This window comes from Lampetra planeri, chromosome 18 (genome assembly GCF_965212315.1).
Source record: "Lampetra planeri chromosome 18, kcLamPlan1.2.h2, whole genome shotgun sequence".
Classification (NCBI taxonomy): Eukaryota; Metazoa; Chordata; class Hyperoartia; order Petromyzontiformes; family Petromyzontidae; genus Lampetra; species Lampetra planeri.
The window spans coordinates 11,249,911-11,373,525 of NC_136124.1; the positions used below are offsets into that span (position 1 = coordinate 11,249,911).

At 47.0% G+C, this 123,615-nt stretch overlaps 2 protein-coding genes across 5 annotated transcripts; both read right to left on the reverse strand.

The window, feature by feature from the left end:
- Positions 1-289: 289 nt before the first annotated feature.
- On the reverse strand, positions 290-52,793 carry LOC144723653 (uncharacterized). 4 transcript variants are annotated; one of them, XM_078602549.1, is made up of 20 exons: positions 52,589-52,793; positions 46,818-46,930; positions 41,215-43,279; positions 39,898-40,085; positions 37,451-37,601; positions 36,476-36,537; positions 33,190-34,691; positions 31,464-31,611; positions 27,795-27,882; positions 21,884-21,945; positions 20,235-20,326; positions 18,313-18,442; positions 12,799-12,945; positions 11,719-11,778; positions 10,842-10,962; positions 8,022-8,114; positions 7,357-7,408; positions 4,941-5,090; positions 3,327-3,408; positions 290-1,935 (listed from the first exon to the last, which is right to left on the reverse strand). In XM_078602549.1, exons 3-20 carry the CDS (start codon positions 43,148-43,150, stop codon positions 1,900-1,902), a joined length of 5,100 nt encoding a protein of 1,699 aa, XP_078458675.1. In that variant the 5' UTR covers positions 43,151-43,279; positions 46,818-46,930; positions 52,589-52,793; the 3' UTR covers positions 290-1,899. The 4 variants fall into 4 exon arrangements, with proteins under 4 accessions (XP_078458675.1, XP_078458676.1, XP_078458674.1 ...); XM_078602550.1 differs by lacking the exon at positions 52,589-52,793 and adding an exon at positions 48,223-48,713 and having other exon boundaries at positions 41,215-43,199; XM_078602548.1 differs by lacking the exon at positions 52,589-52,793 and adding an exon at positions 48,223-48,713.
- Positions 52,794-66,129: 13,336 nt separating this feature from the next.
- Positions 66,130-67,203, reverse strand: LOC144723723 (olfactory receptor 52K1-like). Its single transcript, XM_078602660.1, has one exon. The coding sequence runs from the start codon at positions 67,201-67,203 to the stop codon at positions 66,130-66,132; it is 1,074 nt and encodes a 357-aa protein (XP_078458786.1).
- Positions 67,204-123,615: the final 56,412 nt, after the last annotated feature.

A 123,615-nucleotide genomic window follows, 5' to 3' on the forward strand; every position in this document is an offset into this window, starting at 1 on the left:
GTGGAGACACACTACATGATTACAAAATGTAAATGATCAAAAAATCTGATAAGACATTAAAACTGTGATAAAAAAATATATAACCCGAAACTCTTTCCTTAGTAAGCATGGACACCTTGAAGGCCCGCAGTATGTCAACGTTGCAAGATCTAGCAGAACAAATTCATAGGGAGATGTCGTGGCATCAGTGAGTCACGTGATTGACCTCTTGACCTTATTTTCAGCAGAGCAAGTCCACTCCTGCAATGTAAACCAACGTGCGACCGACTGTACAAAATCCCACTCTAATATGGTAACATAATAAGCTTTTATTTAAATACTGCATTCGCAAACATAACATAGCCACAGGCGAGAGAGATCCCTAAACGTAACGTTGCTGTAAACGTGAGATTTCGATTGAGCGACGTCTAATTCATCTCCGACGAGTAACATGCGCCGCAGGAAGGCATCGAGATACACAGACGTAAATATAACAAAGTGATAGAAATAATGCACGGTGCAATTATAAATATAAAATGCTAGGTCATATTAAAGTAATTTTACATACCGGCCCATTGGATTTAATTACAATTGTTTTTGGCTATGTAATACATTTGTAGGCACAGCACTCAGTAGTTTATTTCGGGTTGACAATAGCCTGGAAAAATCAGCCGCGATATTTCATTTGCATAGTTTGCACTTCGCGTTTGTACAATCAACTGTGTTTACATACTTATTCACAATAATCGCAAGTGTTCGACTCGGTGAAATCATGGTGAAACCACCAAACATTCCTCTGTAAAAGAACAAAATCAATGTCACACGGTAACAATAAACGATTTGTGAGTTGGGAAAGTGTTACGGTATTTTGATAACAATGCAATGTATGTACACATGACCCTACCCTACAGGCTGACCCAATCTCACACGAGTTGCGAAAATACATGTTTCTCTTTACACCACTTCCTGTCCTCTTATCGCTTGCATCCTTCGCTGAAGGGAGACACAAGCCAAACACAAATGGGTATTGTTTTACAAATTAGTAACCTAAGCTCTCTGTACCAGGCTGTCACACATCAGATTTAATCTTCGCAAATGATAAGAAAGAATTAAAGTCGTGGTCACGTTACTGTTACGAGTTCTGGAATAGCGCCCTCCAGCGATGTCACTGCGGTACGATTTCCATACCATTAAATACGTCTAGGTCATGACGCACACAGTGCATTGTGGGAAATTGTACTACAGTTACATCACAATGCGCGGTGCATTGTGGGAGCAGGTACTAACGCTACATGACGATGTGCGGCGCATTGTGGGAGGTAGTACTGAGGTAACATCACAATGCATGGTGCAGTGTGGGTATGTGGGAGCCGGCCCCACAGCGACATCACTGCCACCCAGTGTCATGCTGGGAGGTGGCCAAGTTAAACCAATCGAGGTCGGCTTACACTGCACAATGCCAAACTCTTCGCCGCAGGATTTAATCACGAGTCAGTTAAAATGGGTTGTAAAGGTGAATGTGACATTTTTGTAAATTCAAATTTGAACTGTCACATCGCTGTGGACCAAAGTTGTGTTTGATTACAAAAGTAAAATAACATGAAATATACTTTTGGGTCGTGTCTCACCTTTCATGGAACCCCTTTTGGTAAGTGTAACGCAGTTTTAGTTACGTCGGTAAGGAGAGACACTGGCGGGCAGGATAAATGTACGCAACTAACGAAAATAAAATTATTTGCACGACAAAGATAATAAAAGTACAAGTGGTCAGGGACGGGTTCTACACGTGGAATTTCACGAGGATTGTTAGCGAGTAAAAACAAAACGCGATATGACCTGTATTGTGGGAGCTGGTGATGATACACTCGTATGTGTGTGTGGGGGGGGGGGGGACCGCGGGAATCGTCAAGCCTCGACGTCTCATTGGAGTGACATCTTCTTGTGGATGTTTGCTTTCTGTGAGAAACACACAGGTGCAGAGAAAAGTAGAAAATGTGTAAAAAAAAGCCACATCTCATACTCAAAAAAATTTAAATAAATTAACACGTTCCGTCAATAACAGTGGCTTTAAAATAAAAATAAGGGTGACATTTCTTCCTTCACATGTATGTGCTATGAAGAAGGGTCATTGCCTGAAACGTCGTCTAATAAATTTTGTTATTGACGAATGTTGCTTTTTTGTTATGTTTGTGCACCATTGCCAAAGCAGCATCACCACATTCAGTTTTTCCACATTTATAGGGAAAAAAAATGTACATTACAAATTATAATTCTCAAGAGTGAATTATTGAATCGGACTGCAGAAAATAAATTAACACGACCGAAAGGAGCGTGAAAACACACACGTACGTGTGGATTACGCAGTCCCTCCATTGTATCTATCCGATCGGAGGGACTGCGTGCCGAGTCATGCTCAGACTGCAATTTGACCTTCCGATTTTTCCGCGGTTTCACCCAATCGGATTACTGGGCATGGCACCCACAATTCATCTCCAAGATGATATGACGGATCGCCACGATTCAACGCCGCTATTCGAGTGAAGGACGGATTCACCGGTCTCATTTTTTCACAGGCTCGTTTGTATTATTTCTCGTTTTTCAGTGTCGTTCAAAATGTAACTGGAGCATTTTAAAATACACCAGTTGCACAAATCATGAACGATCACTTCACGAACATGACTTGACGCACACGGGCATCACGTGCATAAAAATTGGTTTTCATCAACAACTCAATGGATCGTTGCATCCGTCTCAATTTACAGCTTCATCAATCCATGGATGGATTTGGAATATACTTTGGAATATACTTCACCACGGTGGTCAGAGTGGGTTGGTGAGGGGTGACCCAGAACCAGTTTCAGATATCACTCACCACTGATGCTAACCACGGCTGAGAATCGGACTGACATCACTGTATTTATAGTAAATGCGCTACAGCTCTATCCCACCCTCCCCTGCCTCATTACAAGCAAATTGGATGACTCAGCCTTGTTATTTACACGGGCAATCCAAAGCAGGCAGCACAGGAACAAGGATATTATTTTAAAACCATCTAAACGCAGCAGAATGGCTCTTATTTTGTTGTTATCCTTGCCACGAATCCTGTTATCCAGGGGAACAAGCAGATCTAAGGTTTTCCATCATATACACTCCCAAGAGATTCACAGTTAAGCTAAATAAAGAGGTAAAGGTTTTTTAGAAGAATACCACAGTGGCCTGTGCGAAGCTACAAAGATCCGAGGATAATAATAATCATATAGTAATCACAATTTCAAATGCGCACATGCTTCCCCAATCGGACACAGTGGAGGCACGCAAAGATGGGGAGATAAAAAAAAATCCCATACCAGCCCCGAGGTCTTTTTCTCTGCGGTGATGGCTTTCATTTCGCTGATTTTCTGCTTCACGCTCTCTTTGGCTTTCCTCAACCTAGACAAGACACACGGACGATGAGTCACAAACGAAACAATCGCCTGGGCGGGGGGGGGGGGGGAATTGGACACGGGGAAAGGCGGCGATGGCGATATGCTGGACACCGGCTGCAACGGGCATCGATGACGACCTCTTGGTTATCATCGGCAACATTGCCATAAAGAGTAGAACCATCGACATTTGTCTATGACATGCCAACATTCTCTTGCAGTTTAAAAAAAATGTACACTGTATTCTCTGGATGGTAAGATGCCTCGGAAGGTAAGAAGCAACCCCAACTCGTGCCCCGTATCAATAAAGTAATACAAACCTCGTCAATAACAAAAACAGTCGCCATTCACCACTCAGTGGAAGTGAAGTATCCAAGGCTCGCTGACATGACGTCACAGGACAGACCGAGGTGTTATGGGTTCATTAGTCACGAAGACAATAATCACCCGTATAGCCTTAACTTACTTCTGGGGCAAGTGCTGTGAGCACCTACGAAGGTTGTCACCGCACACGAGGGGGTGGGTGGCCAGCACCACGCCCGGCTGTCATCGTCTCCCCAGTGCCAATGTTTACACACTGCACCAGGTACTCATTTGAGGCTGAGCTGATCTCGGGGAGGATCAGTTAAAATAATCGTGACTGATGTTGGCCTTGAGCTGGAATCGAACTCATGTCACGGGGTTTTGGAGCGTCGGTAATCGGAGGCCAATGTTTTGGAGGATTGTCGATAAAGTGAATATCACACATACGCTAATCGCAGTCATCAAAAGGTTGATCAACTGGTGCATGCCAAGTTAATGGTCACGTGATTACACACACTGCAAACTGAGTAACAATACCTCATTACTGGTACCTGCCTTCATTTTTGTAATCTAGTTACAGTAAAGGGTTGCGCTTATAACGCATGATATCCCAACAAAGGGGCGAGGGCTTCAAGTTATGAAGCTCCTTCCCTGCCCCTGCCTCTTGAACTCGATCCCAAGTCATATCAGAAATGCTGTTGGCACAATTAAATCTTTACGGTAAAATGTTTGTAAACATTTTGGTTTCAGTTGGCTTACCGTTGAGCTGCATTGATTGGCCAACGGCTGTTTGAGTGTTGTTTTTTTTATTGGCAAGTGCCCTGAATCGCGCTATATATAAGCACATTTTATCACCGTACTCTCCGAGGTTAGGAGACTCCCACCCCCACCCCCGTATCTTAAAGCCAAGGTTCGGGGGTGCATCTTATAATCCACAGAATGAATCGCCTTCCAAAAGACGCGCTTTGACCCAGTTGTTCATACTCATCTTCCAGACGATGGCCCTGCCACGAGCGATTCAAACTCATCTTCCGCAAGACGTCTCTCACCGTGTTCAAGCAGCTACTAGTACACATCTTCGGCAAGAATAGTACTGCATTCTCCCGATTTAAAAAAAAACGATTTCTTTCATAAACGACCCCAAAAGTTAGGGGTGCATTTTACCTTCACGAGCATCTTATAGCCTGGAGAGAACGACAACGTGCCAGGACAGGGCCGGGGGGCAGAGGGACTTACAGCTCGGTGGCGATCACTTTATTCTCCTTCTTCCAGTTTTCCTTGAAATCCGAGCAGAACTCGAGCCACACGGAGAAGAAATGCGAGGGGGTCACCTCCTTCTCCCCCGACTTCGGCTTGAAGCAAAAAAAGGCGGCCGTGTCCAGGAAGCTGCCACGCATGAGAGGACACCCCGCAGCGGACGACTCAATAACTAAACTAATTTGTATTTTACCAGGTGAGGCCCACTGAGCTATGCAGCTCTTTTTCAGAAGTGACCTGGCCACAAATCATAGCCCAACGAAGTTGCTTATCGTGTGGAAATTTACAGCAGCCAAATACTCTAAACGCATGATCCTAAACGTGGAGGGAAAACCCAGAGGACGACACGACCACGGGGAGAACATGCAAACTCCAAATATACAGGTGTCAAGGGTCGGGATTGAGCCTACGACCTCCTGTATATCAGGCAAGGGAGTTAACATCTCGCCACTGCAGTGCCCACAACGTCCAGATGGTGCGATGTCCGCACGGCGCACAGTAGACCAAACGAAAGTATTGCCTGATAATCATGTACACACACACAGCCACTTTCGTCAATCCACTGCTTGATGAGGGCATTCACACCTCCGTTAGTTGTTGCACTTACTTGACTAAACTTTTCCATTCCTATCCGTGTGCTTTTGATGAAGACAAGGATGCATAGATGTAGGAGCAAAAAAGTACAAAACAACGGATTGTGGCCATACTGCCCACTGCTGCCCACAACTTCGCCCCCAAGTCTACAACACCTGGTTTGTGCATGGCGGTCACCAACGCAAGCATTTATCCAGGCTTGGCTCCCGAGGTCCGATGAGATCGGCAGCACTGCGGGGCGATTTTGTCGCAGGCTGAGAATAATACCCATGCTACATTCTATCAGTCATCAGGTTAATACATGTATAAGAGTGTATGTATGTTTTACGACACTTCACGTGGCCTCAAGGTGCACATGGCCTGGCACAAGCGTCGTGGTGACGTCACCACCACTTAGTGGCGAATGGCAGTTGTTGTTGTTGTATGTTTTAGAGATAAAAGTGTATAAGAGTTTGAGACTGCACTCTACGCAGCAGCATCATTAAATAATTTGTTCAACACAGAATCATTATATGCATGTTGAACTTCTCTCGCATCGTATGTTGCCAACCGTGCTGATCAGAGGTGCGGCGAAGAACAACAAACTAAACACAAAAAGCAGTTCTACAGAAATGGGTTTTCAATCCAGATTTAAAAGTGCTACCCTGCTGAAGTGACTAATTGCTCATCTCCGACGATGATAATTTCGACTTGCAACGCACCGCTGCCGATGCACAGTATTCGCTCGCTCTCATAGACAGAAAACGACTCAGAGGTGCAGGGAGAAACCGCAGGCGAGCAAGAGGACAGCCACGCGATAAGCTGGTGCCGACATTTGCCCAAGCTCTGCAGTCCTCTATACATTAAGGTGTTCACGGCCAATTCATGAGCGTTTACATGGGAGAATATCGGAGCACCTGGAGAAAACCACAAGTGTAAGGGGGAAGCACTACCTCAAAGACAGAAGAGGTGTAGTTCACATTTGTAGTGACTGTGCTTGTCACTGTATGGTGCCGGGGCTTACGAAGCCACGGCGGATAATGTGTTGTCATTATGGGCAGCCCGGGGTTACGGGATGTAGTATTAGCCCTGGCGAGGCTTGGCTGAGCGCTGGTTAGCGCGGAGGCACCGCGAGCAGTGTGCGGTGCAGGCTCCCGGTGAGGGAGCGAGAGGGAGCGTCAGCCAGCCAGGGTTACGTTGGGGCATGATACGCTGGTTGACCTGCCGACACGTGACCGGATGATATTGGAGGGAGGCCACCGGTGGACGGGGGCCGCGGGGCGGTCACGTGGTCCAATGGAGCTCTCGGGAACCTTCGAGAAGGAGGTCGAGAGGCCTGGAAGGTGGGCGGGGCGAGGGGCGGAGCCAGCCCCAGCCCGGGGGCTGCATACGAGGTTCTTTGTATGCTGGTGTTACGAAGATCCACGTCGGGGAGAAGCCTGTAGCCACGCGGTCCGGGACCCAGCTCGTGGTCCGGGCCGGAATAGCGAACCGTGTTTAGTTCTGCCGTAGCGTGGTTAGACGGGCATCAGAGACCCGAGTGTAGATTGTGTTATGTTATGTACCGTTGTGTAAATAAATAGTGTTGCTCCTAAGATAACGTCTGCGACTCAGTTGGACTCGCTACGTATGTATGCTTTACTGCACTCTCCTGGCGATGACACCTCCTCGACACCCACGGGAAGGGGGTTTCGCAACATCTGTGCGACCCACCAACCCTCGGTGCCCTCCACACACAGGGGCTCGATTACAGGCGAGCACAGTTACCACCACCACCGCCGCCAGGCTCTGCTGCCCATAGCCAGTGGCGGCTTCCACACACCTTGCCTGCGTCTCCTGTAGACGCTTCTCTTCAACTTCTCGGTCAATTTTCGCTGCAAACGACAAATGAAAAGCAATCGTTTACAAAGCAAACTCTCTCATTTCAGGTAAACTTAAAGTCACGAAAAAAATGCATCACGTTGAGATGGTATCGCTACGTCACCTGATTTATAACTGGATGTTTCCCATCTTCCACTTAAAATGATGATGATGATAATAATAATAATGCCATCGACGTATCCAGGACACTCGTAAAGAATTTCACGACTAACTTTAAAGAGAGTCCTGCATTTGGATGTTTGGCCGAATTCATTTTAAGGAGTGTTTTGCATGGGGGAGGAAGTACAAGGCCATGAGGGAGGGCGTGTGGCACAGTTTGGCGACAGCTATCATAGAGTGTGGTCGTGTCGCTACAGTTCTTTGCGGGGAGTACAATGTCTTTAAAAACAACGGCGCTACGCCTCTCCCGAGTAAAATTAACGCGAACCGCTTGCGCGTTCGGAGATCCAGCGGCGAATGGGACACCCACCCTGTAGCTTGCAAACGTCTCGGAACGGCAGAAGGGTTAATCAACTTAGTTGACAAATCGTCCTAGATCTACTCTTCCAATGAAGGAGACCGTGGGATTGTTGCCTGGTGAGGTAAAAAGAGTGAGCAGGACCTCACCTTGGTGCGTGAAGGCTTCCATGTGGGATTTGAAAGGCTCAATGTGTTCACTCTTCGACAGCTTACAGACCTTCTTCAACTCCGACTCGCAGGCTTTCAATGGGGGAAAGAAAATATCTATTGCTTTAATAAGGCGTCTCTCAGATTCACTGCAATACCATGCAGCCGCTTGGAAATATAAACAAACATTGTACATTCGAAGAAAATGAGGGCAATGCACATGGACATGCTTATAGAATAGTTCCCTCTCTCGAAAAAAAAATCCCTCTTTTATTTCATCGGTGTCATGTCATGAAAAGAAGCACCCGCTTGGAAGTCGTACAGAGTAGACAGTTCATGAGACTGACAGAGAACAGCCCATAGAAGAAGGTATAATAGAACTAATTCTTAGATGCCTTCTAATGACAAGGGAGCACCGCACACACTACACAGAGAACACGTTCATGACATCGCAGTCAAACTCATTATTTAAAGTCTCAGAGCTGCAATGTTGCCAAATTATGTTAAATAAAACCCTCATGTAATATACGATGGGGGTTTGCATCACTTGCGACTGGGATGAGACTGTAAACTCACAACACTCGGAAAAAACGATTTAAATCGCAGGCAGATGAAAGCTGGATTCGAACCCACGCTCTCAAGAGCGGAGAGGGGGGGGGCGACACGGAATCCTGAGCCACACCACCCAAATCGACACTCGCACTGGAAAGCGGACTCCGTGAGACTGAAATATACGGAATCAAAAGGGGGCCACCAATTACTGCACAAATAAACCGTCACATTCAGATTTGGTGCTGTAATTAAGTTGGTAAAATTCCAGGTGGGAAATGCTTAATACACATTTTTCAGTTTGACTGTCATGTGATGAACATTAAGTGGTCGAGCAGCAGGTGGCAATGTGGTGCCACCCTGGAGTGTAGACCAGAGGTCACTTAAAGAATCTCAGATGTTGCTCTGTAATATCTGCTTCTGTAATCTGTTCTCTAACACACGGGGTAATTGGGGGGGCGGGGTGTGGAAGTTGCACTGCTCTGACTGGATTATAATATTTATTTTACATAGTGTCATTTTTGCAAATTGCATCTAAAAAACCGCTGAACATTGCAATCCACACTAACGTCATCAAAGATGGTGCTAGACCACCACAGAGACACAACGCGAACACGATCAAGGGTATGGAGGTGAACACAACACAAACCAGGTGAGGTGACAGTAAACACTTAAGCTCCTTCATCATGGGACCTCCCCTTGCCAGTATCAAAATATAAGAATAGGTTTTACCTTTTCCGGAAACAAAACACGTGTTAAGATGTTAAAACACCAAACTGAAACCTTTTGCAAGTGTAACACCATGAACACACGGTGTACTTACCAGCACTAGCGGACATACGTCAGCAGGAGGTGATATGTGGGCAACCGAGGTTCCCCAGACCCCAAGAGGGGTGGGGCTGGGGAAATATTCTAGGATCCCCTGGAACACTCCGGAAGGGAGGCGTGGCCAGGGACGGAGAGACCCTAGGAGGTGTATAAAAGCCGGACCCCTGAACGGGTTCGGCAGTCGTCCTCAAGTCGAAGACAGAAGGCTGGGCTTAGAGTAGGACCCTGGTACCCCCAGATCCGACGTCCTTGTAAGGGCCGAAACTGAGGTGGGACAGTGGTCAGGACCCAAGGACCTTGACTGGGTCGGATCAGGAGAGCCTCCCCTAGGGCCCCTAGCCGGAGTGTCGAGTGGGTCCCAGTATTAGGAGGCACGATAGCCCAGAGGCCATACCTCCCCAGGTAGCCGGTGTAAGGGGCCGTTGCCCTTCATAGTAGGGACCTTGCGTTGAGTTTATTTGTTGAATAAACTGTTGCCTTAATACCGACTATCCATCGTCTTTGGGCTCACTACACAAGGAATCATGTCTGCGTTAATCACATATTGTTTGCATGTCCACCACACGTATATGTGGTTAATGCAGACATGATTCCTTGCAAAAGGTTACAGTTTGGTGTTTTGATATCTTAACACCTGTGTTATTGCAAGAAAGGGTAAAACCTATTCTTATACTTAAGCTCTTGACACATTACGCCGATTGGACAATTGGGATAAAATGGCACTCTCACACTTGTAACAATGGGATTGTAAAAACAAGAAATGCAGGTTCTGGTCTTAAGCTTGTAGTTTCAAATTTGACTCGACTGGACCTTATTAATTGGAGACCAGTTTGACATATTCTTGGTTCTTTCAGTAAAGTCACGTAAAGAACCAAGAATATGAATCCCTGCAGTCACGAAAGCTTTCAATCGAAATCAGTTTGACAGTTTTAAAAGGTGATATATAGGTATTTGGTGAGGCAAGCCGAGGCTAATAATGCACAAAAGCTAAATACGTTTGTGAATAACACTGTGGCCATAAAATAAAAACACATATATACGAGGCAACGTTTCAGGCTATTGCCCTTCTTCATAGCAGTGTTATCGATGAATGTGTTAAGTTTTCAGGATTTATAAAGTCACAGGGGCACTATGCTATGAAGGACGGTCATTGCTCAAAATGTCACCTATTATAGATTTTTTATTGGAAGGACACAGTGTCAGTGACGAATGCGTTCTTTCATTAATTGTTCTTGTGCACTACTGCCCACGCAAGTACTAAAATAAAACCGCCGAAATAAAGACAACTGGTCGCGTTACGTATTCTTGGTTCTTTCGGTAAAGTCACATGTTGCTTTATTTTTATTATTTTATTATTTCCCTTCTACGTGACTTTACCGAAAGAACAAAGAATATGAATCCCTACAGTCACGAAAGCTTTAAATCTAAAAATGGTCTCGTTACCTTTAAGATCCTTTCTGAGCTCGCGCATATCCTTCTGAATGTCCTCAAACTTGACCTGGGCAGCCTGGAACAGCTCCTGTGGCTCTGGAAGTGGGAATATGCTCCGCTCTGTCCCAGCGTCCTGCCCAGGGACAACAGCAGGAGCATCATTATCATCACGGTCCATGGGCAGATAGCCCGGTAAGTGTCTGCTGCACATTTCGTCAAATGATTCCACTTTCCTCTGTCCTGTGCCCATATGTTCAAGTAGTGCCACATCTTTCCGGCACCAATCTCTTATGATGTCGTCATCAAGCCATTCTCTGTTAGGTCTTCCTCTCTTTCCGGTTCCTTCCATTTTTCCCGAACAACAACAACACATTTTAAAATGTTGCTGTTGTTGTCCATCCCACATATATGTCCAAATAGTGCCGGTTTCCTTCTCATCACTGCCTGCATCAGGTCTTCTTCTAAGTGCAACCTTTTGCTTATTTCTACATTGGTCACTTTTTTATCCAGGCTTGGGACTGGCTCCAATATCCACTGGATTGGAGACCCCCACGGACAACAGGCAGGGTCTAAAAAAGCAGCGTTTTGCGAAATCATCTGTCAAGCATCTTTGCCCTGTTGCTAGAGTTGGCTAATATGAATGTGTCGTTAAATGCAATGTCTGCCCTCATAGGAGTGAAATCGTCAATCGGAACGTAAATTCGAGTTGACCATGTTACGAAGTGGTCGGCTTCAATGTGGCAGTGGGCCGTATGAAACGAAACCACGTGGGTCGTATGCAACGAAGCCACGTGGGCCGTATCTAGCCTGGAGTGGGGCCATAGGTTTTTCCCTAGCCATTTTAAAAGTGTGTAGCCATCTTGTAACCCGTTGCTTAAGACTCACACACCTCGTCGAAGTTCTGCAGGTAATAAGCCACGATGTAGTTGACTAGACTAATGCGATTGTCCTGAGGGAGAAAACACAAACACAGTATCAGGGCACATACAGCTATCACTTCTAAAGCTGTTCTTTGAAAGCTGTTCTTTGTTTAAACCTTCATAAAGATGCAGCCTTGCAACTTGCTTGCTCACACTACTGCTGATGGAAGGGCCTACTCTTCCACGTTGGCCAGACATGGAGAAGTTGGGAGTACCCACACTTTACCCCACCACACGCGACCAGCCGATTGACTGTCGTATAAATATGTATTACTCTTCGATGGACAGAGATGGGGAGGATTTCAAAAAAAAAACTTGCACCATCGTTTGATGATCTCGGTATTGCAGCGTGCTGCTAACCATTGTACCGAGTAACATAATTATTTAATTAAAATTCAAAAAATTTCATTGACATTCTAAAATTCCAAATTTTACTTCATATGTATATATCCGAGGAGCCTTTTCAAACCAATTCATGGTCACGTGTGTTTCTGCACCTATTATTTTAACTAGAAAAAAGTAAACGGCAATATTTTTAAATCAAGTCAATCCACTGCTGGATGAGCGCATCCCCACAAGAAAGAAGTTCTACATACATACAGTACTTCACCACGCCATTCATTGTGGGTTGGTGAAGGCAGGGAGCATCGACTTTAGAGACTAGAACAGTAAAACAATGGACTTTGCTGCACCAGCATCTCTTCTCCACCATGTCGCCCCACAAAGATACCCTGAATCACCTTAACAGACTGTTAGGGCAAGTGTTGTTCGCGAGCACCTATGAAGGCCGGCACAGCACGAGGGGGTGGGCGGCCAGCACGATACCCGGCCGCGTTTGTCTCCCCAGTGCAGATGTTTACACACCGCACCAGGTACTCAACGAGGGGAGCCTCAGAACCGGTTCAAATAATTGTCACTGGTGTTAGTGGCTGTGAGCGGGAATCGAAAACGGGTCGCCGGGTTCGTGGCGCAACGCGCTAACCGCTACACAGCCGCACAGAAACCTACAACACCTGCACTATGTGGACCGAAAACGTGCACGGACATACGTTACTCTTCACGTCACGTAGTTTGGGTAAAATTTCCAGCGCAAATCCGTCGGCCTGTCCACGGGTCCTGTTGCCGCCGTTCATGTAGTTCCCGAAGGTAAGAATGAGGCCCAGCACTTTGTGGACTCCGGCGCTGGTCTTCAGTAGCTGTGCGAGATCATTTCAGCGGGTTAAACATCCTGCAGCGTTGAGTTAAACACATCTATAGTGGCATGAAATTCTGCAGTGCCGATTCGGAGTTGCGAGTCGATTCAACAAAGGTTTCGTTTTTTTATCTCGATTGTATGGCCCCATTTGTATTTTTTTCCTTCGTCCTGTTTGTAAATTTGTTTGTTACATTAGCCTGATTTGAACTTCATTGTAAGTGGAACACACGTCCCCCAAGACTGAAAGGACATTTTCACAATTCTGGAAACTGCCTGACAATTCTGCTTCTATCATCAAAACGTTCGCACCCAATTGTTTAATATTACGTGGATCACTCTTCAATACCGCACCAGTGCTGCTGAAGCAGTAATAACTTGGCACGTCTGTTCAAGTGACAACTTTATTAATTGGCCGTATCGGGTGGCGGAGGGTTTACGACACACATTTTACTCACGCGATCGGACCCAAAAATCACTTACGAATCGTGAACTTTACCATATCGTTTGTATAAGGAGCAAGTGATCGATTCTTACTCGCACGATGGAATGCACGTATCATGAGAGTGACAATCGATTTTAGCCAACATATTGATGCGTCGCTAAATGCCAATCAAATAACTGCAAAATCAACTTAAATCGTAGGTTTCCGGAACAAATACAGTGGATCAATGACAAAATTACATCACAAAACAATTCATGGACTAAAAATTATATTATGGTTTGTTTTTATTTGGTGCCACTTTAGTATCACGAAATGACAACTCTCCCAAGCTGTATCTTGTATCCAAAACTAGTTTTCAACGTCACAGTTTCAGTTCAAAATAGTATTCATTTCATTGTAAATCGCACCTACAGCTCTCAGATGTGCTCTGGGGTTGCACCGCGTGTTGTTTGGCATACTCGCCGACATTACGCTCGTACGTATGCATGCATGTTTAACTTATTTTGCACCGTACGTAGCCAACCACGCTCATCGGAGGTGTTGGGAGCGAAACGTCAGACGCCGTCATGAACAAACCTCACTGGTACAACCCGAAAAAGCATCGAACGGCAGCACAAGGACAACCGAGAAAACCTACGCAGCCAAACATGACGTCATCTAAAACTTACAACATCTGCATAGACCAGGCAGATAAATTCTCAAAACCTTAAACAGAAGCACACCCATAATAAGCTTCCAGGAGTGTGCAAACTGTAGGGAAGGGAACCCTAATGCATGTTGAAATAAATATTTAAAATGTTGACAAAAACGTCACTGTATGAATGCTTTTACAAACACTGATCATGTTTGAACGATCCTTCTGCAGATAAACGTGTAAACAGCTTCGCAGACAGTTACCCATGAACCATAAAAAGATCTTGCTTCTGACACAGGATCCACATCAAACGGAGGCTTTTGTGTAACGCCTGGAAAACATTACCAAGCGTCTTCCTCTTTGCCAGACAATGACTTTATTTACTCTGTTAAGTGCATGCTGCAGCCATAATTGCTACGGGTGTTTAAATGTGGCTGCCATACAGTGGTGTGCGGTGCACACTGCAGCACGCATAGAATGTGGTATGCAGTGCTAGCTTTCTTGTCATCCGTGCCAAAAAAAACCCTCCAAGATGACAGTGCTCCCTGCCAAGTCTACAATTTAGCTTCTCCTTCAACTAAAATGCATTTAACCCTTCATCATCATCATCAGGCACGGGAAATCCACTGCTGGATGAAGCCCTCCCCATGCCAACACCACATTTCATGATCTTGCAATGTAATAATCGGCCTCGTATTGGCACGCCAGCCAATTTTAATCGCTCCATCGCCCTGGCGGAAACCCGCATGGAGGTGATCCGTTCCCGGGCTGCTGCTCCGTTCATATTCTTGACCTTCGACCGTCATTGGCCATCGCCGTCCCTTCTAGCCGTGACGTATCCTTGCCCAAGCCCACTGACATTTCTTAACAGATTCAATAACATAACTGACCTGCACACATTCTCGGCTGCCCTCTTTCGGTCTCTCGAGTGTAATTCCAAGCTCGTATCTCTCCATGCTGATGCAGTGAATAGAAATCTATTTGCACAAATGTTATCCTTCCCAATGCATGCCACCACTGCGATATAGAAAGTTGTTTTCTTCACACAATAAAAAAGGTGATTTATAAAAGTCAGTTCTTACACTCAAGACCATCCGATACTAGCCGTCTTTTCCGTTCGCCTATCAGCGGCGATAGGGCCGAATCAATTTCCGCCACGTCTCCTTCCGTAGCCTGTGTTGCTGCTTCGTTCAGCTCACTCAACGTAAATGCAGCAAATGTTAGTGTCTATAAATCAATCGCTGTTGTGTCTAAAATGCTGCGTCTAAAATGTTGTGCCTAAAAATCAAACGCCTACAATTCACAAACATATAATTTGACTCAAGGAAACCCTGCATTCACTGTGGATTTTACAAGCGCCACAAAGGAGAAACATTTTGTGAATGAATCCACGATACTTAGGAACCATCATTCACTGGGCATGTGCCTCAAGTGCCCCCCTACCACCCTGCCATGCCTATCTCTCGTAGCAGGCAAGGTGAACGTGGCGTCTCTGTCGCAGCTCCCCGTCGTCTGGAATTAAATCCCAAACCCTCTCTCTCACTGGGCTGCACATCGGTATCGGTGTCGAGTTTTTGTCAGAATCTTAAGACTTTAATTCTTTCTCTCAAGCCTCCGAATTTCTATTTGAAGGTATTGTAAATTTAGTAATGAATTACATTTTGTAACAGTTCACTCCCCTCTCCCCAACGATTCGATAATGTATAATCTGACACCACGGTTCTCATTAAGCATCTATTCAGTATTGCCGCTTTGGTATCATCTCTCACGTGTGTTCTGTCTCGTTTGTTCCGCAAGCCTAAAGAGCACAGTTGCGTATGTGACAGATAATCAATCCTTGCATGCACAATGCATTACACGCATGAGAAAGTGTCCAAATATCACACGCATAATTCAACGTGTGTGAGTCTAAGAATCTATTTTAAGCACAGGATCATCAAATGCTTATTGGGGCCGTCCATAAATGACGTCACGCACCAAGACATTTGTGACGATGTGTGACGAGGGGGGGAGGGGGGTTTGAGAAATGTGACGACACATCAAAATGCGCAACTTTAAATAAATATAAACAACACGTTCTACCATTGGAACCTCATTTGGCAGTAAAAAATATGATAATTGGTTTTTTACCCTTCTATCTGGCAACAAAACTGACATCTTTTTTTTCTCGGGTCGCTGAGTTCGTAGGGCAGCGCGCTAACCACTACACCTACAATGCGTTACGCTCCCACATGCGCGGGTGACATGACAGATGTGATGTCACAGCTCACTTGCCATGCAAAAAATATGGATTATTGCGCCCCTCCTCCCCCCCAAAAATATACCAAAGTCTATTTTTATAATTTTTGCATGGTGTACAGTCTGGAAAGTACCCACATGGCAAATTTCAAGTTTGTTGCATGTCGGGAAGTACGCTAAACATTTTGAACAGACACACAATCACAAATTTCCCTTTTATATATATAGATAATACTTCGTCAGAAAGAGAAAATACACTTTTATTGCAGTCGTTATATTAAAAACGCTTGAGTTTCAGCTGCCTCAGCAGCAGACCATGCTTTCCCACCTGATGATGACCGCTCATGTTGCGATCAAAACGTCGTGATATATTATTTATTTTATTTTATTTTCTACCTACATGACTTTACTGAAAGAACCAAAGAGTATGGATTCCTGCAGTCACGAAAGCTTTAAATCAATATTTAATTTAACCATATAGGATCTTTAATTTTACTACGGAGTTCCCTTATGGAAATGAAAGTAAATTTTAACCGCTCACGATTCAGTATATTGTGTGCACGATTTAGTATTTCACGTGCAAAAAATAAATTGTTTTTTTATTCTATGAAGGAGCATTTTGCTTCTCCATGGGAGAATGGAGAAGCATACATTTTGTAAATTTTTTGAATGATTGTTATTTAACATTTTGATTCTAATGATTCTACCAGGGCTTTTCATTCTGTGGAATGAATATGTGATTTTTATAATTGTACTCTCCATTTTGCTTCGTTCTACTACAAAGTTTCAAGTATTTTTTAATAGTTATAATTACTTTTAATATTTTAATTTTATGCTAAATTTCAGCATTCCAATGCCTCCTTTTAATACATTTTCTCCTACAACATCAGAGTGCAGCGCGACATTAAATACGCACGACAATGACAATAGTTTAAAGTGATTTGAAGCACGTTTTATTTTCAAAATGGAAATATGGTTTTGGGGGGGGGGAGGGGGGGCAGAGCTTTGTGACGTCATATTTGAGGGGGGTCTGACTTTTTGTGACACCGTGTGACGAGGGGGGGAGGGGGGGTCAAAAATGGGCCAAAATCGCGTGACGTCATTTATGGACGGCCCCATTTGTTACATCCACAGTTTAATCACTGGCCATAGTACATCTGCTTACATCAAAGATTTCATTACAGACTAAAGTAACTAATAACTATGTCATATTGGCTTGCTTCATAAACTTTTCACAAACATATAAATATGTCCTAAGTTTAATAAACATAAAATATAACCCCCATAACCAAAACCTAAATGAAGTATAAAACCAAGTGTTAAACCTGAACATATTTTCTTAATTCTCATTGCTACATCGGTGAGACCGTTATATTAACGTATTCATATTTGACATATGCATTTGTCTTACTCTCCAATATAATCGCGCAATTGCGCTACTGGCGTCATAGCAACGATAATTCATTTGGATGTCTCGCAGAACAATGCAAACCCACTCCCTCTTGTTAGAGAACGGTCCACAGAAGCGGACATCACAGAGTTACCCGAGATCCTCTTTAAAGTGACCTCAGATCCACATAGTACAGTGAGCAATTTTCCCACCTGGTCTCAGAAGGTCGTGGGTTCGATTCCGACCCTGACACCTGCTGTATATTTGGAGTTTGCATGTTCTCCCTGTGGTCGTTTAGATTTTTCTCTGGGTTCTCCGGTTTTTCCCTCCACATTTAGAAACATGCATTTAAGTATTTGGTGGCGATAAATTTTCACGCTATAAGCCACTTCGTTGGGCTATCAATTGTGGCCAAGTTGCTTCTGAAAAAGAACAATATCGTTCAGTGGGCCTTACCTGGTAAAATAAAAGTAGTTTAGTTTGATTTGGTGAATGGGGCAAGACAATCAACTCTCTACATTTGAGACAATCACAGGGTGGGGCTGCTGAATTCGAACCCAGGACCTCAGTGGTAACAGCTAGGCGCTCTGACCTCTGTGAGCCGTCGGGTCACCTCCAGCATGGAATGATAGTGACTGTAAGGTGCCGCTTGAGCCCCCCTTACCTTGCTGTTGCGATGCACCAACTCGAGCCGGCAGTGTATCGACTTGATGAGCTCCGTAAACGTGGACTGGAAGACGATGCAGAAAACCCGCTCAACAAAGCAGGGAATCTGCGACAGTTCGTACAGGAACCTAACGAAGAAACACACGTGGCGGTTAAGGAACGCGCAAGGCTGTTTTTATTTGAAAAAAAAAAATCAAACGTTGCATTGGCTATGGTTCTACAGTGTTTCCATCGTTCCCAATATTCTCTATCGCTCTCCATCCCCTCCTTCTCGCTGTGTCCAATCCTGTTATTGATCCTTCTCTTTCCTTGCACCCTCCACTGGAATAAACTTCCCTTGTACATTAAGCAGTCCCCCTCCTTAACCTCCTTCTGTTCCTCTCTTAAAGCCTCACCTCTTCTCTCTTGCCCATTCTATCCCCTCACCCCTCTACTCATTCCCCTCCCTCCCCTACCCTTTTGCGATCCCTAAATACCATCTAACGCTGTCACTCATTCCTCAATGCTTGTACGCCCCCTGCCATCTACATCACCTCCATTCTGTCACCGTTTTGGAAGCTTATGTCAAGCGCCTTGAGTGAAGGCCCTCTATAAATATAAAAAATAGATATAGATCGGCGGCCACCATGGGAATGTGGAATTACCACCACTGGCTCAGGGCAACCAATGGTGATGCTCGACTGACCAGGGAGACGCTCACTCTTGACCAGCAGAAGTAGTCATTGTGTGCAGGCGGTACAACTGCACAAGGACCTATGGGTCCAGAGGGGCTCAGGCACCAGGCTTCCCAAGGGGATGGGAAATTGGACAGGGGGCCCCATTTCATGCCTTGTCTCAGGAGTCCATGAGCCCAGAGAAGATATTTCACTTGTCCATAATCAACGTTTTTGGGTTAGATCGCGTTATTTATAAATGTGTCGTAACCCTCCACCACCCGACACGGACAATCAGTAAAAAAAGTGTCACGTTGACAAAAAGACAAATAGTTCACTACTTTAGCCCATCGGTGTGTTGAAGCGTGAAACCACAACATTTACAATTTTTTGAGTACGACGTTTCGCTGGTAATTGCATCCAGCATCATCGGGCAATTCGCCAGAATGGTGAGGCTCCCCTCTAGCTCCCGGTCTTAAATAGAGCAGCAGCAGGGTGATGGCATCATTGAACTCATCAGGTGCAACGATTTGAAGTGAACTATTTGTCTTTTGTCAACGTGACACTTTTTTGCCGATCGGCCGAGTCGGGTGGTGGAGGGTTACGACACATTTATAAATAACGCGATCTAACCCAAAAAACGTTTATTATGAATATTGGTCGCGAAAGCCTACACGTGTTAAACACTTCACTGGTCTATACCGCCTGAAGTGGAGATAACTTGAGAGGTTCCAATTTTTCCAAGCGGTCAATAAAAGTGAATTATGCAATAACCACTCAGTCATATTAGCCAAATAAAGAAATCGTAAATACTAAGTTTTGCTAGCTTGTGTAGTAGCAATAAGTGTACTCTGGCCCATAGACTACAGGGCCCATGGCAACCACGCCGCTACGCCACTGGGTTTGACTTGGAGGAGTTAAACTTCGATTTAAAGCTTTCGTGACTGCAGGGATTCATCGTCTTGGTTCTTTCGGTAAAGTCAAGGCGCTCTTCCCCCCCTAACCCAGCTTAAATATACGCTGCCAAGCATGGTGGTGTTCATTCAGATGCTGTCTTTCCGACAGACCTGTTCTTCACCTGAGGACGGATGCTTGCGTTGTGGCCGAAACGTCGTGAGAATTGTATTATTTTATTATGTTTTATTTTTATTATTTTATTATCTCCCTTCTACGTGACTTTACCGAAAGAACCAAGAAGTTGGAGGAGTTAGACAAGAACTCAATGTATACAAGCACTGGTAGATGGCACAAGGAGGAAGACGCTTACTGTTCAGGCTTATCCAGCTGCCTTGTGTCCTCCACGCCCTGCTTAGACGTTACAAACTGCTCAATCTTTCCCAGTTCTTCCTTTTCACCTCTCTGATGAAATTGCAAGCAAAACATTGTTTTTTACAAACAGCATCAACTTCACGTGCCCTCCAGTGCCGCTTCGAACAGAAACACCCGTGGCATAAATGTGCCGCTTCGAACAGAAACACCCGTGGCATAAATGTGGCCGGTTTTCAAAAGAGTGAGTCAATAATGGCCCCGCAACTTTACACTTTGGTTTCATTCACATTGCATCATTGTTAAGGGTGTTATCGTGCCTTCCCCCCCCCAACCGTTATAGGACAAATGCACGGAGAGCTAATGAGCGCATAAATGCTTTCAACCTTGGTTGGAAAGTGATAAAATTCTAAATAACCTCAGGGGGCATCAGGAGCAACATTTTAGAGAAGAATGTTTAAATGAGAAAATCCTGACCCTGTATTGGCTTCTCCAAACCTCACCAGGAGAGCGTGATTCATTGGAAAAATGCTGCCGTATTGCCTGGTCTTACATGCAAGGCTCAACTATTAATGCTGCGGCGCCATTCAGCGGCGTGTAGCAAGAAGACACCGACCACAGGGTGGTGGGAGACCCTGGATAATCTAGGAATCACACCACGTAGAGGAGCCTGCATCTTATTCTATTAACTATTTTTTATTTTACCAGGTAAGGCCACAATGAGTAATTAAGCTTTTTTTAAGCGGCCTGGCCATAAATGATAGCTAACGAAGTGGCTTATCGTGGTGGAAATATATAGCAGCCAAACACTCTAAATGCGTGTTTCTAGATGTGGAAGGAAAAAATGGAAAACCTGGAGAAAAAAACCACATGCCCGCCTGGGAGACCATGCAAACTCCACACATACATGCATCAGTCAGGATCGAATCCACAAATCCACCACCTGTATACCAGGCCAGGTAGTTATTTTATTATACCGGTGGTGTAATATGAATAGGCACAGAAAATTTAAACAATTTTAACTGTGCAGATTAAGAAATTGATAAGTAAACATTTGTTAAATCATAGTTATTTATTCTCCTGGTGTATGTATCATGAACTGCTTTCGCACTGTACGTAGCCAACCGTGCTAATCAGAGTTGTGGGGGAACAACAAACTAAATACAAACAAAAAAGTTCTCAAGAAATGAGTTTTCAATTTAGATTGAAAAGTGCATATCTCCAGTGGCTTCCGAATGTTTGAAGAGCGTTGCAGACGGCTGCAGAAGCGCATCTGAGAGCACGATGCAGTGACTGCCTTTGTATGAAGGCTGTATGGTACTGAATGTGGACTCTTAAGTGATCGTACAGAATACTTAACAAACAATTCCAACATATTTGTCAATAATACTGTGGCCCTAAAAATATATATATACCGGCGACATTTTGGGCAAAGTCCCTTCTTCACAGCACATAGAGAGCGATAGGAGTGCATCAGAGTTGTAGACTAGAATCATTACATGTGTGTATGTTGAACTTCTTTCGCACTGTACAGAGCCAAGTGAGAGGTGGGGGAGCCGTGGAATACCTGACCACGTTAAATAAAGATTCTGATTCCGTTATTCCAAGGAGACGCAGGACACATGCGTCAAGCGGATGAACAAAACTTACATTCTCGTATAGAGCTTGCAGAGTCTCCAAATCGACCAGAGAGTTGTCCAACTGCAGCACAGCTAAGCCACAAATACAGACAACGTAACAAGAACAGAACACGTTAATCAAAAGCACTCTTTAGAATGGAAAAAGGTCTGAAGAGGAAAAAATTAATATTTGGCCGATAATTCCGGGCGACGGCCCTCCTTCAGAGCACAGAGGGCAGACAGGAGGGGATGATATTATCTCGTGCACAGTGAACAATTATTTACATGCCAAAATATTTACAAGCCTGGAAATACACAATAAACCATGTACTGTATTATAAATCATGTTACCTGTGATTACAAAATGTAATGGTTAAAAAAAAAATCAGTGTCTTTAGATTTATCCAATGAAAATGACAAAATCACAAATTATGGTTTGTTAGAGAAGACGTGGAGAAAATTACAGCCTCATCATTATTACTGTAAGTCATCAAATTTTATGAACGCTATTATTGGCCAAATGGGTGCCCTTTATATTCGCCGATATATCATGCTTCTTGCCATACATTTGTGAGAACCATCCATATTGTAGCTGTAAAAGAAAGATTCTGGGCTAAAATTATGTACTCTTTGGTTCTTTCGGCAAAGTCACGTAGAAAGAAAATAAATAAATAATAGAATACGATGTTTCGATTGCAACACAAGCAACCGTCATCAGGTAGAACTAAATTTGAGAGGGAGACAAAACACAGACACGAAGACACACAGACAGACACACAAGCAGAGAGACAACACAGACATACAAAGACACACAACATAGACACACAGATACCCAATGCCTCTGTGTCGAGGCCTTAAATAGAGAGAGGGGCGGAGAGAGAGGTGGGTCTGCTGGGGCAGCTGTTGGAGTACAGAAATTAGCATGTCAATGAATCCACCCCCAAAGCGACCGAGGGAAAGAAGATCGAATGGCCCTATGAGAGCCTGGTGAAATTTTAGAGAGACAAATAGTTTGAGAAAACAAAATTGAGCAAATCTTTTGGAAATGTAATGTAATGCAACACATAGAGTCGGCAAACACAGTTAACGCATAGAGATTCAAAAATCAGGTCTACAGGCCAAGCAAACTCGGCAGCACTTATTTCTCTCTCACGTTCCCGAGCCAGTGGTGACAATTCCATATTCCCATTGCGGAGGCCAGTCTCATTATTCTTCCAAAGAACACAGGATGAGATGTTACTATCCTTTGTGCAGGCACTTCCAAGAGTTCATGAACAGTGAGCCTGGTGAAATTTGGGGAGCGCATCGTCAGTAGTGAACCTTTGGGTCCTAGGGTGTTTCGGCCTTTCATACTATACACCCTCCCCAAAGGCGGCCAGCGACAGGGTGATCAATCCTACGCTTGCGTCCCATTCCCAATTAGTCATAGGAGTTGCCTTGTTGTTGATAGCCAACATCCCATGGGACTATGCATGGCAGGGGAGTCCTCCTCCCTGAGTCAAGCATTGTTGACTGCATACCTCCTGGCCCTCTCACTTTGGGGCCCAGCTGGAGTCTTTCCTCTTCATCCAGAGCCACTGACTGCTGCCTTCTGCCGCCTCCGATACAGCTCTGATTGCCGAACGCTGGCTCTGGCCCTTAATTCCCAGGTCTCTAAGCAGTCTGGTTGTAGATGTTGCCACAAAACCTCTGCAGCCCACCTCCACTGGTCGGACTTCTGTGTTCCAGCCATGATGCTGTGCTTCGGCAGCTAGATCGGCATAGCGCAGATGTTTTCGCTCATAAGCCTCATCTACTGAGTCCTCCCAGGGTACTGTGAGCTCAATGATGAAGACCTTCTTGAGCGAACGGGACCAGAGCACCATGTCAGGTCTTAGGGTGGTGGTTGCGATCTCCGGAGGAAACACAAGTTGCCGGCCAATGTCAGCTAGCATTTTCCAGTCGCGGGCCAAGCGCAGCTGGTCTCGCTCTATTGGTGTAGAGCCGCTCTTCGGTGATTTAGCCCCTTCGCGGACAAAGGTCGTCCGTAAGGGGTGTGATGCTGCTGGGGGTGGTAGGGAGTTGGTGGCAGCTCGCTTGTCCTCCAGGGCGGACGCAAGGTTTTTAAGGACTTGGTTGTGACGTCAAGTGTAGCGTCCTTGGGTGAGGCTTGTTTTACACCCTGTGAGAATGTGCCTGAGGTTGGCTGGCATGGAACAGAGGGCACAGTCCGGATCTTCACCATACCATTGGTGAAGATTAACTGGTGTTGGAAGGACGTCATATGTTGCTCTGATGGAAAAGCTCAACCGCCTCGCTTCCATGGCCCACAGATCCTTCCAGCTGATCTTCCTCTTCTCCACACTGTCCCATCGAGTCCACTGTCCCTGTTTGGCAAGAGAGACTGCCTTGGCCCACCTTGCAGCCTCCTCCTGATGGCGTACTTCCTGCACTACCATCTTCCGCCGCTCTGGTGCAGTGGCCTTACTCCAAGCAGCACGGCTAGTTAGCCCAAGGCCTCCTCTCCCTTGCTGAACATGACCCACAATGTCAGCATGTCTGAGGGTTGCTGTTGCCTCCTGGACTGCTTTTCCTGGCCTCCATTTGCGCCCAGTTGCCAAGGTCGGCGCGTTGTTGCTCACCACTGGGTCTCGAGATTCATTCAGTGTCATCTGGAGCCTGGTTTTTGCACACTTGAATTCCTCGGTTAGACTGGTGAGGGGCAGCTTGAGGACACCATCTCCATAGAGGCCTATGGTGGTAAGGCATCGTGGAACTCCGAGCCACTTCTTTAAGTAGCTCGTGACTCCTCTTTCCATCTTCTCCACTGTTGAGATTGGAACCTCATACACTGCTAGGGGCCACAACACCCGGGGTAGGAGACCAAACTGCAGACACCAGGCCTTTAACTTTCCAGGTAGCTGGGTGTTGTCGATGGACTGTAGGCTACTACTGATGTCTTTGCGCAGCTGTTGCACCTGGTCTTTGTCCTTCAGGCTTGCATCATACCACCTTCCAAGGCTTTTTACCGGCTGCTCAGACACTGTTGGGATTTGGTCATCTCCGATGAAGAATTTCAGGTCACAGAGTACTCCCTTCACAATCGAGATGCTGCGTGACTTGGATGGTTTAATCTTCATACGGGCCCAGCTAATGTTATCCTCGAGTTTTCTGAGCAGTCTCCTGGTGCATGGGACAGTGGTGGTCAATGTTGTAATGTCGTCCATGTAGGCTCTGAGTGGAGGGAGGCGAAAACCAGAGTCAACTCGCTGTCCACCAGCAACCCATTTTGAGGATCTGATGATAACCTCCATTGCCATTATGAATGCCAATGGAAAAATGGTACATCCCGCCATTATACCTACATTCAGGCATTGCCATGAGGTGGTGAACTCTGAGGTGGTGAAGCAGAACTGCAGATCCTGAAAGTACGACTTCACCAGGGTTGTGATGGTGTCCGGTATGTGGAAAAATCCGAAGGCAGACCACAGGAGTTCATGGGGCACAGAGCCAAATGCATTGGCGAGGTCGAGGAAGACTACATGGAGGTCCCTTTTCTCCACCTTGGCCATTTGGATCTGGTGCCAGATCATGCTGGAATGTTCCAAGCAGCCAGAGAACCCTGATATTCCTGCCTTCTGTACAGATGTATCGACGTACGCATTCCTTTGCAGGTACTCGGCCATCCTCTGGGCAATGACCCTAAAGAAGATTTTACCCTCGACATTCAGTAAGGAGATTGGGCGGAATTGGCTGATGTTCACTGCATCCTTCTCCTTAGGGATCAGGACCCCGCCTGCCCTACGCCACACTTTGGGTATTATCTTCTTTTGCCAAGCTGTTCTCATAAGCCTCCAGAGGAACCTCAGGTCATCTGGTGCGTTCTTATACACTTTGTACGGGACTCCATTTGGCCCCGGGGCTGATGCTGTTCTTGCCCTTCGAACTGTGTTTTCCACCTCTTTCCATTTAAAAAAAATAATTCCACGTTAGGAAACATTAAAAACAACTAAATATGTTTGATGCGTCTCCCCATAGGACAACCACTGTTGACTTCCCGCAACGTGGTATGTTCTTTGCTACGGTGGCACTTAAGTTTGGGAATAGTCTGCTTGACCATATATACCTATACCACTGCATCGACAAGCTTGGATTGGTTCAGACTCAAGGGTTATTTTTCTCGAATTAGCTATGAACAAAGACTCATGTGCATTGCATGTAAAGATGGTCACTGCATTGCGCTTCCAGATGCACTTCTGCGGCCATCTGGAATGCTCTTCCGTCCAATATTAGGAAGCCACTGGAGCTATACACTTTTAAATCGATATTGAAAACTCATTTCATGAGAACTGTTTTTGTGTTTAGTTTGGTGTCCTTCCTCCGCACTTCCAATAAGCACGATTGGCTATTTATGATGCGAAAAAAGCTCAACATACATACATACTTGTAGAAACAGACAGACACTTAAAAGTAATTTAACATTGCATTCATGTTTGTTTATTTATACAGTAACTGATTGCTGTTGTTGTTTATAGATCTGTGGGCATTTGGTTTACGTGAAGCAATTTCCATGCACTTTGAGAAGTAAAGACATGTGGTGCATTAAAATATGAATGACGATGATTGTGTAGTGACATCACGGATGTCACTGTGTGGTGCCGGCCCTAGAGGAGCACGGTGTGCGATGTACTCACATCGCGGACATCACGTATGTAGCGACATCACGTATGTAGCGACATTGTGTATGTCACTGTGTCATGCCGGCTCTAGCGAGGCACGGCGTGCGATGCATTGTCATCGCGGACACCCCGTAGGTGGGTGTAGTACCAGCCCTAGAGGGGGCTCGGTGAGCGCTGGGATAGCGCTGAGTGGCACCACGCGTGGCGTGTAGTGCCGACTCCTACAGGAGGGAGTGTGGGAGTGTCAGCCATGGGATGAGGTTACCCTGGGCCATGGCACTGTTTGACCCTGGCAGGCACGTGACCAGTAAGATCTACACAGGGGCCCCAGGTGGGGGCGTGGGGGTGGTCACGTGTCAGGGTGAGATCCTACGGGAAGGGTCGAGAAACAAGAAGAGGTTTCTCGAAGGTGGTCGCGGCCAAGGGCGGGGCCAGCCACGACCCGGGAGCATATAAACCGGGTCCGCACAGGGACCGGGGTTCAGCGTTGCTATCGTCATCTGAAGATTTACGTTCTACGTCCAAGAAGAAGTCACCAACGCGTGGACGAGGACCCCAGCTAGGGTCCTGTCCGTTGTAGCTACTCCCAGTAACTAGCGTAGTTAGCCTGGTGGTCCACCACCATAGGTTATCTGGTAAAGAGGCAGTAACCCCCTTTGTGTTAATGTGTTGGTGTTAATAAATGAGTTGCCTCCAAGAAGTATGTCTGCGACTCAGTTGAATCCACTACAATTGTGCCAACCCCGGGAGAAGGGCCGAGTGGACCCCTGGCTGTGATTTGATTGCGAGCTCAATGCTCGAACCACAAGAAAAGGTAGAGGTGCAGCCCTGCACTTGCGTGCTGTTGCTACTGCTGGTGGAAGGACCTACCCCTCAAGAGCACTTTAGAGAGCCCCTAGAGATAGTATCTGTTGGCAATACCCACACTTTATGCCATCACATGCAACCTATTGGTCGACTAACCCTATCCATTATAATAATGGGTGAGCAGAGGCGGGGTGGACTTAAGAAACTTAACTACCTTCCATTAACTTCCTTGCCAGGAGATTGAAAGGTAGCAGCGACCTTTGGTGTGCAAGTCCATTGTGCTGACCATACACATACGGATGGTAGTACCCCACATTTAAATCCTCTCCTCAAAGAGCGAATATGGGCAGGCGGCAGGAGGCCTGATGGCGTAATGTAACGTGTTAACGTGCCTGCATTAGTCCGCGGTAATCGCTGTACGTGATATCGAATGGAACAGCAGCAATCCGCAGGCATGGTGCAAAGAGATCACCTTACCATGTTGAATGTCCTTCATTTCAAGGTGAAGGCTGGACATTAGAATTCCTACAGCTTGAGATCGCTTGCCATCCAAGATTTTAGTGACCTGCGTTCAAAACACAGTTACAACAACGTGGTTCGCTTACGCGATGCTTAGTCGCGTGTTCAAAGTCATTGTGAAAAGAAATGGACATAAACAGCACGAGGCTTTCATGAAGTATCACCCAACGGTGTCTCAGGAAGATAATATTTTGAGTCAGCACAGGCAAGCACACACAAACACAGTAACTACATTAGAACCCCTCTTAATGACCATCCCTGTTAACGACCAATCGGTTAAAGACGGGGCCTCCACAGAGCCCAATGTGTTCGCTTACCGACCATTCCTCTGATGACGGCATTACGACAGGAGCACGTGAACGCCAATTTCGGCCAATCGGTGAGCTCCAAAATGGTTTGACCAGGACTATTTCCGATACTCGCTTAACGACCAAATTACTTTACGACCGGTTTCGTGGAACTAATTACCGTCGTTAAAATGGGTTCTACTGTATTTTGTGTCAGCACAGGCAAGCACACACACACAGCAACTATTCACTAATTAAAGTATTTGCATTTGTTTTCACTCAGCGGGCCTTACCTTTTAAGAATTGTGTTTCATTTGTATATATTTTTTTAGTGATTTGCTTACACCTTGCCTTCATAATATAGGTTTTTTGGGGTTAGATCACGTAAATATAAATGTGCCGGAAAACCGCCACCACCCAACACAGCCAATAAGTAAGGTTTGTCACGTAAACAGAACATGCCAATTCGTTACTAGTGTAGTGAGTCCAACTGAGTCGCAGACGTTTTTCTTCAGAGGCAACACATTTATTACACAACACGTATATACAAAAGGGGTAGCTTCCCCTTAACCAGACACAGCCTAGGGTGGGGACCACCCAGCTAACTACACTACCATACAGGAGTTATGGCTACGACGGACCGGACCCGTCCTCGGGTCCCGGGCCATGTGTTGGTGCCTCTTCAGATGTAGAACGTGGAGCTTCCAGCTTGCAGAACGAAGCAACCCAAGTCCCTCCCAGGGACCCACCTTATATCCTCCCGGGTCGGGGCCGGCCCCGCCCTTGGCCCCGCCCACCTTCGAGAGCGTTCCAGCTCTCTCTCGATCCCTCTCGAGAGCTCTCCCCGGACACGTGATCACCCCCTAGCCCCCCCACCTGGGGGCCTCCCTATAGACACTCCGGTACACATGCCTACCGGGGTCAACCGGAGTGCCATGGCCCGGGGCAACCATGTCCCTGGGCTGACACTCTCCCGCTCCCTCTTGTGGGAGCCAGCACTGCACGCTATGCGTGGTGCCCTCGCTATCCCAGCGCTCACCAAGCTCCGCTAAGGGCTGGTACTACACCCACCTACGGGGTGTACGCGATGATAGTGTATCACAAGTCATGCTCTGCCAGAGCCGGCATCACTCTGTAACACACACGATGCTGTCCGCGATGTAAGTACATCACACACCATGGCCCTCGAGGTCCGGCACCATACAGTGACATCCCCAATGTCACTACACTAGTACAACACACCGGTGTGTGGGAGGGCAATCCATAACATTGACATTTAAACTTGAGTACGACGTTTCGCTAGTAATTAAAACTAACTTCATCATCAGCCTATAATTTGTACTCCTATCGTGTTTTTGTATTATTTGTTCTTGTTAGGTTCTGATCTGCCCCTACTGGGACATCTGTGCAAAAAGAGCTTTATAGCTCATCGGATTCCTCCAGTATAAATATTCAGATTCTGATTACAACCGTGTACATATTTGATACTAAGTTAGTTTTATCCGCTTATATCTACAAAAATACCCAAAGTAAATGTTTACAAGGTATGAAGTGTGACCGGCACATGCTTTATGTATCCGAACAACCAGGCGAATCTATTTTTATATAAATTAAAAACTATTATTTTCAAGTCATTTTCACATTACAGTAAAACCTCATTATTACGATATTTTATCATTCGTATTTGGGGATATTTCGGCACGGCTGCCCTTTCGGGATATATACTGTGGAAAAGCAATTTCGCCATGAGCTGAATTGCCGTACCGAATGGTCCAATTTCGGCAAACACGTGGAGCGACGCCGCACGCCACGACTCAGTCCAGTGGCGGCGCGCATGGTGAGCGTTAGTGCAGACCTGTTGCTTTGAACTTTACATTGCTTATGCACGCTGTGCAAGCCAACCCTCTCAGAAATCTCATCTACACCTACACCAAGAAGCATTTGAAAAGGATTGAAGTATAAATCCCTTAGTCTGCGGGTCAAATCCGAAGCTTTGGATATAATTGATGCAAGTGTGTCAATGCGTATAGTGTGTGAAGAGTGTGACATAAAATCAAGCACCTTGAACATACAGTACAGCAAGTACATACTAGGTGCATTAAGCCCCACTCCACAACCTCCGTTACCTACCAAAAGAGAACCTACCAAAAGGGAACCTACCACATCTCCTTCTTTGCCTGCAGTGCTGGTTACTCATGGTAAGTGTTTGGAAAATTCGGAAAAAACATTTTTATTGGGGCAGGAGGCACTGAGGAGTACCCATTGTAAATCATTCGGAATATTGGATAATTCGGCAAGGCCAGAGCCCCACATGTGTCGAATTAACAAGGGTTTACGGTGCATGCAAATGCGCCTGTGACCAAATCTCCCAGAACGTTCCCGATTTCCTGAGCTCGAAAGCTACGCAGGCTTGGGCCTTGATAACGCTAGAATGGGTGACCAACAATGTGCAACAAGTTGTTCTTGTCTGCTGTGGGGCCACGTGGTTGGGCAGCAGAGGGCAGTTCTTGTCTGCTGTGGGGCCACGTGGTTGGGCAGCAGAGGGCAGTGCAGCGAAAAAATCATTGTTGTACTGTTCTTCGATAAAAAAACTTCCTTCACAATTCTGGATAATCTCCCCGATGAATCTGCTTGTAATCACCAGCGAAACGTCGCAACTCCAATTGTCAATGTTGTGGCCTTACTCTCCAACACACCGGTGTGCTGAAGTAGACACTAATTGTCACGTTTTGTTTAAATGGCAAACCTTATAAATTTGCTGTATCAGGTGGTGGCAGGTTTCACGACACATTTATATTTACGTGATCTTACCCATAAAAACCTTTATTATGGATATTGGTCACGAAAGTCGACATGTTAAAATTCTTCTAAGCTCCAACGTCCATGAACATTGCATAAGGCGCTAAGTCTCACAGGTAATAACGGTCTGTAGTAGTTTCAGAGCAGTAGGGAGGGGGGGGCGCGATGGTGCCATGTGACTTTACCCAATGAGGTAATATGCCAGTAAATTTGGCAAATTTGGACCGTGACACCAGCACAAATTGCCCACTCTTTCCAAATTTATATCACGGGATCTTGACCGTCCAACGCAAAGCAAACGGCGGTAAATTCTTTGGTTAATGCTTTAAATTTCTTGATCCGCGCTTCGCGAGATTTTCAATCGAAGATTGAATCCGATTTGTGAAATATGTGCACGCTATGAATTGTATTCATTATTGATATTACTATTATAATACACCCGCAGTATTAACCAGGGCAGCTGCTGGGCTCGAACCACAAACCTCTGCAACAAGTGGCAGATGGCCAACATTATGCTTAAGAATTTTAAAGAGTGACTCACTTGCTTGGTTTTAGACTTTTTGCTGAACGCATCGAACAGCGGCTTCTTTTTCTCTTTCAGGGATTTTTTAGAGAAAAGTTCTTCGAACTCCAAAGGATTTATCCTTGCCTCATCCAAACCATCCCAGATGGTATTTGCAGTATCCGACCTGCAATCAAAATAACCTTACATTAAAAGACAACCGTGCTCTGCAATGTAAAGACATCGAGTGAGAACAATGCAACAAACACGAGTTGATTGTCGGTTGATGGCACAGCAAATAGAAGCCTCTGACATTTACGAGTTTAAGTTAACACAGAGGATGCTAAAATTGCATGTAAGAGTTAAGGCAGTTGAGAATAAAGCTTGGCTGGTTAGTAGGGTCATTTCACCATTCTTCACCACTTGGGTCACACATCACGATGGTGAAGAGGGTACTGGTGCCGTTTTTTTATGTTTAGTTTGGTGTCCCTCCCCCGCACCTCTGATTAGCATGGTTTGGCTACGTACAGTACGAAAGAAGTTCACCGTACATGCATATTCATACCGGATTTAGATATCACTTGTCACTGACGTTATCCATGTCCGGGAATCAAACCCAGTTTGGTGATTTCAACATGCGTTTTTTTTAGCCAGTGCACACCAATGCTACACCAAAACTATTTGTATTAAGAATTGTAATTCACAATATCATTAATAAGAATAAATAGAGAAAAGCAAGTTCGATTTATTTGACATGATATAAGAAAACAAAGGACAACGTATAATGTTTTGACTGCCACAGTTAGAGGTACAAGAAGCCCGCAGAAGACAGTGAATTGAGTTACACAAGCAATTTGAACAATTGGATGCAACTGGGAGGAGTAACTCATGCAAAGTTCTCGAGTAATATTATGGGCAGAGTTGAATGGAAGGCCATGATCATCAATGCCTCTGAGAAAGGACATGGGAGCTTACAGAGTTATATTCCCAGACATCAGCATATTTTATTAAGATCCCATTTATCACATGAAATTGGATTTTTTATCGAGGTAACCTTTTAATGTTTGATCTTGGTATAAAATTCTCTAACTGCTTGGCTATAAAGATCCATGCTTCATCATCACGAGCCATTTTCTATCCACTGCTGGAAGAAGGCTTGCCCACGCTCATTGCCATCCCTGTCCTGTGACGACACAATCCATCTATACCATCTGCACATATTATTTCTCTAACTACATGGTAGTTGTCCTCTAGGGCACGTTTCTGCTTGTGGCTGCCATTCCATCCCTTTCACTATTTGTTTACTGTATGCGCTACTCGGCAGGTATGTGTACATGTTGAACTTCTTTTGAACTGTACATAGCCAACCATGCTACTCAGAGGTGCGGGGGAAGGACAAAAAACTAAATTCGTTTTCAATCCAGATGATTCAAAAGTGCATGCATTTCTAATATGGGAAGAGCATTGCAAGAAGTGCATCTGCAAGCGCGCAATTCAGTGACAATCTTTGTCCGATGGTTAGCCAAAAGCCACTGCGAGGATGATCAGAGTTTGTGTGATAATTTATGCTCCTTGACGAGATCAGCAAGGCATTGTGGTTCATTGTGCGGTGAATTGTGGGTTGGGCGGTCTACTCTACGCGACTCTGCTTTGTGCGTTGGAGAACGCATCTACTGCATAAAGTGAGGGAAATCCGTATATCGAGCAGACGAGACATGTTGAATTCCTAGTTTTTTGCATTTTAACACAGCATTAATAAAGGTACCTTCTATCTTTGAGCTGAATGCGCGCCCAGTACAGCGGTTTCATCGGAAGGTGCGGCTCCACAGAGGGCCGCTGCAGCGCCACGCCTTGCGGGAACGCCGTCTGGTGCCCTCCTATGTGCGGGAAGCCAACGCCGTAGTGCGACGCACTTGACAAGGCACACGGGTGAGCGAGGAGCGGCGGGGCAGACACTCCAGGGGGCAGAGGTGGAAAGGGAGGGGGAGGGATGCAGCCACCGGGAAGTGGTGGAGGAGGAGGGGGAGGGAAGGAGCTTCCAGGAAGAGGTGGAGGAGGAGGGATATGGCCGCCAGGGAGAGGTGGTGGAGGAGGGATGAAGCCTCCAGGGAGAGGTGGTGGAGGAGGGATATGGCCACCAGGGAGAGGTGGTGGAGGAGGGATGAAGCCTCCAGGGAGCGGTGGAGGAGGAGGGATGAAGCCTCCAGGGAGCGGTGGAGGAGGAGGGATGAAGCCTCCAGGGAGAGGTGGTGGAGGAGGGATGAAGCCTCCAGGGAGCGGTGGAGGAGGAGGGATAACGCCTCCAGGAAGAGGTGGAGGAGGAGGGATAACGCCTCCAGGAAGAGGTGGAGGAGGAGGGATAACGCCTCCAGGAAGAGGTGGAGGAGGAGGGATAAAATCTCCAAGAGGGGGGGGAGGAGGGATGAAGCCTCCAGGAAGAGGTGGAGGAGGAGGAGGAGGAGGGACCAAGCCCAAAGGAACAGGAGGAAGAGGTGGAGGAGGAGGGATGAAACCTCCAGGAATAGGCAGAGGTGGAGGAGGAGGGATGAAGCCCGTAGGAAGAGGAGGAAGAGGGGGAGGTGGAGGAATGAAGCCCCCAGGAAGAGGAGGCAGAGGGGGAGGAGGAGGTGGAGCACTGTGAGGAGGCGAAGGAATCAAATCCGCAGGAATAGTTGGAGGAAGAAAAGAAGGGGGGAGAGGAATGGAGCCTTCAGACATAGCTGGGAGGCAGCAGTCTGCAGGAAGTGGATGAGGAAGCTTTGGGTCTCCACAAGTTGTGAGATTTCCATTGTCGCCGCCTGCCTTGGGCATTTTTGGGGCCGACTTAGGCGAGGGTTCGTAGAAGGGAAATGAAGCAGGCGGGCCGACTTTACGTGATACTTTGGTGTGGAAGCACGACTTTGGTCTCGGGGCATTCTCGGCCTGGGGAGAGCACGCCGCGTTCGCCCTCGAGGGTTCTTCGCCGTAGAATAGCGTGCCGAGCGGGGAAACCATCTTTTCGGGAGAGGTCTGAACCGATCGTGTCTCGGACGCCTTCGTCGTGTGCGCCGTCGCCTCCGTCTGCGTCTGAGCGCTCACGCCCTGCGGCCCGTGGGCCTCCGCGTGGGCGGCCGCGTCCCTCACGGTGCCGTGACGTCCCAGGCAATTGCTGTTGATGTCAGCCAGCTCAGCAATCCTTCTCCTCAAGTCCGCGACCTTATGCTCCAGCCTCGTGAGCTCCCTTGTATGCTCTCCATTCAAGTGAAAGACTCGACATTCGTGTATTCTCTGAAAGCACACATATTCAACATTTACACAAGTATTTTGGCCTGCTCTGGACCGAACACCTCTGAAGTGGTGTGAGCACCCATGCTTTACCACCACTCATCAGCTAACTGTGGTGCTAACCGTTTGATTTACTGGGTGGAGAGAGACGGGAGATTGCACCGGCATCCTGCTGTGGGATTACAAGTCCAGAGTGCTAAGAATCACACCACAGCAACATCCCCGACGGCTCTCGATTTACTACAAACGCACGAGTTTGTTCGAGAGGGCCCCAGGCCTGATTGCGAGTTGCATAATAACGCAAGTCTCCTCAGGGCTCCTATGTCGGTATAACAACAGTTTGTGAATTATACGTGGCTCAAATTTTCGAACGAGATATCATCCTCAACCCATGCATAGAATAGATGCAACAAGGCACAAAGGTGCGCTGCACCGCATGTACAAAAGCTTTCAGCCTTAACCAGACCACCGGCTCAAAGGAACTGATTGTGGGGCAATGTTGTCGTTTAGGACCACGGACTCAAATGTAGCCACCCCCCAACAGACAGCAGTGAAACAAAGAGACGCAGCTGTAGACCGGCAATTTGTCCTCGTTAGGACTCGTCAGTACAGTGCAGCTATCAATGTTGGCTGCTGCCACATGCTCTGGGAGCATAATATGTGGATAGGATTTCGATTTAAAGCTTTCGTGACTGCATGGATTCATATTCTTGGTTCTTTCGGTAAAGTTACGTAGAAGAGAAATAATAAAATATAAAACATAAGATAAAATTCTCACGACGTTTCGGCCACAATGCAGGCAGCCGTCCTCAGGTGAAGAACAGGGCTGTCGGAAAGACAGCGTCCTAATGAACACTGCTAAGCTTGGCAGTGTATTTTTAAGCTGGGTCGGAGGAGGAGAGAGCCTTGACAAAGGAGTTAACATATCAACAGAGGAATTTAGCATGTTGATGACAAATGCAGATATGGGATTAGTCACTACTTGTGGAATGTGTAGGTGGTGGGGGGTCTCAAAGTCATATTATGCTAGTATATTATGTAGGATTAGCAGTGATAAAGAGAGAAATAGGATTACCGAAAGAACCAAGAATATGTGGATAGGACTTGCCTTTACACCATGGGGCAACACATTCTCTCAACTCTTGACAAAAGGCTTTTTTAGACATCGGACGCTGCATGTCTTTGTGTATTTTAAAATCTATTTGTTTCCAGCCTGCAATTAAAGTTTTCTGTTGTCATGGGTTTTCTCATCATTTACAGATTTTAGACAGCGGATCTTCATGACCAGGTAAAAGCAGCCCATTGAGATCAGGAGTCTCTTTCTCAAGGAAGACACTCATTTAAATAAGTACGGGAACACACAGCAAACAAAGTTCACTGTGTAAATAAAATTATATCGAAAAACGAGGCTTCATTTATAATAAATATACATGAAGAAACAAACACTCGTAACTTTACATACGCATTCAATAAGTATGATAACACAAATGTTTGAATGTTATTGTTAGGACTTATTGAGAGTCAATGGACATACAGAAAATAATAATAATGATGCTCACGATGCTCTATCTACTGCAACACTGGAATCTCATACACTTTTAACGTCAAAGCACATTTATATGCTATGAAAGAGGGCAATTGCCCCAAACGTTGCCTATTATTATAAACTTTCCCTTTAAGGCCACAGCATGAGTGACAAATGCATCGAGTTGCTTGTTAATTGTGCTTGTGCACCACTGCCAACGCAAATAATTTGTTTAATTGTTACGTTCAACTCCTTTGCTGACCTCTGCATGTGCCACAGCCCCATTGTGCTTCTGCTTCATTCGAAGGATTTTCTTTCGATATTCTGCAAGAAAATAAAAGTGACATTTAACAATGTGGACCTTTCCCTTATAAACATTTTCCAAGTCGTTATGACGATGTCCGTCCGTGCGTCCCGTTCATCCGTACATCTCCATCTGTTCGCCTCACCCCTCAAACCGCTCGTTCAAAGAACACGTTGCTTCAAGGTCATGAGGAAACTGTTTTTCCTCCAAGATGATTCTTTAAGCTTGGAAACATGCGAGAGGCACTGGAAGCCAGAGCTAGAGAGTGTGAAGTGTCTTGAGATTTCTCTGGACTTTAGTTATATATATTTTTCAGTTTTGCTCTCCAACACACCGGTGTGCTGTACTAGTAACGAATTGGCACGTTCTGTTTACGTGACAACCCTTACTAGTTGGCTGTGTAGAGTGGGTGGCGGGTTTAACGAAACATTTATATTTCCGTGATCTAACCTAAAAAATACTATATTATGGATGATATTGGTTGCGAAAGCCTATGTGTTCAAATTCAGTTTGCAAAACAAACAATATCATTTCAACACCTGTAATGAATGCAATTAAAGATTGAAATTCATTACAATATACTTATACGAGTTAAATAGCCTGTGAGGGAGAAGGGGGGGGGGGCTTTAATGAATATAGCAGTAAGCTCAGAACTCTTAGGAGTAATAATAATGCACTTTAATTGCCCAAGAAGGCCACACAGAGTCTCAGCACTCTTCTTTAGAAGGGTCCCCCATTGGGATGCTTTGCCACCAATTCCATTGATTCTTTTTTATTTTTACATGTAGAAGGAAACGCAGAGTGGTTATAACACTGAAGGATCCTCACAGATGGATTCAATAAACACATGGACTCCATCCATTGCATCACATCTAAATCTTAAATGTCATCTCCTGGCCACCACCTCGCAGCCCCATCGTTCATTAATCTCACCTTCCACCAAATGCGCCGAGTCAGCCTGGGCGGAAGAAGCTTCTCCAGACTTGAATGAAGGCCAGCCTGCCTGCAGTCTCTGCGGAGGGCTGTTGTCCCAAGCTGCTCTTCTCTCGCCACCCACAGCCGCCCAGGCATACAGCTCCTCTGCCTTAAAGGAAGGTAAAGGTACAGGTGCAGCCCTGCGCATCACATGCTAACGCCACTGATAGTGGATGGGCCTCCACTCGACGGAGCTCTAGACAGCCCCTGCCGAGGGAATTCGGCCTACTTCTTCCACACTGGACAGACCTTTTGGTAGATGTGGGAGTTCCCACATTTTACTCCACCGCACGTGAGCTTTTTTCGACCTAACTGTGGCGTTACCAATTTATACAGCTGGGTGGACAGAGGCAGTGGGCCAGAGATTTGATCAACTTGCCCCATAATCCCAACTGCCACGCCGGGAGATGAATACAAACGCGGTGTGCTAACAATTTAACACATTCCTGCGGAGGGAGCTGGTAGGAACGTTGGGTTGCTCGGTCAACGGCGGCGTGGTGTATTCCGCAAATATGCCCGACTGTGAGGGCGGGCACAAGCCGGCGTGAGTAGGTTAAACGTTGAGTTTTATAAGGGCACCACGGGGTGACCAGCTCCTCCCCTCCCCACCCAGCCCCACCCCTCCCACCCCCCACCCAGCCCCACCCTCCCCACCCAGCCCCTCCCAACCCAGCCCCTCCCCACCCTCCCCTCCCAGTCCCACCCTCCCCTCCCCACCCAGCCCCACCCTCCCTCCCCACCCAGCCCCTCCCCTCCCCACCCAGCCCCTCCCACCCTGCACGACGGACACAATAATCCCTTGTGGGCTGGTGTAACCAGGAGGTTACTACCAGTACCAACACAGCAGCAGCACTCCTGCTAGATTTGGACAGCATCTGAATTTTCACTGAACACAGACCACTTCACAACCCCGTGTGCTCGAGTATCGCATTGCATCTAAAAAAACTGCAAAACACCTCATCAACACATATTGCCACGAAGGCTATACAACTGCAAATTGGCACACGAGTGGCCATGAAAAAAATTTACCTTTGCAGGTTTTGGAAAGCAGCTCTCGCCGTACATTATTGATTAGGATGCAAATAAAACACTGCACTTTTTACAGGGCAGCCATCGATACCAGTCCGCTCTCACAGCTCGTGCTCTGGATGTGCGTGCACGAGTATAAATTATCTACAGCATCAATATCGCACACGGAAAAATAACACAACGTCTAAAAATATCACGTTATTAAAGGAATACACGGCCCAAAAAAAACAAGTAGTTATTAACGAGTACACAAAAGAGCTGTGTGTGCAAGTCTGTTCCACATGAGCTGAAAGCTTCGTTAATGATGGGGGGAAAAAGGACTCTGCAGTGACGTTTGTGATATCTCTCCAGCGATAGCGTATAAACCATTACAACAGTGTAGCACAGTACAGGGACAACATCACTACGGCATTCCTGAGAATCACATTAAAGTGCTTTTTGTAATCATCAGCCAAGCTTCAAACTCATTGCCAGACAGCATGGGGACACACACCATAGAGATACATCACTCTTCGAAATTATACTGTAAAAAAATTGCAGTACAACAAATGGGAGTGACATCACAGCGATGTCACTGGTGTCTTAATAAATCCAGCAGTAGAGTTGAACAAACTAGGACTCAAAGGCACAGGGTGTGCACTGGGTATTCCTCACATTTAATAGCTGTTGCTTAAAGATTCGTGACATTATATTCGCGACAACACAAGCAGATCTCTTGTAAACACTTTTTCAAGGAAGAGCCGCGGAACTCTAGCCATGCCAGGTCGAGTAATTGAACCGATAATCGGGAGCAGAATCAATCAATCAAGTCATCGGATGGCACAGCTCGAATGGAAAAACAAATATTTCATGAAGCTCATCTCCTTAAGATCTGGCTGAGTGGCGTTGTGCTCAGAGCGTTCAACCAAATGAGGAGTTGAGAGACCAAACCCCTGTCAGAGATCGCCAATAAAATGCATACCACCCTGTGGTCATCGCATGGATAAACTGGCACCCACCATCATGGGAATGTGTCATATCCACGACCAGCTCGGGCACAATGACAGAAATGAGTGCTGCCCCCCCCCCCCCCATTGCTCGTTTGAGCAGGGAGGCACTAAGCTGCTTCCAAAGGAAAGCTAAATCACACAATTAGTATATTTGGTATTCGCTATCACGAATGCACGACGTTTCAACAGACGACTATAATCTGCAGTACTTTCACCGTAGGGGGCGATGTTGCGATAAAACCAAATTTGGACCGTGACATTTTCGGCTAATTTGCCCGCAGTAATAGTCACGGGCATCCGCTGGGCACGAACCGCAAACACTCTGCAAGAATGCAACACGTTTTAAGCGCACCACCACTCGGCCACGGCAATGAAAAGTAACTGTACCTGAAAAGGTGGTGAATTTTCTGCAGAAAACGTCATGGATTTCAGCTCTGGTGAACGCCTCGCTACGCAGAGAAGCCCAGCGTGCAGGAGCTTCGAGCAGAGTCTGCGAGCCTCTTCCTGTTTCTCCTGAGAGCTGATAACATCTCCATCGGGGATCGAACGGATAACCCATTCCAGCAGCGCCCTCCCTAATGCACAAAATACAAAGAGGTCAACATCTCCCTACACTGCGTTAGTAAATAAAACAGCAACAGTACTGTCTATTGTTGTCAACATTTTAATTAGATTAGCTAGAAGTGTATAAAAAAACACATTGCTGCTGACTGGATATTTTGGTTTTAAATGACGCTCACTAATTAAATTATTTAGCTAAGAAAATGAAATTGCACTTGTTCGTCTAATGCAGGGGTGGCAAACCTGTAACAGACCAAGAACCAAAAAGTAACCATCAGTTCTGCAAAGAGCCAAGTGTAAATATAAATGTGTAAATATAAATGTGTATATATTGGCAGTTTTCAGCACAGCACGGGAGACATGAAAAAATATTTTTGCCACTGTGATAGTGCGTTCTACGTTATGCCCTTTCAACAGAGCCACATGCGGCTCAGGAGATGCCAGTTGGCCACCACTGGTCTATCGCTTTAAGGTCTCCCCACCCAGGCTACTTGACCGTGCTTTACAGTGCCGCTCAATACGGCTGGTAAACGAAGGAAGCCAAAGACTGGTTATGATATAATTCATCACTGAAGTTAGCCATTTTTCGATTTAAAGCTTTCGTGACTGCAGGGATTCATATTCTTGGTTCTTTCGGTAACGTCACGTAGAAGGGAAATAATAAAATAATAACATAAAACATAATCAAATAAAATTCTCACGATGTTTCGGCCACAACGCAAGCAGCCGTCCTCCGTGATTTTACCGAAAGAACCAAGAATATGAAGTTAGCCATGGCTGGGAATCGAACTCGGGTCACCAGGTTCATAGTGACCCATCTTTCCCTCGATAATGACAATATATATATTAAACTAAACCTGTCATTTGTGTAAGGTTACTGAAAAAATATATATTAAATACCCACACTGTGGACCAACAGATCAATATTCCCTGTTATGCCAAGGCAAGTGTTCTATAAGCACCACAGTAATTAATGCTGGCATAATGGAAAACTATCACAAACAATAGTTACAGAGTTTAGCGACTCTTTCTAAAAGATTTACACTTTTGAAAGCATCACTAATAGATTCAAGGCTTCACCATTCAGTTGATAAATCATGTAAGCAAACATTCCTCTTCATGAGCATCATCTGGAGGACATACCTGTAAATTCTGCATTGAAGCCTAGAGGTTGTGCAGGTTCTCTGGAATCCAGACGCATTTTGCCACAGAAAACGTCACTGCTCTGATCGTCTTTACCCCAGGAAAGGACATCCATGGACCCAGCTTTATGCAGCTTCTCCTGTCTCTGCTTCAGACTCATGGTCTCCTCGGTCCAGTCGGCAGAACGACTGACTTCTGAATTCTTGAGGGCAGCCATATCCCACGACTTGGCAAGCTTGCGCACCTTCGACTCGTGATTGTGCATCAGGATCGCGTCCGTGTAGAGGCCATGCTCTTGGCTTGACCGAAGAGGGCTGTGCATGGGCGACATTACTGGGGACGCCACCGGGGAGCTCAGTTGTCGAGTGGTGGTGATCGGGTACTGTGTGTTGATGTGCCTTCTGTGCACGACGGTACTGTGCAGGCAAGGGCTTCTTGTCGGCGAGTTGTGATGAAGACAGAAGCTGCTCAAGTCACAAAATTCCAGCTTGGGACTGGATTCGGTCCATGTCTTTGTCCTCATTTTCACGCCACTCAGTTGGTCAGATTCCAGTTCTGATGGAACGCATTCTGGAGAAATATCTCGAGCGGGCAGCTTGACATCTACATCGCATATGGTTTCCTGTTTGTCGGTATCCAGCAACTCACAAAAATCATGAGCATGCACACCCAACAGCGGACACTTGGTTTTCGCTGAGCAAACTTCCTGTGCTTTGTTTTGTGTTTTAGGTTTGAAAGATGACGAATATTCAAGCCCACCGTTATCTTCACCACAGCAATCTCTAAACTCTTGTTCCTGTTTTTGATGGTCACTTGAAAATGAAGGGACTTCTTGTATCTTTTCATAATGGAGTTCCCTCAGTTCATCAGAAGTGTCTATCTTGCCAGGTTTGTAATCTGATGGTACGTGTTCTCCGTAATTATGGTAACCTGAGTTCCTGAGCAGTAGATGTGGTTCCTCGGTTTCTTTCAAAATTCCTTCTTTTGAATAATCCTCTGCTTTTAGAGTTCCCTGCAGTGGCTCATGTTTTAACATAGCCTTCTGGACATTTACCAAAAGACTGTTGTTATTCAACGATCCTTTGGTACTCACTGGTCGTTTATGATCCGGCTTGAAATTACGATTATGAAGATCAACATCATAAAACGAAGTTAAATATTTGGCGTTGTCTACGTGCAGACCTGTGCACTTCACCAGGTCACAGTTTTGCCCAGCTGATGAAACTGTATCATGCACAGGAGCGAGCCTGCTGCCATCTCCTTCGCCAAGGGTGATAAATGTCAGAGCTTGATCGGTGTGCGTACGCATTATTCCCCGTGCTTCCCTCGCGCTATGGAGTGCAGCTACGCCACTTTGGCCATCGGCCACAAATCTGCATTTACAAATCGCAGAAAAAGCTGTCGATCCTACAGTGTCACCCGCCGAGTGCTGTTTGTTATTTCCTATCCCCTGCAACTCGTCCGCACGTTTAGAATCCAGCGCACTGGCGTAACCTACCTGTACACCCGCCACTTCTGCCATCTCATCCAAGCGCCGCCTTCCCGTCGCATCAGCGCCGACTCCCAGCGGCTTCCCATCCTGATTTCCCATTGCACTGTCTGACGGGGCAGCACTCAGCAGCTGCCGATCATCAGCAGCATCAATCGATTCCAGCACTGGCCGTGCCTGCGGAGCCCGTGTGGAGCCATCGGCCCACACATCATGCTCACTGCAGTGAGGAAATGCCGAGGGGACTGTACACAGCAACTCTATGCTTTTAAGCGCATGCTGTGCACACTCAGCATCATCCTCCTCCTTGGCATGCTCAGTGGCACTTTGCTTGGCCCGGTCGCAGATTGCAGCCCTGTTGATGTTGTACGTTGTCATGAAATCATTGTAGGACTGAGTGCAACAAATATCTTGGATGTACTTGTTCAGAGACATTGGCGTTTCCATCGTGCAGTGTTTGCAGCGTATTAGGCCGCGGGATGAATGTCATTGAAATCTGTAGAGCCACACATAATTCTTGGTGAGGATGAGGGAGAAATTCAGAGCTAAAGTGACGAAGTATCTTCAAATATTTAACTGCAAAAACAAGAATATGCAGCAGTATTAGACTTCTGCTCACAAATATAACGTATGCATTGACATTTTCCTGATTAAAACAGATACAATATATTTATTAAAACAGCCCGTGACTTTAACAATTCTAACATTTGCACATCACTTTAGATCCGTTAATATTTGTTTAAAATTTTAATTTCAATAAAATATCACTTAAACTGAGAGATGGCATAAATCACTAAAAGTGATGGTTCTCCCCCACCCCCCTCAACGTATCCTGCTTTTAGTGATATTTTAAGGGAAGTTAATTTGTGTTTGACGTGCCAGAAAAGTTTTAAGGCTAGAAACGCCGATAATCCACAAAAGGGTCGAAATGACAGTGGCTAATTCCTCCTAAAAATAACTTTACACCGAATGGAAATGGCTTTAAGATTTTGATTTGAAAGAGACAATTGGAGAAACAGAAAAATACATCTTATATTACTACTATGAGCCAAGAATGTCTGTTTGTGTGCAACGTGCGTGACGTCACTCCACATGCCGCACCCCCCGTCATGAATATTCATAAGCGGGTGGATTTTTACACTCACGCAGGTCGAGCGGAAATCTTTTTTTCGCAAATTCGCTTTAAGTTTCACGTTTCTTTATTGAAAGTGAATCTAATCAATAATTCTACGCAGCAACAAAGTGGATTTGGTGTCTTTATTTATTTCTTCAGTACTTGAAACAAAAGGTAAGTCTAATTTAAGCTTCTACATTATGGTAAAATAGACATTTCTCGGTGATTTTCCAGATATTGTATCGATTTCCAATTTATTTAAACCTCAGCGACTGAAAGCAGAAGAGAATAAAGTATCAGAGCAGTGAATTGGAACAAATTGAAGGTCAGTTATATACAGTGACATGAAGTGAGGTATTTTATGATGTAGTTTTGTGCCAGATTCACTGCCATTAATACAGTGCTACAGTGATATGCAGTGAAGTGTTTGATGACTTCGTTTCGTGCAAGATTCACTGCCATTAAATTTACACAAGACACAATTATACTCTGCTCAATTTTTTCGTAGATATTACAGCTTCCGTCCTAGGACGGGCAAAACGCTAGATTATATAAAAACGGTGATACCACATGCAATATATTTTTTAGAAAACAATGTGAAGATTTAAACTGAAATGCAAAGAAAGAGATATATACGGAGAGACAAATGGAGATGGGTGTTGTTTTGCTTTACGTCAGGTGCAGTGTACACAGACATCCTTTGGGGTGGTAGCCACATAGACGGAAGCCACATCAACGCCCTAAATAAAGTGAATGTTATTAGTCACAGCTGTTAATTAAATACCACAATGCCCAACATACACATCGGCCATGTGTACTGTGTCCCCCCCCTATTGCTTTCAGAGTGGAAGTCTAACCCACAGCTTTCCTGTATACATATGAATTTTATGGCGAGACCCCAGGGTCCCATAAGCCCCCGGCTCTGGCATAAACATTATATTATAATGTGAACAAAAACTTTGCTCTTTTTCACCAATGGGTTTGAAGGATGGTGGCAAGTGTTGTCTTGTTAAACTATGCCTTTAAAACTGAAAACGACTTACCTGCAGTACCTCTATTTAAAGACACTATCGAATTTATTTTTTACAACCTTGTCAATCATCGTGTTTCTCAGTGTGGATTTGTGAACACACTTTGTAAACAGTACATAAAATAGTACGCGTTTTCAATGCGCTGTTAACAAGTGTTTATACCAATGTTACTCTACAGAGCAAGTGGGTCGCCGCTCCTCTTATCCGCATCGATACGAGTGGTATGTGGGGACTGTGGCTTAACCGCAAAACAAACCTATCTGCACAGATGCATACGGACAAGAGAAGTATTATCAAACAGCAGGAATTAACGGTGCCACGCATCTCATCTGTTAAATATCTGCAGGTAATAGGATTGTCATCGATTGATCCTGGCTGCAGACATTGGTAGGTCACAAATAATAATGAAGATAAGAGAGCAGTTTCACTGTATTATGCAAACCGTTATGGCAAATAAAGGGCTAAAGTCGTGTAGGCAGTTTAAGCAGCTTTGGACAAGACTTATGATCCTGCCCATACCCGAGCATGGAGTTCATTCGCTTGTTCAGCTCTTCTGCGCATTTGTCCTCGCTGCTGCGCTTGGACATGACAACAGAATGATCCGCGCCTGGTGGGTTGCGCATTTATGTGCGTGTTGGGACGGAGTCGCCAAAAATAAATTAATGAATTAAGATTTTGACTTCCGTTTATTCGGGACCCCGGGGTCGTGCCGTAAGGCTCACATACAGAAGCGTTTATCAATCCACTGCTGGGTGAGGGCCTCCCCACGCCTTTCAGGGTTATTTGGCCACACTTGACCACGCCAATCAGTGCGGGTCGGTTGAAGGAATGCAGCATAATTGTGGGAGCATAGAAGCACAGTATAATTAATGGGATTTTTCTGCACTGCCATCTTGAGGCATTGGTGGTGGTTGGTCGTCCACCCAAGCATTACCCAGGCTCAATGCCTGCTTAGCTTCTGCGATCTCTGGGTGACTTGGATCAGTATGCACCACCAGCTCTCTCATTGACACTGAACACCAACTCACATTGTTGCTGATCGATACTCACTTTCCCAAATGTGCTGCAAATTTAGAGCCAATTTTAATACACTTACTGTTAGTTCAGTCGTGGAGACACTCATGTGCCAATGGGAACATATATAACTTAGACTTACTTATATTGTGATTAAGTATATTGATAATACAGGTTTTTTTGGGTTCGATCGCGTAAATATAAATGTGTCGTTAAACCCGCCACCACCAGACACAGCCAATTAGTAAGGTTTGTCACGTAAACAGAAAATGCCAATTCGTTACCAGTACTGCACACCGGTGTGTTGGAGAGTAAATCCACAACATTAACAATCCGAGTATATAGTTTCGACAGTATTTGAGTGTAAATGTTGTGGATTTGCTCTCCAACACACCGGTGTGCTGTACTAGTAACGAATTGGCATGTTCCGTTTACGTGACAAACCTTACTAGTTGGCTGTTGGGTGGTGGCAGTTTAAACGAAACATATAAAGAACCAAAGAGTATGGACACATATTTACGCGATCTAACCCACAAAAAAACCCTCTATTATGGATATCTGTCGCGAAATCCTACGTGTTAAACTACGTTTATTGAACTCATTCACTCATTTATTGCCGTGTCCTTTCAATCAACGCTTTTTAATTGCTGCTTTATAAACTTGCGGGAGACATGCAGAGCTGCATGCCCATTAACACCGCAATAAACACTGCACTGATAAACACAACATGCACAGCACTGCATAGGCCTTTAATCAATCCACTGCTGGATGAAGGCCTCCCCCACTCCCGTCGGTCAGTGCGGGTTCTGACCATACTTCACCACGAGCTGGCGAAGGCCGGGGACCATATAAGTGCTGTACAACAAATACAGCACGCGCGTACTCAACGTTGACAATTAAAATACAGGGCGCTTCAAAAAAAAATGTGAACACTGTCGATAATTTGCAACAATACCACGAAAAATGTCCCTCCGGGCTCTGGAGATCCGCCTGGAGAAGATTCCAGGCGTGCGTTGACAACGATGGCGAGACAGCAGTGCCCGATGCAGCTGATGTTATAAAGGGGCCCTAAATAAAAATAAAAACACATAAATATTAAAACACAAATGTTTAACTTCCATAACAAAGTAATTGTATTTTTAAAATTTGCTAAACAGCCAGATAATGACAAATCGCTAATCTTAAACACGCAGTCGTTCGTAAAAGTCGAAGGCGGTATAGTAGTATAGCAATAGAGCAAGTGCAGAATCACTGAACCAGAATTGATAGCCCGGATCTACATATGTAGCTACTCTTGCTGCGAGGATAATCGGGCACTGCGAACAAGTAGAAACTTTTTGAAGCTATTAACATACATTTGCTATCATGTTACAGTGTATTATAACGACATAGTCTCAAACAAGTGTTAAACAATGTTGAAGCACCCTGTTACGTTTTAAGTGTACACGTTTTACAACACACACACGCAACCACGCACGCTCATTGACAAACCACTGCTTAGTATGGACCAACATCTCACACTAACATTTTTAGCAACTTTTTGAGTTTTTTAACAAGTGTTTATCTGTGTGTGTGCTCAATTGCCAATGTTTAAAACCCATCGGGCTCGTGGTCACCACGTGCCGTGAGCTGGGTGACGGCGAGCGATTCATCCAGCAGCGGATCGACCACGACCAACGATGCACGAGCAAATCATGTTGACGATCCCACTCAGAAGCACAAAGAACCCACCCCCAAATGTCGCCTTACCAGACTATGGGGGTAAATGCTGTTCGCGAGTAGCACCGATGAAGGCTACACGAGGGAGTGGGTGGCCAGCACCCACACCCGGCCGCCTTTGTCTCCCCAAGTGGCGATGTTTACACAATGGTCCGGGTACTAATTTGAGACCGTGTCGATCGAGGGGGGAGGCCCAGGACAGGTTCACTTAAAGCTCACGCAACACAACACAACTAAGCGTGATAACGACGTGAACAATCACAGGTTGGAACTTTGAGAACACCAAAAAGATGACATCGGCGGACGACCAACAACAACACTTTACTTCTTAGACGTGAGCCCAGTTAAACACGGGGCCGCCACGCGGTTGGCTGACAACGTTCCACGTGGAACTTGGGATATATATTCTTGGTTCTTTCGGTAAAGTCACGTAGAAGGGAAATAATCAAATAAAACAATAAAAATTCTCACGACGTTTCGACTGCAACACAAGCAATCATCATCAGGTGTGAAATCCACAGCAAGAAAATCCCTGCAGTCACGAAAGCTTTAAATCAAAACTTGGGATATTCTTTATTTAATTAATTAAAAAAAATTATTTCAACATCGAATGTATACAACAAAAAAGGCAAAGAACTTACCCTTCAGAACCTTTGGCCCGGGAAAAGAGCGAGAGACCCCCCCCCCCTCCCCACACAGCTCGGGATTTCACACCGCCCTTGGCCACAGGTGATGATTATTCAAGGCCACAAACTCTGACCACGCGAATTGCTCACGAAGGGGGCCTTTGTTGGTGAATTTTTCCCAGTCTTTGGGGGGTTGTTTGTTGTTGTTGTTTACTCTTCCAACACCAAAGCACCGTGTTGTTTATTGATCTCCCTCCAGCCGGGGTGGCTTCACCCGTTCACGAGTTTTTCACGACGGATCGAGCTCCCATAGACGATATTTGAATTCATCTCCAAGGCAAAGAAAGAAAGATGCGCGCACGTGTGTGTGGGGTGGTGAATCGTGCCAATGTTGGATTTTGTTGTTGCTGCTGCTACTCGCCGCAACCACGTGTGGATTCCGCCTGCGGATGGTTTTAATCAACTTGGTGACGTGGGTGAGACAGAGAGAGGCAAACACCACCCCCACACACCACCACCCCCACCAGTGAGACAGTCACGGAGATAGGTTCAAATTAATACAAATAAATAAAAACTACGACGTTTCGATCACAACACAAGCACCGATCGTCATCAGGAGGAAAAAAGATGGGAAAAGCTGCAGCTTGTGTTGTGATCGAAACGTAGTTTTTTTGTTTATTTTACTTTTACATTACAAATTACATTTAGTGATGTTGCTGCTACGTTGGCAGTGGCGCACAAGCAGACTTTACAAACAACTCAACACATTCGTCAACAACACCGCGGCCTTAAAAGAAGCAAAATATACAATAGGCGACGTTCTTCATAGCCCATGAAAGAAGGGCCATTGCCCGAAACGTCGACAATTACCTAAAATCACCCAGAAATGTCTGTCCGTCCCGCGCGTGACGTCACTCCACATGAGGCCCAACCCCCCCCGCGTGACGTCACTCCACATGAGCCCCCCCGCGTGACGTCACTCCACATGAGGCCCAACCCCCTCCCGCGTGACGTCACTCCACATGAGGCCCATCCCCCCCGCGTGACGTCACTCTCTACATTAATATTCATGAGTGAGTGGATTTTTACACTAACGCACAAGAAGGTCGCGCACTCCACATGCCGCACCCCTCCCCTCATTAATAATCATGAGCGGGTGACGTAACTCCACATGCCGCACCCCTCCACAATAATCATGAGCGGGTGACGTCACTCCACATGCCGCACCCCTCCACAATAACTATGCGGGGGTGACGTCACTCCACATGCCGCACACCTCCCCAATAACCATTAGCGGGTGACGTCACTCCACATGGGCACCTCCCCCCCCCCTGATTAATAATCATGAGCTGAACAATGTTTCTATTGAATACTTCTAATTTATATTATTGGTTCTTTCGGTAAAGTCACGTAGAAGGGAAGTAATAAAATAATAAATATAAAGCAAGAAAATTATTGTATTACTTCCCTCCTACGTGACTTTACCGAAAGAACCAAGAATGTGAATCCCTGCAGTCACGAAAGCTTTAAATCGAAATTTACTTCTAATTTACTGAAACATACACCCGTCCTTGGACGGGAAAAAAAGCTCGTGAAAATATATTTTACAACTCTACGTGTGTGTGCGTGTCGCCATCCAGTGGAGCTGAGTGGACATGCCGAAGACTGGTACCAGCGGTGTCAAGATCGGCCTCTGTGGAGGAGGAGGAGGAGGCTCGTGAAGGAAACTACTGGGCAGTTTGAGGCAGTCGCCCTCCAGCAACAACGGAGGGCAGAGGAGCGACGCTCACAACAACGAGCGGAGCGTCGGGTGGATAAATTTAAGGAAGTTTGCACAATATTGGGGTACAGCTGGCAGCATCTCCCCAGTCATCTCAGTCAGGCAACCCATGGCACCTGCTGGGTCTGCCCCGTGACCTCCTCCTGTCAGCGAGCCTTCGGACACTTCACGTGGCCTCAAGGTGCACCTGGCCTGGCACAGGCGCCGTGGTGACGTCACAGCCACTTAGTGGCGATTGGCGGGGTATTGTTATTGGCATCTAGTGACGATAGGGATCATTGCTGGAGGGAAACAATGTTGGCGTTGAAGGGGTAGGGGTTACATGCGAGTGATTGGTCACCTCGATAGTTGCCTGAAACCAACTACTGTGTTGGTTGTAAATTCCACATTCCAATGGCGGGTGATAGTCTCTCCATGAGAAAATCAATTCATATTAAACGTATTAATATGAAACATATTGGTGCTGTTGCTGTATTGGTAGTGGTGCACAAATAAGAAAACAACTAAACACGTTCATCAATAACGTATCAGAGCATTTATAGCTTGGGGTGAGCAGCTACAAAATGGGACCTTTTGCCAGTATCAAAGTATGAAAAAATAAGAACAGGTTTTACCCTTTCTGTAAAACCTATTCTTATTTTTTGAAGGGGACAATGCCTGCTTTTTTATTTGTCATTTGAGCATGGAGACCGTTTATCTTGTTTTGTCTTTCGAACATGCCAAGTTGTTCCATAACATCACTTTACAAGCGAGTACATCAAGCCCCTAAACTTAGTGGCATTGCCAATCAATTTGTGCAGCAGAATCGCTCCTCTACGAAACATAAACCTTCAGCTGATATAAATACGGTCATATAAATATGAATACCGCAAGCGAGATGCAAACAAGCAACACATTTACTCGGGCAAGAACTGACATTTAAGAATACATAAAGTTACATTTAAAGGTTTATTGTAAGGGAGTAGCACAGTTTATACTGGTAACACATGAGGGCCATTCATAATAAGCCAGTAATTTTGGTCTCAGTAACTATTTCTCATGCCCATTATATAGGCCGTAATCAGTAGAAACTGGCTGTGTTGGGTGGTGGCGGGTTTAACGATACATTTATATTTACACGATATAACCCCAAAAAACCTCTATTATGGATCGGTAAAAACAATTAATTATTTTAGTTTGCTGCCACTTTTCAACACCATTTCGCTTCTCTTAAATGTCTTCAGTAATCATGTACATATTGACACTTGTGGCACCAGGGCTGGCCTGCTGTCAGAATAGCCTGGGCTATGGAGTTCCACAATCATCTATCCTCACTCTTTTCACAAAAGTATCTTCCCAAACGTGTAAGAGTCACGTGTTGCTTTCGCAATGAATAATAACGATTCATTCCTAAGGTAAAGGTACAGCCCTGAAATTCCCCGGTCATGTCACTTGTTGGCCATCACTCAAACTGTATTTAACACAGCGCCCTTCACAATACACTCGTTACCAAGCGCTTCACAAGCAAACACAAAATTACATCATGGACATTTTATATCCACAAAATAGTAAAGAGCTAAAAAAAATTGATTATACAATACATATTTAGCCAAATTTTAAATCTTGCAACACCATCAGATGATGATCATTGTGCACTCCAACTTGAACACAACGTTGACCAGCACGCTGCACCATGAACTCCCTGTACGCAGAAACCGGACTGAGAATCCTGATGCTCGGAATATGAACCCACAAACCTCAACTACGAACCCACAAACCTGGACTACAAACCCACACATCTGGTTTAGCACTTGTCAGAGCTAAAGAGAGCCCTTCTGCAATCTCGAGTATTCTGACCAGATGTCGTGAAAGAACATTGGTAAAGTAGAATTTAAACCATTTCCGAAAACGTTTCATTACACAACTCATAATACACATACTAAATGTGTGTGTGTATCGGATTATTTTTTATAACGTACTAAATACAACGTGTTGATCTCCAGCCCATTTATAACATTACATTACTGTAATTTCCAACACTCGGTGACGCTCACGCGAGGCCGTGAAAGAGCTTACAGACTTAATAGGGTTATATCCGTAATTACTTCATCACTGATGCCAACCCTGTAACAGGGTAAGCTTGTTTAAAGGGGGGCATATATACCACTCGGGGGGGGGGGGGCACGACGCAGGCAATGTTAGATAAACTTTAAACAAATGTCAATCGCAAAACCGAATGAGTAACTATACTATCTGCTTTGTCTTCAGCGCATCCCCCCCCGCCTGTGCATTAGAAAGGCCGCGCTACTGTGCCCTTATTTTATCTTAATACTCTCCTAGGAATACAGGGCACATTAAATAACATTGTACTTTCATGGTAGCGCCGTACGTCTATAATCACGACTCCAAGCCAGCCTAGCAGCGTTTGCAGACAATATCGAGTGAGAGAGAAAGTTAAGCGCTTGCTCCAACGCCTTGGCTATAACAATGTATCATGTGGAAGGGGTGGCGGAGGATAAGTTTCGATAACAAGAGAGGAGAGACTCAGCAGCACACTGCAGCATGCTTGACACGTGCTGGGTTAATTAACGCTGCGCCAGGAACAAAGCATTCGAGGGTTACCGTCATCAGAAGTTGTCCGGCTGGGAGATGTTTTCCGGCTGAGAGTCGAGAAAGACAACGATGTTTTGTCTCTCTCCGGCCCTCTGTGAAATCCTCTCTCTTCCCAGACCACTGAGCCAGCTGCCAGTAACCCAGCGTGAACCACGACCACCAGCCGTGGCAGCAGTGGCAGCAGCAAGCACACTGTAAGCCTTTCATGTGATCAGCGGGCTCATGCCAGCATGAGGGCAGAGCAAGCAGGCACCCAACCAGGCACACCAGTCACAATCGCATGCAATTAGGGGCACAATGTGACCAAGCCACCCCGTCCTCAACTCACGTCGCTTGCAGCTAAATCGCAGTACAGTGGCTCTATTTAGACCACCACCGTGTTACGTTATTGTGAATTTGGTTGGGGAAATTTATCTCGATTTTAATGCGGCCGATTCATTCAAATGCATCTGCAACAACTAAACTAAAACCATAAACTTAAAAAAAATGTTACAAGGTAAGGAAGGCCCTCTGAGCTCTACGGCTCTTTGTCAGAAGCGACCTGGTCACTAGCGCAACTAAGTGGCTTGTCACGTGGAAATTTATAGCAGGAGCCAAATACTCTAAATGCACGTTTCTAAATATGGAGGGGAAAACCACAGAACCCAGAGAAAAATCCACCCTACCACGGGGAGAACATGCATACTCAAAATATTCAACAGGCGTAAGGGTCGGGATCGAACCCATGTACTCCTATATACCAGGCAAGGTAATTTGCATCATCGCCACCGTGGCGACCCAGTTAGAATGTCTTAGAAGTTTGGAATGGATTTGTGTATGCAGTAATGCATACAAGGTAAGTGTTGAAAGAAAAAAAGGTTAACAGGCAGCCCTGCAATTCTAGGTTTGAAGCTTTCGTGACTGCAAGGATTCATACTCTTAGGTTTTTTCGGTAAAGTCACGTAGGTAAAAATAAATAATAGAAATAATATAAATAATAATGGAAATAAAAGGCTAAATAATAATGGAAATAAAATAATTCTTTTATTTCCATTATTATTTCTATTATTATTTTATTTCCATTAATATTTATTTTATTTTTATTATTTATTTTTACCTACGTGACTTTACCGAAAAAACCTAAGAGTATGAAGCCCTGCAATTGCTTGCTAAGGCCACTCCTGGCGGAAGGGCCTCCACTAGAGGGAGCTGTAAAAAGCCCCCTCTTCTCGCTGATATTTGGCCTACTCTTCCACGCTCGCCAGATGCATCGCAAGAACTGGGAATACCCACATTTTCACCCGCCACACATGATCCGCCGATCGACGGTGATGTACCCATCTATACTTCTTGGTGGTTTGAGACGGTGGGGTGAGATTTAAGAAAACTGCACCGTTCCAACTACCGCGCCGGGAGTTCGAATGGAACCGGTGACCTCTGGACTGCAAGTCCAGTGACCTCAACCATTTCACACGGCGGCAGCGTCCGGGCACAGTGCGCGTTCTGCCCGTATACGGCAATTATGGTTGTTGCAATTGCAGGGATGAGCGAGAAGTGGAATGCGCTGTTGCAATTGTGCATGCGGAGTCATGTGATTCATCAGGGCGATGGCACAATCAACCCTGTCACTGCGAGTTTTGCTGCTCCACGTGAGCTACCACGGGGAAAAGCTGCACATGCAGTGCAACATCACATTTTGCCTTAAACTGGGGGGGGGGAATTTAACACGTGTATTCTCGCGGTCAATGTTATGATTCATATTTGTGTTTCGGGTCTGATCGCGTGAAGTGTTACCGCGCCCGTATGGCGTTAAACTGCACTTCACACAATCTAATCTCAAGAGCAAGTATTGTAAAATCGTGAACTGGGTGGGTGACGGTGGGTGTCCCCTTCTCGCGGTGGCCCCACCCGTCACGTGTTTGTACGCGTGTATGTTGGACTTCTTTCGCACCGTACCTAGCCAACCAACCGTGCCAATCAGCTTAAACACAACTGACACCGTCATCCGGGCGAAATGGACGTCGTTAATTCGAATCCAGATCTGACGAGTCGAGCTAAATGCGGAAGAAAGGGCCCCTTTGAGGGCCAGAAAACAACGCGACCTGATGAGGTATTCGAGTGTACTCCGCTCGTGACCAACAGACCTCGGCGTTGGCAATCAGCTCCTGATCATATTTCCATCATCCCAAGAATAAAGTAGAATCGAAAACTGACAAATTCCCTCGACTACCCCCACCCTTATTCTTTGGTTCTTTCGGTTAAGTCACGCAGTTAGAAAAAATTATAATAATAATAAAAATACAGTATTTAATTATTATTTTTATTATCTACGTGACTTTACCGAAAGAACCAAAGAATATGAATTCCTGCAGTCACGAAAGTTTTAAGTCAAAATACCCCCCACCCACCAAAACTGTCCTTCTGTTACACCACCTGGCCTGCTGTTCCGAGCATCGTCCCTTTTATTTTTGAAGTGGCTGTCCCTGCAAATATATGTATTCTTAAGTGCTCTCTTTGTTTCCAGTTGCGTAATAAAACACCGCGCAGGACAACGGTAGCTCTTCCACATTCCAGTGTCGTGAGATATTCTTAATCTTCCCATGGTGTGTGCCAGTTTTTTTTTGTACCTCGGAGGTGGTGTCGTGGGTTTACCGTTGAACAGATTAGTTGAGTTATAGTAATGCGTTGATTGGTTGATGTGGATGCACAACGGTTTTTATTATTCGTGTGGTTTTTTTTATTGAGACGACTCGAGGCACACACACCGGGGTCAAACTGACCTTAAGAGTCGCTTCGGCGTTGAGAGCTGACTGGGCCACTGAGAGGGAGAGAAGTAACACTCCACTTTGCCGACCATGAAATGAATGGCTCGCGGCTGTATCAGAATAAAACAAACTAACACCATCTATCTCCGAAAAGGGAGGCACCATACCGCGAAAACTCCCACTAATAGGAAAGAGAGGCAGCCCTTGCTCACGGGAAGGATCTGATAAACAATGAAATAAAGAATTGGTATACATTGGTCAATTCGTCATTTCAGTATGTATATCCACGCATGGCCCCCACTGAACTGTGGGCAGACCAGCGGCGGCCAAGGCACTGGGTGGTTCGCGTCGGTCGAGCGAGATAGCTTCGTGACCCTTGGAAAGCCGCTCCCATCATCACGAGACACGGGCAGTCAGCCGTCGGGACAAAGAGCCACCCTCTTTGGGAGGCAGTGGATAAGCAGAAGAGAGAGAGAGAGAAGCTGTAACACCGCTGTAATGTAGTCAACAGCAATAAGCTATCAAGCTTCAAGTGTTGAGAAGTAATACAGCGTTGGAGCTAGTTCAACCATATCTGAAGATGTTCCATGGTTGAAGAATGAAGTGTTAAAGAGTCATATTCTTGCTTCTTTCGGTAAAGTCACGTAGAAGGGAAATAATTAAATAATATTAATATGAAACAATAAAAATTATCACGATGTTTCGACTGCAACACAAGCAATCATCATCAGGTGTGAAATCCACAGCAAGAATTGTTTTCTTGCTGTGGATTTCACACGTGACTTTACCAAAAGAACCAAGAATATGAATCCCTGCAGTCCCGAAAGCTTTAAATCAAAATGTTAAAGAGTCGTTGGTGAATAGATGGAGAGCGGTAGTGTCGCTGCGCTACGAACCCGGCATCCCGGTGTTCGTAGCGCATCCCGGGTTCGATTCCCGCTCACAGCCAACACCAGTGATGAATATCTGAACCGGTTCTGGGTCTCCCCTCGGTTGACTTAGCCTCAAATGAGTACCTGGTGCGGTGTGTAGTAAACATGGCCACTGGGGAGACAAAGGCGGTCGGGGGTTGTGCTGGCCACCCACCCCCTCGCGAGGCATCTCGGCTTTCATAGTCGCTCGCTAGCAGCACTTGTCCCAACAGTCTGTTAAGGCTATACGGGGGGGGGGGGGTCTTTGTCTTTTGGTGAATAAGTGGAGATGAGTACGACTCAAGGAGAAGATCCACACAGAGGAGAGAACACCGACTGCACTGAACTGTGCCAATCAAGTGACGAGCCGTAACACTGTTCCTGGGTAGTAAGTGTTATTGCCTAATTGCTTATGCCTCAAAAGTACAGAAAATAACTATTATTCCCCACACACTTTGCTTTTGTGACCAGGACAGTGACACTCTTTGGTTTTTTCGCTAAAGTCACGTAGGTGACGTAGGTGAAAACTAAATGAAAACTAAATTAAATCACGACGTTTCGGGCGCAACACAAGCATCCGTCTTCAGGTGGGGACGCTTGTGTTGCGCCCGAAACGTCGTGATTTAATTTAGTTGTTTTCATTTAAAATTTATTTAATTTTTTTACCTACGTGACTTTACCGAAAAAAATCAGGGCATGGATCCTTGCAGTCACGAAAACTTCAAATCTAGGACAGTGATATTTAGAAATGTACCTATTTTCAATGAGAAAACGGGCGAATGTGTCTCTTTTCGTTCACATAAAGTCAGAAAACAACAACATATGAATACAAATTTACATGTATTTATACTAAAATCATTCAAAAATTACTACAAAAGACTTAGACACCAAGGCGCACTACCACAGGCGGGACTAGCCACAGCGGACCGAGTTCTATGTGGGGAGGAACAACGTCAAGTGGGAGCCACTGGTGGACCCCCAGAAAGTGCTGATGCCACCACTGCACATCAAATTGGGCCTTAGTAAACAATTTGTCAGAGCTGTAGATAAGGAGTCGGCAGCCTTCAAGTACCTTCAAGACTTCTTCCCTAAGCCGTCTGAGGCAAAGGTCAAAGCCGGTGTCTTCGTCGGACCACAGATAAAGAAGATCCTGGAGTGCAATGAATTCCCCAAGAAGCTCACTAGTGTAGTAGGTTCAAATTAGGTGCACACACACGCAACTTGGAGGCAACACTATTTATTAAACGGTAAATAATATAACACTCTACATGAGGTGGTGACCACCTTCCTCAACTCACTAACACTCTGGAACACGACACAGACTGGACCAGGCAGGCAACGGCCTGCCTGGCCCAGGACGACGACTCGGGACTTGACGACCGAAGATGTCTTCACCTTGGAGTACAGTACAACAGCAGCCTCGCTCTGCGTTCACACCACGCTTATATTTGGTTTGGCGTGGCTGGCTCCGCCCCGGCGTGGCTGGCTCTCTTCAGGCCACGCCTCCCTTCCCAGGACACGCCTCACTTCCCCCACCTCTGGGAGGGTCCGGATCCCTCCACCACGTGACCCCCCAGGCACCCCCTTGGGGCCCCCAGCCTTCGTACGGGCCGACACAGTAGTGACCTTTCTCTGTCACTACACTAGTAAGGAGAAAGCGGCTTGGAACAGCTTTGTCGCAGTGGTTCATGGCTTCCTGGGCAATCACAAGGTCGAAAACTACGTGGAGCTGGTTGAGACTGATGAAGAACTACGGCACAATGGGCTGTAGGATGTCCCTCAAAGTCCATATCCTTGATGCTCATCTTGATAAATTCAAGGAGAACATGGGAGCGTACTCGGAGGAGCAAGGCGAGCGCTTCTACCAGGATATACTGGACTTTGAAAGCCGCTACCAAGGATAGTATAACGAGAACATGATGGGAGACTACATTTGGGGGCTGATTCGTGAAAGTGATTTACAGTATAATCGTAAAATCTTGAAAAACTACTCACTTCTAAATCTTTTGTAGTAATTTTTGTATTACTTTAGTATAAATACATGTTAATTTTGATTGATATGTTGTTTTTTCTGACTTTATGTGAACGAAAAGACACAAATTTGCCCGTTTTCTCATTGAAAATATGTAAATTTCTAAATATCACTGTCCTGGTCACAAAAGCAAAGTTTGTGGGGAATAATAGCTATTTTTTACTTTTTAGGCATAAGCAATTACGAAATAACACTTACTACCCAGGAACAACAATCGTGTTACATAGTGTAATGAATCCGAGCTACAGAGCGACTTTATAACTAGTCGTCCGTGGAACTCTCATCACGGTGAGGATACCTGTCCAGCCGTCACCTAACCGGGAGAGAGTGATGTGGTGCTGTCTACATCCACGAGGAGATCGCGTGTCTACGCTGCGCAATAGAGTTCAGCGATGGATACATGACCCAGCGCCTTGCCTGCTGGAGGAGCTCACCGATGGGACTTTGTCCAGAAGGATTTGTGAACTCTTCACACAATCCAGCCTGGTTAAACCCAGGATGGATCGTAGGCAGGCCAGTCTAAATGTTTTTAACTGGCGAAGATGTTCCATTAGAGGGGCCCACGTTTTGCTCCTGTGCTGTCATGAACGGCCCGCGACTGCGTTATCGCCGTGACAGGGGCCGTCGTTTATCGAGCTGTCGGCTTGTGGCCGCGTCGCTGCGGAATCGCCACGGTGCACGTCGATCCGTGCTGCGCCAGTCGATCCGTGCTGCGCACGTTGATCCGCACTGCACCGGAGGAGTGGGCATCGTGCACAACGACTCCTGCAGGCGAGAGAAGACGCCTGCTCATCGACCGCGACTCAGGATACCGGGCTGTGCTCATGAGTATCACGGCTACTTCGGGTCTGTGGTATCGAGTCCTTATTCATTTGCAATCGTACATTTGCTGCTTTTGACACTGGATTGTTTTATGTTGATTGCTTTTACGTACAGAGCTTTGCCCGATTGATTTGCTTTTTGATGAATAACAATAATTTTGTAACAGTAAGTTGTTCCGAACACCGGTTGCAAACTCATGACTGGTATTTTGGCTTTTAATGAAGAAAATACTTGTTTGCATTAAGTCAATTTCCCGTGTGTGTGGTTTACCAGCGTGTTAAACCAATTCGCCAGTAATTACTGGCGAAATGGCTTTGCTCTCCAGTGTGCTGTACGAGTGTAGTGATGTATATTGAGTCACTACGGCATCTAGCGCCAGCTACTGAGAGAAGAGGGGAACTGTGCGTGTTAGAGCATCTCTCTGGCACCAGGGTGTGTATGGCATGGAAGGGGACCCGAGCGGGCATGGTTCTGGTAACGGGCAGAGAGAGGGCACGTCAGGACATGACAGTCTGGGTGAATCCAAGAGAGCACGTGACCAAGACAGGATAGCGAGGGGGGGGGCCCGAGGGGGGCGAGCGGGACACGTGATATGCGGCCCAGAACCTTCTGGTAGGATCCAGAAGGGGACGTTGCCGTGGGCGGAGCCAGGCCACGTTTAGGCGCATAAAAGGGAGGTCCCAAGAGCCGATCGGGGCTGTCTTCTGGAATCAATCCGCCGTGCTACGTCTCTTTGGTCTTCGGTCGTTACGCTCGACTTCGTGCGTCAGGCAGTGCGTTACTGACTGACCCGGTTATGTAGTTACCCCGTTGTGGTCTAAGTTACCCGTGGTAGTCACCACCTATGTCGTTATCCCGTACGTTTATGCAGTTACTCTGTTGGAGTGTTAGAATAAACGTGTTGCCTCCAAGTTCAAGTGTGTGTCTCCGTGGAACCCACTACACTAGTAACGAATTGGCACACTCTGATTACGTGACAAACCTTACTAGTTGGCTGTGTCGGGTGGTTGCGGGTTTAACGACACATTTATATTCACGCGATCTCACCCAAAAAAACCTCTTATGGATGATATTGGTCGTGAAAGCCCTACTACTACGTATTAAACAGAAGCAAGATAAGTTGATTAAACCAAATTAATTTGTAGAGGGCCCCAAGTAATTGACGACTACTACGTGTTGATTTACTTGGGGCCCTTCACCCAAAAAAACCTCTTATGGATGATATTGGTCGTGAAAGCCCTACTACTACGTATTAAACAGAAGCAAGATAAGTTGATTAAACCAAATTAATTTGTAGAGGGTCCCAAGTAATTGACGACTACTACGTGTTGATTTACTTGGGGCCCTTCAAAAATGACAGCCGCTGAGACATCCTGCCTCTCGTGGGGAACCCGTGGGGACCCCCCCCCCCGGGGACCCCCCCCCCTCTTCCAAATGATGCTGATGATGACATCAACGGGTCTCGCCCTTCATCACCTCCCCCGCCCAGTGGCATGCGTGGGAAAGCACAGGCAGAAACCATTGTCCAACTATTTATATCATCGCACAGCACGGCTCTTCTCTAAATAAAATCGCACTCAATCCGCAATTAAAGCGATTACTTTTCACAGTACATTTACTGCGTAACGCAAAGCTCGGCACATGTCCAAGAGGTCAACCGCCTGGGAGATGGAGCGATGAAATCAGTTCATGCGCAGGTGCGAGGTGGATTATTATTAATTGCATCGCAGTGTCGAGAGAGGTGGCGGCATCTTCACCCAGCAGTATATTGACCATGCCTGATGACGATGACGCAAAGCTTCCCCTTCACAGCATTCACATTGAACTGCCAGGACTTTCCCTCCAACTCGTTTGACTGTCGCGATACCCAGGGCTCTCTAGAGGGGGTGCACTTACATCGCATGTGCTCGTACACCCAGCCACCATCCACACGTGAACTAGGCCACCACCACCACGTGCAACCCAGCCACCCAAAGACAAAGATCACCCGTATAGACTGAACAGTCTGTTGGGGCAAGGGCTGTCAGCAAGCACATATGAAGGCCAGCACGGCACCACAGGAAGTGGGTGGTCAGCACTATGCCCAACCGCCTTTGTCTCTCCAGTGTAAATGTGTACACATCGCACCAGGTACTTATTTGAGGCTGAGTCGACGTAGGGGAGATCCAGGACCGGTTCAGATAATCGTCACTGGTGTTGACCTTGGTATTTTGGCTTTCCAGTCCAGTGGTCCAGACTGTTATTATGGTTCTTTCGGTAAAGTCACGTAGATAGAAAAACTAATCAAAGAAAACACGAAGTTTCGGTCGCAACACAAGCGTCCGTCTTCAGGTGAGAAAACGTTTTCTGCTGTTGTGGCTTCATATAGGCACGGGAGGGGGGAGGGGGAAGGAGTTTGTCTGTACCACAGAGATCCAGGCGGTACCGGTCCAGCTCCCGACAGAGGAGTGGCAGCCTCTCTGCAGCGAGCATTCGAATATTCCACGTGGCCATCTGCAGTGGCTTTTTGCTGTTTCTGGAGGAACCACGAGGGTAAGGATTCAGTCTCCTGGCTCCACCAAATGGGGTTTGACCAAGAGACGTCATAGACGCCTGTCCCCTCGGGGCCTCCGGCACAAGCTTTGTTTGATATTTGTTTCGTGGTTTAGTGGTAATTATTTGAAGGTGAAGGGGTTACCAGCCCCTCGCACCCGTCCAGAGCCCCCTTTGGCGGCTGTGGTGGCTACAAACGCCATGAGGGGAATGGGCAATCGAAATTGGCCCTCCCCCAATTGCACTGCTCACCACAGCGTTACAGTACAGCACCAACGAGGAGGTAGGGGGTTGTTTCGCCGGACTTCCAGCCACTACCACCACCACCACGACGTGCATTCAGCCATCACCACCACGTGCGCCTACCCACCACCACGTGCCCCCAGCCACTACCACCAAGTGGAGCCGGCCACCAGCACCACGTGCGCCCAGCCACCACCATCACGCACACCCAACTACCACCACCACGTGCACCCAACTACCACCACGTGCACCCAGTCACCATCACCACCACCCAGGATCGGGAGAGCCCCACAGTCTCCTCGTTACGCACTCCCCACGATCTCCTTTTCCCCTCTCCTGGTGGCCGATCCCGTGGTGGTGGGCTGTTTCATCATTTACAGTTTTGTATTTTGAATACCGTAACCTTCAAGTGTTAGTCGAGGGCACTAATCGCAGCGCCGCCCCTCTGGCATATCACGTGTTGTTGTTTCTGCATCGTGCTTGAGTGTTTCTTGGCTTAGGAGCAATGCACTGGTTCTTGTGGCTTATTAACGATGCGAAGTGGTATGTAGCACCTGCCCTGGACTCACATCAATAACCCGCGCTGTCATCACAAGTGCCAGTAACGTAAACCTGCTGACCCCTTTTTCAAATTCATTTTCTGCATTCATTTCTTTAACTTACAATTGCAACTTTGTTTACCCCCCCCTTTCCCCATGGAACACCTGCGGGAAGGGGAGTATAGGCAATGACGTAATGTGTGGAAAATGAATCAGGAAAGGGAAGAGAGAAGAGAAAGAATGGGAAATGAGAGGAACAGGATTGAAAATGGAGAAACTGGAGCAATGGGGTCAGTAGAGGTCAGGATCGGGAGGAAGAGGCTCTACAAGAGCCTCGAGGCTACTGCGCGGATGAGGAGCGGCGTTTCTTTTCAGAGGGTGCGGCGGGGAGAGGGGAGGGGTTCAGAGTGGAGGGGGCCACACAGAAGTCTCCAGCTGATCTGGAGATTTCGATTTTGAACGGGGAAGGGCGGGAGGAGGAGGTGTATTCAATATATCCCGCGATACGATATGTGTGCCCTAAACTAAACCGTCGACTTGCAATCAGGATAATAAATGCTTTAACGGTGATTAAATAATCAAACGGTCAGAAAACGTCAACACAACAGAAGCTTTTGTTTCGTTCATTCATCACGATTCCCGTGAAGGAAAGATATTGCTGAGTCACCAACAGGCGGCTGGTGCCAATAATTACCGGGAGCTGCAACGAATCTTGTAATGAATTAAAACAAATATTTTTATATATATATTTATATTTACGTTCCAGCCACGAAAGCGCAAGGCCACCGCTCTCAGGGCACGTGGTGGTGACTGAACGTCGAAGGAAACAGGCCCACTGGTTGTGTCGGTCTGTCACGTGCTCCGCTAGCTGCGACCCTGTTGCTCTCTTGCCATGCCTGGCTTCGGCAAGTTTTACTGGTAGGAACCTCTGGTTACACCAGCCCACAGGGGATTATTCTGTCCGTCGTGCATTCCAAACATGGGAGGGGTGGGTGGGGCTGGGTGGAGAGGGGAGGGTGGGGAGGGGCTGGGTGGGGAGGGAGGGGCTGGGTGGGGAGGGGAGGGTGGGGAGGGGCTGGGTGGGGACGGTGGGGAGGGGCTAGGTGGGGAGGGTGGTGAGGGGCTGGGTGGGGAGGTGGGAGGGGTGGGGCTGGGTGGGGAGGGGTTGCTCACCCCATGGTGCCTTTATAAAACTCAACGTTTAACCTACTCACGCTGGCTTGTGCCCGCCCTCACAGTCGCCCATATTTGCGGAATACACCACGCCGCCGTTGACCCTGGCCATTGACCGAGCAACCCAAAGTTCCTACCAGCTCCCTCCGCAGGAATGTGTTACCGTAAAGGCGCTTCGAATGCGAGCGCTGGTGAATATGGTTTGCGGGAGAGGGGGATAACCCCTGGTCGCCCTAGCCATCTGCCGCGTTCGTCATGAGCAAAGGGTCGCCAACACAAATAACAAGCAGAGGCGTTTTTTCTAATTTGGTCAAAAAATCCCCCCCACATATTTCAAGGGCCGCAATGCAATGTGAATACGAGGCTGTGGACCTTAATAAACAGCGGTCACGAAGCAGTCCTTAAAGAGCCACAGGTCGCCGACCTCTGGTCACGAGGCATGCTTTCACCAGACTTCACCCTGGACATCACTGTTGGTTTGTGAGGGCGGGGCCCAGGACTGGAATCACATGACTTGCCGTGGCCAGGAATCGAACTTGGGTCATCGGGTTCATTAGCGCAATGCGCAAAACCACTGCATCACTATATTCTTGGTTCTTTCGGTAAAGTCACGTAGAAGGGAAATAATAAAATAATAAAATAAAACATAATACAATTCTCACGACGTTTCGATTGCAACACAAAACCACGAAATTCACTGCATCACTGTCGCTCCAGCCCACATCGTACGGCAAGTAGGTTGAAGAAAGACAATTTACTTGAATTAAATTTACGTAAAATCTTGCGTGCTATGACTGCACTTCACGAACCGTGGATTTTCTGTGTAAGCCAAGTGAATACTTTCGTTTGTGGAACGCGAAATTATGAGCAGGAATAGACAACGATGCCCCTCGTTCGAACACCTTATGCTGACAGTCGTACTAATGCTACATCTAGATCTATCAGTGAATAGCATTTATTAGTCAATAATGTTATTAGTGATTGAACACTAATTTCTTTAGAATTGCTTTTTTGTGTTTAGTGTTGTTGTCCTTCCCCCGCACCTCCGATAAGCACGGTTGGCTACGTACGGTGCGAAAGAAGTTCAACCTACGTACACGCATAAACATATTAATGCGAATCGCAGGCGCTCAGCACAAAGTGATCCTGACCCATAGTAATGACACGCTGAATAAATGATTACGCCTCATTTTTATGGACAATCCATGAATGTAATAATATTAATTAAATATTTCTTGCCACAGTTGGAAAACACACATTGTGTTCTCATTTCATGTAATTTGGAGCAGTGGTTAGCGCACTGCCCTATAAAGCCGGTGATCCACATTCGAGTCATCCTCACAGCCACAACATCAGTGACAAATATCTGAACCGGTCCTGGGGCCCTCCACTAACGTCGACTCAGCCTTACGTTACTGCCTGGTGCAGTGTGTAAACAATCATCACTGGGGAGACAATGGCAGCCGAGCGTGGTGTTGGCCACCCATGCCCTCGTGTGCCGTCCCTGCATTAAAAGGTGCTCGCTAAACATCACTTGACCCTAATGTTGAAGGCTATATGGGGGATATTTGTTTTTCTGGTGTGTACAGCGTCATGTGAGCAGTGGTTATGCTAGCGCATGCGTGTCTGTGCGAAGCTTGAAACCTGTTACAGATGGCCAAACACGTTACTAACGCATCCCTCTAACGTAATGAGAAGTGGTTTTCCATGCAAATGATCACATTTACTTTGGTGAAATTGGCCAAACCTGCTTGATTCATGTGCACGAATTATACACCTCGAGCTCGCGGGAGATATGATGTGTAGTCAGACGAGCATAGAAAACGGTCTATTAAACAAACGAATGTAACCGCTGGAACATAAAATTAAATCAGCGCATTAAACACGCTTGGAGCGTTTATCAAGCCCTGCATCTCATCCTCGCGCACATTGTCCCAACCACACGCAACGGCAAACCTCGCCTACAGCACCGGGAACAACGCGAACGCCCCCCCCCCTCACGTTATCATTCATCCCTCGTTTCAGTTTCCCGTCGTTATTTACACGGCTTCAGGGCCTTCATGGCCATCCAGCCACCGACAGCGATGTTTGTCACATGTCATAACGATGTACGTTTCATGAATTAAATGAGATTATTTTCTCAGAGATTAACATTAGCAAAAAATTGTGCCGAAAATAAGTGTAAGTGTGATGGATGGGTTGTTGTTGTTGGTGGTGGTGGTGACCCAGCTGAGACCATCAACTCACTGCACTTGCGCTGCGTTGTTGTTTCTTGGCTGTACAACGTGACAACACAAACCGGACAGCCACATTTAAAGCGATTTATTTTTGTTCTACATTCATTCGTGACCGAGCTGAGACCATCAACCAACCGCAGTCGAGAAACCCGGCTTTAATCACAGGTGGCCGAAGAATCTGGATTCAAACCCCGGATCTCGGCTATTGCCGGGCCCATCACCCTGACCTCTGAGCCACCCCGGCGCCGACCTCCAAATGCCAAACAGATCCACCGGATCGAGCGTCAACGTGCAGCGCGACCCAAATCTGCGGGCGTCTACGACATCGCCGGCTCGACCTTCCTGCGGAACAGCTTCACGATGCCGTGGCGGATCTCGGCGGTGCGCAGGCCGTAGATGATGGGGTTGGCGGGCGGCGGCACGATGTAGAAGAGCACGATGAGGTAGGCGCGCACCTCGTCCGAGACGACGTTGTACTGCGCGAGGCGGTGCTGCACGATCTGCAGCATGGTGGAGGAATAGAATATGACGAGCACGAACAGGTGCGTGACGCACGTGTAGATGGCCTTCTGCTGGCTGTTGCGCACGCTCGACTTGCAGCACTCGTACAGGATGCACGCGTACGACATCACGATGAGCGCCAGGCCGAAGCCCATGATGAGCACAGTGATGAATATGCCGTAGACGTTGTTGGCCGACGTGTCGTCGCAGGCCATCTTCACGAACGACATGTGGTCGCAGTGCGGCATGAACACCACGCGGGGCTTGCAGAACGTCAGGCGGACCGTGAGGCCGATGAGGCCGAACACGAGGAGGGCGATCACGAGCACCATGAAGAGGCTGAGCCTCGCCGCGCGGGCGTTGCTCATGAGCGAGTGGTAACGCAGCGGGTGGCAGATGGCGAGGTAGCGGTCCACGGCCATGCTGGTGAGAACGAAGCACTCGAACCCGATGTAGAAATGGAGGAAGAACATCTGCGTGAAGCAGGCGGGGATGGAGATGTAGTTGGAGAACATGAGGTCGTTCATGATTCTCGGCAGCGTCGTGGTGCTGCCGATCAGGTCGCCCGCGGCCAGGTTGGCCAGCAGGATGAACATGGGCTTGTGGAGGCTCTCCTCGCGGTAGATGACCAGGCACAGCAACATGTTGCCCACCACGGCCGTGACGTAGATGACGAGGAAAGAGGCGAACACCTGGGGCCTGGAGCTCTCCGGGTCGCGGAACGGACAAGCCATGTAGATGAGGCCGTTGCTGGCCGTCGTCTGGTTGTAAGCAGATTGGTTCGATTCCATGTCCGATGTCCTGCAACGCACGGCAAACGATGTGCAAAGACGGCCGCCGCATCGCGCGCTTTCAGATGCGCTTCTGCGGCCGTCTGGAACCCTCTTCATTCTGATATTAGGAAGCCACTGGAGTTCTGAACTTTTAAATCATCTAGATTGACAAACTAATTTATTTCGAACTATGTGTTTGTGTTTAGTTTGTTGTCTTTCCCCCGCACCTCCGATTAGCACGGTTGGCTACGTACGGTGTGAAAGAAATTCAACATACGTACAGTATATGCCAAAGGGTGAAGAGGTCATCATGGCCGCTGCCGTTGATGCCACCGCATCTGGCCTGTCCATCGCTTCCTTCCCTCTGTTGTAAAGTTAATTCAATGGATGGTATTCGATGGTGCTGCTGCGTTGGCAATAGTGCACAAACACAACTAATAACAACAACGACAGCAACTCAACACATTCGTCAATAACACTGTGGCCTTAAACAGGTAACTATATAATAGGCGACGTTTCGGGCAATGCCCCTACTGTATCGCAAACAGATAGAGAGGCCAGAAAGATAGAATGGATACGAGTTGGGAGACGGCACTATACATCATGGGGCTCTGATAATGGTGTAATGCGCAGTCGTCCAATCTTATTTACTCTTATCTCTTTCTCTCTCTCGACTCTCTATTTATATGCTGTGAAGAAGGAGCATTTGCCCAAAATGTGTCCGTTATCTATTCAAGGCCGCAGTGTTATTGACAAATGTGTTGAGATTGTTGTCACTTGGCGATAGACGTATCTAATTAGCCAGGCCGCGAGCATTCTCAAGGGAATAAAAATGGGGAGCCCTTGCAAGCACGGTGCACTCGCGGTTGAGGCGTGACACTTGATAAACTCTCGCTCTTAAAAAAAACAAAAATCACATCCGCGATCCTCCAATGTGCTTCACGAGTTGTGCCGCGCATTGTTCCGCGCGTTGTTAGACGTTTTCGCTCCACGTGTTCGGAGCTTATTCGGGCAACGTTAAGCATTCCTGCACGTGGACCGAAACGCCGGACATCGTTGATGCAAGACGGGCGGCAAAGGTGGGCCCCCGATGCTGACTTGACACTCGTGCCTCACGACAAGAAATGACGGATGGGTTCGATAACTGACTCGGGTGCCTCTCTGCGTGGAGTTCGTACGTTCTCCCCCTCCCTGTTCTGCGTGGGTTCCCTCCGGGTCCTTTGGTTTCCACCCACAGCGAAGAACAACACAGAGACACACAATGCAACTGGTATTGGCCCACCATTGGAACCTCATTTGCCAGTAGAAAAATATGATAATTGGTTTTTTACCCTTTTATCTGGCTACAAAAAAAGGTGTCAGTTTTGTTGCCAGATAAAAGGGTAAAAAACCAATTATGGTATTGGCCTGTCCATTCCAATGACGAGAAACTACCTGCTCGTTAGGGATTACGCAGCAGCAGCGGTAGCGTCGTCGACGACGGGGAAATAACAATTCTGCGAGGTGGTCAACGTATCGTAAGGCAAGCGGTTGATTCTTGAATCTATCTGTGCGGAGCTCTGAGTGGTAACGACCGCTTGTATGCGTGAAGCGTTGTCTCCGGCTTTTCTCCCCACACGGCATTGACCAAATATCTCAACGCAGCAGGACCATCCCGCAAACGAGTTTTGAGACTTAATGGAGGCTTCTTCTGCCTTGGGCCAAAAAAAAACATGCTCAACATTTTTGCACATCGGAGAGCTGTACAGCCTTTGCACGACTGCAAACTCCGACTACACCGGCAGCACAACCGCGCCTGCGGTGGAACTGCTTCGTTTCCCACCTCCGATTGCTGTCCCCACACGCTCAGATGAGCGCGGTCGGCTTGCCTTGCCGGTGCGAAAGAAGTTCAACCATAAGTGCATACTTCACCACGAACATCTTTCAACCGCGAGGACTTGCCTCGACAAAGCAAATACGACCGTGGACTTGCACGCTTCTGTCACGTCCAATCAGTGCCGGATGAAGCTAGTGCCGGGGCCTGTAGCAAATGTTATAAAGGGGCCCTAAATAAAAAAGAAATACGTAAATATAAAAAAAAACTAAATTTGTATTTGCATAGTAAAGTAATTGTATTTTTTCATTTGCTATACAGCCAGGTAATACGACAAATCGCTAACCTTAAACACCCAGTCGTTCATAAAAGTTGAAGGCAGTATAGTACTATAGTAATAGAGCAAGTGCAGAATCACTGAAACGGAATTGATAGCTTGAAAGCATTTAGCGCGGGGCCCTTGAAAGTGCGGGGCCCGTAGCTACATATGTAGCTACTACTAGGATCATCCGGCACTGCGTCCAATAGAGCTCATTTGCAACCCAGAGGCATGACCTTGTTCCAGGGGTTGAGACATCCAAATCAAATTATTTGGGTCTTTCGGTAAAGCCACGTTGATAGAAAAAATAAGAAAAAATATCACGACGTTTCGATCGCAACACAAGCAATCGTATTTTTTTCATCTGATCACGATTGCTTGTGTTGCGATCGAAACGTCGTGATATTTTATTTTTATTTTTTTCTATCTACGTGGCTTTACCGAAAGACCCAAAGAATATGAATTCCTGCAGTCACGAAAGCTTTAAGTCAAGACGTACAAATAAACTCAAGGCGGCAGTGGGGGAGGGGTAAACGACGCAGTCAATACTCTTTGGTTCTTTCGGTAAAGTCACGTAGATATAAAATTAAATAAATTAAATCACGACGTTTCGATTGCAACACAAGCAATCATCATCAGGTGGGAAAACCTACGTGACTTTACCGAAAGAACCAAAGAGTATGGATCCCTGCGGTCACGAAAACTTCAAATCTAGATTGACGCAGTCAATGGGCAAGCGAGCTTTCAACCAACAGTTCACCGCTGAACGGAATGAGTCTCAACAATACACGCTGCTGCTGTTGTCCGCCGTGCACTCGGCTCTGGCTCTCACAATCCCCGGCGTCATCGGAGGATAGAGGCTGCGGTCGACTCCCGCAACCTCCGACGAGCACGATTTGGCCACGTACGGTGCGAAAGAAGTTCAACAAAGTTATATATATATTTTAAAATTCGACTTAAGCATTTAGAATAGCGGGTGGCAGCGGGGGGGGGGGGGGGCGTGAGTCTTCAGCAGCGTTTGGGGGGGGGGGACTCAGCCCCCTCCAGCCCCATCCCCAATGCTACGAGGCTGGGCTATCGTGATGCCGTTATACGGCGGTCGGTCCTGCTGACTTGACCCTGTGTAAATTGCCCCTGGTTTAATATGTCGCCGCTCGGTTAAATCTGCAGAGTAAGGCGATTCGAGCAGCCCATTCCGTTATGCACGATTGCACTGGCTTCCGGTGATAGAACACATTAATATTAACATTTTAATTGCGTCGATTAAAGCAACGCATGCGCGTGGACTTGCAACCGCTCATTTCACGGTGGTGGTGACGCACGCCTCTGATCCAGGACTGTGGTGGAGAGGGTTGGTGGATCACGCAAATTCGTGAAACTCACTCCCGACCCAAGGGACTACGACGAGGTCTAACTACTACGAAGATATATATTTTTTAATTCTAACAAGTAAGGGCCCACTGAGCTGTACCGATCTCTTTTTTTCAGAAGCGACCTGCCCACAAATGGTAGTTCTACAAAGTGGCTTATCATCATGTGGAAATTTATAGCAGCCAAATACTCTGAACGCGTGATTATAAATGTGGAGGGAAAAAAATGGGAGGACCCGGCGAAAGATCCACGCGACCACGGGGAGAACATGCAAACTCAAAATATACAGCAGGCGTCAGGGTCGGCATCAAACCCATGCACGACCTCCTCCATTACAGGCGAGGTAGTTAACATCTCGTCAGCGTGGCATCTCTTTTGCATGTTCTTTCCCTGTTTGACGTGGCTTTGCTCCGGGTTCTCCGGTTTCTCCTGGCCTGCCAGGGTATGAAGACAGAACAGCCACGCGGTTTAAACTCCATTTCTATTCCATCTGTCCCGCTTGTTGATTGTCACTCTCCTCGAAGGCGTGGGAACTGCGGTTGCCTTCCACGTGTGTGTAAACGCGACTTAATGGAATCGTCTAAAATACTCAACACATCACTGCAGAGCTTGGATAATTGTTCACACCCGATTCTGCCTGCCTGCCTGCCTGCCTTCCTTCCTTCCCGCTTGCCTCTGGTTTCCCGCACCTCCGGGCCAAAAACTGTGCACGCTACAAATGCTACGGCGTTTCGGGAAGCAATTTGCGTGAATGACGCTGCCATATAAATAGAAAACATTATTAACTTATTACCCCATACGACCCATCTCTGGAACCACGATCTAGCACACCGCCCCCTCCCACTTCTGGTTTCTCGCCAGCCCCGTCTGGCAGGCGCTGATGATGAAGCTGTTGAACAAATTAAAATTGTTATTATTATTTTAACATCGCACGGCCCCTTTGCGCAATCCACGGAACGAAGGCCTCCCCCACGCCGCAAGGGTCGTGGGGGATGTTTGACGACACTTCGCCAGGCTGGTCAGTGCGGGTTGGCTAAGAGGGAGGTAACCCAAGGCCGGTTCACATTCACTCCCTTAGCCGTGGCCAGGAATCGAACTCGAGTCGCTCAAACCCAGGTCATAGGACAGCAATACCCCGGTTTACATGGGGATACATTCATGAAAGGTGTGACGACGACGAATATCGAAAGGGCGTCAATCGAAGGGATTCGCGGGGTAGTAAGGTGGTGGAGGCGAAGGTTTAGAGACGACAGATAACGAGAAGAGACGGACGACGATGCTGTCAGCGACGTGAGTGCGGGGTCGAGGCGACGCAAATCGGGTGGTGGTGTTAATGATAAAGTGACGACGTATTTGCGAAACGACAGAAAAGGGGGAGACGTAAATCGGGGTGTCGCTGCATTGTTACCGCTGCACTACCACTCCGCTAGCATTGTCATATTTTCGTCCGACATTATTGTTGAACCCGATTACATCGTGACATCGGTAATTCCCCCTGTGGTTTGTGAGAAGGGAATGTGTGGTTCGTGGGTGGATGCTGTATGATTCTTAGTTTAGGGCAATTTTTGCTCAAAATGGAGCCCATTATATATTTGTTTTTATTTTCAGGCCACAGTTTGATTGACCGATGTGTTGAGTTTGTCTTCATTAACTGTGCTCGTGCAACACTGCCAACGCAGTGGCATCACCAAATAATTAGTTTTTTCAGAATAGGCTTCATATAAGGCACCCTGTAGTGGATCTTATATAGATAAATAAAATACATGATATCAATTTTAGTTATTGTTAAGTATGTATCTTAAATCACGGGTCCTCCCTTGCCAGTATCAAAATATAAGAATAGAGAATAACATTATTTGGGTCTTTCGGCAAAGCCACGTAGATAGAAAAATAAAATTAATAAAAATAATAACAATATCACGACGTTTCGATCGCAACACAAGCAATCGTCATCAGGTGAAAAATAGAGTGGGAGAGCTGCTGAGGCAGGAAACAATATATGGATATTCTTATAATATGAATTCCTGCAGTCACGAAAGCTTTAAGTCAAGATTTTTTAGAGAATACATTTTCCCCTTTCTGTTCGCCTCTTGGCATCCTCCGGTCTAACACTGTTTGAGACTAGACTCTAAAAAAAGCTGTCTCTGGTGTGGACCAATCAATTTCAAAGACAATGCATATACTACCAGAACATATTTTTTGTTTGCATGTTTACCACAAGAATATGTGGTTAATGCAGACATGATCCCTTGCAAAATGTTTCAGTTTGGTCTTTAAACATCTTAACACCTGTTCTATTGTAATGCTCTGTTTTAACGGATGCTTTGCTACATCCAGAGCCTTCACTCAATACTTGACACGACCCCTTCATCTCCATATATATAAAAGGGAAATTTGTGATTATGTGTGTCTGTTCAAAATGTTTAGCGTACTTCCCGACATGCAACAAACTTGACATTTGCCATGTGGGTACTTTCCAGACTGTACACCATGCAAAAATTATTAAAATACACTTTTGTGTTTTTTTTTTGGGGGGGGGGGGGAGCTCAATAATGCATATATTTTTTGCACGGCAAGTGAGCTGTGACGTCAAATCTGTCATGTGACCCGCGCATGTGGGAGTGTAACGCATTGTAGTGTAGCGGTTAGCGCGCTGCGCTACAAACCCGGCGACCCGAGTTCGACTCCCGCTCACGGCCACCACCGGTGACGATTATTTTAACCGCTCCTGGGCCTCCCCTAGGTCGACTCAGCCTCAAACGAGTAACTGGTGTGGTGTGTAAACATCGCCGCTGGGGAGTCAAAGGCGGCCGGGCGTCGTGAATCCAAGTCCGGGGCGAAGCCGGGTAGTCAAGCTTGTAACGTATAAACAACGACTTTCCACTTGAATTAATGTACCGTACAATATTTAACGATTCATTATTTATCTGATGCACGTATTCATCTCACGGCTGTCCCCTCCTGACATTTCAATTGAAATTTGTAGAACTTTTCTGCCTCGTTACGTTGAAGAACTGATTATATATTTACGTATTGTGCAGCCATTGGCGACTTGGCTGAGACCTCCATTAAATGCGCTGAACTTTGTTCAAGCTCGAGTAGCTGATATGTGGATTTGAGGGCGGTGTGGTCAGTGTTGCTGAATCAATGCTCCCAATGGTTGGAATAACAGCTGCTGTTTAAGTCGCCCGCCCGAGCCTTTTTCCTATCGTCGCTCGGATTTGGACGTCAACTTCAGTGACCTGCCTGCCTGTCGCCGAGATTGCGTTTGGAGAAATGTCTGTCACGTGAAAAAAATAACCCCATATAAATGCAAATGACGATTTGAAAAATGTATGTCAATAAAATGCCAAAAAGAAAACAGTTTCTGAATAGTTTTTATTTATGAATTTGATTTCTTAATATGGTTTTAAGCGAGGCAAATAATCTGTTGTTAAATCGTAATTGGTTTTGTTTCCTGATTAATTTTGTTCCACTTTGGCTGTCATTTCGCCACCCGGTTTTCTCTTTATTATCTTTCTTGTTTAAACGCGCGGCGCCTCGAGGCTTTTTGTAAAAGGGCTCCTTATAAGTGCAAATTATTATTGTCGTTATGATAATGATCATAACACGTGTTCTAAATAAGAGGAGGCTTACGGAGGTTTAGGCAATTACGATTTTGTTTTGCATTTATATAGAAAGTGACAACTGGAAGCGCAGCCTTGAGAGAATTGTGCCAGAGGCCCCGGCGTAACTCCTGCAAGAGTTTACGAAGCGATTGGACGGACGAAATGTGTAACTATGTCACTTAAATATCACCACGAAGCTGAACTTTTATTTAATACTTTATCTGCATCAACATAAATTCATGCAAATTGCATCTCGCAAATCGCTGAGTAAAAACCACAGACCAGTACCCCGGAAGGCTGCCAGGCGGCGAGCCGATGCCCACAGCAATGCTCTGCAGTTCTCTATATTTTACTGAGTGTGGCATGAAACGAGAACGCCTGGAGAAAGCCCATGCCGTAGATGGAAGCAACACTCTCTGCAATACAGAAGCACAGATTACATCAGTCCACACTTTTTCTGTGCCGCATTATGCTTGCCGAGACAGGCATCTCGATGCCAATTTGAAGGGAGTTTCGCAACATTTTGTCATTTTGTGTGATCCACCAAGCCTCGCTGCCTTCCACAGTGCTGGATCACGGGCCATCTGCCTAGCCACCACCGCCCGGCCGTGAGTCAGCCACATAATTTACTCACGTGACCTTTGCGTCGTACAGAGTGGTCTAAGGTCTCCTTCTGACCGGAAGGAACTCGGGACCGATGGTATCTATAACGAACTGTTTGCTACCTATCACCTTTGCCCTAGTTTAAAAAACAACAACCTATGACTACCAATTTTCACTGAAATTATTGTGGTTGGTTTTGAGACATTTCCCTGTGATCTGCATCCCTGTGAGTCTCGGCAGGGCCATACCTCCTGATCGTAATTCGATGCTTTAGCCGGGTGTAAGTAACGTTTATTCTACTGGGTGCAGAGGTTAATAACAATGTGCCTCCAGGCACGGGAATGCTTTGACGCCTCAAATTAATTACCCGTCTTGCATTTCGGTATCTTATACAAATATGTACACGCATATTTTTCTAAAACTGAACAATAATACTGCCTTAAGAGGAAAGAAAATACAGGCGGTCCTTGGACCTACATCAGATTTTCTCACAGAAACAGAAACAATGATACAATAGGGGATTACGTTCCTGACCAAGATATGAATACAAATAATTGATTTAATCAACTACAAATTATATATAAAGTACAATAATAGCTCGTCATCTTTCCTCCTGATGACGATTGCTTGTGTTGTGATCGAAACGTCGTAGTTTTTTGTAAAAATGTTGTTATTTTCTTTGAACCTATCTACGTGCCTTTACCGAAAGACCCAAAGCACACAATAATAGCTTTTAGAGAGGTTCTCTCCTTTATTCTGCGTAATTCCTGGCTTTTTTGGACTGACAACAGTCATGGCCTTTCTGCGACGTTTCTTCTCAACACCATCGCTGGAGCACTGACTTTCCCTTTCGTCAGCCATTTTTAAGGATGACATAAAATAAAAACGCTTTAAGAAAAACCTCTAAGAACGCACAGAGGCTTAGCACCAGAGCCCTGCGTAGGGAGGCAGACTGACTGGGCGACGTTCCGTACGTTCGTTTGTGCGCGGAACCCGCAGCGCCTGAGTCAGCACCTCGTGCCTATAAAACAATGTTTTTACTACACCATTTTTTATTTTACCAGGTAAGACGCACTGAGCTATGTAGTTCTTTTTCAGAAGTGACCTGGCCACAAATGATAGCTCAACGAAGTGGCCAATCACGTGCAAATGTATTATAGCAGCCAAATCCTCGAAACGCGTGTTGATTCTAAATTGGTGAGGGAAAAACCGGAGGACCTGGAGAAACATCCACGCGACTACGGGGAGAACATCCAAACTCCAAATATACCGCAGGCTCGGGATTGAACCCACGATCTCCTGTATACCAGGCGAGGTAGTTAGCATCTCGCCACCGTGGCGCCGTAGGTGCGTTTCCGATCGCTGTCGGTAACAACGCGGCTGTGGCAATTGGCGACCTTCCGTAAGTGCGGATTGACGTGAGACGAACCGACTAAAGTCGAAGACCGAATGTTTATCTATATGGTGACGTTTCGGGCAATGGCCAAATGCCCTCTTTCATCGTGTGATATGAAGAAGGGCCTTTATTGACGAATGAGTTAAGTGATTTTTTTGCGATTTGTGCTCGTGCACCACTTTGCCAACGTAGCATCGCCAAATATTTCCTACAACAGTTTTCAACAATGTGTGGAATTGTTGGGCGGCGGGATGGCAACACCGTGGCAACTCTCGCGCCTCACATCGAGCAGGGGCCTGGGTTCGATTCCTGACTCGGGTGCCTCTCTGTGTTGAGTTTCTATGTTCCTCCCCCTGTTCTGCGTGGGTTTCCTTCGGGTTCTTCGGTTTCCTCCCATAGATAACCAAACAAACAAACAACGTAACTGGAATGGGCCAAACATCCCAATACTGAAAAACTACCCTGCAAATCACTCAGTTGGGATTGCACACGGCACCAGCATCATTGCCGACTACGGAAAAACTTGGCAGAGCCCTCTTGAAAATAGATTATTGAGACTCAGTGAAGCTTTCCTGAATAAACAAGCTTAATAATAATAGGTATGTATATTTTTGATGGTTCTGAGTCCATGCCTGATGGATTTTTTGTTGTTGTATTCGGCTCTCACTGGGTGAGGAAATAGAGTAACGGATAAATATCGTACAGCTTGGCTTTTGTCTACCAAACACCATCATGCGTGATATTTAGGTAAATTGTGCTCCCGTTTCAAAGCACGGCCGCGCACAAGCAGAATGCGCTTGGAAAGAACTAACGTGTCCAGTCGCTGGCGCCGGCCAGTCTGACTAAGCGGACCACTTGCTTTTCAACGGTCCAGCGGTTTTTCCGAAACACCAAATCAATCGGCACGTTTGCCCATGACGTGATGACTTGAATTTGATTGGCTCTGTCGGGTGGTGGAGGGTTATAGTAAAACAAAAATGGCATTATACCAACACAATTATGTAATCCAAAAGAAACTTATTACGATTTTTTATTTAAGCGACCGTTTGTATTTACGTATGTGCCGATGAATGTTATGGAATAACATGCATGTTTTATTGTATAAATCTTGACTTAAAGCTTTCGTGAAAATAGGAATTCATACTCTTTGGGTTTTTCGATAGAGTCACGTAGATATAAAAATAATAAAATAATAAGAAAATCACGACGTTTCGATCGCAACACAAGCAATCGTCTTCAGGTGAAAAAATACAGCAGGCGGACTGCTGAGGCAGAAATAAATATATTATTGTATAGTCAGTGAAATGTGGGGAGCGGTAGTGTAGCAGTTAGCACGCTGCACTACTAACCCCCTGAGTTCGATTCCCGCTCACGGACAAAATCAGTGAAGAATATCTGAACCAGTCTTGTGCCTCCCCTAGGTCGGCTCAGCATCACATGAGTACCTAGTACAATGTTTAAACATCTCCACTGGGGAGACAAATGCGGTCGGGCGTGGTGCTAGCTACCTACCGCTTGGTGCATCGTTCTGCTTGCAAACAGCACTTGCCCCAACAGTCTGTCAAAGGCTACGCGGAGGATGTATGTCTTCGTGACATTTATTTCTAGAATGATTATATTATTTGGTTCTTTCGGTAAAGTCACGTAGGTGAAAAAAAAATATTCGATTTATTATTTATGTTGAAGGTTGTAAAAAATATTTAATAAGTATAATTATTATTTAATTTTTTACTTTCACCTACGTGACTTTACCGAAAGAACCAAAGAGTATGGATCCTTGCAGTCACGAAAACTTCAAATCTAGAATTATTATATTCTCGCGTTTGGCAACATGTTCAGGAGGAGCTGAATGACAATGTCGAGGTCTGCTAACCATGACCAAGGGCTTCAGGAGAGAGTTCGTGTCGTTTTGCTGTTCCTCCCCTGTTGAAGGAGCGCAGACTACAGAGGTTTACTACATGGTCCACAGTTTGGGTTGCATGGCCACAGTTCCACTGTGGCTTGTCTGTTTAACATATATCTATGCATCTCCAAAAGTCTTTATGTATCTATGTACGTCTCCATGGGATTGCTATATGGTCCATAGTTTGGGTTTCGTGGCCACATTTCCATTACTGTGATGATTATAATTTTACATAACAGTGATTGGTTTTTGTCCCGTAGAATGGTTTGGTCGAGATTATATCGGCGAGTCGAGAATAACAGCAAATGCGTTTTGAAAACGGTATTTATTTACAACTTTCTTGTCGTGCGAGCATCAAAAGCTTGCCGACTCTTCACTTGTGTCGATAAAACCAGCGGCTTCTCAGGTCTACCTTCACTTACCTTACTATACACTGGAGGATTGTTTTTTTTTACAGGAATATTAATGAGGATAAAATTAGCGGCGATACGTTTTTTTTACGATTGAACAAAATTTATGTGTCAAAATTATTCAAAAGGAATTAAGCGAAAAGTCTCGCATGCCCCAAGGAACACGGTGGAAATCCGTCTCACCTGAAACATTAACAACAAACACTCAACAACACACTCGTAAAAACATGACATTTCAGGCAATGGTCCTTCTTTTCTGGACACAGTATTATTAACGAGCGCTTTGAGTCATTATTTGTGCCGGCGCAACCACCGCCAAAAAAAACCCCCATTTTAATTTATCTCAAACATTGGACATCTTTACGTACCTTGGAGGATATGTATCAAACTTATCTCCCTCTAAAATGTGCCGACCGCAGTGCTCCGAGTGCTTCGTCCACCCTGCGCCTCGCCAGGTGGTGTTTATATAGAGGGCGCCAGGGGTGTCCAGGGGCGCCTGCCCTGTGGGTAGGCAAAGTCACTCAGGCCCCGAACCACCTCCTGGGCTGCCCGGTAATTTGGCTGCAACTTGCCGACTCATTTCGGGATTAATTAAAATTTCGCTGATAAATGAGCGGTTGAACGTCGAGTTAATTACATCAGCTTCTCGTTGGATGCGTAGCAAATAACCAGGATTGAGTGTTCCACGTGGCAATATCCGGACCGAAAGCAGAATTCAGAGAGAGAGAAAAAAAATCGGAGTCATAAATAATACACAGAGCCATCCAGCTGGATCGCACTGAGGCAAGAGCATCCGATTTGAAATTATAATCCTGGCTGAGGATGAATTCAGCCGATGATCAACTCTCAGGGTTTAATCCGTTTTATTTTTAGGGAAATCAGCAGAGAACAGAATGGATGTGAATAAGAATGAATAATAATCAGACCTTAAACTTGTGGAATGTGGAATGCTAGGATTCTTAGTGGAGGTGGGTATAGTACCGTGCTTGTTTGAGCAGTGGACCACTTTGCCTTAACTTTTAATGAATTCCCACTGGGTTTTGTTCTGTTTTTATATTTCTAACATGAGTTTTGATGAAATTTTACTCGGAGGGAGCACCGCCAAGTTTAAATGTCACGCGATTACATTGCAACAACGACGGCGACAGCAACAACGTTAAGTGTACACGTCTTGGAAATGCAATTTCATCTCAAGACACTTTGTTCAAACATACATTGCAGTAGAAAGAGCGGTGGTGGTGGGGGGGGGGCGCAGGGAAACACGGGGAGAGAGAGAGGAGAGAAACTTTGGCACAGCCAAGGACAAAACAATCAGGGCTCGACACCAACAACAACAACAATGAGCCTCAAGGGCACCCGTGGCAGCCGGGGCAGCAGCGATGAGCCCTGGGGACATCCTCTACCAAACACCAGGAGTTTAGAACAAGGGTCGCCAACCTGCGGTTCCGACTATTTGGCTTCCCCCTTGCAGCTCGTTGGCTCCCCTTGCGGGCAGCCGTTAAAAAAAAAAAACTTAAATATTAAAAAATATTTAATGTAAAGATAATTGAATCTAGATTTGAAGTTTTCGTGACTGCAGGAATCCATACTCTTTGGTTCTGTCGGTAAAGTCACGTAGGTAGAAAGAAGCAACTGCTTATTGCTGTGGGTGCTTCCACCTGATGACGGGCACTTGTGTTGCGACCGAAACGTCGTGATTTAATTTATTTTATTTTATACCTACGTGACTTTACCGAAAGGACCAAAGAGTAAAGATCATTGATAACATATTGCAGGCAATTGGTCACTATGGAATGTCTTGGTGAAAACAAAATGCACAACAGTCGAACTGTATTGCTAAAGAATAACTAAATGGGTGAAAAAACAAAAAAACTAAGTTTATTCCATCACCTATTTTGTTGATTTAAGTCAGAATGTGTTTGTCATCTGCTGTATACATGATGTGTTTGTGTCTGTGTACCAGGTGTGATGTGCCTCTCGAACTATTTTGGTCAAAGACAAATACAAAAGTTATCAGTCAGGTGCAGGGAAACACGGGAGAGAGAGGAGATCGACTCGCGGGCACAGCACGGGAAAGAGGCCGTCCATAAATGACGTCACGCGATTTTTGACGATTTTTGACCCCACCCCGTCGTCATACGGCGTCACAAAAAGTCAGACCCCCGCTCAAATACGACGTCACAAAGCTCTGCCACCCCCAAAATAAAACATGCTTCAAATCGCTTTAAACTATTGTCATTGTAGTGCGTATTTAATGTGGCACTGCACTCTGATGTTGTAGGAGAAAACATTTATTAAAAAGTATATTTAATTAAGTAGAACGTGTTATCTATATTTATTTAAAATTGCGCATTTTGATGTGACGTCACATTTCTCACCCCCCCCCCCTCGTCACACATCGTCACAAATGTCTGACCCCCCCCCAGGTGCGTGACGTCATTTATGGACGGCCCCATTTACGAAGCGATTATCTACATTTGTAATGCGAGCAAGGAAAGGGTGGGCGCTGCCTCCGCACCACTCACGCGGGCCGGAGTATTAGGGGAGGTGGAGCCTGGTCGTCGGGGTGAGTGGGGGCGGAGTCATGGTCACGTGAGGAGGAGGAGTCAGGGTCACGTGAGGAGGAGGATATAGGGTGAGAACCGGAAGGGGATCGGGAGTCCAGAGAGAGTGAAGATAGGAGAAGCCACGCGGGGTGCTGGCGCAGGAGTGGCACGAATTGCCACGTGGTCGGAGTCACGGCACCGTCGGCCAGCGGTGTGCGTGGAGCAGCGGAGTGGCTGCAGAGTGTGCGGGAGCACACGGAGCAGCAGGGTGGCTGCAGAGTGTGCGGAGTTACACGGGCAGCGGAGTGGCTGCAGAGTGAGCGGGGCACACGGGGCAGCGGAGTGGCTGCAGAGTGTGCGGGGCACACGGAGCAGCAGAGTGGCTGCAGAGTGTGCGGGGCACACGGAGCAGCGGAGTGGCTGCAGAGTGTGTGGGGCACACGGGCAGCAGGGTGGCTGCAGAGTGTGCGGAGTTACACGGGCAGCGGAGTGGCTGCAGAGTGTGCGGGGCACACGGGCAGCGGTGTGGCTGCAGAGAGAGCGGAGGACTCGAACGGCGTGCGGGGGGGCACGCGACGGAAGAGGTGTGGGTCCGACCGGGGACATCGCGGGGTGCGAGACAAGAACCCAATAAAGGACAGACGGAGACCAACATCGCCTAAGAGTCCTTTATTACACATTTAACGATGCCGTGAATGCGTTTCTAAAGGCTGCAGGGGGTTGGATTAAACCCCATTACGTAGAGCATTGCTATCCGAGCCAGTTGAGGTGGTTCTGGGCACCCGGTAAGGAAGTCCCCTGGTAGACTCCCCATGGAACTCTACGTGGCAGCACGTCCCACTGGGCAAAGGGCCCGGCTGGCCCAGGACACGCTGCTGCTGGCAGGACGATGTCGCTCGGCTGGCCTGGAAACGTCTGGCAATTCCCCAGGAAGAGCTGGAGTCTGTGTATAGCAGAGGTGGGACAAAGTCATTGTTATGCAAGTCCAAGTCGAGTCGCAAGTCATCAAATTCATGACTCGAGTCTGACTCGAGTCCAAGTCACATGACTCGAGTCCACATCTCATAGGTGGGACAAAGTCATTGTTATGCAAGTCCAAGTCGAGTCGCAAGTCATCAAATTCATGACTCGAGTCTGACTCGAGTCCAAGTCACATGACTCGAGTCCACACCTCTGGTGTATAGTGTAGTATATAGTGTAGTGCATAGTGTAGTGTAGTAGTGTATAGTAGTGTAGTATATAGTGTAGTGCATAGTGTAGTGTAGTAGTGTATAGTAGTGTAGTGTATAGTGTAGTGTACAGTAGTGTATAGTGTAGTAGTGTATAGTTAGTGTATAATATAGTAGTGTATAGTAGTATATAGTGTAATACTTGATTTGGAGCTTTCGTGACTGCAGGAATTATTCTTTGGTTCTTTCGGTAAAGTCACGTATAAAGATAAAATAATAAATTAAATTAAATACTAGCATACGACGTTCCGATTGCAACACAAGCAATCATCATCAGGTATAAATTAAATAGAAACACAAATCTAGTATACTTAGAAATGTAATGTAATACAACCAGTGGCGGCTCTTGCAAAATCTCTCAGGGGGGGCAAATGTCTGGATGATTGATAAGGAAAGGTCCACCCATGCAATGGATAAATTAACAGCTTAAGCATGTAAAGGCAACTTCACTTCTTTAATATTAATGAAAAATAAAGTGACTCTTACAATACATCTTGTTTGTTTCTATACTCACTATTAAAACAAACCACTCAAGTTTATTTTATTAAAGATTCCACTAGGTGGCGACAAATTATATTGTTGGATGAAACGTGCTTACGTATGATGACGTAAGCACGTATGATGACGTAAGCACGTTATTCTGGAAGCCATAGAGAATGCATTGCAGCGCCCCTGTTCGAAAAAAATCATCTTTGAATGTAAGTCTATGGGACCACTCGGGGCGATTCTCAGCTGGAGGAAAATCGCCCAAAAAGAGGCGGTACTCCACAGAACGTAGCATGACGCTGATTGGACTATATCCAGAGGCACAGTGACGGCTAGCATGACTCTGTGGTTGAATGACATTGGTGGTGCGTCGCCCAATCGCCCTAATGAAGAAACCGCCCCTGAATACAACAGAGAGTCGGATAACATAACAGTCAACACCCTATCTGGTTGATTAAGTTCTTCCTGAGAATGCTAAATTTGAGAGAGAGATTAAACACAGAACCAGAAACATAGACAGACATATAAGCAGACAGATATCACAGAGATACATAGAGAGAGAGCAAACATAGGCACAAAGAGACACTACGCCTCTGTGTCGAGGCTTTCGTACCGTACCACTCATCGTGCTACTCATTGACATGCTAATTTCTCTAACTCCTCTCTCTCCGCCCCTGCCCCCCTCTCTCAAGCTTTTTACACCTTGCCACTCACCGTTTCCACTCATGGACATGCTAATTTCTCTAACCCCTCCCTCTCTCCCCGCCCCCGCCCCCCCTTTCTCTATTTAAGGCCTCGACACAAAAAGCTTGAGAGAGGGGGGCAGGGGCGGAGAGAGAGGGGTGAGAGAAATTAGCATGTCAATGAGTAGCACGATGAGTGGTACGGTACGAAAGCCTCGACACAGAGGCGTAGTGTCTCTTTGTGCCTATGTTTGCTCTCTCTCTATGTATCTCTGTGATATCTGTCTGCTTATATGTCTGTCTATGTTTCTGGTTCTGTGTTTAATCTCTCTCTCAAATTTAGCATTCTCAGGAAGAACGTAATTAACCAGATAGGGTGTTGACTGTTATGTTATCCGACTCTCTGTTGTATTACATTACATTTCTAAGTATACTAGATTTGTGTTTCTATTTAATTTATACCTGATGAAGATTGCTTGTGTTGCAATCGAAACGTCGTATGCTAGTATTTAATTTAATTTATTATTTTATCTTTATACGTGACTTTACCGAAAGAACCAAAGAATAGTGTAATACTGTATAGTAATGTATAGTAGTGTAGTGCATAGTCGTGTATAGTGTATACTAGTGTATAGTGTAGTAGTGTATAGTAGTGTATAGTGTAGTGTTTCGTGTAGTAGTGTATAGTAGTGTATAATAGTGTATAGTAATGTATAGTAGTGCAGTGTATAGTAGTGTATAGTGTATAATTGTGTATAGTAATGTATAGTAGTGTAGTGCATAGTCGTGTATAGTGTAGTAGTGTATAGTAGTGAATAGTGTAATGTAGTAGTGTATAGTGTAGCAGTTCGAAGCTTTTGTGACTGCAAGGCTCCATACTCTTTGTTTTTTTCGGTAAAGTCACGTAGTTGAAAATAAAAAATGAAAACAATTAAATTAAATCACAAATTAAATAAAAAAAATAAAAAACGAGAACAACTAAATTAAATCACGACGTTTCGGAGGCAACACAAGTCTCCGTCATCAGGTGGGACCATCACAGCTAGATTTACTGTAACCAGTAGTGTATAGTAGTGTAATGCGAGCAAGGATTGAGGGGGGGCGGAGTCTGGGTCACGTGGGGAGTGGGTGGAGTTAGGGTCACGTGGGGGAGAGGATTTAGGGAGAGAACCGGAAGGGGAAGGGGGGATGAGACGGAGTGAAACAGGAGGAGGCCACGCTGGGCAGGACGGAGAGAGTGGCGCGGTCGCCACGCGGTGAGAGACGTCGACATCGTTAGCCATTGGTGTCAGACGCAGAGAGCTAGCGGCTGTGGGAGGCTAGCTGTATATGGGGCAGCAGTGAAGCTAGAGAGCGGAGCAGTGGTGGGGCTGCAAGGCGGAGCAGCAGGGAGATTGCCTTACAGAGCAGCAGGGAGACTGCCTTACAGAGCAGCAGGGAGACTGCATATCGGAGCAGCAGGGAGACTGCATATCAGAGCAGCCGAGGGCTGTGGAGAGGTCGTCGAGAGGGACGCGGCCCTGAGCGAGACGCCGTGGTATCGAGATTCTACGAACCCAATAAAGGACAACGGAGATCGACATCTGAGAGAGAGTCCTTTATTACATTGGTGTCAGAAGTGAAACGGCATGTCAAAACAACTCAGGAGGAAGACCGTCCCTGCACCATCTTCTGCAACATCTTTTGACGACGACCTCCCTCCAGCGGCGGCGCTACCGACGATGGAGGAGGAAAGCGGCATGGGAACGAGCGGGGTTCCGGGCATGCAGGATGTGGCCGCCTCGGTGGGGCCACCCGCGCGACTGGACGCTGACAACGGATGGCGACAGGTGGCGGCGCAACTGGAGGCGCTGAAGACGGTGTTGGCGCAATTGTGCGTCCTTGTGACGCCGGCGACGACTTTGGGGAGGCCCGGTGGGGAACAACGGGCCGGGGCCTTGCCGTTGCAATCAGCCCTCTCGACCACGCGGCACGAAGACGCCATCTTGGGCGTGGCTGAAGAGGAACGGCGGGAAGCCGCCATCTTGCGCCCTCCGCCACGGGAAGCCGCCATCTTGCACACGTTGCGGAGTGACGCCATCTTGTCGCTGCCGTGCATGTCACCATCGGAGGAGGACGGAGGAGCAAGAACCCACAGCCGTCATTTAACAACGGTCAAAGAATTCTCCATCGGCGGCGATTGGAGCGCATTCGCCTGCCGTTTTCAAGTGGCCGTACGTTCCGCCAAATGGACGGACGCGGAGGCCCTGGAAGTCCTACCAACACTTCTCGATGACGAGTCCGTCCGGTTCTTCCGCTCCATCAAGGCCGACAAGAAGAAAACGCTGCAGGGTGTCTTCGAGGAGATGGCGGATGCGTACGAGCCTCCGGACGACGCCCATCGGAGATTTGTTCAGCGCCAACGGGCGCCTGATGAATCGCCGGTGGCTTTCAGAGGCGCAGTTCTGGAACTGGCGATGGCGGCATACCCCGAGACCGAGCCCGATTTGTTGGAGCCCCTCGTGTTGGGCAAGATGCTCGAATTATCTAGAGACCTGGGGATCCCCATGCCGGTGTGCAGCCATGATAAATTGACGTCCCGTGCTGTGGCTAAGTGCTTGGACGCTCAATTTAATCTCTGACGCTGGAAGCAGGTGTCAGCTTGGACAGGGGGACCCATCGTTGAAGGCGGTGCTACGGGGTGGGATCCTACGAAGGCGGTCTACGTTCCTGACGACAAGGGTCCGCAGGAGTTGACGGCCGCCTCCGCCCAGTGGCCTGCTCGGGGGGGGGGACGGGGCCGAGGTTCGGCCCGCCGGCGCGGGAGCGTCGGGACAGAGGGGGTGCCACGCGCCGGAACGACGTGGAGTGTTTCCGCTGCGGCCGTAAGGGCCACTTCGCCAGGGACTGTTGGGCTCGCATCCCGGGGCCGCCCCAGCAGGAGGCCTCGACCACGGATGTCGCGCGAAAAGACCTACCAGGACAGGCAAGTCGGTGCGCATCAGACACCCAGCAAGGCTTGTCACCTCATGCATCACCATCGCCGCGCGGTCCGTGTGTCGTTAACAACGAGGTGCCTCCGATTGACCCGTGTCGCTCGCTGATGCAATGGAGCCGATTGGCACGGAGGGTAGTTGTGGCCGCTACGGGGTCGTCCACGGTATCGGGTTCTATTCAGGGGATCGAGGTGCGTATTTTGGTGGACTCCGGTGCGTCCGCGACCATTATTTCAGATGTCATTTTCCATCTTTTGGGCATTCCGCCAGGGAGAGTGCGAGCGGTTTATGATTCATGCATAGCGGCGAACGGGGGAAGTATGGGCATTGTGGGCCAGGTGGACGCCAACATATCCATTGGGGGGGTGTCGGCTTCAGGGACCGTGTTGATCTCTAAGTCCCTCGCGGTACCCTGTTTGTTGGGGACTGATTTCCTGGCAAAAATGCCCATTCAAATAAGGATTGATCAAAACTGCATTGAATTACCAGGGGGGCGCAAAATTTCGTTCCTACCATCGCCATGGGGCCGGCCTGCCCCTGTTTGCCAGGTGCAGGTGCAGGCGCTGTCCGAAGTATCTGTTGACATTCCACCTGATTCGCAGATGCTTATCCCGTTGAGATATCGGAAGCCAGTACCTGGCGTTGAGGGAGCGGCGGGGGTTCTGTTGTCGCCGTCCACGGCTATAACGGCCGGCTCGGCGCTGGTTGGGGCACAAACGATTGTCCGGCCAGGCCAGCCCCCGTTCTTACAGGTGCTAAATGGGATTGCGGAGAATGTCAGTGTCCCGGCCGGAACGGTTGTGGCTCACGCCACGACCGCGTTCACGACCCATGATAACCGGGTCCGCCGGGACATGGTAGGGGGGGTTTCGGAGCCTACGGGGCAGGATGACCGTTGGGTTGCCGAGTTATGCGGGGAGAATTCGTCCCTGACCGGACAACAGCGGTCCGCGCTTCGCGCGCTATTGCTAAGTTATTCCGACGTGTTCAGCTCGGATGATTTTGACTTGGGACGCACCTCCCTGCTTTCCCACCACATTGATACGGGGGATGCCGCTCCGATTCGGTTGAACTCGCATCGGTTGAGCCCGACGGAGCGGGATCAGGTTCGCGGTGCAGTGGAGGACATGCTAGCCGCTGACATTATATCCCCGTCTAACAGTCCGTGGGGCGCGCCGGTAGTCCTTGTGAAGAAGAAGGACAGGTAAGTGAATCACTATAAATAAATCACTAAATAAAACACGTAAGTTAACATCGCATAAGTACACCAATTCCCCAGCTTGGGCAATGCAGCAAAACAACAGCAAGAACAGTCCCAGACCACACCAAGACAAGACGCAGTCCTTCAATAAAATTGCTCATTCAAATTGAGCTATCCGTACAAGGGGGATTAGTACGAAGGTTACAAATGACATTTGCAAATGTGGTTGTAGCCAGCACGAATCTTCTGCTTGAAGGAAGATGTATTTACGATGTTAACGGAGGAAACAAGGTCGTTGTTCCAGAAACGTCGGTGCTGTAACGGCAAAGGATTCGTCACCAATTCCAATTCTTGTTCTTGGGATAGTTAAAAGGCAATCATATGGACGTCTTCGGTTTCTTGGAGTTGACAATGGGGTTAATGAATTAGCTTAAGTAAAGCGCAGATTTGCCAATAAGTATTTCATGGACGAACATGGGTGGTGGTGGTGGAACAGTCAAGTCCAATCATTAAATGTACAGAGGCCCCCCCCTGTAGCAGAGTTCTTCATTGCGATGCCACCAGGGGCCACTGGCGGCCATTGGCGGCCCCTGGTGGCCTTAAGTGCGGCCCCTGACGTGCGGCACCCTGACAATACACAACGAGTGAAAACGCTCCCCATCATCATCGCGCTGCTGTCAAATCCACAATGGTTACAAATGTGTGGCGGCCCTAACGCTGTTGACGTCATATAGGTGAAAGTGCCCCCCCCCACCTCTGAATATTACACTGGTCAACACACTTTTTCTGGCATAAGGTATTCAAACGGTTTTAAGGTAATTTTGGATATCTACATAAAATTATATTTTAAACACACTATCCTAAAAATACAGCACCATATTTTAACACTAAAGCAGTCACTGACTCGCAACAACTTGAAATCATAAGTGACGGAGTTAATTTCGGGTAAAATCAATGAAATTGGGGTATGCCGATAGCATAAAAATTATGTGATAGAGCAAATCTGAGATCAGATTTGGAATCAGCACCCTAAAATTAGTCTAAAACAGCTGCAAAAGTCCAGGCCAGAAAAAAATGTGTGTTTTTTTGTTGACCAGTGTTAGTGAAGAACGCCGCCCTAAAAGACAACAGGAAGAGCAGCCCTTGTCTGCGTTGAGGGCTGCCACTAGCCAGTGTTGGACAACTCACCGTTCCTTTGGCAGGGCCCCGGGGTTTCTTCCTACGAACCGGCATTGTCTCTCCTCTGTAGTTCGCAGTATTCTCCCGGGTCTCGGCGCTGTCGTTGTGTCCCGTCGACTTGCTTCATCCCGCTCGAGAGTGGCTTTACTTCGATGCTTAATTTCTCACCGAGCCCAGCCTTGCAACGCACCCGTTGGCTGTTGCGAACCCAAGTCGCTGTCAGCTAAGCAGGATGTGAATGTGCTGAACGATTGATATGGAGAGTTTTCATCTGCCGCGAAGACCGAGGTGGCGAGGATGTTGGATTCAAAAGCCGCCGTGGCAGTGCATTGCGAGAATACTGAAGAGAACGCACGCTTTGAGTGACAGCTCAAAAAGGAAACGCGACTTGCGCAGAGGGTATGAAGAGGGGCGTTAGTTGGGTCGACGCACAGATGGCCGGAATAACTCGAGATAATCCGGCCTCTTACTGAACGAGGCTGCAAAACGGTGGCTCAAGATTAAATATTGTACGAGCTATAACGGGGAAAAAATTAATGTTGCTTCACAAATTGAATGCATCCGTCACAGGGACCCTCGGCCGTGTAAGAGACCAGAGTTCGCGTAGTACAGGGGTCGGCAACCAACATTGTTTTTTGAATTCGGCAAGAAACTCAATATTTTAAGAGCTGCAATGCACTTCAGAATGCAGCAGTTCGGGTGCTCACCCGAGCCCCATTACGTGACCATCATTCTCCGGCTCTCTTATCATTACACTGGCCACCGGTCTTAAAACGAGTAGAGTTTAAGAGCCCTCTACTCGTCAATTCCAGCGACGAATTTGTAGAAGGAAACCGGAGAGCCCAAATAAAAAAGCAGGCCTATGCGGGGAATAACACTCACAACTTTATAAACTATATAAACAAAAACTACGAACTATTTTTATTTTACCAGGTAAGGCCCACTGAGCTGTATATCTCTTTTTCAGAAGCGACCTGGCCACAAATGATAGCTCAATAAAGTGGCTTATCATGTAGAAATGTATGGCCAATAAATACTTTAAACGCATGTTTCTGAATGTGGAGGGAAAACCCGTTGGACCCGGAGAAAAATCCACGCGACCACGTGGAGAGAGACACGCAAACTCCAAATATACAGCAGGCGGCAGGGTCGGAATTGAACCCACGACCTCCTGTAAACCAGGCGAGGCAGTTAACATCTCGCCACCGTGGCGCTATGGTGACGATCATGATCTATATTGTGTACGTGTGGCCGTGGGTCATGCCCCCGTCTCCGGGCACCGATCATCGCGAGGTTCTCGCTGTGAATGGGCGGCTCCGTTCGAGCTGATTTGCCCTCAGCAGTTGTTGCCACCGTTCCATCTCCCAAACCCCCGTTGCCTGCGTCCGTGCCGGGCGAGCTGCAGTTCAACCGCGAGCGGCTATCCTCCCTGTGGGACATCGCTTCCCAGTACAGTCGTATCGTATCGCCGTCATATCACAGTCATCGTTCGCCATCGGCATCATCATCATCACCATTGTCATCATGAACATCGTCATTACTGCATCATCGTCGTCATCACCATTGTCATCATCATCGTCATCATCACCATTGTCATCATGAACATCGTCATCACTGACATCGTTGTCATCACCATTGTCATCATCGTCGTCATCGTCATCACCATTGTCATCATGAACATCGTAATCACTGTCATCATTACCATTGGCATCATCATCGTCGTCGTCATCATCATCATGAGCATCATCATTGTCATCCTCGCCATTGACATCATCATCATTCATAAAGCCCTACTGATATTTTCAGTACCTTATTTTGCATATGAATTATGCTGTCACATTTATTTTAGGGGCCCATTTAATTTAAATTACAGTTGATAGCATTGTCGGGTTGGAGTGGTGGCACAGATGTTTGCATACTGCACTACGAAGCCGGAAACCTAAGTTCCATTCCTGATCGCTACTAACATTGGTGGTGAATGATGTCGGTGCCAGATCTTTGCCTGCCTTTTGACAAACCCGCATTGACCAGCGTGGTGAAATATGGTCAGACAACCACAATGATCGACAGCGTGGGGAAAAACGTTCATGCAGCAATGGAATGCAAAGGGTTACACATGATCTATTTAATCGTAAAACACATTCCTGCGGAGGGAGCTGGTAGGAACGTTGGGTTGCTCGGTCAATGGCCAGGGTCAACGGCGGCGTGGTGTATTCCGCAAATATGCCCGACTGTGAGGGCGGGCACAAGCCGGCGTGAGTAGGTTAAACGTTGAGTTTTATAAGGGCACCACGAGGTGACCAGCCCCTCCCCACCCAGCCCCACCCCTCCCACCCCCCACCCAGCCCCTCCCTCCCCACCCTCCCCACCCAGCCCCTCCCCACCCTCCCCTCCCCACCCAGCCCCACCCTCCCCACCCAGCCCCTCCCCACCCAGCCCCTCCCCACCCTCCCCACCAGGCCCCTCCCCACCCTCCCCACCCAAACCCTCCCCACCATTCCCTCCCCACCCAACCCCACCCTCCCCACCCAGCCCCTCCCTGCACGACGGACGGACGGACACAATAATCCCCTGTGGGCTGGTGTAACCAGAGGTTCCTACCAGTATAAGGAACATTTAATTATTATTATACAACAGCACATAAAACACACTTTATAACGGTAAGTCCCTACGTACAATTGACATCCAGGCGTAGAATAGGCACCCACCACTGTACCAAAATTAATTTCACCAAAACATCTTCCAAGATCTTCATACTTTGTTTTTGGCAATGTGCCCTCTACAGAATGGGTTTGAACACTTTAGCACTTAAAAATAATAATGATAATAATGATGCCAATTATTTACCGAGCATAGCTTCACCGATACTCCTTTTAAGGAGTGTCTTGCACCGGGACGTTTAGCCAATTCCATTGATACAGTACAAAGGGGGCGACACTCAAAGCTCCACACAGTTAGATGTAATAATCCATTGCGTTACTATTTCATATTCTTGGTTCTTTCGGTAAAGTAACGTAGAAGGTAAATAATAAAATAAAATAAACAATAAAATTCTCACGACGTTTTGATTGAAACACAAGCAATCATCATCAGGTGTGCCACTTTTTTCAAAATTTATTGCTGTGGTTTTCACACCTGATGATGATTGCTTGTGTTGCAATCGAAACGTCGTGATAATTTTATTGTTTTACTTTTCATTATTTTATTATTTCCCTTCTACGTGACTTTACCGAAAGAACCAAGAATAGGAATCCCTGCAGTCACGAAAGCTTTACATCGAAATTTATTGCGTTACTGTCACCTCCCGGTGACTTGTTCCAATAGCAGCACACATGTGTGCATGTACGCATGTTGAACTTCTTTCGCACCGTACGTAGCCAACCGTGCTCATCGGACGTGTGGGGGAAGGACAACAAACTAAACACTAAAAGCAATTCTAAAAAAATGAGTTTTCAATCGAGATTTATGACAAGGCGACACTCAAAGCTCCGCACAGTTAGATTTAAGAATCCATTGCTTCACTGCCATCTCCCGGTCACTTGTTCCAATATCAGTTGAAGTGTTGTCCTTATCCGATGAAGCAAAAGTCAACCGGCATAGCGGCAGTACCCATAGTGTATACGTCTCAGACTCAAGACGTTATTATTTCAGCTGGCAAGGCCGCACTGAGCGAAGTGGCAGACGCCGTAACAAGGACGACCACAAACCGTGTCCATCGGCGGCGGTGGCAGCAGCAGCAGAGGCGGCACTGCAGGGAGGGAATGTGCAAACCAACAAGAGTAACAAACAAATCGTAATGATCACAGCTCAAATCGTGCGTTTCGTTATAGCATCTCAAGGCGATTTACATCAATGGCAATAGGTGGGGGGGGGGGGGGGAGACGTGGCCAACGGAAATGCACCCTGAAAGAGAAAAACTGATTTAGGCAGGACTTGAAGTTCCAAACCGAACAGGACTCCATGACAGCCTGACAAAAATAAGTCACACGAATCTCACGTCAAAACTTATTGCAAACATGATACACAATAATTAGTGCTTTAAACGCTAATATATATTTTAAATCCCATCCCGTCACAGGCGTGCGTGTAAACACAGCCTCTAGACAGAATGAAGCTTCGTTGTAACATTTCCACTTGTGGCAGTGTTACTCCTGCGGCAGGGCTTCACTAACACACGTCGCGATCCGGTAAGAAGGTAATGCAATAAAAAAAACAAGACCGTCAGCGGACCGTGCTATTTTCACGGAATTCCTACCGCCCCCGCTGCCCCCTTCGTTAAAAAAGAGAAACTGGGTAGAACGACAGCTTTCTGCGTTATTTCACAGCTTCCTGTTGACCAGGGCAGAGGGCAATGCAAACTGCTGCTGCGGTGGTGGTGGGGGGGGTCACGTGGGCGACCGCTGCGTGAACAGCAGCACGGCCAGGCGGGGAGGAGGAGCAGGGGGCTGAGGCTTGCCGCGTTCATCCCGGCGAGAGGGTGGGGGGCACACGAGCCAAGGGGATGGATGAGTGGTCGCGCACCTCAGTGACAGCCGGAGAGAGATTCGAGCCACCACCGGCTGCCACTGCTTGCTTCTTCATTTACGAACAACCGAGAAAAACACTCACGCCCAGGCAGTGAATCCACCCACCCACGACAACATGCGCGGTATCTTCGTAAGCGTGCAACGTTGGCAGAATCAGAATCTGTATTTATCCTGGAGGAATCCGATGGGCTATAAAGCTCTTTATCACAGATGTCCAGTCGGGGCACGGGGTAAAAACGTCACAACAACAAACACCATTACACAAACACCATAGGAGTGCAAAGTACAAGAAAGGTAAACAAATCACCCAAAAGCAAACAACGAAACTAAACCATCCTTCCAGGCAAAGCGCACTGAGGTGTTAACTTATTCTCAGAAGCACGTGGTTGCAATCGTTGGACCAACGTTGACCCAACGTTCCATGTTTAATGGCCTTCCACTTTGGCAAGGCATTCAACAGATATCAGTGCACATTGCAGATAAACGTTCCTATCCGCATTTGGTGTTTGATACCTCACCAAAGACGTGATTAAGGAACGACACCCATTGTCAGCTCTGACGGTGTAAATGCCTCCATTGACACGGACGAACGCACTTGGACGAAAGAACGAACGCAACATGAGTGGCATCATATCGACCGTGAATAAAGTAACCTGTAGAAGACCACTGGTTCTTAACCTGGGGGGGGGGGGGCACGCATCTCCTGGGGGTGCGAGAGATGCCCTCTCGCGGGGTGCAAGACATGGCCAGATGTTTTAGAAGATAAATAATCCAAAACACCAAATTAAACACGGGCACGTAAGTACAACTACTTTGTTTCATCAAACCCTCTACGTATTTATTAACATCATATGTTTTTTTATTACGATTGGCAACCAAAGGGGTGCAAGTCTGCAGTAAAGATCACGCCACTGCTGTAGACGATGATGTCTGTGGCTGACAGATACGACTCGCAGGGAGACAGCGTGCTCAGGAGGGTACCGCCTGAGCAGACGGAGCGATGAGAGAGCGATGAGAGAGAGTCAAGCTCGCGGGCAGGAGGAGCCCCGTGGCATTGCTGCGTCTCGCGAGGACCGTGCGAGGTTGGCAATGACGGCTTAGAGAGGCCCACAGCCCAGCGGTGGGTATAGCTCAGTGTTGTTGATGATCAACAGCCAATAAAACAAACTATGTTGGTGATACTGCTGAGTTGGCAATGGTGCACAAGCACGTGTACCCCCAAAAAAGTAACTCAACACAATCGTCAAACAACACTGTGGCCATGATGGTAAAAATATGAGGCGACGTTTCAAGCAATGACCCTTCTTCATTATGTGCTCTGAAGAAGGGCTATTGTCCAAAACGTTACCTATTATATATTCACATTTCCTTTTCAGGCCACGGTGTTATTAACACATGTGTTCAGTTGAATGTCGCGGCAGGTAATATATACACCAAACTAGATTCGAAGCTTTCACGACTGCAGAAATTACTCTTTGGTTCTTTCGGTAAAGTCACGTAAAAAATAAAATAATAATAGAATACGACGTTTCGATTGCAACACAAGCAACCATCATCAGGTAAGAATGAATGATAAAACACAGACACGGAAACAACGTAGGTAGACACACATGCAGAGAGAGAGAGACACGCACATAAAGACTCACCGAGCGAGACACACACCAAGACAAACAGAAGGACAGCGAGTCAGTGCGCGTAAAGTCGACCGGCATTGTGGTCCGCCACGTGGGCGGTGGTGACGCGCAGCTGGGCAGCCCGCGTCGCATCGGGAGTGACGGCGAGATGATAACCACCTCGCTTGGTATACATGGAGGGTCGTGGGTTCGATCCCGACGCCTGCATATTTGGAATGTGCGTGTCTCTCTCTCCTCGTGGTCGCGTGGATTTTTATCCGGATCCTCCGGTTTTTATCTCCACATTTAGCATCAACGTCACGCGTTTAGAGTGTGTGTCCACTGCTATACGTTTCCACGTGATAAGCCACTTCGCTGAGCTATCAATTTGTGGCCAGGTCATTTCTCAAAAAGAGCGATACAGTCAGTGGGCCTTTATGTGGAGAAATAAAAAAGGAGTTTAGTTTAGCATCACCCAGGCCACTGGAATGGAATCGATGGCCAAATTTCGTGATGTTACCCGGTAACACTTTGCGCAGTTACCAATGCTGCTAAGATGACTTTAAAGACACCGTGGACAGCAGCTACGTCGGTGACCATTATTTTTACTCGTGAATTATTCTCGAAGCTCGCTCGCATCTCGGCGATGTGCTGTTGGCTTGCGCGTGAAGATGCTGAAATCTTGTTCCACACCTCTAAATAACGTAGCGGATTTAATTAGGCGGTGGCTAACTTCAGCACTGTTCGCAAAGAGAAGTAACATTTGGGACGCCAAATTTGGACGCCGCATTTCACATCACCGACTACAGGAGGTGCATCACCTTGTGATGTGAAAGCACGATTGGCTACGTACGGTGCGAAATAAGTCCAACATGCATACCTTATTTGTCCTCATGCGTTCTAGATTTGAAGTTTTCGTGACTGCAAGGCTCCATACTCTTTGGTTCTTTCGGTAAAGTCACGTAGTTGAAAATAGAAAATGAAATAAAAATAATAAGAATAAGAATAATTAAGTAATAAATTAAACCATTGAACAAATACATTGAAAACAACAAAATTAAATCACAAATTAAATTTAAAAAAATGAGAACAACTAAATTAAATCACGACGTTTCGGAAGCAACACAAGCCTCCGTCTTCAGGTGGAACCGCCACAACAAAATTACTGTAGTAAATAAATTATTTACTGAATAAATTATTTACTCATGCGTTTTATAAACTCGGACATAGGATCATCGTCATTATAATAATACGATTTTAAATTTCGATTTAAAGCTTTCGTGACTGCAGGGATTCATCTTCTTGGTTCTTTCGGTAAAGTCACGTAGAAGGGAAATAATAAAATAATAAAAATAAAACATTATAAAATACAATTCTCACGACGTTTCGGCCACAACGCAAGCAGCCGTCCTCAGGTGAAGAACAGGTCTGTCGGGAAGACAGCGTCTGAATAATAATAATACGCTTACTCGTCTGTCTGTCTGTAACGCACCGGGACACGCAGACAACGAAGAAAAACAAGTGTGGACGGCTTCTGTCTCCTGTTGTTTCCGACAAAAAAAAAGAACCCGTGCGTCGTGCTGTGAGGCCACTGCAGAAAATCGAAAGTAAACCAGTTGTAGCTTGTTCTAAATAAAACAGCTTTGGAACACTTCGTGTCCTCTCCCTGCCGACAAACTGAGAGAAAAGTCGCGCGTCCACTCAGCTCGATCACAGTCGCAGTGTGTGTCCTGAAGTTCTGGTTTCATCCTACTTAGTGTATGAATCTTGTTCATTCGCCTGTCTCTCTTACGCTCTTTCCCCAGTGTTTACTGCAAACAATTGGGTAGATTTGTTGTTCTTATTTATACTTTTATCGATACAAATTTATTGTAATCGAGAAACAATCGTGAATAATTGCAATTTCCTTTCGGCACATACATATGACAAATCTATTTTTCCGTGTGAAATCGGCAGTTTATGAAATCATCAGTCTCTGTACAAATTCTCCATCGTTCACCGCGGAGGTTCTTGCTAGTTTTTACAAATATAGGGTGCGATTATTTAGGATACCTACGGATAGGCGTACCTCGTACCCTGGTGGGGGGGGGGGGGTTGCCTTCCGCCGAGTAACCCCCTACTCCAAGCCAACCTGGCGGCGTTTTGAACGCGACCGAGCGAGAAATTAGTCCATGAAAATAGTCGAGTGTTCATCAAAAGCACTCACGCTGCCAGACGTTCATCGTTTTTTTGAGTTTTTGAAACCGTGCTGTGCCAAGATAGGGCAAGGACACTGCCCCACAAACTTTTACAACCACGGCAAACGCAGAGTTCTAACAAAACAATGACATGCATTTAAGAACGCACGATTTCAGAAAAACAAATAACAAGAAATCCAGAAGAAGAACTTAACTAACATTTTAGATGTACTGCATGGCAGGTGAGGTGTTGATAATACATTACAACGTTGGTTACGAGTCACGGCTGCGAATATTTGAGCGAGTTACAGATCGCTCGCGGGTTCACTGATCATTTCCGTGGCATTCATCTTTGTTCGGTTCGGCAAAGGTAATAATCCTTTTTATATTGATGGAGAATCTCTAATTCCACTGGGGTGTATGTTCAAATACGCCCCCCGGAGCTGTTAGGTAATTGCCCATGCCATCCTCATCACTTCAGGAATAATTGGGCATTTAATGTGACTATTTCCAAGTGGAAATCTAATTGGGAAGAACGTGCCATCCCCATTATATCGCAGCGGGTGACAGCAAAATCGTGAAAATCGATGCGTTAACCTGCTGTGTACGCTAGCATTAACGCGCCTGAATCATCATCGTTATCGGCAGCCATTATCTCTCCACTGCTGGATGAAGGTTTCCCCCACGCCCGTTGCTGTTTGTTACTGGCTGCTTGGCATTTTTTGGCCTGTGCTCGGTGAACTGTGATTTTGTTTTTAAAGTTGAATTTATATATTTATTATGGCATGCAGCATCGTGTCACGAGACAAAGACTCTGCTGGGAAATCTCGAAGTGTGGTTGTGCCCATTCAGAGGGATTGTTTCCCAAGGGATATTTCACAGGCCTTCTCTCATGAAATCCTTCCCCCTCTACACATTAAGGAGGGGGGGGGGGGTCGCGCTTTCCCAACCACACTTTGCTCTGAATGGCACCTTTTTGCCAGTATCAGAGTATGAACCAATAAAAATATTTTTTTACCCTGTCTGGCAATGTCTTTCCGACAGCCCTGTTCTTAACCTGAGGACGGCTACTTGCATTGTGGCCAAAACGTCGTGAGAATTGTATTTTATTATGTTTTATTTTGATTATTTTATTATTTCCCTTCTACGTGACTTTACCGAAAGAACCAAGAAGATGAATCCCTGCAGTCACGAAAGCTTTAAATCGAAAAATTAAACAGGTGTTAAGATGTTCTAACACCAAATGGAAACCTTTTTCAAGGAATCAAGTTCGCATTAACCACACGTGACTTGTGGTGAACATGCAAACAAATATGATCATATATGCATTGCCTTTGAAACTGATTGGCCTACATTTGGTCGCTGCTATAAATGCTCTGATGCGTGTGGCATTGTCTTTGTGCTGTCCGCCTTTTGGCGTTCTCTGGTCTGACACCGGTGAGACTAGGCCGTAAAGAAGGCCGTATCTGGTGTAGGCCAATGAGTTTCAAAGACAATGCCATATATTATAATGAAAGCATGTTTATTTGCATGTTCACCACAAGTACGTGTGGTTAATGCAGACTTGAATCCTCGCAAAAGGTTTATATTTGGTGTTTGAACATCTTGACACCTGTTTTATTGCCAGAAAGGGTAAAACATATTCTTATGTTTTCGTACTCTGCTCTGCGATTGCGAAATGACAGTCAGACGGCGTTATTAACTTTCGGAGCTAGAATGTATGTCGCAAGATTAAGCGCAAATCCAAACTTGCGATGAGTTATGTTGTTGCAGTCATTGTTGAGGAGGTTGAGACCGTTGACTCGGCACGCGTCGAAACCCAGTTTAATCGGCAACTAAACGAAGTAGCTGCTGTTGCTACTTTTGCAGTGGTGCACAAACTCAATTCAACACAAAACAACAACAAAAAAACCCTCAGCACACTCGTCAACAACACTGTTGCCATAAAATAACCCAACTTTTTTTAGAAAATAGGTCACATTCGGGCAATGGACCTTCTTCACGCACAATGGTGAAACGCTGCCTATTTTATATATGTTTTGTATTCTTCCAAGGCCCCAGTGTTATTGATGAATGCATTGAGTTTGTCAGATTAATTACGGGTGGCTGCCCTGCTCTGAACCAAGTATCTCAGCGGTGTCGGTTCAATATATCCGATCTCCAAGCCAGCCGGGAGGGTCCTCGACAAATTGTATTCTAATTGAAAGCGACTCTGTGACTTGTTATTGCTACAACCAACGCATTTGAATTTAAAAAAGAAAGTATCTGCAAGCTGACAAGCCTATCCATCGAGGGAGCCTCTGTGTTGTACGACAATCTAGATGTACAAAGAAGACGCTCGTGCAAGCCGGGCATTCAAGCTCCAACATCCACACTTCCGTGTTGGTTTCCCCCTCCACATTTAGACTCAACATCACGCGTTGAGAGTATTTAGCTACTGCTATGAATTTCCACGTGATGAGCCAACTTGGTTGAGCTATCAGTTGTGATGGCCAGGTTGCTTCTGAGCTAAATAGCTCAGTGGGCCTAACTTGGTAAAAAAAAACATATTTTAGTTTAATATACGCAGGTAAGCAGCAATAATTTTAAGATAAATTTACGTGAAAAAGTATGTCAAAGTATTCTGTTGCCAATCTTGTCCAAAAACTGTCCTGTAAGCATGCACAGTATAATTAATTCCTTTCAAATAGAGGTAACATAATACAGGGTGGTCCGTTTACGAGGCAGATCAGTGGTTCTAAACCGGGGTTCCGCGAGCCCCTGGTTCAGCACCACTGAGATAGAGACACGTGTCTGCTGGCTGCCCCCAACAAGGAGCTGTCCCATCACGCCCGCTCCGGTCACAAGCTGCCCATCTTCTGCCCCCAATCTCGCTTTCGCTCCTTCTCGCTGCTTGCCCCCTTACACTGCAACAAACTTCCTCTCCACATCCGACTCTCGCTTTCCTCCTTTCACGCTGCCATCAGGTCCTATCTCCTTTCTCCTGCCTTTTCGTTTCCTCTTCCGCCACCCCTACCAGCACCACCTAACGCCCCGAACGCCTCCACCGCCACAGCCTCCACCTCGCTCCCTCCACCCGAGTCACTACTCGATCCCTCGGGGCCGTCCATAAATGACGTCACGCACCTAGGGTGGGGGGGGGGGGGTTGGACATTTGTGACGATGTGTGACGAGGGGGGGGGGGGAGTTTGAGAAATGTGACGTCACCTCAAAATGCGCAACTTTAAATAAATATAGACAACACGTTCTACTTACTTAAATATACTTTTTTATACATGTTTTCTCGTACAACATCAGAGTGCAGCGCCACATTTAATGCGCACTACAATGACAATAGTTTGAAAGGATTTGAAGCATGTTTTATTTTGTTTGGGGGGGGGGGGGTCAGAGCTTTGTGACATCATATTTGAGGGGGGTCTGACTTTTTGTGACGCCGTGTGACGATGGAGGGGGGGGGGGTCAAAAATCGTCCAAAATCGCGTGACATCATTTATTAACGGCCCCCCATCCATTATCTTGCCATCTTGCACCGTAGTCGGTAAGCATTGCCAAGCGCCTTGGTGAAAGGCGACTTCAGAAATCCAAAATAGAACAGAATATCTCGATGGGCCTTATTCGGAGCAATCAACTTCTGAGTCAGACACACCACGCCTCCCACCCCGATGTCCATGCACGCGCTCAATCATTTTTGACGCTCTCCTCCGCAAAGTATTGGAGCCATCACATTCACGGTGCTCAATCGGCCGTTGACAAGAACGTGGGAGGGGACATTCGAATTCGACGGGGCATCTTTACTTGGGTCACCCTGTACTTGATGGGCACAGAGAGAAGTAGCTGTCGGGTATCGGCTCCTTTTATCGTGTTTTTCTTATTAATGATAATTAACTTTTATTTGTAAGGTGCCTTTCACTAATGTCTTAATTTTATGACCCGCCCCGACTGGACGCCTGTGGAAAAATAGCTTCATAGCTCATCGGATCCCTCCAGTATAAATAAAGATTCTGACTTGAAACATTAGACGGCTACATCTTCGTACATAAATCGACTCAAGCCTCGGCAAATCACGTGACGTCTGTGTGATCCATCTCCCACTCTGAATCCCTCCCCTCTCACCTTGATATCCCTTATCTCTATCTAAATCGGCTGAAGCCTCCCGTAAACCACATAACTCCTGCGTGGTCGCTATCCCACTCTGAATCGACCCCGTTGCTCTCCACGCCGCCCCCTGTGAAAACAGACGCCACTCCGTGCAGCAGCATCGCGGCTCTCACGAAGCCAACTCCTCTTTCTCCCAGATCCTCATCTGTCCTGAATCCTTTGCTCTCATTTCTCAGTTCCTTTTTCAACCCTTTCCTCTAATTTCCCATTCTCTTCCCTTTCGCGTTCTTTTTCCTTTTACAGGCATGACATTCTTCACTCTACCCCTGTAGAGATGGCAGTTTTAACAGAAAAGTATTGCCTCGTTATTCGCGGACTTGCTAGCTGTAACTTCTACACGACTGCATCGCGAGCGAAAGAGAGACAGAATGTGATGAGAAAAAGTGATGAGATAAAATTATGAGAGAGAATGTGATGAGAAAAAGTGATGAGATAAAATTATGAGAGAGAATGTGATGAGATAAAGTGATAAGATAAAGCGATGTGAGAGAAAGCTTATTTATGTAATTATATAAGGTAATTCATTTAAAAAAATTAGCCTTTCATATGACAATATCATTATCCACAAAATTTGCTATTCAGAAGCATCTCCGGAACGTATCCCTCGCGAATAACGAGGGAATACTATAAAACACAAATGTAAAGCATGGCATTAAAGAGACGCATGTATTTAAAATGTAGATTGTCTATAAGGGTGCCACGGTGGCGAGATGTTAACTCCCTTGCCTGGCATGCAGGAGGCCATGGGTCCGATTCCGACGCTGACAACTGTATATTTGGAGTTTGCATGTCTCTCTCTGTGGTCGTGTGGATTTTTCTCCGGGTCCTCCAGTTTTTCCCTCCACATTTGGAAACGTGCGTTTGGAGTGTTTGGCTATACATTTCCACACAACAAGACACTTCGTTGGGTTATCATTTGTAGCCAGGTCGCTTCTGAAAAAGAGTTAAGTAGCTCAGTGGGCCTTATATGTTAAATGAAGAAAAATAGTTGATAGTTTAGTTTCAAAGTGTCTCCCTGCTCGAGCGAGCAAATGGGATGGATCTCCTTTCCATTGGCGGGCCTCTTTAGCCAGCGGTGCTTAAGTCCACGGTTCCCATAGCTGGGGCCAGTCTCTCCATAGAACAACTGTTTGTAGTTGACGTTGTAATGGAAGCCTGACACATCAGCAGCAGTGGGGAAAAAAACTAAATGTGACACGGCCTGAGTGGCATGACCGTCGAGCGAGCAGCTGATGCGGTGGAAATTATTTCCCGAGCAGAACTGAAGCTGTTTTTTTCCGGTGGCAGGGGACAACACTCAGCCACTTTGCCCTCTGTGTTCGCATTTTACACCACAGCATCGGAGAGCAGCACATTTACGGTGGTTAATATTTACTCCGCGAATAGTGATGCATCTCTATTTTTTCGCGTTGCAGTTTTTTGGAAAATATATTTCTACGTCGCTGTTAAAAACTTCGGCGGCAGCATGTCACCTTCTGTTTTGTGATTACGTACTTTCTTCATGCCATCTCAGGACAGCTGTTACATTTTTTATGAATGAGTATATTTCTTATTTAGGAGTTGGTTTTTGTGAGAAGCGGGTGTCTGCATGCATGTACACCGAGTCAAATGTTTCGTGTATGTCATTTGTTATACTGGTAGAAACCTCCTGGTTACACCAGCCCACAGGGGATTATTGTGTCCGTCGTGCAGGGAGGGGCTGGGTGAGGAGGGAGGGGCTGGGTGGGGAGGGAGGGGAGGGGGGGGAGGGGCTGGGTGGGGAGGGTGGGGCTGGGTGGGGAGGGGCTGGGTGGGGAGGGTGGGGATGGGAGGGGCTGGGTGGGGAGGGTGGGGAGGGGCTGGGTGGGGGGTGACAGGGGTGGGGCTGGGTGGGGAGGGGCTGGTCACCCCGTGGTGCCCTTATAAAACTCAACGTTTAACCTACTCACGCCGGCTTGTGCCCGCCCTCACAGTCGGGCATATTTGCGGAATACACCACGCCGCCGTTGACCCTGGCCATTGACCGAGCAACCCAACGTTCCTACCAGCTCCCTCCGCAGGAATCTGTTTGTTTGTTGCTCTTGTTGGCTTGCACATTCCCTCCACCCTGTAATGCCCTGTAACTGCTGCCACTGCCGACCGTCTTGGGCTGTGTTCCTTAGTCTCTCTGTCACTCTATGGATCTCTATGTAACTCTATGGATCTCTATATGACTCTAAGGATCTCTGTGTAACTCTATGGATCTCTATATAACTTTATGGATCTCTATGTAACTCTATGGATCTCTGTGTAACTCTTTGGATCTCTATTTAACTCTGGATCTCTATGTGACTCTATGGATCTCAATATAACTATATGACTCTTTATGTAACTCTAAGGATCTCTATGTAACTTTATGGATCTCTATATAACTCTATGGATATCTCTGTGACTCTAAGGATATCTATGTAACTTTATGGATCTCTATGTAACTCTAAGGATCTCTATGTAACTCTATGGAACTGCAATGCCCATAACTGCCGCCAGTGTCAACGGCCTGGGGCTGTGGGTCGTCATCATAACTCAGCTGCTTAGCTCAATGGGGTCTTACCAGTTGAATAATGAAGTCCGAGCCTGAGTCTGAATGCTTTATCATAGTCTACAAAGGCCAGGCACAATGGTCATGGAAAATGCATTAGTCTTCTCCATTATCTGAATGATAAGTTAATATTCATGTTGTTAATGGTAGAGGAACATTCCCGAAACGCTGCTTGCTTCTGTGGTTTGTTGAATACTCAATCTTCCATAATGAACTGTCAACAGTTTATAGATATGTGACAAGGTGAGAATGGGTCTGTAGTTCTTTAAGGAAGATTTATCTCCCTTTTGGAATTGAAGAATTACATTGGAAACTTACTTTAGATTATTATCATCATCAGCCATGATCAGTTTAATACAAGGCCGTAATTATAATTAATATTGGGGGGGACACATCCCCCTCAATATTCAAATATGCTCAAAATGCCCCCCCCCCCCAATATATTGCGATCAAAATATAAAAAAGTAATAATAATTGCTATGCTATGTAAATAAAAATAACAATTTGATAAACCTTGGCCACAATATCTGGACTTGTCTTCATATAAATCAATGCATAGATTTCTGTTTATATGATTGTGGTTATGGTTGTACTTTATTAATCCCTAATCTCAAACATTACATACAATGAAACAAGAAATGGTTTAAAAGTAAAAACAGAGCAATGTAATACAATACACTATTAGACATTATTGTAAAAAAAAACCCGTCCCATGTGTTTTTTAAAAATATTTTAGGCAGGAAATGGCAGGAAATGAGTTTTCAAATTTAGATATTTTTCTGGGTTGGGACCCTCAGACCCCGTGGAAGATTTGGTCCACCCCAATGTTGACTCCATGGCTACGGCCATTGGTTTAACACTTAGGCTTTTGCGCCCAATATCATCCATTATACAGGTTTTTTTTGTTTGTTCGCATAAATATATAAATGTATCGTTAAACCCGCCACCACCCGACACAGCCAATTAGTAAGGTTTGTCACTTAAACAGAACGTCACTAGTAGAGCAAGAACATGTTCTTGCTGTGGTTTTCACACCTGATGATGATTGCTTGTGTTGCAATCGAAACGTTGTGAGAATTTCTATTTTGTTTTATTTTTATTATTTTATTAATTTACCTTCTATGTGACTTTACCGAAAGAACCAAGAATATGAATCCCTGCAGTCACGAAAGCTTTAAATCTAAATTAAAAATTCCCATAGCTGTCACGCCATACGGTTTGCCCCGTATTCTTGTACAGGGAGATTTAGCTTTCAGGTCCATACGGCGTACGGCCGTATCCAATACGGGCACCATTTTGTGTGTTTATTCGTTTGTGTTTCTCCCTTGATATGGAACTTTGTAGGATGAAAGTTGACATTTAAAAAAGCATGGGGTGACAGATAAGTTCTGACTTGGTCTGTAATCAGGTAGGGCACTGATAAGGATGTCACAGATATGAATTCCTTCGGTTCTGCTAACAAACGAAAACAATCGGCACGGTTACCCACGCGACTGCTTGCTTTAATTGGCTGTGTCGGGTGGTGGAGGGTTATAATTTTTTTTTAATGGCACTTTACCTACATGCCGATCTAACCCAAAATAAATTATAAAAGCAAAATAATATTTGTTTGATAGGTGTCAAAAAAAGGCACGGGGGGGGACCTTTAAAACGACTCATAGTTACACAGAAGATAAATAATCATCGCCCGGCTATTGCCGCGTTGCTTGTTAGCGAGGCCTCGGGCAATCGAACCGAAATAATGAAGGCCCCTTCGGCTTGCAATTACGTATATTGTAAATGATGGATTATTCCAGGTACGTCGGTCGTCGGATGGCCACATTCTCCGAGGGCACAATTTGAGAAGATAGCCTCCCTCGCTCCTCCCCCCTCCACACACAAGGGGAGAGAGAGGAGGGAGGGCAGGCTGGGTGGGTGATGATGAGGAGGAGGAGACGCAAGGACTAAATTATTGCACGAGCGATTGTGATGTTGTGCAGCTGCACGGACGCGTTCCCAAGAGGGGAGGGGGAACGTCGATGCTTGCGAGAGATCGGACGGAGGATGTAGGGAGAAAAAAAATCAGTTAATGCGGCAACATTGACTGCTTGTGTTGTTATTGTTGCGTGTGCTATAACTACCCCGCACCTCTGAATAGCACGGTTGGGTACGTACGGTGCGAGAGAAGTTCAACACACAGTCCAAATGAAATGACTCGAACGAGGAACTACTAGGAGCCAATATTCTTGGTTCTTTCGGTAAAGTCAAGTAGAAGAGAAATAATAAAAGAACCAAGAATATGAATCCCTGCAGTCACGAAAGCTTTAAATCGAAATACGAGGAGCCTTTTTTATTTCGACGCGGTAACAACAACACTAGGTCCGGGCTTCGTGCTTGGTCTTGAAGCTCGTCCCCTCCCCTTTTATATCTCTTGAGCCCCCTTTCTAGAATGTTCCCTTCTCCTCTAACGGTTCCCAATCGCCGCCTCTGGGCCCTATTCTCGTTCAAACCTTTTCCTCTAATCACTTCAAAAGCCTGCCACCCGACTAACCACCGTGGAGGCCTCTTTTCGCCAACCTGTGAACTTTCCAATAACCGCTCGGCTGCACATTGGCTCGGGGTGAGTGCTTGTTAATTTCGGCCATTACACAAACATGCAATATAGAACATGGTCTCCTCTGTTTTCATCTCCTCAACCCCAGCGTCCCCCCCGCCCATGCCCTCATCACATCCTGGCTCGAACTAACAAACCTCACTCCTCTACGTCCTCCCCCCAAATCCCTCACCCCTAAACTCCAGAGGATCCAAAATTCCACCAAAGACAAAGACCCCCTTCCCCGTATAGCCTTAACAGACTGTAGGGGCAAGGGCTGTTAGCGAGCACCTATGAAGGCCGGAAAGGTACACGAGGGGATGGGTGGCCAGCACCACGCCCGACCGCCTTTGTCTCCCCAGTGGTGAGGTTTACACATCGCATCAGGTACTTTTTTGAGGCTGAGTCGACCTAGGGGAGGCCCAGGACCATTTCAGATAATCGTCACTGGTGTTGGCCGTGAGCGGGAATCGAACCCGGGTCGCCGGGTTCAAAGCGCAGCGCGCTAACCACTATACTACCGCTCCCCACACTCCTCACCCGAAACCTTTAAACGAAACCACAGCGCAAGCACAAATCCGATGCCTCCGCTGGCTGCCAATACAATCCAGATCGCACTACTCGCCATCTTCCATATCCTCCATAAAAGTCAAGCCTGCTTGCCTCTCTCCTCTCGTATCACTCTGCTCCCCTCCACTCATTCCCCTGCCTCTCTCCTCCCATCTCACCTTACACCTCTCCACTCACTCGTCTGCAGCAACCATGCCTTTCTGTGTAAGCTCCCAGTCACCCTTTTCTCAGTGGAAGGCCGCGTATTCTCCTCTGCTGCCGCCACGATCTGGAACTCCCTTCCCCCAAACAGCTGTGCTCTCGGCTCCCCGCCCCTCTATGTCCAGGCTCAAGAACGTCCTCTTCTCCTGCCTGTGACTGACTGCCTCTCTCTGCATAAAATAAATATGCTCACTTCATAATAAGTTTCTGTTCGGTTAGACCGTGTGGGCATACTGCCTCATTTCTACACTCTGCCATCCGACAGAGCCAAATAAATAAAGTTGTCACGTGAATCTTGATTTGAAGTTTTCGTGACTGCAGGGATCCATACTCTTTGGTTCTTTCGGTAAAGTGACATATGTATAAAATAAAATAAATTAAATCACGACGTTTCGGGCGCAACACAAGCGTCTGTCATCAAGTGGGACAACCACAGCAAGAAACAATTGCTGAAGTTGGCAGCCCACTTGCCCACTTCAGCAATTGTTTCTTGCTGTGGTTGTCCCACCTGATGACGGACGATTGTGTTGCGCACGAAACGTCGTGGTTTAATTTATTTTGTCACGTGAAAGCTTGATTTCACGTGAAAATTGGCATTATACCTACACGACGTAACCCCAAGAAGATAATTATGAATCATAATATTGGTCGTGAAAACCTACGTATAAAATGAATATGCCCACTGTCTCTATACCTTTACTTTCCTTGGCTTTCATATGATATAAATACACACCTCTTGGGAAGTGAACAGAGGGCATCCTAACCCCATCATGAGTATGTGGAATTCCCATCACTGGCTCAGAGTCTTCGCCAAAGATGAGCGCCATCCTAATCCTCCTTTGAGTTTGGAGACACGATGATGTTTGACTTGTTCCATTTAAGTAATTTATCTAATATAATAATAGTAAAAAAGAAATTGTTAGTTGTTTTTTACCCTGGAATGCCACACCAAATCTGAAGACTCGTTTTTAGCTCTGGGAGGGAAACATCAAAACCATCAGATCTGTGAAGACCAAGATATACCAATCACAACAGAAATATAGAGCGGACTGGAACGCCACGAGTATCAAACAACGGACTGTTAACACAGTTTTGTGTGTTGTTTGAAATGTATCGGAGCAAATCGAAGCTATGGGAGGAAACCCCACGTCGAACAGGGGAACAACGTGCAAACGGGGCGCCACAGTGGCAATATGTTAACTACCTCGCCTGCTGTACAGGAGGTCGTAGGTTCGATCCCGACCCTGAGGCCTGCATATTTGGAGTTTGCGCGTCTCTCTCATTCTCACCGTGGTCACGTGGATTTGTCTCAGGGTCCTCCGTTTTTTCCCTCCACATTTAGAACCAACGTGCGTTTTAGAGTATTTGGCTGCTATTAATATCCACGCGATAAACCACTTTGTTGAGCTATCATTTGTGGCCAGGTCACTTCTGAAAAAGAGCTACAGCATATCTCAGTGGGCCTTACCTGGTAAAATAAAAATAGTAGTCGTAGTAAAAATCCACACAGAGAGGTGTTCGAGTCCAGAATCGAACCCAGGCCCTTCTTGCTGTGGGGCGCCAGTGTTAACACTGCACCAGCACCCTCATCAGGACGTCTGTGCACATGTCCTGCGATGCGGTTGCATTGAGACACTACATGCAGTACTGCATTGTACATCTGAAGAGCATTGTGAGTGCGTGGGAGTGCGGACTTGTTGGTACCATGGTGGTTCACGCACTGCGCTATGAACCCAGACACCCGAGTTCGATTCTCGGCCATACCTAACATCAGTAGCGAGTGGTGTCTGTACCTGTTTTGGGCTCTCCCGTTGGTCAACTCAGCCATATATGAGTGCCTAAATACATCAGTTTCTATACATCAGCCCTGGGGAGATGAATACGGCTGGACGTGGGGCTGTCTACACCACTGCCACCTCCCCCCCCCACCAATCATGCGCCATGCCAGCCCGAAATCCACGCTCTACAGCCACTTGGTCGAGCAGCACTTCACCCGTGAGGTCGCACTCATTACACACAAAGTGCTTGCCACAAAATGAACCACAAAACCTTGCTGGTCTCGTCAAGGAAGATCAACCATCATCACGCGAACTGCGGTCATCCTCGCGGCAGCGAATTATGGCTGGCCATCAAACAAAGACGGTCTCACCGTATCGCGCGCTATCGGATGTGCTTCTGCGACAGCCTGGAACGCTCTTACTTCCGATATTAGCAAGCCACGGAAGCTATCCACGCTTAAATAATCTGGAGTGACAAAATCATTTCTTTAAAAGTGCTTTTTGTGTTTAGTTTGTTGCCCTTACAACGGTCTGTAAGGTTAACTGGGAGATCAAGATTTTGCCTTTGGAGCCGTCCATAAATGACGTGACGCGATTTTGGACGATTTTGACCCCCCCCCCCCTTCGTCACACGGCGTCACAAAAAGTCGGACCCCCCCCCAAATATGACGTCACAAAGCTCTGCCCCCCCCCCCCCAAAAAAATATGAAACATGCTTCAAATCGCTTTAAACTATTGTCATTGTAGTGCGTATTTAATGTGGCGCTGCACTCTGATCTTTTAGGAGAAAACATTTATTAAAAAGCCTATTTAATTAAGTAGAACGTGTTGACTATATTAATTAAAGTTGCACATTTTGATGTGACGTCACATTTCTCAAACGCATCGTTACAAATGTCTGACTCCCCCCCCCCCCTCCCAAGTGCGTGACGTCATTTATGGACGTCCCCTTTGTTTTTCAGCGATGAGACATCATTAATGCAAGGACCTGCGCCTTGACTCCTCGCTGTATTTACCGCGGCTTCTTGGACATATCTGCGGGAGGGAGGCTTTCTGTCTGCTCTCTCTGGCTGTGTCCTTTGGGGGGGTGGGGGGGGGCTGTGTCTTGATTGGCATTGCCCCACCGCGCGGCTTTACTTATCTCCACCTTAATTAGAGAGCAATTAGTTACCGAGGCGAGCACGAGGGACCCGTGGCCAAAGAGCCAAGAACCCCACCGAGTATTGGTGAACGGCGAACTTCCACGAGGGATCGTCTCGAAATAAAACTCCTTGCAAAATAAATAAATAAATAACAAAACTAAAGGTGCAGCCCTGCAATTTCTCACACGTGCCCCCCCCCCCCGCTGGGGGGTTATTTTGGTCTACTCTTCCACGCGTGTAGGAAGAGGTGTTGAGGACCCACACTTTACTACCCCACCACACCTGACTTGCCGATCGACTCTGTTGTGGTGGACTCATCCATACTGCTTGGTGGACAGCGGCGGTGGCAGGTGGGGGGGGGGGTGCGTGATTTATAAAACCTGCGCCGTTGTGTCAACTGCCGCGTCGGGAGATCGAATCGGCGACCCCTTGGATTGCGAAACCTCTGCGACGCACCATTCATCGCACCGCAGAAGCTTCCAAAAAAAAACAACGTTCATCGTGGAGTCCGGCATGAATCTCTGTGTTGCGTTTGTTATTGTGGAGCCGATGTTACGTTACGCGGATAGTTTAGCTCGCTCCTTGTATTTCGAACGGGCATTTCGGATGTCTATCAAACGAATTCTACTGCGGAGGTGTTTGCGGTTGTGCAGCATGGCTCTCCGGTGACGACGTATCCCAGTTAGTTAGGGATACTGCTCAGTGACGGACTCGGACTAAGAATCAGCCTGGGCATTTGTCAACACATTGGTCTGAAATTCTGGCGATGGGCAATTATTGTTTCATTTAATTAAATGGGTTGTGCGATGACGAACCGTGTACTGGTCGCTAGATGTTGCGATGGAACGACGTACGAGCGTGATGTTGCCGTGCGACCCTCATCGGCCCATTTGGGGCTGGGTCCGAAAAAACAAATGGGGGTCGGTGAGGAAGAATCTTTGGGCTGCCGAATATGGGGACTTAATGGCAACTGAGAGCGTAAATAAGCAATGAAGCGTACAAATTAGAGGTAATAAAATATTGGAAAAATGAAAATATTTATTTTTTTACTCTGATCACATTTGTAATTTACCCATACAGATCAGCAGCCCACCGGCCCTCGGAATGGACCGTTGCTCGGAATGGACCGGCCCTGGTGGTGGACCGTCCCTCGGGATGGACCGGCCCTGGTGGTGGACCGTCCCTCGGGATGGACCGGCCCTCGTGATGGACCGGCCCTCGTGATGGACCGTCCCTCGGGATGGACCGGCCCTCGGAATGGACCGTTCCTCGGAATGGACCATCCCTCGTGATGGACCGGCCCTCATGATGGACCGGCCCTGGTAGTGGACCAGCCCTCGGGATGGACCGGCCCTCGGGATGGACCGGCCCTCGGGATGGACCGGCCCTCGGGATGGACCGGCCCTCGGGATGGACCGGCCCCCGGGATGGACCGGCCCTCGGGATGGACCGGCCCTCGGGATGGACCGGCGCACTCGGCATTTGCCCCATGCACTGCTACCCTATGGCCAGCCCTGGGCCTGATGACTGCTGCTGCGTTGCCAGTGGTGTGCAATCACAATTGACACACACAAACCTCGTAACATTCGTCAGCGACACTCCGACCTTCAAAGAAAACGCAATATAAAATGGTCCTTCTTAGCACACAAATTATGCACTATGCAGAAGAGCCATTGCCCGTAATGTCGCCTACCACATTTGAGTTTCTTTTGAGGTCACAGTGTTGTTGATGAAGGTGTTGAGTTTTCTCGTCAAGAGGCAATGTTTCACGCATCTCAATGCACCTGTAATTGTCATCTCCTGCTCAAGTAAAGGACACATTTGATTTATATGTTCCAGTGTTAGTGTGTGTCACAGTGTTAGGTTGTCCCTAAAAAACAACCCCCTATCTCATTGTTGGTGCCGGACGGCAACGCTGTGCTGAGCAGTGCCGTGGGGGGAGAGCCATTTTAGATTGGCCACTCCCCTCATGGCGTTTTTAACCACCACAGCGGCCAAATGGGGGCTCTGGACAGGTGCGAGGGGCTGGTAACCCCTCCACCTTCAATAAATTACTACTAAACCACGATTTAAAACTTTAATTAAGCTTGTGCAGGAGGCCCCGGGGTGACAAGAGTCTATGACGTCTCTTGGCCAAACCCCATTTGGCAGAGCCAGGAGACTAAATCCTTTCCCTCGGGGCTCCTCCAAAAACAACAAAAAGCCACTTCGGATGGCCACGTGGAATATTCGAGCGCTCACTCCAGAGGAGATGCTGCCACTCCTCTGTCGGGAGCTGGATCAGTACCACCTGGATATCTGTGGTATTCAGGAGGTCCGGTGGACCGGCTTTGGCTCCTGCCACTATGAGGGGTGGACAGTCCTCTACTCGGGGCAGGAGACTGCCAAACAACAGGGAGTGGCTATTCTTCTGAGCAAAAGAATGAAGGGGACGTGGGAGTGTGGCGGTGATGTGTGGGAAGCTGTAAGCCCCAGGCTACTTTGGGTTCGCCTTCCCATCAACCAGAGGCGAGGAGTGCTGGTCGTGGTTACTTATGCCCCCACCGCAGACAAACATCTGCAGAGAGATGCAGGCAAGGCCGATGAGTCAGATGCCTTCTATGACCTCCTGTCACAGCTGCTAGCTAAAGTGGCCTCTCGGGATAGAGTAATCTTGTTGGGTGACTTTAACGCCCGAGTTGGTCATGATGCTAGCACCTTGTCTGGAGTGATTGGAAGATATGGGCCAGATCAGCTCAATAAGTAGGAGGATTGTAATTATCAACACGCTGTTCCGGCATTGGCGCATCCACACAACATCATGGATGCATGCCGGGTCCAAGCAATAACATCTGCTGGACTACATAGTGATGGAACAGCAGATGCGGGCCCATGTCCTTGACACCAGGACCTACCGTGGAGCTGATCTGCCAACTGACCATCGACTTGTCATCTGTAAGATGCGCCTGCCATTCTTCCACTCCAGTGGTGAGTGTACACCCAGGACCCAATTCAAACCCATAGTGGCAAGGTCTCATCTAGCTGATGAAAGTTGCAAGCAAGAATTTCATCATCGCTTGCAGCTGGGGTTGGCATCGTCCCCCACTCCTCCTGATGTCGAGGGAAAATGGGCGAGGTTTAGGGCTATGGCTCATGCAGCTGCAATGGCTGCTTTGGGTACACAGTCCAGACCTCCTTCAGAGACCCTGGCTGACAGAGGAGGTGTTCAGGCTGGCTGAGAAAAAGTGACAAACCCACTCTCATCGTCTACAGCATCCCACGTCAGAGAATGAGGAGGCTCACCGCAGCCTTTGCTCGGAGGTTCGGAGAGCCGTGAGGTGCTGCAAGGATGGTTGGTGGTCGCGGGTTGCTGAGGAGATGGAGTCTGCCTAATGGCCCGCGATCACAAATCGCTCTTTAATTTCATCAAAAAAGTAACCTGCAGCGCCACACCTATTACCATCATTAGGGGAAAGAATGGTGATCCAATCTCCGACCCCCAGGAACAGGTTTGCAGATTTGCTAAGCATTTCTGTGAGGCCCTGGGGGAGGAGAAATCCCTCAGCCTGGAAAACATCGTGGGACAAAGTGGGGATGACCCTGCTGAGGTTGCAGTGCCTCAAATATTGGAAGAAGTCATCCCCTGTGAGCGGCTGGCTGAGGTGCCATCTGTTGAAGAAGTACTGAAGGCGATCCAGAACCTGAGACCAGTAAAGGCACCAGGCAGAGATGATATCCCAATATAAATGCTGAGGGAGGGTGGCGTTTGTGCACAAACTGCCCTATATTATATCATAACAACAGACTGGACCACTGGACGGGTTCCACAGCTTTGGAAGGGTGACCACTCAAACTGTAACAACTAGAGAGGCATCTCACTCCTCAGTATGCAGGGAAAGGTCCCGGCAAGGATTATTCAACATTGCCTTTCCAGGCACACTGAGGAGAGGCTTGTGGAGCACCAATGTGGTTTCAGGAAAGGGCGGTCCTGTACAGCAGAGGTGTAGGGGATTCCAACAAGACCGCCATCTCTGCTTTATTGACCTGATCAAAGCCTATGATACCATCAGTAGGCCTGGGCTCTGGGTTGTTCTTCGTGCTTTCGGAGTCCCTGACCCACTGCTCACGATCATGAAGGACCTTCATGATGGTGAGCGGGCCCGAGTAAAACTACGTGGCTGGGAGTTGGAGCCATTCCCCGTTCACTTTGGGGTGCGACAGGGATGTCCTCTGGCTCCCACATTATTTAACATCTATTTCGACCACGTAGTTCGTGAAGCCTTCAATAGCTGTACGGGAGGAATTTCCATCTGGTACAGATACAATGGGAGGCTGATCGATGCCCGGGTGCGGTCAGGGGATGGCTTCCTAATGCTCAACCACGTTATGTATGCCGATGAGCTGGTAATTGCTGCTCACTCAGAGGAGGAGTTGGAGGCACTGCTGCTGAACCTGGAGCTTGCCACCAACATTTAAGCTGGCCTGCCTACGATCCATCTTGGGTTTAACCAGGCTGGATTGTGTGAGGAGCTCATATATCCTTGAAAGATCTAGACAAAGCACCATCGGTGAGCTCCTTCGGCAGGCAAGGCTACGTTGGCTGGGCCATGTAGCCCGCATGCCCAACCATCGCATGCCTAAACAGCTTTTGTTCGGCCGGATCGAGGGGGATAAACGGGCGCGGCCCAGGCTAGAGATGAGATGGAGTGATGTGGTACAGGAGGCGGTGTCAAAATCGGCCTCTGTGGAGGAGTCTCGTGAAGGACCGCTACCAGGCAGTTGGAGGCAGTCGCCCACCAACAACGGAGGGGGGAGGAGCGACGCTCACAACGAGCAGAGCGCCGGATGGCTAAAGCACAGCAAGTTCGCACAATAGGGGGCACAGGTGGTGCATCAGCCAGTCATCTCGGTCATCTCAGTCAGTCGACCCGCGGCACCTGGGTCTGCCCCGTGACCTCCTGCCAGCGGGCGTTCGACACTCCACGTGGCCTCAACGTACACATAGCCTGGCACAAGCGTCGTGGTAACGTCACCGCCACTTCGTGGCGAATGGCAGTCGGTGTTGTTGTTGTGTAAAAGTTAGCACGTTGCACTGCGACCCGAGTTCATGGCCTAAAATCAGTGACGATTATTTGAACCCGTCTTGGGCCTCCCCTAAATTCACTCAGTCTAAAGTGAGTACCTTGTGCGGGGTGCAAACGTCGCCACGAGGTAGACAAAGGCGGCCGGGCGTGGTGTTGGCCACCCACCCCCTCGTGTGCCACAGTGCTTGCTAGCTTTCATCTGCACTTGCCCCAACAGTATGTTAAGGCTATACGGGGGATCTTTGTCTTTGTATGTTCCAGTGCCAGTGTATGAACTGCTGTAACAAGCACGTCGTGCCGAACAGAACGCGGTGAGACCTCCGAACGAATCAAGCGAGCCAACAAACTCACCTTCAAGCCAGATACACGCTTTATTTTTTATATACGGAAGTTTGCAATTTTGTTCATTTTATTGAAACGTGATGCGAGTGATTCCTGCGCAGTAACCCTTGAAGGTATGTAATGAAAACGGATAAAAAAGCATTGGACTTGTATTTAATATTTCAGAGATGTTATCAGCAGAACGTGTTTGACATTTCACGCTATGGTGACTAGGGTCTAGAGCAGTGGTTCTTAACCTGTAGTGCAGCCTGCATCCCTTCAGGTTCTCAAACGTAAAACAAATTGTATAATGTTCATAAATACAGAAGTTTGATTAAACAGAGTAGTTGTACTTACGTGTCCATGCTTAATTTGTGTTTTAGATTATTTCCCTTTAAAAAAAAATGTGGCCATGTCTCAAACCACCCCCCAATGGGCAATCTCGCACCCACAGGGGGTACGTGTACCCCAGGTTAAGAACCACGGCTCGAGAGCGTAATAGGCCCTGTCAGTACAGACGGTGGTGACTATGACGCTGCTGCTGCGCTGGCATCGGCACACAAAAACCAACAACCAAAACACTCAATACTGCTGCGCGGCCTTAAAAGGGAATATATAATAATAGGCAACGTTTCAGGCAATGGCCCTTCTTCACAGCACAAGAACGACCATTGCCCGAAATGCCTCGTATCATATATACTGTGGCTTTGAAAGGAAAAATATGTAATCGGTAACGTTTTGAGCTATTGCCCTCTTTGTGCTATGAAGAAGCACCGATGGTCGAAACGTCACCTGTGATTACATTGCTTTTTCTTCCCTTCCCATTACAGGCCGCACAGTCTTCTTGATTCTTGTCTAGTGAGAATTATTTTAATAAGTTTTATTTTTATTATTTTATTTTTTCCCTTCTACGTGACTTTACCGAAAGAACCAAGAAGATGAATCCCTGCAGTCACGAAAGCTTTAAATCGAAATTTAGGCCGCACAGTGTTATTGACGAACGTGTCGAGTGTCCTGTCAATCCACGGCGGGAGGGTGGCCTTCTCCCTGCCGTGCCGACCACGTGATGGACCGGGACTAAAAATCAGCCCAGGCATTTTGTAAACACACCGGGCCCAAATTGGGTGTAAGGAGTAGCTGGATGTTGCGACGTGACGACGTGTCAGCGCAAGATGTTGCCGTGCCTTCCTCATTGGTCCATTGGGGACCTCGGTCCAAAATACAAATGGGCCGGTGAGGAGGAATCTTTGGGCTTGCCGAATATGGGAACTGAGAGCGTAAATAAGCAATGAACGTACACATTGGAGGTAATTACATCTTTTATTAAAATATTTTTTAAATAAAATATTTTAGTTAAAATATGTATTTTTAAATTTTACTCTGACCACATTTGCAATTTCGCCACACAGAACAGCCCACCGGCCTTCGGAATGGACCGGCCCACCGAACATTTGTCCCCGTGGACTGCTGCCCTGTGCCAGTCCCGAGCCTGGTGTCGACCGTGCCTCGCCGCGCCGTTCAGTGTGGGTTGGTGAAGGCGGGGAAGAGGGAAACTGAAGTCGGCTGTCCGGGTCCAAAGCTCAGCCATCCAATGACTGCCCCACCGCTCTCTGCGCCAGAGGTTAGTGTCTGTTTATGCCTCTACGACAGCCCACACTAATCAATTTGACATAAGCAAAACATACAACATAAACCATGCACATGGTACTCGCATATATTTAGGTCTGTAATCATAAAACAACGTAGGCGTATGAAGAGGTGGCCAGTGTGCTCAACTCACAAGCGAGTACTATTTTGGGGTCGAAGCAGCCGTCTGAGGTCAATAACATAAGGACAATTTTGTGGGAAGTCTACAATGGTTTTATGGAAAGCCTGGCCTCCGCCATGGAAATTAGGAATTGCCACCGCTGACTAAAGGAAATTTAGACAACCAACGATGACTTCCCACAAATTGGTACTCATTTTATTGACCCCTCCCCGAAAAGATGATCGGATGAGTCGATCTCCAACCGGAACATGAACCTGCAAGCTTCTGGTTGTCAGTCGAGAGCCCTAATCATGGCGCCACCCAAACAAATAGCCGCAACACAAGCCCACGTGTAAGACACGAAAGAGGTACAAAGGGCAGTGCCCTAGCGTGGTTGGCAAAGGTCCTGGTGCGTGTATAAAATGGGGCCCTCTGCAATTCCACCTCGGTGCAGTTGCACCGCCTGCATACTCGATATTTGCGCCACTGCCAATGAAAAAGGAATTATCATCGCAACAGTAACAGCCCCTTGCACTCGGTGCACAGCTTACACATTGGCGTTGCTGTCCAGAGGGCGCCAGTTCGATTTTATCTCCCGGCGCGGCAGTTGAAACGATGGCCATGTTTCTTAAACCCCACAGCTCCGCCTGTGTCCACCCAGCGGCATAAATGGGTTCAAATAATTTGACCGGCAGGTCGCGTGTGGTGGGGCTAAGGTGTGGATAATCCCACTTCCTAGTGTGGAAGAGTAGGCAAAAATCCACAAGACATCTCTCGAGAGCTCGCTCGCTGCAAGCAATTATTGGGCTGCATCTTTACCCGCTCAGTAATTGATCCACGGGTAAGAGACAGTGGTCTGAGTCTACGTGGGCCGTCAGGAACACCAGAACACATTTGGCGCAATAATTGCCCCGTTAATTAGGATACAATTAGCGTGGTGGAAAAAAAACTATAAACGACCGAGACGTTTTTTTCGGGGCAGGCAAGGGGCGGGCGTGGGGGGGGTCTCAAGACTCATGGGGCCGTGTGGAGGAGTGGGAGGGAGCCCTGCCGGGCATCGGGGACGCTACGGGGGATTTCAAATGGAAACTGTCGTCACGTGGAGCAATCTCGTACAAAGCGAGCGCGTGGCCGGGAAAACTTTGATGAAAACAGCACCCCTGAGAAATCAGGCGCCGCGCAGCGAACAAGTCAACGCCGTGGGAGTCGCCCCCCCCCCCTCTTTCTCTCTCTGCGGAGTTACGAGCAAAGTTCCCGATTTCAGCCGGAATAGTCCGGATCGCGGTTTTGCAATATTGTATTTTTTTGCCACACGCCACATCGTTATTTTATCTTTGTGGCACTGCGGTGGTGTGCATTGGGTACACCGACAACCACAATAATAATACTCGTGTGCAATAGCAGAGTGTTATGATAGGTAGGGTGGACCTTGCATTGCGTTTCCGTAAAAAAAATCTCGAGAGAGAAACTATAAGCCCTAGTCAAATGTGAACGCCACAATGCCACTTATTCTTAAATTCCAGAACCATACTCGACGGTAGGAAACAGAACATGGATCAGTCATCGTCATCGTCGTGATCATCATGAGCCACGGTCAATGCACTGCTGGATGCCTATGTCTGGATTAGTGGATCGTGACAGGGTCGCCAAGGTTGAGCCCAGTTGGAGCGGAGGATCGCGTGGGGCACAAGGACGCGATGCTGAACACACGCCGGCTTTCCCACGCTCGCAGCGCAGCGGCCTGATTGCCCAGAAACGTGACCTCGCCGATGCTGCGTTCGGCCCATTCGGATGACTCACTGTGGAGAAAATGTTCCCCTTACTCGTTCTCAGCAGCCACTCACTGATGGTGCCGCCATGAGGGGAACATTCAACCGGCGTGCGTCGCTTGGAACACTGCGGCCGAAGGCATTGGACGAGAGAAGGCGGCCGTCACGCGTTGTGATTTTCTATACCTGAGCTGCACTTTTCCACAGCGTCAGCTGGAGCACTTTTCAGTTTAAAAAAAAAAAAAATTTGTCAATGTCCATGAGCCTAACCCGTAAGCCACAGCAGGTAATATGCACTGATCAAGCGCATCCTGTGATATACAATATGTTTCATGTTTCATGCAGCACAGATATCGAAATCACACGATCTTAAAAGAAACACACGTGCAGGGATAAAGACAAAGATCCTACCTATAGCCTTAAACTTTTGCTGCAAGTGCTGTTAGCGAGCAGCTATATTTACACTTATATGCAGGACCACACAGAGGTTCACACACACTTCCGCACCTCCGATTAGCACGGTAGGCTACGTACGGTGCGAAATAAGTTCAACATACATGCTTACACACATGGACGCAAAGGCAAACATGCCCGTCTATGCACATAGACAACCGGGTGTAAACATTTCTAATTATCGACAGAATTACGGCTTAGAGGAAGGCTGCAAGACACGATGCATCATGTCTAAGATGTCAAAGACTTAAAAAAGGAGTTGCATGTACTGTTGACCCTCTTTCACACCGTACACTTGCCAACCGTGCTAATTGAAGGTGCGGTGGCCCTTATCCACTGCTGGATGAGGGTCACCCCAAGCCGTACGGGTCATGGGTTTTTTGTAACCACACTTTGATGAATGCAGGGCCCTTTATAGAAGGCTTGACATTTTGGGACTGCCCCCCTCCCCACTTGGGAAGTTTATCGATCTGCCTCTGGTGGTGGATCTCCAATTTCATTCCTTGCAGCAGGGCCCATGGCTGCTGGCGCCACGGTTAGGGTGCAGGGGAGCAGACGGTGGGGCATTTGTGAGGCCGATGAGTCAAAATTCCTGCATGTTTTGCGATTGTTCCCCTATAAAATATGCGCCGTCTGCCACGGTTGGCTTATTCCCTTGAACTTGACACGCGATTTGGGATTCTGTCGCTGCCACGGTGTTACTGGTTCGCACGCTGGACTTGCAACCCAGGGGTCGACTCGGTTCGATTTGGGGCGAGTTTCTTAAATCCACACCCCACGCGCGTGGTGGAGTAGAGTGTAGGTATCCCCACCTCTTAGAAGACACCTGACCAGGGTGCCACAGCTTTGCTAAGGTACCCCCTTGGAGGACTTTCTCGAGCGCTTCCTTCCATGGAGGCGTTTTCAACCAGCAGTGGCCTTGCGTCGTGCACATTGCAGGGATTGCCCCTTCACGCACCCCCCCTCCCCACCTTTGCTAGAACCTTGTTGGATCCAAGAGGCTGTGGATCATCGCGTGCACAACGCAAACTCTCTGTTTCTCCTACACATAGCCATCGTGTTGCGTGGGTCAAAGTAATGACTCTGGGGGTGGGGGGGGGGGGGTTGTGGGGGGCACTGTCAAATGTTACAGAGCCAGGCACCTGAGCCCCCCTCTGGCTCATGGTTTTAGAAACGTGCATTGAGATTATTTAGATGATTTTGCTGCTTATAAATTTCCCACGTGATAAGTCGCTTTTTTGTATGCTATCATTTGTGGACAGGTCGCTTTTGAAAGAAAAGTTAATACCTCAGTGGGCTTTAGCTGGTAAGATACAAAAACATGATGTTATTTTATTTGTACGTTTGTAAGTGATTTGTTTACCTTTCCTATTCCTTTCACTCCTATCGTGTCTTTTGTATGGTTTGCTGTTGTAACGTTCTGACCCGTCCCTACTGGACATCTGTGAAAAAGAGCTTTATAGCTCATCGGATTCCTCCTCCAGTATAAATATTATGAGTCTGATGGTCCCTGTTTGCAGTCGTTACCACCTGTCCTGGTTTTCCTCGGATCATCTTCTCTCTTTTTATTTATTTATTAAGGGGAAATCTAAAAGTCTTCCCGGGACATTAAAAGTCTCAGTTTATTTAAGTTGTGTAACAATAATAAACGGCTCAAGACGGTGCACTCACATGCAGCCCTCCCATCTCCCGGTCTCGTGAGATTTATTTTTCCCATGAAAAGTCCGAAAAAAAAAGTTTTTGTCCCCTCAGAGGTGGCAACTACTAGGCCCTGGCGCGCAGTTGCACCGCCTGCACACTCGATGGCTCCTCCACTGATTGCATTGCCCGGGTCTGTTCTATCTTTGCAAGTGGGTGAGGCTGCTTCCCTTCAAAGACACACCCAGCGCTCGAATTCAGCACCAAATCTCCTTCCACCCACGAAGCCCTCTGATCTCAACCCTCCGCTGTCAGTGACGCCGACTTTCCTTCCGCCGTGCCCCAGGCTGAGCCCTCAACCCCGTGGCTGTTGTCGTTACACGTGCCTTTAAGAGGGTGGTCGGGACGACTTTTTTTCGTCAGACACAGGAGAAGGAAATCGAGTGGGGCTTATACCCGCGGGACGGCGGCTGTAAATGGTGTTTAAAGTTGCTAACGGAATTTTGTCTGGGTCGCTTTCATAAAAAAATATATATATATCTCGGATTTGCTTGTGGAGTACGAAGATAGGGTGATTTACTTGTGCACTGTCACGGAAACCAACTCTTTCAAAGACAAAGATCCCCCGTACAGCTTTAACAGACGGTTGGGGCAAGTGCTGTTAGCTTATGTGGAGCTATGCACTTTTAAATCTAGATTGAAAACTCATTCTTTAAAACTGCTTTTTTCTATTTGGTTTGTTGTCCTTCCCCGCAACATCCCATTAGCCCGGTTGGCTACGTACGGTGCGAAAGAGGTTCAACATACATACATGTTGACATACATGTTGACATACATGTTGAAATTATTTCGCACCGTACATAGCCGACAGTGTTAATCGGCGGTGAGGGAGCACCTATGAAGGCTGGCACAGAACACGATGGGGTGGGTGGCCAGCACCACGTCCGGCCACCTTTGTCTCCTCGGTGTGAATGTTTGCACACCCTACCAGGTACTCATTTGAGGCTGAATCGACCTAGGGGAGGCCCAGGACCGGTCCAGATAATCGTCACTGACACGCACACACACGTACAAACATACACACACACGTACAAATACACGTACAAATACACACACATACAAATACACACACACACGTACAAACACACACACACGTACAAACACACACACACACGTACAAACATACACACACGTACAAACACACACACGTACAAACACACACACACATACAAACACACACACGTACAAACACACACACGTACACTGGTTCTAGCCACCGCCCTTAGAAAGCCGGTAGGACCCCAGGAGTTCCATTGTCTCACGGTCGTCCCACCTCGGTGAGAACGCTTCTCTGTATAAACCCTGGAGCTGTAATTGTTCAGAGGCCCCCAGAGTGCCCTGCCTGATTTCGTATAATGGTAAAGGTGCAGCCCTGAAATTGCTTGTTCACGCCCCTGGTGGTTGGAAAGTCTCTACTGGCGGCTACTCTAAAGATTATCTCATATCTTACAGTTACATGCTGATCCCTCACATTAACATCTCTAGCCCCGGCCACTTCTTTATGACCCTTGAGCTACACCCATTTCAAACCTTTTAAAACAGTCTGCCTCAGCAGCAGACCATGCTTTCCCACCTGATGATGGACGCTTGTGTTGCGCCCGAAACGTCGTGATTTATTTTATTCATACTTACGTGACGTTACCGAAAGAACCAAAGAGTATGGATTCCTGCAGTCACGAAAACTTCAAATCTAGATTCACGTGACAACTTTATTTATTTGGCTCTGTCGGATGGCAGAGTGTAGAAATGAGGCAGTATGTCCACACGGTCTAACCGAATAGAAACTTATTATTAAGTGAGCATATTTATTTTATGCAGAGAGAGGCAGTCAGTCACAGGCAGAGGAGAAGAGGACGTTCTTGAGCCTGGACATAGAGGGGCGGGGAGCCGAGAGCACAGCTGTTTGGGGGAGTATGGATTCCTGCAGTCACGAAAGCTTCAAATCAAGATTGATCCAGAGGGTAAGTGTATCCTGCTTGACCACCATGGCCAGATGTCGACGACACATGCGTGATCTGCCGGCCGATCTACGATCTGATTTGTATGTAGCTGTTACCAAGGCCGTAGCCATGGAGTTAACATTGGGGGGACTAGATCTTCCAGGGGGTCTGGAGGTCCCGCCCCAGAAAAAAATATCTAAATTTGAAAACGAGTTTCGTGCCATTTCCTGCCTAAAATATTACAAAAATTCACTAACACATGAGATCGACTATTTATTTATTTTTTACAATAATGTCTAAGAGTGTATTGTATTACATTGCTCTGTCTGTTTCTTTTTTACCTTTTCTTGTTTCATTGTATGTAATGGCAGAGATTAGGGATTAATAAAGTACAGCCATAACCACAATAATATTAACAGAAATCTATTTCATAGCAATATATTGGGGGGGGGGGGGGACATTTTGAGCATATTTGAATATTTGGGGGGATGTGTCCCCCCCAATATATAATATAATTACGGC

Bases quoted from the DNA above. Each gene is read 5' to 3' on its own strand.
- LOC144723723 (XM_078602660.1), bottom strand. From the start codon at position 67,203: ATGAAGAGGGTTCCAGACGGCCGCAGAAGCGCATCTGAAAGCGCGCGA.
- LOC144723653 (XM_078602549.1), bottom strand. From the start codon at position 43,150: ATGGAAACGCCAATGTCTCTGAACAAGTACATCCAAGATATTTGTTGC. The intron at 21,946-27,794 runs GTAAGGTGATCT...TTTGTGGCTTAG, and splicing joins AATGAAGGACATTCAACATG to CTGTGCTGCAGTTGGACAAC. The intron at 11,779-12,798 runs GTATGTCCGTGC...TTTCTCCCTCAG, and splicing joins TACGTGACGTGAAGAGTAAC to GACAATCGCATTAGTCTAGT.